The sequence below is a fragment of the Rhopilema esculentum genome, chromosome 10, assembly GCF_057945365.1.
Source record: "Rhopilema esculentum isolate cy_ngs chromosome 10, ASM5794536v1, whole genome shotgun sequence".
Taxonomy (NCBI): Eukaryota; Metazoa; Cnidaria; class Scyphozoa; order Rhizostomeae; family Rhizostomatidae; genus Rhopilema; species Rhopilema esculentum.
The window spans coordinates 12,673,548-12,777,820 of NC_142824.1; the positions used below are offsets into that span (position 1 = coordinate 12,673,548).

Consider the following 104,273-nt stretch of genomic DNA (forward strand, 5'->3'; position numbering starts at 1 on the left):
ACACTCAAAGCTACTACAAGGCCTGCAAACCTCGTTGGTAAAGGGAAGGGCGTCCATTTAAGGCGTTTCATCGATCAAAGTGTATCAGTCTTGCTTAGCGGGACAAATCGCAGTTAGAAAGTTTACACTTACAAGACATGAAAATAATATTCTAGACCAAAAATCAAGATGACTTTCTTGAAAAAGGTGAAATTACTCCTTTTATTTATAATGGTTGAAAAAATCGACATTGTGAGCTTTAGGGTTCTTGCCTTTAAAATTAGACCTAGTTGCTATGGTTCCGGGGGGCTGGGCCCCCATCACGGCTCCACCCTTGACAATGAGGGAGGCCCCCTAGACCACCTGCTGGGTAGTGTTAATGTGCGACCGTCAAATAAATTTTCTTCCCTTCCTTTGACTTTGGCTTCCCCAGCTTCCCTTCCACTTTCAAGGAAAGCTTCTGGCGTTTCTGAAAAAACATACTTTCTAAAAATATCCGCTTTTCACTTTGTCCAAAAGCTACGAAAATTCTTGTGATATTCAATCGCTGTGGTGTGGCCATCGTTCTAATAGAGCAGCTCTATTGTCCAATGCTCGTATGATTGATTATTGGACTTTGACCTCGACTGCACGATCTTTATATCCCTTTGAGTAAAGCCGCATCTTCCTGTTATAGTTGTAGGGCACCCTGCGTATCAGAGGTTTGGTAAAAGAGACACGCTGCCGTGAAAGAAAGACAAGGTAAATTTTTCTTCTGATATGTTTATGAATTTGATGGTAAAAATTTAGGCTAAAGTTGACCAATCATTTAAAGATGGATTTTCATATTGATAAACCATGACACACATGCATGTGGTTATCTAAACTTTTGTAAAAATAAGATTTTTTAAGATTTTCACAAATCTTTGTTTTCTCATTAAAAACTTGTTAGACTATTGTAGATTAGTATCCCATGCAATAATTTGTGAAAATATTTCTGTTTTATCGATTTTGGAGAGATTTACGAGAAGCGACTTGATGTTTTCATTAGCTGATGTTTTCTACACACAGTGTTGTAAACTTTTATGATATTTCATGATAACCCTTATATCCGGGCTCTGGACTCAAAACATAGGCAAACCAGACTTACTTTGAGGGAATCCTATCATGATTAAGCCATATTACTTTGGGCTACCTGTGACTTGAAATGAACAATTCTATTGGGACAGATAATTTCCGTTAAGGCTGGTTTTCGTATAAAATTCATCGGAAGAAATCAAAAAAATTTGTTTCTCTCGACAAAATACGTTGAATTACGATGAATTAAGATGAAATAAGTTTTTCGGTTTTCATATACCGTGAAAATCATGGACCCTGAATTGCGATGGAATGCGTCGAAATACGTTATATGAAAACCAGCCTTTAGTTGTTGATCAAATTCTCTCTGCTTGCAAACTCGTAGAATCGAAATTTTGCCTCGATTATTGCTACATTCGTTTTACGACCTGGGTAAAATAAGTCTCACGCGTCAAGCATATGTTGGAAGGCGAAAATTGAAGTCAAGGCAACGTAGGACGAGGGTTATCGTCGATGTTTTGGAATAAATGCCTGTCGTTCCAGCCTTCATGCAGGAAAATGAGTTTGCCAGCACGTGGAAACTTCGAGCATTTCGTATAAGCATTTAGGATTTGCTAAAAAGAGCATAGGTTCCAAATCTTTGATTGGCTAAGCCACCAAATTTCTTCATACCCCATTAGCCAATCAGAATTCCAGAATATGACAACAAACGTGTCTCGCAGCTTGATTTAGGCCACATCCCACAAAAAATAAACGTGTAAAATGTGCTGAAAGTTAACCTAATTTTTTTTAAAGATTGAAAAAACTGCCGTGATACTCAGTCAAAATTCTTCCGCGATCGTCAGTTACGAAGGCTTGAAACTGTCCCTTTCAAACCGTTATAATAATTAGGGGGGGGGAGGGATAGCATAAAAATTAAAGTTTTTAATCTTTAAAAGTTGTTTTATCCACCTAATTAACAAATATGAACTTACCTTTACAAGCCACTGTTAAAATATTTTCTTGTCGGCATTGGTGCTTGTGTTACTGACGGAAAAAATCGCTAAATTCCACTTTGAGGAAATGCAGCCCATCTTTCTCTCAAAATAACTATAATTATATAATTTCTTGTGAATTGTGACACCTTTTATGTGAATTGTGACATGATAGCACACAAAACAGTAGTCCAGTAGCCTACCATATTTACATTTTTTTATTTATAAGAGAAATTTTATAACAACACGAGCCTCGGAATTGAGAACAAATTAAGAACAAGCTAAGGCTTAGCTTCTGCAAAATGCAATTTTGAACAATGTACTTTCTCAAAATCAAGGATTTTTAGCGATGTGTGGGTGCTTTTTCGGTGAATGTTCAAATTTGTCAGCAAATTAAAGCTGTCTCACTCACTTTGTTGACAAATGAGGCCTGAACACCACCCTAGAGCCAAAAAGCTAGCACTCGCACTGCTTACACCCTACAGTATAATCCGGTTATAACGTACTTTAAGGGACCAGCGTATTAGGTACGTTATATCCGAAGTACGTTCTAACGAGGGTAAGTAAAAATTGACCAAAACCAAGCACATCTTTTGCCGGGACCAAGCACGCCAGGACGTTATATCCGAAAGTACGTAATAACCGAGTACGTTATAACGGGATTCTACTGTATTAGATAAAAAAAAATTAAGAACAATCCAGCCTCAGATTTTCGAAAAAATTAAGAACAGTCAGCCTTAACTTAAATTTACTGATTCTTGTAAAAAGTGAGTGTAATGATAAATTTTATTAACCTCCCTTAAGGCGCCGTAATGGGGAAACCCTTTGCCCCAAATTATGCCAACATATTCATGACAACAAAAGAACAACATATCTTGAGCAATGCCCCGATTGGGTGGAGTCGAGTATTTTGGAAAAGATTTATCGATGGCATAATCTTCATCTGGCAAACATAAGCTTGAAAACCTACAGGATTTTTTTCAATACACCCTACATCATCAACCACAGAAAATAGAGAAAATAGCCGTATATAGTCGATTCCCTTCTTAAAGTCGCGCTTCTGGTTACAGTTAAAGCAAATTTAGACCCAAATATGCAACGAGTGTAGTATCGTAAAATTTTCTTGCAAGTACTTTTTCCTACTCAGCAAAAAAATAAAAATCTTTTGTTCAAAATACACACTCTTTCTCGTATGAACCAGATAATATTTGCCGAGGCAAATTCTTCTTATTTTTTGGATAATTTGAAGCTCGGGTGTTTTAAATAAAGTTCTTTTTCTCAACATTTACTTTTCCAAAACAAAGAAAAACAATTTTCCATGGCATTTTAAGTAGCACAGTTGATTTGCTGATAAAATGTGTTCTGTTTGGTTAATATGAGGGAAATTTTCAAAATCACATAACTTCTTATTGGAGCCTGGGCGTCACATACAAAAAAGCTTTTGTGACGTGTATGGAAACACGGAAGTTTTTGGTCCGTGATCATAGTGTTGTCTGTGACGTACTCTAGCTCTTTGGTTGCTATTATTTTTTGGGCAAATCGAAATTTGGTGTTCTTATAGAAAAGGGTTTAATGGCGGTGTTTTCAGGAGGAAAAGCACAAATATTTTCCAGGATTAGACTATTATTATGGTCGCTTCAAGGGATTGTTTGTTGTCTAATGTTTAAAATTCTAGGGCGAATAGATATTGAATGACAAAGCGGAAAGGTTTTCAAGTTCTGGGAGAACTTAGATTCGTATTCAGTTCCAGGAACGCATTTTTTTAAGAAACAAAGGCCCACGTTGCCATCGCTCCAGTTGCTCAAAATATTTTGCTAAGAAATTTCTGTATCTTATTTTTTCCTGATTTTCAAACTCGGTCTTATCACTGACCGAAAATTGACCAGGTGGAAGGCATCAATCTTTTTTGGTGCCCACTTGAGAACTAAGCCCTTTTTACGACCCAATCAGGGCTGACCACAAACTTCAAGATTGTTTAAAGTTTTTACAAAGGCTGCCACATTTTCAACTTCGCATTGGACTGAAAAAAAGATCCTGGACAAACTTTATAAGCTTTCAATATCATTATACCAAAAAGATAGTTCAGGGGTTTAAAGAAGGACGCCCTAACATGATTGGAGGGAAAAAATGATGTCTGATGAAATTAAAATCTGATGTTTTAAGATGACTGAAAACACATCTAAACATTTACAAAAAAATTTAGACTTACAAAAAATTCAGAATTCAGGCAACATTTAAAGACAACCGAGCCTCGGATTATGGAAAAAATGAGCACATCGAGTCACACCAAAAATGATGTTAAAAAAGCACTTGATGAAAGTATAAGATGATTTGTTATAAATAGTTATAAAAACATAAAATTAACAGCTGTTAATATGCGCACTGTTGAGTCAGTGGTGGCGCCAGGGAGGGCTTGGGGGGCTACAGCCCCTCCATCGGAAACATCTAGCCGCCCCCTCCCATCGGAGGAAATTTTAGGTTATTGTCGGAGCAAATTTGACAAAATAACGTACAAAAACTGCTTATTTTAGTCATTTTAGCCCCCCCCTGTCGGAATCTCCAGCCCCTCTGTCGGAAGATTTCTGGCGCCACCTCTGTGTTGAGTACAGGGTAGAGTTTGGGTGGGGTGGGAATTATTGAAGAAAATGATCAATAAAATCACCAGATAAATCTCTGGAGAGAACGGTCCCACCCATCAGCCGCCCCCTATAACTAATTTTTAGGAATATTTTAAACATATTTGTGTACGATGTTAAAACAGAGAATGGCATATCACTTTTTTCAAAAAGCTTGCTTTTTACTCAATAGTGGACGATGTTCTCCTAGAACCTTTTAAAAAAGCAAGAATTCTTCAAGAATATATTCAGGCCACAGACGAGAATCTCTTAAGAATGAGTTTATCGATTCAAATAATTTTGATACAATATAGAAATATTGATAAATTGACGGGTCTAAGTTACTTAGTTTACAGTTTTGTCTTGAAATTAAAAAAATATTTGATTGGAAATTAAAGATGTGCATTTTGATTCGTATTCCAAATATGGCAAGCACTTTAGGAGAAAATGTTCCTTTTAAGGTATTATTGTCTAAACTGTCCTGGAGCGTAGCACAGAAAGTATTCTGTCTTTTATATCTTATTTTTTATTGTTTAAGACTTTCGATTTTTTGTAGTGTATCATTTCAGGAGCACCTTAAGCGGATGTCAGTTTTACTCCATAAAAATATCAAAAGGATTGAGGAAATTCTAGAACGTTTTAAATAGTAAAGCATGAAAAAACTTCCCAATAGAATATCAGTTGACGAAAAAATGACAAAAAATAATCGAAGGGGAAAAAGGACTCAAAAGTAGCTCTTGAGCCAATTACCCAATACCAGAAGTACTACGTGACAAAAGTATTAGGACGATGAATAACAAAATGGCGTCTCCAAAACTAGCATTCTAACATTCATTGAACTAATCTTGCTGCTTTGGCGGGATTCTAGAAATGGCGTCATCAAAAATGCAAATCCTAGCAAAGTCAATTTATTTCCTACTTTTCTTGATAGAAAGGTAACAAAATGTCAAGGAGGAATGGAAAATATCAATGTTTAGTTTCAATGCCAAAAACACAAAAACGACCAGAAAGAGAATGAGAAAAAATGAAATATTTGGGTCTAGCATTTTATTTGTTTGACAAAACTGCAAGAAATTTTGGTTGCAGCAAGTCTACAACGCATGTTATTTACAAAAGCAATAAGTTATCAAGGTCGACTAAAATTCTGGGATTCGACTAGAATGGTAGGCCTGGGCAGACAGACTATTGGTTGGGCCTAATGGCGGCGACAAGCTAGTGTTGTGGGCGAAGTCAATCCAAGCTGAATATTTTGTCCAATTATTTGTGGAAAGCCCCCAGGCAAGTACAGAAACAACTAATGATTCTTTGCAAAGACCATTTTTTTTCAAGCAAGATTTAACCTAATTATGTTGCAATTGTGACATAAATTTCTAAAAACAGTCAAAGCTTCAAAGTCAAAGCTTTGATGTAATTGAAACAACTGGTTTTCATGAAAAAAAGACAGAAACGGAATCAAAAATAAGACCAAATCAAGATAAAAAATAATCTAAAACCAAAAATAAGCCCTTTTAAAATTTTGTTGAGATTTCCTCCTGTATCCGAAGATAATTCGTTGGAAAATCACTTCAGTGAGTTCCATTGCAAATGGCGGCTGCCTAAATTCTTTGAGATCATCTGACAAAATATAAAATAAAGCAAATGTTGCTTGTCTAAAAAGTTTACTTTTTCACAATTTATTAAATAATATTTATTTTCACAATTGAGTAAAATTACAATCGAAAATCTCAATCAGCAATCTCGTTATGTTCCATCAATTTTCTACGTTGTTCTTTGAGCAAAGGATTAACCACATTTGCTTCGAGGCGATCGTCCTTATACTTTTGTCACGTAAGTGTACGTTAAGAGCAAATGTTACGTTGTATACTTGAATCTTTGCATTCTTGCTTTGTTTTCATTCAAAAAGCATCAAATGCAATGTTATCCAATAATTTTTAGCGACATGTAAACGACACCTATACAGACATTAACAATGATCTACAGAGGAACGGAAACATTTACAATCAAGTTAGAAATAAATCCAATTTTGAACACATAAGTACCAACCGATGTTTTTCGATACAGAACCAAGTGCATTGAATACACTGCGATGTACGAGGTGTGGCCTCAATCACTTTATAGTTTGTTCTTTATCTTTAATAAACTGTAATAACTTTTTAATGCAATAACGATTGTTCCTTTCACATTTCCAATTTTGGCTACAGGAGATAGAACACCAGGCATTTTTATTGCTCCTAAGACGCCAGTTTGTATCTTATATTTTTTTGTTTAAAAGCCTTTGGTTCATCTTTTTTTCACGAGCAGTATTTTTATTTGGCCTGGTTAAGGATGCAATTTTGTTCTACGTTTATACTTGGAGTTTATGAGATTGAAATTGCTCAGAAAAATGTTGTTGGAAGTTTTTCTGCAAATTTATGTTACTAAAGATATATACTTTTAAAGTGTCAGGTAGATCGTTTTAAAAAAGAACCAGTTAATGTGCAAAAATAAGAATTAACATTCAATTATGACAGCATCTGATATGCTCTTGGCAGGAAAATAGGACTAAGTAATACTTAGTCATGTGATTTATTATTTCACACTTTTGACTATTAAAACTTAGTAAATTTTCACACTTTCAAATAACGTAAGTTCTCGAATAAGCCTCCCACTTTCGAATAAGCCTCTTGAATAAGCCCTTTAATATAATTTTTGTAAAAAAGCCTCCACTCTCGAATAAGCTCCCACTATAAAGTAATTTTTGTCAAACAGCAAGCACCTGCCCTCGAATAACGCACATGGGTTAAGGTATTGCCTACCCTGGGTACCAGACTCGCTATATAAAATAATAATAACTGCATTGTGCTAACTTGTTTTTTGCTGCCAAATGGCGTTTTAAACCTGATTTGATTGTTATCTTGAGGCAGAAAAGTCTATTACCACTGTATTAATAATGTCAACTTTACAGAACTATATCAAATACATTTGCTTTAAGATTTCCCAAAACTCCCCTGACTACTGAGTATCTTTGTTATTTATCCGACAGTCTTGTTTCACAGGCCTAGTCTGTTAAATTGACTACAGTTTTTTCAAGTAAGTTTACCAGAACGAGAATGGGGCACACTAGACCAGACTCTCTATTTTCTTTTATATATAGTGAGTCTGGTACCCAGGTTAGGTATTGCCTCGACAGCAATATGTTTATACCAATAAAACTTTTTTTTCAGTATGCTGGCCAGCCAAAAACAATAGAAGTAAATTTATTCTGGTAATATTTTTGGTACCCTGGGTGAGTCTGGTACCCAGGGTATATTGTTTGCGGCTGCTAAATAATCCCCCCCCCCCCTCCCACTCTCTGGAACAAGCTCCAAGCCCAAATCCTTTTGCGAAACAAGCCGCCGGCGGCTTTTAGGAGGCTTGCGGTAGCCGATTCAGGACATCCATAAAAAACACATAAATCTCAGACTTTTGTGTCATGCAAACGTTTACAAGGATATAGCTCTACCAGACAATCAATTGTCTGAGAATCCAATAAAGTTTGAATTGAATCCAACAAATCACTCTTTTGAATTGAAAACAATCAAACAGCATATCCTAGGCAATGATTATTAATTGGGAAAAATATGCAATGAATATTCAATGATTCTCAAATTTGGCATCATTCTCGTGTCAAGCCCAAAAACAAGCAAAGCTACACAATGTCAAGTATAACATCTTACCACAGACAGGGCTCTGTGACCATACAATTCTTTTCTTTTATCTTTGGCTCCTTACATAATGAGAACAAAAAGTAACAGTTTCCATGGCACTCGAGGATCTTTCTAAAAATGTAATTTGCAGCCTGCTATAAACTTGCCGATACTTCTTGTACGGCTGAAACAACATTTCATTCATTTGTTACTTGAGAAGTAGAGGCGAAAAAGAGGTAAGTTATTTCAAGGGTTCCTCGCTCAAAAAATTTTCACTGGCTTTTGCATCGATGAGGATCTTGAGCAGATGAGAGCGCAAGAGACAATTCTAAGGATTGTGTCATTATCAATAAGCCATGAGCTTAAGACACCGGCCTCAAACGATTGCTGATAGCTTGGAAAATATGTTTAATTTTTTATTCATTGTGTTTTATATCATACGCGCTGCAGCAGGTGTTTTAAAATAATTTTATTGACGCTGCTTAATCTTTTAGGGATCCACTTTTATAACGATCCACTTTATATTGCACCTACAACGTTCGCTACTGAAAACAAATTTCCTAAGGAACTTGTAACTTTGCTACTTGGTATTAAAAAACCAGTCCCATTATGTTTACTCAATGACAGTATACTTTTAAACATATCGAACTTAATACTTGCTTTCTTTGTGATTTTGGTTTTGTTTTCTAGCCATAATCTAAAGCAAAATATCGAATTTCTGCGATTTCTTGTAACTGTGCTTTTTTCCAGGACACTAAATTTGCATTTGAAATTAAGTACTACAATAAGGTCTAAAATTTTTTTATAAGTACAATTTTAAAAGAACACTATTTTTCAAAACTTAACAAAAAATTATGAACAAGATGAGACTGAGCGACTGTAAAACGTAATTTGGAGCAATATTTCAACTAGCAGATTTTTGCAGTTTTTTGCAATCTACAGCTCCATTTCGGTGAATTTTCAAACTTGTCGCCAAATAAAAGACGTTTCACTCATTTTGCTGGCCAAAGAAGCCTGAGCACCCCCCTAGAGAGCATTAGCTAGCAACTGCATTTCTTATACTCAAATAATTTAAGAGCAAATTACAAACAACGCAGCCTCGGATTTTCTATACCTCGAACTGGTTCTTATAAAAGTAAAAGTGTAGGTTTATGTATGCACCTATGTTATAGGTCTTTCTGGCAGGGCCTTTTTCGATTACCAATTGACACGCTTTATATAAAAGGAACCTAGAAAAACATTTAAAATTGAAAAGTTCTTTAGGGATTTTGTCTTTAGTAGTAGCGGTTCTTTAATCTTTTCTACTTTCTACATGTAGGTTCATTTTAAAGTGGCTCCTTATAAAAAACGTGTATAAAGGTACAGTTGCCTCCTCCAGTGAAAGCAATGCTTTTGAATTTTAGGCCCATGATTCCGAATTTGAACCAGAAGATTTCCGTTTTACGTTCTTTTTTAATTTGTTGTCCAGAATTGTCCGAGCAAAATCTTGTCCTTGACCTACCAAAAAGCACTCTTGCTTTTGATCTTGTTTATAAAGTAGGGTGAACAGAAATCTAATTACAGCTAATACCTTTTTTCTTATTCCAAGAATTTAAGACTGTATTTCTTAGGTCAAAATATCAAATTTCTGAATCAATTATAGCATCGAACGGCCGTAACGTGTGAGGCATGATAGCAACGAAAGTCATTAATGGTTTTGCCATTGTATCTACTTACAGAACCTGTCCATTTTCTCCACATCTGCTTTTTTTCAGTGATGGAAAAGCTGTTTTTCTTCTTTTTTTAGTATTTTTTAGAAAAAGATAGCTGTAACATGTTTAGGATGATTTTACAAGGTTGCAGCACAGTGAAAAAAAACACGAGTTCCTTTGCGAAAAAATCGCACCTAACAATGGCAAAAAAGTGGAAAGAGACACACTTTTGAAACAATAAGGCTCAACTCCCTCCGTTCCCCTTCCCCAACACTTCACCTATCGGATACCTTTGGATACCACATTCTGGAAAATGTCCCACCTACCTGTTTATCTGCTACTCCCGAGTAATGTTGAATCTCAACTTTGTTAATTTTTCAATGGTGTGATTTGGCGTGCGTGCGTGCGTGCGTGCGTGCGTGCGTGCGTGCGTGCGTGCGTGCGTGCGTGCGTGCGTGCGTGCGTGCGTTAACTTTATATAAATGCTGGGAACGGTAACATTATGACACCCAGTGCCACTGGTATTGGATCAGAAGCACTTTAAATTTTGTAGATTGCCAGTGATAATGTCATAGAGTTAAGAATTGCACAAAACTCCATTTTAGAGCTATTGGGGTTTTTTCGCATCCACGTTTAGTAAAGGTTAACTTTGGAGGGTCGTCTCATATAGTTATGTGATTCCTCACACGAGCTTCTTTTATTTCGTGGCATGGTTTTGTATCTCAGCGTGGCATGATTTGAACTGTAGGTATGTGGTTTTACAATGTAGAAAACGATTGCGGCTTGGTTTATCAATCATTATCACTTAGCAAATCACCTACGACCTGCTGATTGTGATTGTCTGTGCTTCACGTCTTCGCTTCTCGTGTCGTGTTCAGTGATGTAAAACGGAATTATGTCCACCACCTCAACCTCAGTGTCATTTGTCGTTTCCAAATAGCAAGTGAAACGAATCGACCATATACCATTCTTGTTGGGGAGACGAGCAAGAGAAAGTTTTTTAAAAAGTGAGGCAACCCTCCGTCATGGAGTCAAAGAGCATGCGCACAGAACGAAGTTATTATTACGCATGCTCTCTGAATCCAGGACGGAGGGCTGCCTCACTCATTTGAAAATTTTCGCTCGCTCGTCTCCCAAACAAATTCATCTCCATCATGCATTATTGAACAAGGACTTCGAGCTCAATATCGTTAAGCAAACCTGTTTGGGTAATTAAGCATAATATAAGCATATAGACTATATCGCTGAAATATAAGAATGAATGAAGAATAACACATAAGAATGAATAAATAAAAGGCTTAACTTATACGAGGCTTACCATATATCTGTCGTGAAGTTTTTTTAAAAAAAGGAAAGCAGATAACATTATCGAGATGAAATGCCCCATAAAAGTAAACAATTGTGTATCATTTTGAACATAAAAAAATTCAATTCTGTATCATAAATAGTCCATTTGCTGATAAATGAATGTTAATCCCCTCTAGGTTACCTGATCATAACTATAGCAACCTTAAGTATTTTTGCTTGTTCATTAATTAAGGTGGGAATCAGGCATTGGCCGTTTGTGTATTGGCTCATGCCTGCCTGACTGAATTAATAAAAAATTTTACGGTTGGTGATCGGCAAAAGTAAATTTCCAATACACCTGTTCCGCCAATACACCTGTTCCGCAGACGAAGGGATTTCTGCAGAAAACAGCAGTAGGGAGAAAAGATTTGGGGGGAAAATACAGCATGCTGTGATAAAATGTGACTCGTCGAATTGGCCGTTGCATGCAAAGAGGGTGGCTAGCTAGAGCTCGTGATTAAAATACGATTGCTGCACCTAGGATTGCTGCTTCACAGCGACCAGGTGTATCACATGCAAATTGGTTGCCAGGTTGCCTACTCGGAAATTAACTCCGATTAAACCGGGTTCTAACTGACATGTATTTTGTCATTACTTAGTCCGTCTAATGAAATAGAGGTTTATAGGGAATTAAGAAATTCTATAGGTGATTCAGACTTCAAAAACAACAAAGGAAGCTACCCTTCTGTCTATTTCCTATTCTGTGTCTGGGCCTTTATTAAATTCAGCATCTTTGGCAAGACGGTCAATCGAAGGCTCAACTCGTTTAGCTAGGGCTTAATGGTGGCATATTTAATTTGTTATAGAGATGGCAATAATAAATGCAAGTGTTTATTATCAATATCTTAGGGCTCAGGTCAAATCCAAGACAGGTACTTGCAACCCTTGACAACGCCCACAATTTCCTACTTCAGCTATACCAAAGCAAATGTTTCTGACTTCAGAATCTAAGTCGTTAATAAAAATCATTGGAATTGGAATATTCAATGGAAAATCAGATCTATTGCTCACATCTCATCTCTTCTTACCTCTTCTCCACCACAACACAGAGCTTTGTTGGTCAAGTTGGATTTCGGCTGCAACAAACAATGTCGTTGAGGGAGACAAGGGGGTAGGTTCGAAGAACTTAATGTCAGCAATGCACTAAATTTTTTTCACGATTAAAAGTCTCATGTAGCTTTAGCCAAAACAATGCATGCAACGATTAGCTGGTCAATTTTTGATTAAAGTGGAAGAAACCGCTTTCAATTCCAAATAATAATGATTTAATTTTGGGTTTTTGAGCAAGAGTTGTCAAAGACACTTACCTATACCTCGACGAGCCGCCCAGGGACCGCGCATTAGGCTAGATTGTTGTGACATGACGCTCTTCGAATCATGCGCCCTTTTAAACTCGTTATTCTGGTTTGCCCAGTTTCAAGTAACTCGTTAAAATAACTTGTTTATATCCTGTTTGTTGACTTGTTTAGGCCTGTTCTGTTGATATTGCTATTACCTAGTACTATCGATATTTGGTTATCGTAAGACTTGTGTACGCTGGTACCACCCCTTTCGCGCTGTTAACTTTACCTTTTTGGTAGTAATTTTTATGTTAGTATTCTTGTCACGCCGTTATATACGGTATTGTAGACTGATGCAGTGACGAAGAATGAGTGAAAATTAAAACTTTTTTCCTGAGACTAATTTATGGCGACTCTTGCCCACAAGGTACTCCGTCCCTGGTCGAGCGCTGTGCCGACTCGGAGTTTCCTAACGGGGGAGCTCAATAGCTGCACAACCATGATACAGGTAACCAAAAGGGGCAGTGGCGGAAATTATGGGGGTTTCGCTCCAATTCCGTAAGGATCAGCCAAAATTTCTATCGGATTCTTCTGAACAAAAGTTATTTTCAAACGTATTTCTCACTGACGAAAACAAGATAAAATGCATAAAATGAATGTACGACGTGTCAAAAGTGTTATCGGTCTACCTCTTGTATCATCAATCGTCTTAGATGAGATATCAATCTTGATATCAAAAATCATAAATGGATTGTTCTTCTTGCTACTTAATTATGGCGTGGTCAGCAAAGATTTCTGAAGAGTCCCGTCAAAAAATCAACTATTTTTATCAAAATGTGCAGTTTCTTTGAAATTATACATGGTCCGTGATGTTATCTTGTCGGAAAATCGTAGGCCTGCCCCCCCCCCCCAAATGAAAGCCTGAATTTCCGTCACTGAAAAGGGGTTCATGCAGACGCCAAACTACGAAAAAGGCTTCCTACCGAATCTAAAACAGCTTTTTCCCAAAATAGTTTTGAAAATTTATCTTTATTAGGATTGCACGATTTATTTCCTTTATAAATAAAGTATAATTGTAAATAAGTTTTCATTCATGGTTTTTATACATACATTCCGGTATAAAAAGTATGTACTCATTCTTCGTACATAACCAGTTATATATTGCAATTTTGCTTCTATTCAAGGGTGTTTTGAAAAACAGCTTCTGTTGAAGGGCAACCTTTCTTCGGAAGAGCAAAATAATAGAATATTAATAAACATCTGAAAGTAAAGAAGCGGCGCAGAAAGGAACCGTGTTTGCCCAATCATCATGTTTACAGTGTAAATTGCTCATATCGTGTTTCGGGCGTGTCTCGGGCAATTTTATCCCAATGAAGCAACAATATTCGGACGAAGCCTTTCTTGAACGTTTAGCTTCTGCTACGCCAATGTTTGTTTTAATTATCCAACCTTTATGGTTTAAATTTGCTGTTTTTATCTGGTTTTTCTTTGTCACCCAAATAAGTCGCACCGGGTCGACCTACCCTGGGTACCAGACTCACTATATAAAATAATAGAGACTCTCTATTTTATTTCATGTATAGTGAGTCTGGTACCCAGGGTACGGGTCGACCCAGATGAGACATGCTAGGACAGTGTGTGAGAAGGAAGAACCGCAGGATAGGCTGTCCGCCGGATTCTGTGAATCTTGCAATGAGTGTTGTTATGAAAGATATACAGGAACAAAGCAATACGACGACGAGAATCCAATGTAACGAGATAAAATTTTTTTTCGAAATAAATTAAATTTAAAGAATATACTAATATTTCGCCCCGGCATACAGGGCTTCATCAGATGCTAGGACAGGCGTGGGTAGTCTTTTTGCAGAATGGGATCCTTAAAAGCTTTTCCGTCCCCTCGAAAAATAAGAAAAATTAACGACTAAACGGCTCACTTAGGCAAAACTGGTATGCTTCAAACTTATCGAAAGAACAACGGCTATCTGAACATCTCAAATCACGTCTACACTCTAACGACTGAATTAAACGACAACTTCAACTCGACTGGACTTGCACTGAAAGAATTAACGGCAAATGGACTAATAACAACTAAAATAGAGATGGCAGGACGGCAAACAAAATGACTGACGCAAACATCGAAAGACATTCTCATTAACAATAACGAACCACAAACACGAAGCACGACAGACAAAACTAGTTGTATAACAGGTTGATGAAAACATCCGAATCTGGAATGGAAGTTTCTTGGAATTTTGTAGACGTTTAAATCATTTTTTGCTTTTGTTTTTGTGTCTCAGGCTTCAATTGTCGCGAACCAGTAGATCCCTATAGTCTCTTTAAATTATTACTTCAAAAGTTACAGAGGCTCACTTTTATTTGCCCGATTTTACAACAGTAAATAATTTTTTTTGGAGGACAGTGTCCTCGGAACAAAATTCGTATTGGGAGGGGGGCTGCCCGTTGTATTGCCATGAGCTTGTTCTTAATTTGCCCTTAAACATGTAAGTTTTTTACTTACATGTTGTAAGCGAGACGGGTTTTACTCCATCTAATTGAGCACCCCTTGGCCCCATACGAGTATCCCTATCGCCAAAAACTCCAACTTTCTATCATTCTGGCGGAAATGATACAATATATATTCCTGTTTATTGTCTACAGAGAGTAATGCTGCTGCCTGTCGCCCAAGGCGTTAAATAAAAAATCTGGCTATTCAATTGCCTCACGTGGGCAACAATGAACAGTGCAGGTTGACCAGTTTCCTCTCAAATTTCTTTTAGATAACAACTTGAAATTTTGCGGCAGATGTCACTTCAGTTCATCCGATTTCAAACCATATGCCATTCTCCAAGTCTCAGCTACATTTTCACAGGCCTATAGAAGGTTTTAGCATCCGAATTGCGAATAAGTATTCCTGGAACTTCGAAGTTGAGCAGTTAGGCGGTCGGGCAAGCCAAGTTAGATATGTCTAAAGAAAATGATGTCAAAGCGACGACATTTTATTCAAGAGAAGAGGTAAAGAAACACAACAAGGATGGTGACATTTGGCTGATAATAGATTGTGTTGTTTACGATGTTTCAAAATGGATTCACAAGCACCCAGGTAACTGTATTTCGTCAACTTTAGGCACCCCGATATTCTCCATGCATTTGATTTAAAAACTTTTGTCTCGAATAATTTTTTTATTGTTCGAATATACGGTGAAAAGATTTCTCATTTGGAAAAAAATTAGGCCTTTAATTTCAATGCTAATATCGTGGGTTTGTTGGTTTCAGGTGGAGAAAAAGTCATCAAAAGTTTGGCTGGGAAAGACTGCAGTGAAGTTTTTAGGACATTTCATAACCCGAAACTGAACCGTCTCTTGTTACCGGCATTTCGGATTGGGAAGACATTTGAATTGAAAGATACTGATGAAATCGAAAAAAGTGCAATAACTAAAGATTTTGAGAGCCTCAGAAAGACTTTAGAAGAGGAGGGTGCTTTTAAACCAGATTGTAAGTCCGAAATTTCACAATTGATCAATTTTTTTTATTTCGAGCACTTCCTGTCGGTTTTCTAAAGACCCGCCTAACTTTTTATACCTACAGTGAAAACTTTAACCCGAAATTGATTCAAAATATCAAGTCAAGTGAAGTCGTTGCTTTCACTCAAAGGATCTTCTCTTTTATTTTATACAGTTTGAATTTTTGAAGGTTATTTTAATTGTTGTAGCACCATCACAATAGACCTCAGGCCAGGCCGCAATTAAAGTATTTTGAGATTTTTTTCGAAATCCCCCGAAAAGGGCGATTCTTGCAAAAATAGGCCTAGGAAAAGGCAACTTCAAAAAAATATGATTTTGAATTTCTACAATTATTTACGTTTACATCTGCAGCCAACTTTATTGTCCTCATTACATAATTTTATCTGCATTCTTCTTCTCATAACCACTTATGTAAGATGCAAATAATGAACGAGGGTTGGGGGGGGAGGGGGAGTCGGTCTGCGGTAGAGAGGATGAGGAACGCCTATTTTCTTATATCAATTAGACAAAAACTTTGTGTTCAAAGAAGCAATATAACTGGTTAGAGATACCACTAGGGTCACAGGCACTGTCTCCTCTGCTTTGGGGGGGGGGGGCATCAATCTGACAATTCCCCCTTCAAGCTCCATACCTCTTTCAATTTTTGTAAAGTCTCCTTTTAAAAATTGAAATGTTATTCAGATTTATTGGAAAGGTAGAAGAAGCTTAGCAAATTTTTAGGTTAGTTGGTCTGGGGGGACTTTAGAGGGACTAGTCTGCAGCTTCTGCAAAGACATGAATTGTAACATAACAGCCATGACTCATCTGCCAGTGTATCTATAAAAAGTCTAAATTGCCCTCCTGTAGCAGATGTGATTATAATCCAAACAGCAGTGACACGGCTTGATCTTTCAGACTAGGGGGTAGAGGGTCATGAGTTGTAAAATCTACTGACAAAGACATATATGTAGAACAATTTATGTGCTATTTCACCTACTGATAGGAAATATTACAAAAAAACCAGGGATTTATTGCACAAACTGATAATTTACCAATAAACTCATGAAGAATTAGGAGTGACACCCCCCTACAACCCTCATTTGCTATGCCCTGCCAAACAGCATAAATATTTAACAAATCTCTATTTTCCTTGCTTCAGGTTACTTTTCAGAAATTTTTACAAAAAATTTATGCACAGTATAAAATTTTTCTAGAAATAGTGCAAATGAGCTAAAACTTCTATTACTTTCTGAGATTTTTATGAATGGCTTGAAAAGCAATCTCTGTGGGCTTTCAGGGTTATCTGACTAAGAAATTAAAATGAAATGAAATACAGCACACAAGTGCTGCAAACAATGCCAGTTTCTATCACTAGTGTTATTTATTTGCTTATGTATAAATACATAATTTGATAGAAGTAAACATTTGTACGTTTTATATATCATCATCTTCCAGTCCTAATTTAAGTAACTTTAGTCTTTCTACTGTTTCTAATCTTGCACTTTATCTTACAGATTGGTTTTACTTCAAAACTGGAACCTTCATTGCATCCATTCTTCTCATGTCAGTTGGACTGGCTGTGTACTCAAATGGTTTTCTAGCAACAAGTGCAGCTGCACTATTGATGGGGTTCTTCTGGCAGCAAATGGCTTTTGTTGGCCATGACATTGGTCATCACTCAGTTACACAAGGTACAAAGACCGATGATATCCTTGGCTGTGTCATGGGAAATCTTCTCACTGGTATAAGTGTAGCTTGGTGGAGAGATAACCACAATTATCATCATGTTGTCACCAATTCCTTCAACTATGATCCTGATGTACAGCACTTGCCAGTGTTTGCGGTTTCAAAAAAGTTTTTCCAGTCTTTCTATTCAGAGTATTATAAAAAAGAATTCAAGATGGATAGTGTAGCAAGGACACTGGTTCCCTATCAGCATTTTCTGTTCTACCCAGTCATGGCGATTGCAAGGTTCAACTTATATGCTCAAAGCTTTATATTTATATTAAGCTCAAAAAATGTCAAGAGACGATTTGAAGAAATTTTACTCCTGTCATGCTTTTGGATGTGGTTTATCACACTGTGCTTGCAACTACCTACATGGCAAGATTGTCTTTTATTCTTCTTTTTATCCCATGGAATTGCAGGTATGTACCACATTGCTAATACTTTCTTAAAAAACCCCAGGGTCTGGCCAAAAGGGGGAGGCAAGGAGGCCATAGCCTCTCTACTTTTTTGCTGAAAAAGACTCAAATCAGTTTAAAGTATTCATATAGATAAGATTTCAACAAATACAATGGATCAAAGTCCATAAGTATGCAAAATGATTGCCACAGTTCGGACTAGAGGGGGAGAGGAAACTTTTGTTACATTACTAGCTCCTCCAGTTTAAGATCAGTGGTGTGGAGCCCTGAAACGTGAAGGGTGATTTGTATAGTCAAAGAGTCAAAGATGATCTGTATAGAAACTACAAATCTTCTAGAGAGAGACATTTTCTTGAAAAGAATGCAATTGCCACAAGTTTGAAAAGCAAGATTGCCCTTTTTCCATGCAAATTTTTCCTATTTCAAATGGACTGATCCCCCTTCCCTCTTAAACAATATTGGAAAGGAAGATTAAAATTTCACTAAACATCTGATTCATTGCTCCCATTCCCACCGTCATTGGTCATAATTTTCTAGTTGGAATTCAAAATTGTAAAGGGTGTAGGGGAATCCAAAAAGTGTTGGAGCAACCTCAGTAGAAAAGATGATAAGGTTGCAAAGGGGGATGATACCACACAAATAATACTGACATTCTTGATGATGATGATAGATTATTTGATCTTTCAATATTTCTAAAATTTCTGTTTTAAAGTACTTACCTTTTGAAAACAATGCACAGACTGTTTCAAAGAAATTGCAATGAATAGAAATCTCTTGGATGATCCATTTTGGAAGAGATTGTGAAGACTCCATAATCCCCAGATAATCTTCCAGCATGAAGCTTTTCAGACTTTGGATCCTGTGGTTGAGAACCAATAAAATCTTTTTGCAGTTTTGCAACCTTGCTTTATTGTGTACTGAAAATTCAGAGGGTGGTTAGCCCTGTGTAGTCATTGATTCTGAGCTTTTTGCGTTTAAGATTAGGCACATAAATGTTTACTTTTTTATTTGTGGTTCTGACCCCTGTGTCACTCTAGACTTTATGCTCATGCTGTAAGAAATGGATTCCATTGTCGAAAAAACTAACTCAGACAGTGTTCTATTATGTACACATGCCACAGGGCTGGGGAGGTGGGGTCAAACTTTCTTTGCTTTGCCAGCACCTCCAGTCTCGGATCAATGGTGAAGGCTCTGTAATGTCAATCTAGACCAGTATCTAGGACTATGAAGAACATTCTACTTTGTATGGCAAACAGTTTTTGTTGCTTCACTGATTGGTTGAAAAGTATTTATTTTATCTTACATGAGACAGGTTCCTTTCAATAAAATGCAATTGATCCAGCATGTATTATATTTTGGTTACACAAAAAGATCTTCAAACAAATCATTATTTTGGCAGCTGGGTCTGTTGCATTGATGAACTAAGGTAAATTGGGCAGGTGTTTTTTGTAGAAATAGGATGATGGATTGCTGTAAGTTGAAAGAAGTGAATAATTAACCCAATCATCACTTTCAGACATAATAATCTTCTAAAAGAATTGTCAACACTCATTGCAATTTGTTTAGATGTTTGAAGTGTGATGTTAGAAAGCAGAGAAAAATGAGGTATCCTTGAATCAGAAAGATATTTTTGCATCCATCCCATAACCAGCATTGCACATTTTTTATCTCTGCACTTGCTGCCTGTTGGTTGCTTAGATGGTTGTTCAACAGTCAAAGACTTGCAGTTGTTTTCCTCTTGTTTGAGAGGAAAGTTGGAGTTAGCATAGACATCTGTTTATGCTATATCCAATTTAATCCAAAAAAGTGAGCTTAGAGTTGATCCTTGAGGGATGGGTTACTTTAGACTATGATTTGGCTTCAACCCGACAGTGGCGGATTTAAGGGGGGCGGCTAGGGGCAGTTGCCCCTCCCTCAACGAGTTGAAGCAAGTCTGGCACCCCTTCTTTGGAAATTGTGCGCCCCTTTTGAAGAATGGGAATCAGGGAAAACGTTTTTGAGACCGATATGTTAATTTGTTTTAAGGATAACCTCAAAGTTATGTTGTTTATTCTTAAAAATGAAATAGTGTATAAAGCATACTCTCGTCATCAATTTTTGAAAATTTGTTAGCGCCCCTACTACCAACTGCCCCTCCTTCAAATTTGCTCTGGATCCGCCCCTGAACCTAGACTCGTATTCTTTGTTTTGCTGTAATAAATTTAAGTACAAATTTCTGTGGCGAATACAAATTGGTTTGCCCTGAATGATAACAGTTGCTATCCACGTTCCTTTGTTTTCACTTTTGATAAGAGGATATTCCATGGAAATCTCCCAATGTTTCAGCTTTCTGGAAATTCTGCTTTACTAAGGAATTTTTCCTTTGAATTACCTTTTTTTCTTCGAGGAGATTTGAATCGGTCGAGAATCCGATAAACTTCAGTAATTTGACTATGTGATAATTTTAATCTTATCACTGCTTTAAAGGCTCTGACGCAAGTTGGAAAATAAGAGCGGGGCCAAAATCAAATTGATGACTCAAAACTAAAGATTTGGAAAAAGCTCTTTTGTTTTTTAAAAAGGGTGGTGAGGCATGGCCCCTTGCCCCTCGTGATAAGTAGTCCTGTGCTTAAGCCAACTTTTATTGCTTTGGTAATTCGAAAGAATTTCGGCTTCGGTTTAGATGCCAAGCTATCGAGTTTTGAGTGCATTTCTAGATTAGATGTAGCAAGCAACCCAAGTAGGGTGGTAGAACAAAAGATGGCTATTGAGAGGGCTTGAGTTTATGGTCAAAATAAGATTTTGTCGCTGTTCAGTGCTCACTCAACTGCTCACATCATATTTGTAAATCATCTGTTAAGCTAACATCTAGGCTGTCATATTTGGCTATTTCAGTAACTCAGATTTTTCTGATTGTTGAAATCTACGTTTTATAGCGATGCAAAACCCTTGCTAAGAATGGCTTCTACCAGAAGTCTATACTGGAAGTTGGGAAAATAGATTGGAATAAAAGGCGTCATCGGATGACTTTCATATGTTTAAAATATGCTGTAAACCACATTTAGTTTAATCAATACCATAGAGTTAGGAATATTCCTAACTCTATGATCAATACCCAGAAAAGATGCAAGTCGTAACTCCAAAGCCTCAGGCCATGGTTTCATGTAAGCCGCGTCGCCCTGGCCATTTACCACCCCCCCCCCCCTCCTGTTCTGAAATTTTTTCCTCCAACATCAAGCGGGAATTTTCTTTAAAATTTAGCATAGTACCGAAATTTTTATTTTTCTTGCACACTTCACCAAAACCGTCGGAAATGGGCATCCTCGAACCAAAACGACGCCATCTTGTTATTGCATTTATGGCAGGTGCTGTCCTACTAAAGAATAAACTCTTTGCTGGCCCAATATTATCTTCCAAATACACGCTTTTTTATTAGAACAACCCTTATAAAAAACATCAGGCTGAGATTTGCCCAAAAAATAAGAACAATATAAGATAGGGTTGAAATTCAACACAACTCAAGAAACAAAATACCAGCAAAAATTGGAAATAAAGAAATGGCAACAGAAAAACAGAAAGCGGAAAGCAAAATAGTATTGAAGCGATAGTTACAATAACATCCTACCAAAATTTAGGCCGTTGTATCAAATCTTTTTCCTTTGCTGAAGATAAAACTGCAGATACAAGTGCAACATCCTGGACAGAGGCTTCAATTACTTTATCATGCACATGTTCCAACCGGGCACTACTATGCTAAGGAAACTCGATTACAAAATCAAGAAAAAAAACTAGAAACACGTGTAGCTGAAATAACAAATCGAAGCGATAATTTTCAAGCATTTTAGATCCCGTTTTAACGAGGCCAGAGTCAATCAGGCTCAGATACAAGGGTGAGGCCACCAATAGGATTTTCTCACAAGGAATCCACAGAGGACAATATTTCAATACAGAAATTACCAGATGCTAAAATTGTAGAAATTGTATTTTGATAACTTTAGCAAAGATACAGCCTCTCATTAAAGATATATCCTTAATAACGATGCTCCTATATTCTTTTTTTTCATAGTACCTCCATTTCAGCTATTTTTAATTTTTTCGTAACTTTCAGGCTCGTTTTCTTATGTGTTTATTCTTATAAAAAAGATTGAGTTTGCAAACTTTGGTGTGGACCTTGCTAACCCCATTTAGTGTACCTGGGGCGTGGTTTAGCTCGTCTTTTTTTCAGCAAAAGTAAGTGCCATGAAGCAATGGTGGTACTGGTCAATTCAGGTTTGTTACGTTGAATAAGCAAAAGAAAACCAAATTAGGTATATAATGTGTATCACATGTAGAAAACTGATGACTCCTGACAAAATCAAAATTAAACCCAAATTTTGTGATAGGCAATAGACCAAGGGTGTTCCACCTCATCACCCCCTCCTTAACTGCGGCCCTGATAGCAATCTCTTATTTTGAAGTATTTTTGGGATGACAAGGGTAAAGAAAAACGATATTTGCGGATACAATTCAATATTTCTCTTATAATTGTGCAGTTCATTTTCTTTTCATTCAAGGAATAATTCACGTGCAGATTTGCCTCAGCCACTTTTCCATGCCTGTGTTTGATGGACTGCCACAAGAAAGTCATGATAAAGATGGTTACGTCATTTCACAGTTCGAAGCCACTACAAACATTAAATGTTCACCGATGTTCGATTTCCTCCATGGCGGCTTACAGTTTCAAACCGAACACCATCTGTTCCCCCGCGTCACAAGGAGCCATCTTCGAAGACTTCAAGAGAGGGTAAAGCCATTGTGCAAAAAGCATGACATTCCTTACCATGAAATGACTTTCATCGAAGCAAATATCTCAGTTATGAAGACACTTAAAGCAACGGCGAAAGAAGCGACTTGTTTTTCTTCATTCTTCAAAGAAGGAGTCAACGCGATGGGGTAACAAGCAAGCTTCATTATAGACTCTTTTTTGCTTTGTTTTTATTTTTTGCATCAAGCTGTTAGAAACTTCACAGAGCGTTGTGTCACAGTTATTGAACAGTTATTTAGTGTTTATGCACTCAAAATTTTGGAATTACTTTTTGAGAATTATCGTAACTTTCTGTTTGCCTGTGGGCAAAATACGTTGAAGGCAAAAGCTTTTCATATGCTCGAGCTCCTAGTCATACCATTTCGTGAGTTAAATGTGGTACCCTGTTTGTCAAATTGATTTATTGATTCGTATATTTTGATTGATTGATTGATTTGGATTTATGATTGGATAATTTGATGTTGCCATTGAATGATTCGTATCTAATTATTGACATCATAATTAAATTTGTTTGCTTTAACAGCATTTGCCCATTAACGTTACAGCTAGTAGTAGGGGTGTGTTGGTTGTGTGGGAAGGATCCCCTATTTTCAAAACATGTCCATTTTCATCGTTTAAATGGGCCCCATCTTGAATAAAATAACAAACTCCCACCCACACCTGTTTAGAAGAGCTCGTAATTGCCTATATTTCTAGGAAAACGAACAAGAAATATCTTCTAATGATTTGATCCCTCCCCCCTCTTGCAGCAAAAACACATAAGCATTGAACGCAATACTAATTACTAACCCTGTTTGACTTCACCGAGGATGATTTGCGCATTATAATTCTTTCGCTTGTTTATCTCTATTTGATTTGTTTTAGATATTTGAATGTCTTATTTGCATCTAATGCCCAATCAAAAACTTTTTAATTAAAATTTTAGCGATTTATTCAAATTGGAATGCATTGCTAATATATTATATGCGTATAAACTGATTTTGTCAATAATTCATTAGGAAGCGGCTAAACATGGCCTTGAAGCAATTTTAGGTGTGATGGAGACCGGAATTCTGAATGATATACAATACGTACGATATACAATACACAGGCGGAGATCAAAATTATGTGTTTATATAAAAAGGGAGCAGAGATCAAATTTCTGTTGTTGAAATGAACATTTTTTGGCAAAATGAAACATAAAAGGACATTTAGACAAGAATATAGGTAATTTCAATATTAAGCCATTGGTAGCAATTTCGAGAGTTGTTTGCAAGGAATGTGCCTGCTTCTTTTTCGACTCTTTTTGAGATAACTGGCCTACTTGCAAAACGAGTCGTGGTTTCTATTGGTTTCATATTGGATTCGAGGTCCCTTCTGCATTTTTAGCACGCTTTATAACAGTATCAGCCATTATCACCTGTCAAAATTATGTTGCTAGTTCTCGTTTTGTTTTCTTGAAGTTTGAGTATTTTAGTGTCTTAAAGGCTGTCATATTTATTCTTATCGTATTCATAGTACAAGTGATGTTTATGGTATGACACAAATTATCCAGTTACACTTAAGATATCTTATTATAAACTAAAATCTTGCCAAAAAATGCTGAGACACTTGCCAAAAAAGAAGCTACTTACAAATCACCCCACCCCCTTTCCCCCCGAATCAATGTTGTGATTGGATTGGTAACTAATGCTGTAATCCCCACTTATTCTGTAACCATCCTAAACAACATTGACCACGGGGGGAAGGGGGTTTAGGTCACCAGCGCACATTATATGAAGAGATAGCAGGCGAATTCCCTTTTCGTTCGTATGTATCAGCTATTTTTTTCCAAGATTGTAGTTCTGAATTCTTAATTTGCAAAGAATATATCCTAAAGGAATATATTGTAATTCTGTTTGACGTAGAGATACTGCACAAGAACTTGACACCCCACCTCTCCCTCCTTCAATTTGTAACAAAAAGGTGTTTGGAGCTCTGGCTATTTTCGCACATGGAATATATCTATATAAGGCACGAGGGTCAATTAAATGTCCCTTTTGGTAATAACGAATAGAATGACCGTCCCTTTTCTAGTCAGTATCAAAGAATCGCCAAGCGACAACGTCCAAAGTTGGGAATCTCAACCTTGTTAGATATCCACCATCGTTTTCCAGAGGGCCTTGATTCTGAAAAAGATTTTTTTACAAATCTCGAATTTTGCTGTACCCAAGAAACGCAATTTACTTTCAATCTTCCATCTCTAGCCACTTTCTCAGCTTACCACCCTTGTTCTTGTGCATGTCTCGTTAAAATTGCTGAATGAATTTACCAGAAAGTTTATATAGTTAAAATATTGACAAGACGCCAATTTAGAGTCTTTTTCTTTGTTTCAACTACTTTAATAATGTTTAAACAACTGAACACTTCTCTAATTAAGAAACATGGAACAAGAAACACGAGGTTCAAATACCCTATACACTAAAAAGCATCTAAGAAACAATGCCAGGAGGAAAAAGCGATAAAGGGCCCCGTTAGTCACTAGTTGAATTTTTTACTCCAGTTCGTAAAAATTCTTTTTAGTAAAAGACTGCTGGTTTTAACATTGTTTCATAGTTTCATATACAAAAACCAAAATTGTTATGAGAAAAAAGGACTATCATTCAAGAGAGAAAACATAGGGAATACGCACAAATTACGTAATAAAAAATTTGAAAATTTTTAAAAAACTCTTCCCGTAAATTATCAGTTAATAAACAGTAGCAATAGGCCATGTTTATGACCCCCTCCCTAACCCCAGTTTTCCCAGAAGTCTAATTTCTTGAAATCCGTTGAAAAACCTTGGGGGGGGGGGATATGCTTGTCCAAAAAATTCAAAATAGATAAGAAATATTGAAAAAGGGATTTTCCAAGAGTCTGATGGGCGTGGCTGAAGCAAATTGATGGTTGGCTTTCTCCTGCTCTTAGTTGATTTTTGGAAAAAACAAAAGCTCATGGTAAAAATGATTCTCTCTAATCTCAAGCGCACGCAGTCAAAAAAGTCTGAATATGTAAACAATTTTTTGGCGGTAAAGAGCTTGAAAATGGCTTTGAAAAAAGCAAACATTTTAAAATATATTGGCTAAAAGCTTTCTCGTCTGATACTTTTTAGAGCATAAAACGTTAGAATAAGTGTCTTGAAATAGGTCGTCAGAATAGAATAAAGAATTGGGTCTTCAAATATCACGAAAAAATTAACATGGGGGGGGGGGGCTGTTTAATTCCAACCTAAGTGAAAGATTGAATTGCTTGCAAAATTTTCCGCATTTATTGCAGCTCGAAAGGCTCATTCATAATCAAGTGCCACGACTTATAGAAACTTTTTTGTTACCGATTTTTTCCAAATGAACAAATATCCCTTGCGTAACGACATCTGCAATATTCCTCGGAATGTTCTAACTAAAGGTTCCTAAACGTCATAAAAAGTGCCTAAAGCTATTCTGTGCTGTTATAGATTAAGATCTCTGTAGCCATTGGAAACAATTTAATGAGCGAGAAGCCACAAAGAAGAACATGAATGATTTTTGACGTAATATTCTGCTGTTAGATTAAAACAGGCTCTTATCTTGATTACATATGTAGTTTGTTCCGATCATGTCGCAAGGAGGCCAATTTGAAACATAACATTCTTAAATAGATCATAGCAATACAAAAACTAATCATTTTTACTTATAAAAAAGAGCACCGGAGAGGGATTTAAGTTTTCATTCAGGATCAACACAGCTTTTAATAGGATCAAACCAAAAGCCTTAATCTTAATCTTAAAACACTGGAAAGTAAAATTGGCTAGCGTCACCAGCAAGAATCTTGTTTTTTACTTTCTTTGATTGATACCATTTTCGGGTAAACACACCTATAAAACAGCCGCTCAAACTGCCTCGAGGGGTATTGCTTTTATAAATCTCTCAATAATTGACTGTCAGGTGAAGAGCCAACAATCTCACCCTAGCAAATCCTGTGAGAGCTGTCAGTTGATGGATGAGGGGTCTCTTTGATTAGGTAATTAGGTCTTTGGCTATGTAAATATAGCCCCCCCCCCCCGATTCCTTAAGCAACTTCTAGATCCGCTTCTTCTTCAGAAGCACTCAGAAAATCATTCACCCAAACGAGGTTGGCTATCAATCACATGACCAGAGGCAATGGTACACTGAGATGACACAAAAAAGCATTGCCAGTTTTCCTTCACAAATGCCTTATGTAACTATACTTCACTTACATCCTCGTTATAATAAACTGTATTTAAGCCTATGTTAAAGATTGGGAGCAAAAAACAGGTACAAAGGTGCCCTATAGAAGAGCAGATGTCTTCACATTTGGTTAATTGACTGTTTCCAGTGTCCAGTTAACTCTTACCATTAAGCTCTTCAAGTGAACTATACATTTATCGCTTGGGACAGGGTTACCCTCCAACTCCCGTTTATTTTCAGCCTCTGTCAGTCTACGCTCAATAGGCCTTTTGTTAAATAACGCTATGAAAAGTTCCATGCACAGGTTTCTCTGTCTGTGTTTCAAGTAAGGGGGACCCATAGCAGAAATATGTAGACCCAAAGGATAATGGCCATTTCAAGAGGCTCTCTTCTGTGTACTGCTACCATTTTCCACGTTTACTCCAGTCCTTCGGTTGCCAGTGAAGACATTTAGGGTCGATACGGATTCTCCGCTTTTTCATGGCAGTAACCTGCGCGTCAAGCACCTCTTTAGAAATGCAGATTATGTATTGTCCTTTATAGTACTGAAGCAAGTTTAAATGCTGCAGGGTTGAAATCACATCGTCTTTTCTGATGCTCGTCATTTCACAGATTTCTCTGTAAAACAAAGATAGAAGCTGCATAACAATGTGTTGAGAATGGTATAAAGTACATTGAAAAATTGAAATGAATGCTAAATTGAAAACCACTGGCTGGTACCGCAAATCCTCGACTTAGCCCCCTAGTGGCTTATTTATTTTGATATTTTTGGATGCGGGGTTATTCGAGGGGGGCTTATATGAGGGGGGGGGGGTTAAAATCATAGAAGGCATTAAGAAAACATAATTAAAAGACCTTGTATATCTTAGTAGGAATTTCTTTGGTTAATTATTACCAAAAGTATGAACTTGTGCGGTAATTCAATAAAACTCCAAAGGCAACCTCAGATGGCAACAATCAACAAATCAAGGGGGCAAATTCGAGGATATACGGTAGGAGTGGGGGCTTACTCGAGGGGGCTTACTAACGATTTATATATCCAGAGTGGGGGCATATTTGAGGGGGGCTTTTTCGAAGGGGGGCCAATTCGAGGATTTACGGCATGTTATTATAAATCACCATGGCCAAAAAACTTTGCGAAGATACCGCATTTCATAAAGTCATTTGTAAGCTTGAATGAAAGGTATTTATTGATCAAAATATTAGTTCATTAACGGTTTCATAATTTTCATAGACGAATCTTTGATTACTCTAACATATATTCCTAAATGCTCTGCCCAATTATCAATTCTAAAATGAACGAATGTCTTGCGATGGACGATAGCTTAAGAGAAAACTTAAAACTCAAGTCTTCATATTCACAAATCACAAATCAGAACAGATCAGGAAGTCAATGATGTTTCTATGAACAACGCAAAACAGTTATTTAATGGTTTTAACAGCGATTGATAGTATGAACTTGTGGAAAAATGAATTTGAAATTAGAATGATATTTAGAACACCGGAGCCTCAAATTATCCAGAAGGAACATTTATCAAGTTCCTATAAAAATTGGTGTAATGCGGTAAGGAAAGACAATTCAGTAGAGTCAAAATGTCTTACGTGATGGTAATGTTTGGCGTGTTTCCGTCTTCAGACTTAAGCTGCAGTAAAATTTCAATGATCGTTTGAGACCAGTAGCTTCGGTACGATAACAACCCCAGATCAGAAAGGGGTTTCTCTGGATGTCCAGTCTTTCCTTCAAACTTAGACAGCTCATAGCCTGAAGAGAAATTGTATATAACCACTTAATAACCACTGCTAAGTTTAAAATTGATATCAAATATGCAAAATTCTAGAGAAACAGTAAATAAAGAATTTGAGGGTACTCAATTCATGGACCTCTATCTCACCATCGTCACCCTGTGCAAAATACAACTTTAAAAATATGTAAAAAGTGTACGGATGTGCAAAGCAAAAAATATCAATTTACCAACCGGGGGATAACGTTTGAAAAAGAATCACAAAACAGGTAAAATCCAATAACCTGAAGCACAAAAAAGCATCCCGAAGCTTATTTTATGCAAGCTAACTAACCAACACCCCTTAAAACTCTTGGTCCCAGGATACTCGGAGATTGGCAAACCGCCCACTTTCAACTGGCATAAAATGACTAATGGAAAGATAGACGATTAGCCCTCTCAGACTACACTTCATCGTATTCTAAACTTCTAGTCAAGGCTAAATCTACTACAATTCATATTCACTCTATTCGGCTGCTAGCACTAGAAGTTTACAAAACTCTGCACAACTTGAATCCAGTCTTTATGAAAGATTACTTTCTCTCAAAACCCAATAGCTACAATCTTCGTAAAATGGATACTCTATCTATTCCAAAGGTTAAAACTACAAGTTATGGTATAAGATCTATTAGCTTTTTGGGTCCAAAGATTTGGAATTCGCTTCCAAATGAAATAACATCTTCCAGAAATGCAAGTCAATTCAAAGTACTTATAAAAGATTGGTATTTCGAAAATTAATGCGCCTGTAACGCTTGCAGTCAATGACTTCCATAATGCAATCTCTTAAATTGCTTCATGTTAGTGTTTATTAGCGTTCACACAATTGTCAAACTAACAGTTAAAAAGGTATTATTACTATTATTATTATTATTATTGTTTTTATTAAAAACTTTCATCAATTCAGCTCATTACTTATTTTCTGATCACCAAATAGAATATTCTCTGTCCAACCCACATTCTATTCCTACACCCGTTCAAAAGTTTCTGAAGAATTTTCAACCCCCATTTCATATTAGCCTTCACCATTTTCATGGAGTTCTTCAAGAGATTTTATGGTCAAGCTGAACAACTCCCCCTCCCTACAATTGACTCAGAAAATATATTTTGGAGATCAGACATTTTGCAAAGGGGAAGTCACCTCGAACAAGAAACGCGGAAAGATGACTGTCTTTCTCCGCCCCTTCTAAATTAAATTGTCGCCCCTGATATTCTGTGGTCTAAAATAAATCGGTACTTGAGGTTTTTAAGACTCTCTGCTGCCTATTCGAACCCCTTGTTCCATTGATATGAAAATTCAAAATTTTCTAACAGTCACATTAGACAACCACCTCCTTCCCGTTTATTCCCGACCTCAGAATCATACCAATATTTTGTTAGTATACATAGGTAAAGACAATTAAATAAATTTATTTGCTTGAAAACTATTTGTTTAGATAGATCTCTCTGCTTTTTCAGATACTAGCCAAATATTTGTATTTATGTTTTATTTAAGCATTCAAATACGAAGACTGAAAAATTTAATGAAATTTAATATCCAACCAAACACTGCATTAAGCTGCTTAACAAACATTCGATTTCAATCGAAGATTTTGGTTGGAAGACAAAAAGCTCTTTGATTACTTCAAGCCGAAATCGAAAACATGTCGAATCAGTGATGAAAACAGGTGCAGATCAATTTTTCAGTATTGCGAAGTTATTGTTAAAGATAAGTAAACAAAAGATTTCTGCTTTGATTTAGTGAGTGGATGCAAAAACAAAATACTGATTTGAATATGCCTTGGGTTGTCATTTTTAAAACGTAGTTTCTGATGGAAACCTATTCGTAAAAATATTACAGAGTATTTAAATACAAAACAATATAACATCTTTCTTTCCACTGTCTTGATACTCAATTTCTGCTAGCTCCCCCTGTTGTTCTTCCCTAATGCCCACCCTCCAATTATTACCATCCTTAGCTGTGTATAAGGTTCTCATTTCAAACCACTAAGGTTGGAGAAAATCATCAGGCATTCACCATTGGTTCTTAGGGCGTCGTGAGAGGAGGGGCTGGCGGGGGGTAGCCGGAGTAAATATCATTTTGAAAGCAGTTCCATAAAAGCATTTTAAAGTCGGTAGCTGAGAAGGCAAGCAGCAGAAAGTGTGAGGAGAAGGTATTTTTATTACGTGGTTCTTTCCAGAATTTCGAGGCTATGGCACCCAGAGAAACCCTGAGCTACAATCCCTGACAAATCTGTTGAAATTAATGCAATTTTCTACTTCACGTTGTCCCTTCATTCGTCAATGTTGAATCAGTAAGTCTATCAGGCGTACGAATCGAGGGAGCAGAAAAAGCCATTTTTCGACGAGGCTGAACATTTTCGCAGTGTTGAAATTAAAAGCCTTTTGAACAATCAAATCAGAGAATTACGCATTAAGGTAAAATATAAGTAAATGTCTTATTTCTTCCTTTCGTATTTCACCGATACATCGTATTTTTCAAATGCTTAGAAAAATTAAAAAGGTTCCAGCATACATGGAAAAGGAAAAGTGTATTGAGAATTTCTGAATGCAAAGGATCTCCAGAAAGTTGAAAGATTTTGTTGTCTGCCCCAAATTTGGAAAGTTTTTGTACTACCTCAGATGATCGGTGTAACCACCCTCCCTCCCCCCGTCTCACAGAACATAAAAAATAACCATGGCCTTATTTATACTTACTGAACTCAATAAGCAGCTTCCCATAACCTTTCCGTTGGTAAGGGGGTAACGTCAATATACATGCGACATTATAATCTTCGGTAGATTCTTTTTCCTAAAAAGGATTTTTTGGTTTTAGATACTCAACAGAACATTTTTAAAAAAAACAAAAAATACCTTTCTTACCGTGTCAACGAGCCTAAAAAATCCTTTCAACTCTATATTAAGTAGATTCTTATAGGTATTACAACATAAAAATTCAACCAAACCCTACACACGGGGGAAAAGTAACGAATTTCTTCGTTTCCTATTGTTTTCGCAACGTTTCGCCTCATGGATTAGACTTTTCATTATGGATAAGGAAACTTGGTTGAAAGGGCTGCTGTGATTAATTGTATCTGCTGTTATTTCAATCATCTTCACAGAAGTAAATTTCTGAATCTTAAAGACTCATTGCTAACAATTGGCCTTTGCGAGCGTGGCGACGATCCAAACAATGCCAGTACCGTAAATCCTAAAATAAGCCCCCACGCTCGAATAAGCCCCCCCCCTCTCGAATAAGCCCCCACCTAAAAAATCATTTTTGCAAATAAGCCCCCCTCGAATAAGCCCCCACCCAAAAATTCATTTTTGCAAATAAGGGGGCTTACTCGAGGATTTACGGTAAACTTCTACGGATTAATCAAAATTGATTTCAGACAGTCTAAAAATGCATTATGGGATGCTTGCGTAGCGCAATTTCAATCTTCATTTTATTGTAGACAGGGGAGGAGCTTATTGGGGGAATGTTTATTGGAGGCACTTATGGGGAAGGCGATTCTCTGCGGCAAAGAATTTATTAGGGTATGCAGAAAAGAATTTATCATTTAAACTCTAGAAGATGCATTTTAAGAAATTCATGTTTTTGGTAAGCTGTGATTTGTATTTCACAGTTGAGCTACAGTAGAAGTTTACGTGGTTCCGTTCCAAAAGATGTGCATTTTTGAATTTATCATAAATTCGAGAAGATGCACGTTAAAAAAATCATGTTTTTGGTAAGCTATGATTCGTATTTTCCAGTTGAGCTACAGTAGAAGTTTTACTGTGCCTTTAAGACACGTGACTCTGTTCCAAAAAATGTGCATTTTTGAGAGAAGCATTCTTACCTTGGAGAAAAAACCGACAATATGGAATCCATGTCTATCGAAAACAGTCATTACGTAAAATAGAAATGGGTCTGTGTCGTAATACAAGGTTTTGTGATCAAGGAATAATTTTGCCAACAAACAAAGATTTTGCGAGTAAACCTGGAAAGAAAAAAGAAAATCTAGTTGGGAATGATGCAATAAAAAGTCATTTTGAAAATCGAAAAAAGAACAGACAGGGTTCAAAACTATGTTAATTATTTTCTCCAGAAATATTCTTTAAAGTGCTTTTGAAATGAAATTTGAAAAGTTTAGATAAAGGCACACTTCAATGATATATTGTTGAGGTGAAAGAGCGCGCTATTCGTGACGTCATAAGATTTGCAAACACTGAAGCAGTTGGCGTTTAGTACACTAGGAGTATGGAGGTCGCTATTGGAACTACAGTTATAATTGCCGAAGGGGGAAATTTCAAGTCAGAGTCCATATCCAATCTTTATGAGGGCCTCAAACTGTCCCTTTTTGCAAAGTTTCATACCGTTGTACCAAAGTACGACTGAAATACGATAATACCGTCTATTAGGGTCTGGGGCAGTGAGTGTACCCCAGTCTGAAAATAGAACAAGGGAAATCAGATTTTCTGCGTATCAGTTTGCCACCTATTGCAAAGTTTCCTGCTATTGTACCTACTTTCAGCAAATATATCAAAATAACATCATTATTAGATTCATGCGGTAAAGTACCCTAGTATAAAAATAGCCAAAGGGGGGAATTTTCAGCCAGGGTCTTTATCATAACTTTTTCAGCATATCAAACTGTCCTATTTTACAAAGTTCCATGCTGTAGTACTTAAGTACGACTTAGATACGATAACCCCGTCCTTAAAGGAATCGAGCAAAGTACCCCAGTCCAAAAATAGAAAACGGGGACAATTTTAGCTAGGTTCCATATCCTTTCTTTTGAACCGTATCAAACCACCATCTGTTGTAAAGTTTCGTGCTATTGTACTTACTTTCAGAAGAGATATTGTGATAACGCCATTAGGGGCTTGGGGCAAAGAACGCCGGTCTCAAAACAGTCAAAGGGGGCAATTTTTAGTTGGGTTCCATATCCTGTCTTTTTCAGCGTATCAAACTACCGCTTTTTGCAAAATTTCATGCTGGCATTACAATTTGCACAATTGTTTGACTAACAGCCCTGACTAAGTGTGTTTTTGTGAAGACGGAACCAACTGCAAACCTTGTGACGTCACTGATTCTTATGCTTTGTCACTCGCACTCATTGTTTTTGAAACCCCCAAAACATACTTTCCCATGAAAATTTTTGAGCTAATTTTCTAAAAAACTGTGTGTAAAATTTTATTTCTTAGGCACTTTAAGCTTGGAGAATCTTCCTCCGAGAATAAAAAGAAGGCCAGTTATGGGGCATGGCACTCTCATATTTTGCTTTCATTTGCCTTTCTCGAGGTCTTCGATCATATGAATGCCTTTTTACCCATGCAAACAGAAGAAAAATAAATTCAATCCTAATTCATTTCGTTTGAATTGTCTTCACGCCAATATACTTTTTCTAACCCTCTATCTATCAAAGATCTTAACAGTTTTGAGTTGTCCCTTTTACAACCCCGAAGTCGTTCCAGGTAACAAGGGAATCCCAAGAACATTTACCCAGAATACCAGATAAGCCCCCAAAGCCAAAAATTCTACTGCTCTAATTTCATATTCATGGCAATCCAACCCCTGACCCCCTTAATTAGCTTTACGACGCCCCTACAAATTTTAAAATATATCATTTTTCTATCCCTAATAGTACATGAAAAAGTCTACCCACCTTATTTTTTCTTCCATCAATTTCAAAAAAGGAAATGTTATCTTTCCTATAAATTTCATTTCCAGGTGGATGATAGAGGTTGCATTTTTCCTGAGAAAAGAAAGAGCTTGATATTAGCGAGGTAAATTCTCAAAACGGGTGGATGACTTCCTGTCTTATTAAAAATACATGAATTGTTAGAATATTCGCTAAAATGTTCAAACCGCTCGTTAATTACACAAGCTAAGGGCCTTGCAGAAAGGTGTAATTTGAATAAGCCAGAAAATGCTGAAAATGCCATCAACAACCATTCAGCAGTTTTTCAAAGACCAACTTTAGCAACTGGAAAAAGTTTGATATTAGACTGTAAACGTTAATATCTCGACCTGCCTCCTTCGCCTGTGACGCAAAGGCTTTTCCAAGATGGCGGTCAAGCGACCGTAACTCGTACTTGGCCAGAATTACAGTTTACTAGTAACACAGCTTTATGAATACTTTAATCACGAGGAAAGTGCTAGTTCGAAGATATACCATATTGATGCTTTTTTCCCTTGAGAAACATGCGTCCGGCAAAAAATGCCGTCCTGGGTGAGCAGAAAGTGGGCAGTTAGGTTGGTATTGCCGTAGACAAGATATCATCCATTAGAGCTTTACTTAGGAACATCTTATATTTACAAATATCAACAGCAGATTCAACGCCGCATACCCGCTGCCCCATTGCCAAAATCCATTTGGCTCTAAATAAAATCCAAGATTAGCTTAATGAAAGTGAAGAAAAACTACAAAATCTAGGAACGAGAAACTGGCAGACAAGATATTACGGTTTAGAAAAATTGCATTGATTACAGTTTTAACAAATTGTAATGAAACAAGGGAAGGTTGACATAAAGTTTTTCTTTAGGCTTCGTTTGGACATTGAGCTTGATCGGTATGAAGCACCTGTTACTCCTGGCGGCTCTTAGCGGCTGCTGTTTGCGTTCAACATCATCCCCAGTCATTATTTACTTAACCTTTCCCATCTACCGCTTGTTTAAGGCCTGCCTGGTAGTTACCACTAGCCCCCCCCCCCCGACCTCCAAGAAGCCTCTAACCTAAAATATTTCTGTGAAGTAAGCCCCCACCCTAAAATAGGCCACACGGGCTGAGCTACTGCCTCAATAGCAATGGGTTTATCTCAATACATCTGTATTTTTAAGCACATTCACCAGCCTCAAAAAGATCAATCAACTTTACCCTGGCATTGTTGTTGGCTGCTGCAAAATAAGGCCCTATTTTCGAACTAGCCCCAAACAATAAATAAGCCCCCGGGGGAGTTACGGTAAAAGCAATTTAATGGCTCACCCTGTGCCGACTCAGGCAGCAAAAGCTCTTGACATACTTCAGGCAAAATTCGCAAATGAAAACACACGGCAACTGTGTCAATTCAATGGGATATGGAGAGAAATACCATGGCTTGATTCTATGGATTCCGATTTCAATTAGCTGGATATTTTTCACCCTTGTTACTATATCATCTTGAGATTTTTCCACCATGCTCCCGCCAGATCGTAAGCTGCTTGATTTGCATACCTCCCCCGATGTCGAAGAGGGGCTGTCCACAGATTCGGGCTACAAAGCAAATGCAGGAATGATACAAAACTTCAGGTTTGATGAGCAAACTGTACAGCCTAAGTAAAAGTTTTGTACAACCTGTGTATGCTGAGTCTTTCATTAGAAGCCACCGTATCAGTATATTAATCCATCTTAATACCCAATAAAGAAAATAATTTTTAAAATTGGTATTAATTGGTATTTGCAAGAAACAAAGACAACTTTGAAAGCTAGTCTCGCTGAACATATGAAATACAATTTCAGTTTAGGCAATGGCGCCTTAAAATACATTCTTGTGTCTTCTAAACTCGAGCTTGCGAATTCAAGGTTTATAAATGGACTGACAAAAGTATGATTTAGAGTTCATATGTGGAAATTTTCAAAGTACATCTGAAAACAAAGACTGGAATACTTAGTCCCGCATGTACCAGCAAACAGTTAAAAAACTGTCTAACATTAGGGAACTTGCTTTTGTAATATGTACCTGCCTTTTTGCCATAAAACAATAACATCATAGTTTAAAAGTTGAAAATTTTAACAATATCAACAGTTGTAATCTCTACTTTCACATTTCCAGTGTACACAGAAGGGAAAAAGCTTTTATGGACATCAAATGTTTTTGCTTTTATGCTTTTGCTGAGAAATCATATGATTTAAGCGAATAGAAAACCTCGTCAAGAAGCGCGTTTGCCTTGCGCTTTCTTCCTGCGACAGCTCCTTTCTTTGGCTGTATGCCATTCACAGTAACTGGTTCTCTCTCCGGGGACTTGGCTTTCCCAGGACTCGGCTGTTTAGGCAAAGGCTGCGCAGGAGAAGGGGCTGATGTGGAAACTTGGGACTTTCTTTTTTCGTCTGCTTTTGGTGGTTGTACACGGGAAAGATCGAGTCGGTTCACAGTTACCCATTCATCCAGTCGTTTATTGTCTATAAAATCAACAATAATTTCATTTGTTTGACGTTAAATCGCCATTTTATGGAAAAAAAATAAAAATTCGTTACGCCATAGGTTCTTATACAGGAAGTAATTACAATAGAATAAATGTTTATATCAGAATCCAAGACACTAGAATATTAGTGCGTAATAGCTGGATTCCACTGTGTATTTCCAAACAAAAAGAGAGAATTTCGAGATTGAAAGCATACAAGCATGTTTAGATGGGAAAGAAAAGAAAAAGCTTTGTGTCGTTAGTTGAGTCTTCAATCTTATTTTAGAGTTAATCTGAGGAGGGTGCTTTTATTTTTGATAACTCATTTGGATTATCAAATATTTACAGATAGGATGTCAGGTTTTCTCAAAAAAGGTTTAAGAAAACAAATATTGTCACATACTTTGAGCAATGCTAGAACAAATGTGCTACAGTACAATGCAATACGTTTCAATTTTCCATTTCATTTTAAAAACTGTAAACATTGAATTTTAGATTGCAAAATTTCATATAAATATGGCAGTCATTGTGATATGAGGCATGCAATTGCATGCTACACACGCTCAAATTGTCCAATGCGTGCAAATAGCTAATGAGAATTATCTCAAGCAATAATTAGACTTCAATTAAAAACTGATTTGAGTTTTGTTATTGACTTAAAGGCATTGAGTCATGATATAATGGATTGGGTATACCCTAAGTGCCAAAATCCACTGAGTCATGATTTTCATGACTGCAATGCTATTGGTTGACCTGGCACTGGTCACATGAACTCACCTTGTACTGATTGACAAAACAATTTCCATCATTAGCAAGTTGTCAACACTAGATGCCAATATCACATGCAACAGCAGTGATCACGCCGAAACCAAATGAACCACTATAGAGAAAGCCTATTTACCATGACTCAATGCCTACTACCAGCAGTCATTGTGATAGCTTGTCTAATTTATAGTGGTAAATTGATGCATTGATACATTGACATCATTGGTACTTACAGTCAATGTAATGCACATAGAACTCTGCTCTACCAGCTCTTTCTCTTTTGCTAACAATTTCTGCCAGGGCTGCAAAATAAACCAACACATCAAATGTCTAGTAACAATTTTCTACTAATAGCAACAAGCTGAGGCATGCAAAAAGTAAAGCAAATAAAAATGATGATTCAGTTTCTCTTCTTTTCAGTATTACCCTACTTAACTTTACAACCTCATCCACCAACTATCGAATCTATACACAAATGATAAAGGTATTATAAATGATATTTAAAAATTGCTAATAGTACTGATAAGAAAAAACATAAATTTCATACTAACGCCAGTCATCAGAACTTGACATATTGACTGGAAGCCTGCATCCTTCCACAACTTGACTTATCTAAAATATGAATGAAATTCAGGCAAGCAGACACACAAGACTAAAATTCTACAAATTACTTAACAACATACCATAAATCATTGCATTTTCTCATGAACCATAGTTATTTGATTATAGGGGTGAAATATAATCCAGTAAATACAGCATGCAGCATTTTGCAAGGAACCAAATAAAACTTCGTCAACTAAGTACTGGCAAAAGATTTAAACTAGGATTTTGAAAACAGTCTAATTGCTCTACTGTATTCTGTCTTATTGCTGTCTCTGTGGCATAGGCACATTTCACAAGTTCAGGTATTATGCACAACCCCCATTTCTTCAAGTTTTGGCTCATAAAACTTTTAGGAAATTTGTGGTAAAATGTTCTTACAATGTTATATACAGTCCTGGTACAATTAGACACAATCGCACGTGCATGCCTCTACACACACCTAAAACTGCCAAGGCATGCTTTTCATTGCACGGGCAGTTCACATGCATTCTGCTTTCCAGGAGTGCAAAATATCACACATATAGTTTTATTTTGAGAGCAAAATTCATAACTATTGTTTTTATGGGTTTATCCTTCCTTGGTACTGGTACTTCATGCCACTTCAAAAAGACTTAGCACCTTGTCAGTATTACAAATCAAAAAACAAAATTTTAATAATCATAAAAATATTTTAACGGTATGACAAAAAAATGTTTGCCCCCCTGGATTCTGCCTTACTCTGTACAAATTCTCCCGGTATAACAAATCCCGTATATAACAAACTATATAACTATATATATAATATAACAAACTATATAACGACTTTACGCAGCAAAATGGCCATTACAACCAGATGAAGACCAAGCCCCTTGATGACTCTGCTAAGGATTCATTATTGAAGCTGATGAAAACAGTTTGTGACATGGCAAACATTTGTCTGTACTTGTAGTGTCGTTTTTTGCTGATATATTAAGTAAGATTTATACTTGTGTAGAAACTAGCTCAAGTCTTTAAAAAACCATGTTTTTTATTAAAATTCAAGTAATTTGTCAGAAATGTCATGTTGGCAATTTCCACATAGATCTATCATAATAACCGTAAATTTTGGCAAAAAAAATGTCACATGCCACTACATGCCTGGATGTTTTCAGGTGTGCACTGGTAAGCACGCCTTCTATAAATTTCCCATGAAAGCCTGGTTTTTGAGTGCCCTTATGGAACTACAAATCGAATAGTATCAGTTCTCACACAAATACAGAGTAGTGGCAACAGGGGCTAAAACTTACTTGGCATTCAAATACATACTTGGCATTCAAAAGCCTATCAGGTCTTCATAAAAATCGTAAGATCTTCACTTTATGGATCGCACACCATCATACGCCTAAACTTTTCAAGTTGTGCTATTACCAGCATGCCGACAAAATTTGTATTACCAGGACTGTATATAAGGACAATCTTTAATCTCTACTAGTCTTTAATCTCAGACAATCTCTATTTCCATTCTAACAGAGGAAGAAAAAATTGCTTGCTTTCTTTGTTCTTTTCAAGAAAATATGTTGCTATAAGTATCTGTCATCTATTGTTAGAGCTGGCATGCCAAAAAGGTATGTTAAGCAACTTTGCTATAGAATTGGTAGCAAAAGACACATAAAAATAAACCATCAGCACTTCTGCTGGGAAAAAGCTTATTGAACAAAGTTCTAAGCTACGAACAGACATCAATTTAAAAACGACAGGTGAAAAAATCATAGGTCAGCCAGTTCCTTCTTCTTCTTATTTTACTTCCACACATTACAAGGTAATTTTCTATTGAACTTTCTGTTTTAGCTTGACATATGATTGATTCAAAAGCAATATCAGAAATATCAGAAAGCAGAAGTTCAGCTAGGAAACTCAGGATAAACAGTTAATAAACCAAACCAGTGCTTTCATTTTAACAATTGAAACTAATTCAAAATTCAATGATTACATATAAATCAAGTTCAAAGATTTTCATTTCGTTATGGTTGCACGATTCATGAAATTTTAGGTAATTATCTTGATTTTTAAATGAATAATTCCACTGAACCCTGACGCTTAGGCCAAAACATGTTCAGTATTAGTTGCACAGCGAACTATTATCGAAAACACCTACCGATTGCATCTTTTCATTCATCTCTTCAATTCCAATGAAGGATCTGACTTCTAATTTTCTTCTTGTGAGCAATACTTGTTTATAACTATCCACCGACTCGTAAATTGTGAAAAAATCTAAAGGTTGATAGTCAGTGTTTTGACTACATGGGGGCCGCCATGTTTTTAATAACAGCCTCTTTTCGGCATTGCATTGAATACGAGAAACGAGGTTTTTGGCCTTCTCATGATCCACGAACTCTGCAGAAATGACGATGATGAAACCGATGGGAGTAGTTGCTGGCGTGTGCGGCCTTGGCTTCATTGGTTACTGCTTTTATTTTGATCATAAAAGAAGAAGTGATCCAGATTTCAAGAAGAAATTGAAACAAAGTAACTTCATTCTTTTTTATCGACTTAACAGCATTCTTGTCAACAACAACGACAACGTGGGCACGAGCCTCAAAATTGTCTAATTGTTCTAAAAAGGTTTAGAACAAATTAAGAACCAGCTATAATTCAATAAAATTGTGAAACCTTGTTAAAAAATCATTCAAAAAACAAGGAGTTGTTTGCCATTTAGGGAATTTTCAATCTTTTTGGCAAAAAGAGAATGACACTCTAATTTTGTTGACAACTGGGACAGAAAACTCTGTTTGAGCATAATTGCTAGTGATCTCACTGCTTACACCATGAAAAAAACGTGCCTCAAAGTTTTGGAAAAATTAAGAACAAGAAGCCAATAGTTTAAATTTACTGGTTCTGATAAAAGGCATGTATTGTACAAACAATATTTTTCCGAATGCAATTAATGCACAATTCATTATGGAAACTTGATGCCACTAGCATTTGCTTTTCTGAATACAAGTCTTTTTTTACTTAAGATTTTCATGAAAACCTCTGACAAGGGAAGAAATTTGTCAAAGGGCACATTATGTTATTCGTTAACTTACATTCAAGAAAGAATAGAGGGAACATTTTCAAAAATTGCAAAAGTATCTTGCGTGCTTTCAGTTCAAGTGCCTGCCTGCAATTTAAGAATTTTTGGAAAATTTCTTTATGCATTCTGGAATCTTTGCTGACCACAGATTCTCACTAAAACTACAAATGGGGGGGGGGGGTTACAAAGGTCCCTGCTTGCTGCAGATCTGGTGCAAAAAGGGTCTCAAATACAGTCTTTGATGCACAGGAGCCAGTTTGAAATCTAATACACTACCTTTCATTTAAATGCTAATTTCTTAATCTTTTCTTGTTTCTATTGCTTATGTCAACTTTGTCCACCATGTTTATATTTTGAATGCCCCTTTGCTTCCAGTCAGGCTGATAGGGAGAAATAGAAACCATTGAAACAAATGTCCTCAACGACATTTCTTTATTGCAGAGAGAGAAGAAAGAAAACGAAAAGAAACAGAAGCCTCCACACTAGAGGTAAATCAGCAGTGAAGCAATATAGAGAGGTTTTAGGCCAGTGACTTGGATAAGATAATGCATAAGAGGGGCAAGAAAGTTAGCTTTCCACAAAAATATTTAAAAGGCATTTTTACAATTTTGTATATTTGAATATAACAAAACTACATTAAAACTGAAGTAAAATTTATTTACTCTTAAAATATATCTTAAAATTTAGAGTCAACTCCTAAAATAAAATCTTTAGAGTCATTCTTTTTGAAGATTTTTCTGGACTTCTTGTCAAAGGCATTTTTATGCACCTTACCTTAAAATAAAGAGAAGAGATCGCTAAACTGATAGACAACCATGTTATATAACTGACAATATCAATCAGATTATTTCGACAAAATAGCAGTTTAGCTTTACAGGGGGATTCATCCCCTCTGACCCCTTCTATCTATGCCACTGTTCTGGGCCAGGCTAAAGTATTTCAATACTTTGAGAAAGTTAGTTTTTTAAATATTCCTTTTTTTTAAATATTGAATAATGGAAAATGGTCTCTTGAAAAGTTAGTGTTTATATGTAGTTGGTAGCACATGCTGTCCCTAACCATGTTATTTCTATGCAATTTCCTCAACAATCAGAAGTTGAAAGAAATAGGCTGCTCCAAATGGTCTATGTAAAGGTAAACATTGAAACTTCAAATTGTGGAAAAACTATGTTCGAATGTCATAAAAGAGGATTTCCATACAAAAAATGTTGCTGCAATGACTAGACAAATATTTTATTTTTAGAAACAGGGCTTAAAAAATGTTTACGGATGAGGTATGATGCCATACGCTTTCCTACAAGCATCACACATAATTCAGAATCTCAAAATTACTACCTTATAACTTGGAGTAAACAAAGCACTTTTAAAGGGGCAATAATTAATGTGACTGTCTTTGTCAAAAAAACTTGTCTCAAAATGTATTGAGTCTTTTCTATCCTCAGTTGTGTTGCCTTATTTCGTTTTAGTGGTTTTTGCATACAAAGTTATACTTGTAACTATATTTTCACAAATAGCTTTAATATCTTTAGGTACAGTCATACACCCGTGTACCTTCAATTTCAGCAGTGTATTTGCCCATATCAGCTGTGTATTCTTTACATACTACAAAAAGGTTTTCACATCTTTAGACATCCAAAATGTTTGTTTGGAAGATGTCTTTTCATGTTTGATTCTATTCATCCTGTTATTGTCATTGTCCTCTTATTACATTTTTTCCTTTTCAAGCCCAGCATTCTCATCTTTTTGCTCATCTTCTGCTCCAGGCTTCAATGAAACCCCCAATGCCTCTATGATTGAGTGATTAACCTTCTGGACATTACCCTTAAAGATTTTTACTGCATAGAAACGTAACCCCTTTCAAATTGTGCATGCTTAGATATTTGAGGAATATCTGCTTTCCTGCCCTGACATGTTGAACAATTGCTAACTTAGCAAGAAACCTTTCTTGTCTTGTCTTTAATGTAAACAACCAATTTTCAATTGTATGTGACTTTCTTTATAGGGCAACTTACCAGATTTGAAAGACCAAGAGGCTGTTCAAAAGTTTTTCATGGAACAAGTTGCTCTTGGAGAACAACTGCTTGAGCAAGGTAAAAAGGGTAACAGATATTATAAATAGCCAATAGAAATGCTTGTTCACAAATTTTTGTTGGTTTCTCACATACTTTTGAGTCTTGAGGAATTATAGGTAGCAGATCAAGGGAATAGGTAGAAAATTACATGATCAACAGTGGTAGGGATAATTGGCTCTTTTATTCTCAAAAGGAATAGACAGAATAAGGTCTTCTTTTTGACTGTTGTATTCATTAGATTTTTTAAATGTTGAAGTATAACTGCAAAAATCCAATATGTTAGGAATTGTATGTTGTAATGGGTGGATGGAAAACTTTTCAAATGTAGATAAATAGGAATAAAATTGTTTTGGTAGATTTTTTTCCAAAATTCAGGCATCTAGGGTAGTTTTATTGTCACTTTTGATTCAAGATAGAAGGTTACAAGCTGTGTTGTAAATACCATCATCAAATGCATCTAATAAGCCATGTTGGCTGTTTGCTATATACTTTGATGTTTTTGAGACAGAGTATCAAACTTTTGGAAGAAGCAGCACCCTACTGGATCAATGGAAAGCCTTACCACCTTTATCTTGCTGATATATATTATGTGCTATTTTCTCAAAAAATGGATATAAATTTTTTGACAAAAGCTCTTATTATTTTAATGCTTTGTTAAAATCATGATAAATTTTTATGCAGCTTTACATTAGGTGAAAGCCATATCCCTTTGTCTCCAGTGAGAGGGGGGAGGGGGCTCAGTGACTTAGGCAATGATGAAGGCCTGCAACGTAACCTCAGATAAGAATGCTAAAAACGTAGCTATGGATTTTCCTTAGATGTGTGCATATATGGTGTGCATAATTCAAAGAAAGAAATTCCTAATTTATTTGCCAGTATGCTCAACAGAGTAAAGTGAAGACCTGCATTACTGAATGTTAACTTTAATTTTGAAATCCCAGTGATTAAAATGTTCTGAACTAACTTGAAATGTATGTTGAAGAGCTCACACCCTAACAATACAAATCCCTCACCAACTCATGTTGCCAAAACATGTTAGCCCCAGTGTTCCTTTAGGGATAAAAGTTTTTTTCTGTTTTAGGTGACCACGAAAACTGTGTAAAACATCTCACTAATGCCATGGCTGTTTGTGGGCAACCACAACAATTACTTCAAGTATTCCAGAACATGCTTCCTCCTCCAGTTTTCCAAAAATTGCTACAGAATCTTGCAAAACTTGGATCGACACAGCAGGTTTGTCTGCTTTGTATGTTTTAAAGCTTACTTCTTCAACTTGTTTGCTGTCTGCGTTTCATACCAAATTGCACTTTCAACTTCTTTTTATTGTTTTTGCCATAATAGAGCTTTTCAGCTTTATTGTAAATAATAAGATTAAAAATTTCTCGTGAACAAGAACAAGAACAGAAGCAAGTGTCTAACCATGTCCTCAAATATTTTATGTTTTATCTCTGTTTCTTCATCGATGATATATGCAAGTTAGAGAATAGCGATTTTTACAATTTCTTCTTTGCAGAAACCATCTGCTGCAGCTAGCTCGGCATCTGCAGAAGCAGATGGATTGGACTAACATACTATCACAGCATGTTGCCACAATCTGTGGGAATGCATGTCATGTATAAAGAGCCCTGTATGTCCTTGTAGTATATGCTGTTTTGGAAAACCTGTCTGTCATCAGTTATTTTTGTATTAAGTGGTTACATCCAAAGAACACGTATCTATGAATGTGCAATTATGACGTTTTCTCTATCCTAATTTCTGTATGGTTGCGTGAATTCATCAACGTCCTAAGCAATATTTTATATCTTTTCTGAATCGCTTTTGCTACATCTGCCCAGCGATGTTTGAGTACTGCCTCGAAAATGAGATTAAGCTTCTACCTTGAGATAATCTGAACAATGCGAGTTTCGAATAGAGAAAAAAAAGGATTCTCCATGATTTTCTCCTTGTCGTTTTTTCGTTCATTTCCTTGGCTGAATTAACAGGATGCGCAGATACTATTCATTGCAGAATAGAGAAGGTTTTAGCTGTTATTATCCTCCAATAACATTTGCCAAGTTTAGTGAAAATGGGGAAGATATTTTGTAGCGTACTGAAGAAGTCTTTGCCTGACACTCCTTAGAGTATAAATCGTCCGATGACAAATGAAGGTAGCAAAAATTTCCGAACGAGAAGAAAAATGGTGCATTTAATTTGTCCATTGTTTTAGCCATTCGGCAACTGCTGAACCGTTATATGGTTGAAGAGCCTAATAAGCAAATGAATTTCTGTCTGTGCATAATTTTCGATTCTGTACGCTTGGTGCATTCTGGGTTTTGGAGGATTACCGGGTCACATTTGTTGAGGTGTTGCAAGTATGAACTGGCTTGTCTCTTTTTTCTCATGATTTCACCAGACGATACAAAGCTCAAAAGTTAGAAAGGTTCTCAGTAGTTTTGGATACTTGCATTTTCGATATTGCGATTCTGTGAACCCAGTTTAGTTTCGAAATAATTTACTAATTACGAGTTTTCCAGAATGATATTACCAGATTTGACAAAAAATAGTTCTTAGCCTGTCAAGGAGTCGAACCTATTTTCATTGAAGGTTACATCACGGCTCGTTAGTCTGTGACCAGATACTGCAAAATTTATGTGCATTGAAACTAAAAAGGAATAATTTCATCTTTTATTTATTAGATTGTTTCATTTTGCTTTTATTTTATGTATTCTATTCAAATTTCAAAACGTATACATGGTGGCTGTATCCCCGCATCTCTGATATGTTGGTTGTGTCATAGCTGACATCAGCATTATAAGACTTTCTACTTCACTCGATCAATAATTGAAAGTTCTAAATTGAAGGAAAACTGGACATGTAACTGGTTGAGCGTTGAAAATCTCATTCGATTCGATCGATCGGTCATGACGTATAAGATTATGAAGAAATTAAGCCCAGAAAACCTTTGGGATAGGTTTAGGGTAGCTGAAGGGTTGAGTCGTGTAAAAAGAAATATTATAATTTTCATTCAATTTTCCTCTACCACTGCGCAAGCTAATCGTTATTTTGCTCTTACATCGTTCTTTTATTCGACCATCTCGGAGTTTGCGACGCCATGATGGAATTCTATTTACCATAGCTAGTTCAAAGCGCTCAGGCCAGAAGAACAACCGAAAAATACATGGTTGGCAGGCTGCTCTTCCGTTATTTCGCTCATAAAAGTTCTTAAGAGTAGAGAAACTTGGCGAAATCCTAGATGGCTTATTCTGTATGCTGGGTCCTTATTTCGGTTTACAGTTAGGGTAAAAATACTTTTTTGGGGTGAGCTATAGATATGCTTTTGTTTAGATACTTTTTGGGCCCATGAAGTGCTGGAATATTCTTCGGGTCTTAATGATGTCGAAAAAAATTGATTTACCGACTCGAAGTCGAAAACATCAAAAGCTGTGAAATCAATAGGGATAGTTAGGTATGTAAGGTACAAGAAATACCTATATTAGTTTATTTTTTATGAGTGAAGGTAAGAAAACCACAATAACCTGCATGTCAGACAGTCGGCAGTAAATGGTATGATGTGGTATCGCCCTGCATGTATCGTGGTTTGTCGGTACTGCTAGAATGAGGGCATAGAGCTGCCACCGCCAGTGTTTATTCATATCCCAAAAATGCCCGCTTGGGGTTCATAACCCAACCTGAACACCGCTGTCCGAATTACATCAGATAACTCCCCCCACCCCCTCCCTTCTGGGGAAAGATCAATGAGTAAAAAGAAGAGGCTTGATATTTCCCCAGATATTGCCCCAAAGTTAAAACTAAACACTTGTCATTAGTTATTTCAATCCTCGTCACCAATTGTGTATAAATTTCACTTCAAACCCCCTAATTCAGTCGATTGCTGCTCAAAACTCGAAAAATTGGCACCATTTCATGAATGACTCTAAGTAACGACTATTTTCTTCAAGGACAAGTGATGGAAGGGTCTTGAGAGTAGAAGGTGAAAGCATGATGGTGAGAGTATGAAGGTGAGAGCAAGAGGGAGAGGGTGAGCATTAAAAAGAGAATGACCTTAAGGAAAGGCAGAAGAAATGACGTGAAAAGAGGATATAAGTAAGAGAAATATAGGCAGGAGTTGAAGAGGATAAGAGTGAGTTAAGAGTGTTGTCAGATGGGATACTCGATCTTGCTAGGAATTTGATTGAAAATGTTCTCAAATCGTTAACTCTAAGTAGGTGATAGCATGTCCTAAAACATTCTGATTAAGGGAATCTTTGAAATACTTCTTGAGCAGGGTACTGTCCCTTTAACCCCACATACCTTTCCTTTTTCAATGTAACAACAGTTTGTCCACTTAATAAAAAAGAAATGGCCCGCAGCCAAATCATCTGCCGCTTTGTAAATTTTACAATTTTGAAATAACCTTTGCAGGCCTCTGCGCTAAAACAGTTTCGAGGTATTTTCTTTTTCTGTGATTGTAGGATTTTAGTATTTTGTTAAGCAAAATTTCATGTTGGGAAATTTTTCATATGAGATACAACCTTGGTAAAAAAGGCCCGAGGCCCTTGCAAAAAGAAAGCTAATTGCAGATCCCCCGCCCCCTTCCCCTCAAATCATTGTTGTGATTGGATTGGTAACCAATGTTGGGGGGTGGGTTAGGTCACCAACGCGTATAATGTGAATTTAAAGCACGAAAATACCTTTTTCGTTCAAATGTCTCAGTTTTTGCCAAGATTGTAGCTATACGAAAATCAAGAGACCTTGAAGTGGGGTTAAAAAATCCAAAGCTCCTTTCTTTCTAAATCATCAACTTTCATATCCCGCCATGTCAGAACGTATTCATAAATTCGAAAAAGTTCAAAAATAAAGAAAGGATAGAATAGAAATTTTGAGCTAGGCTAATCAGGTACAGATAGTCTTTGTATTTTCAGCCTTTATTTTAAAAACAATGAAATTTGAGAAAAAGTTAGCAAATTGATCTGTGTTGAGAATACAATCTTTAGTTTCGTAATGAACAAAAACAATGGCACATCATAGTTCTCTTTACACAAAGTGCGAACACGCATTGTTTATATTACACAATAGATTTATTAACAAAAACTTGTTTTCGCACATTCGCATGTTTTTGCTGTTGGTAGTTGTTGAGTTAAAAAAAACGGTGAATTTTTTTGATATTACGATATGGAACTCATTACTAAACGTCTTCTATTAGAATGATCTCAGGGCAACAATTCTTAACAATCTGAAGCTTAATGTAAATTTATTTCTCTCTGATAGTTTCATAAATTGGGCTCACTTCTTTCTAAAACCTCCACAGAGTACAATTAAAAGTGACATGCAGCGATGTGCTTTGATTCGTTCAGATTCAATATGAAGTACACATTTTCCCTATTTGATAAATACCGGTAAATATTCATCATAAATCTTTCATTCTGTTTTCCTTGTTCCTTAGTTTCTCTTGCTGAGCTATAAGAATATGTTTCCCACCTGCTTCCATTCACCATTGATGTAAATTTTTATTAATTTTCTATCTATTCGTGCTAATTTCATTGGAAATAAAGACTGATTCCGGGGGGATACTGCCGTTAAATCAATCTTTCCTTCAGCCAGGTTATATAATCTTGTTTGCAAGAGTGGCCCTATGCTACTCCATGATGGGAAAAAAGCTGTGTTCAGCATTTGTTTATGAACTGCTTCTGCTGGTCACTGCACAAATGAACTTTCTCAATTTCTCACATCCATTGTCTACATATCAAATGATTTGTGAATTTACTAAATTAGTTATTGCTTTCATGTCTACACTAGTGTGATAAACCCATTGTGCCAAAAGCAATTTTTCCATAACCAAACAAGAGCATCCTACAGACTCACAAAATAGGACGAATCGTGCTTACATGAATAAGAAGTGCGGCTTTTCTAACTTGCTCTTTTTCACATTAATAAAATGGAAGCAGAAGTTATGTGCTGTTCAATTTCTAGTCTGCATGCTGTATTCTACTAATATTTTACTGAGGTATCCAAAACAAATCCCTAATTGATACAAGTTTTGATTGAACCTTTTTATGCCTAGTCATCACAACACTGTCAAATTCGCTATACTGTACAATGCTCAAAATTTATGTATTTCGGTCACAAAATCATTATTTTTAAGTAAGTTCAAATGTATTTTGAAAGTTTAAGTTCTTTAATAATATATGTATTATAGGTATTACATATAAAAGAATGTGAACAGTTTTTTGGCGGTACAGAACCTGAAAATGGCTTTGAAAAAAGCAAACATTTTATATCATATTGGCTAAATACTTTTTCGTCTGGCAATCCTCAGAGCATAAAACGTTATAATAAGGGTTTTAAGGAGCACGATGAAAATAATAATATTTTTTCGTTTCATTTTCATCGTGCTCTTTCGAACCCTTATTCTGACGTTTTATGCTCTGAGGAGTGTCAAACATTTCGTTTAACACAAAACGTTTTATATAAAAAACAAAATCCATCTTTAAGGAATTCAAGGTCGACCAGTGCATGGTTTTAAACACATATTGAGAATCATTTGGAGCCAAACTCAAACTCTACACCGTCCCCAATATTATAGGATCGAATATCCTGTCCTACGTAAAGATTACCCAGCCTAGGATCTGTTTCGTTCAGAACACAGGCTACATAAATATCGTCTCCCTGATTGTTTACAGACGCAAGTCACCTAATAACCATTCGTGGATAGCATTCAAAACCCATCCCTACCTCTTATTAGGACTAATGGTGGAAACAATAGCGGCGCAATGGGGGGACTGGGGGGACACGTCCCCCCTCCCCAAGTTCTCGGCAGAATCGATTTTGTATTTCGTCTAAATTCGATGAGAAAATGTTGGGGGAGGGGTAATATTTTGACAGCCTACTTTTTGTGATGTAATCCTGTGGTTTTCCAACTGCCAATTTTCAAACAAAAGCTAGTCATAGATGTTCCCGTTGGATAAAATTGGAGTTCCCTGTTGGTAAAAGGGCGTTTTCTGGTGGTTAAAAGGGCTTGTCTTAAATTTTTTGGCTGGCGCCGCCATTGGGTGGAAAAGTAATCAATGTATCGCTAAGAGGAAAGGTAAATTGGCCGATGCTTTCAAAGTTGGAAGGTTGATATCCCCTCAACTTGCCTTCCTTTTTTTGTCTACATCATGTGCAGTTGGCTGAGTAAGAGGCCCTTAAATCTGTCTAAAGATGAACTCTCTATTAAATTCTTTCGATCGCATGGTATATTAGGTAAAGCAGAATTTGAACATGGCTGACAAAGATAGTCACAGAAATCAAGATTTCCCATCGTCACAGGCTGCAAGTAATCTAAGCATCAGAATTTATACATCTTAAAACCCTCGTTTTTGTTTCGCGTGATGCAAAACTTCCATACTTTTCAATTCAAAGACGATTTGAAGCCCCAATCCCTGTTGTTGTACAAGCTATTTTTGTTATGATCAGTAAGCAAGAAATTACGAGTCATCTTAATGCGGGATGAAGAGGGCTTTATTGATTTGCCTCATTCTGTTAATGCCTTTAATTCAGATAAGCTATAATTGATGCCGAGTTTTCGTTCCTTTTGACATATTTGTAAATGGACAATAAATGCTCTCTGCGTGTTTCCCTTCATTGTAACTGTTAAGGCCGATTTCCATTTGACATTTTCTGTGCGCGCGGGCGTAGCGCCCAAATCTGAGCATGTCAAGTGGTCTCGATTTTGCATCCGCTGTGAGCGCCAGAAAGTTGATAGGGTCTCATGTTAACTAAGTTGATTTCAACTAACCACTTGATTTTAACTAAGCATGCTCAGATTTTGGCACTACACCCGCGTGCACAAAAAATGTAAAATGGAAATCGGCCTTTACACTCTTAGAATGCTAAGCGGTCGCTAAACCAGCTTTCTTCGGTATAAACATCGAAGATGACGCAATGTTTTCTAAAGACGTTGGCACTTCGCGTAGGACTTCAGGTGCAATTATGCATTTGAATCATGACAAGCCCCTTTTTCTTAAAGCTAACGTTCTTAACAGGCTAAAGGAAAAATATCTTGTTCCAAAAATATGATTTTGCATTTCGAGAAGACGCTGGCAGACGTAAAAACGTTGAGGACAATTATTGCCCAAAACATTCAATCAACTGCCTCTTCTGTTCCATTGGCTTGTTTTAATCTACAATAAATTTTAACTGTCTGCCCAGTGGCGGATTTAAGGGGGTGGGCAACTAGGAGCAGTTGCCCTCCCTCACCAAGTTAAAGCAAGTCTGGCGCCCCTATTTTGAAAATTATGCGCCTCTTTTGAAGAATGAGAATCAGGTGAAAAAGTTTCTGAGACATATTGGTTAATTTATTTCAAGGAGTACCTCAAAGTATACAACAAATGCCCCCCCCCCCTTCAAATTTGCGCTGGATCCGCCCCTGTCTCTGCCAACCAACATCACCTTCGAGGCAACTATGCGACATTCTGTAGGCTTCAAAATGCCATGAATATATTTCAGCTCACAAAATTCATGAAATTTACTAAAGTTATATTGTTGGAAAAGTTTGAATGCCTGCATATATTTCGCAATACTCCCATGGTTTCTTGTGCGAAGAAATATTTCTTTACCCAATTATTCCATTTCATTATTTCATTTCTATGATTTCATTGTATTATAAATATATATATATATATATATATATATATATATATATATATATATATATATATATATATATATATATATATATATATATAAATATATATTCAATAGCTCCTAACTCTAAATTTTTTTAAAAATATAAATAGATACTCAATAAAAAACAGCTTGGTTGACGTTTCGCAACCAAGCTTCTTAAGCTTCTTCAGAACCCATATATATATAAATGTAAATACTGTCAAAAGCTCATCCACCGAGTGTAATAAAAATAATATAGTTATTCAGAAAAACACTATCGCTTAAACGTTTCGACCGAAATCTTCATCAGTATATATATATAGCATAGAGCTGGAGAAAATAAAATTACATGTTTTACTTTCTCCTAACCGGAAAAAGGAATTTAGAGTTCTTAGCGCAAGTAAGGAATCCAGAAAAAAATGTTAATGAAATGTCCCTGAAAAACAATCGCCTTTTTCAGAGCTTTTTTTCATTTTCTTAGAAGTATTTCATAGTTCCTTGTAAGTCATCCAGTGATTATTGTTTACCTGTTTTTCCTCAAGCATTCCACTAAACAACAAACGATATCATTAGGGAGTGCTTTAGCAAAAAAGAGGAACAATTGGCATCTTTTCTCTTACTGAGCAAATCGTGGTTCCCTATTCGATGGCTTGTGCAACCCCAAAACGCCGTAAACCCTCTCATGAACCCCCTATACCCTATATCTCAGCCCCCTATACCAATCCGCGTGTTAAAGATCAAAACTAGTATTGTTTTGAACTTGGTTTTTATAATTATGTAACTGGCTGATGCAAAACATGAATAAAGAATTGAAAATTCGACCGACAATCGCAATCAAAAAATTGAATTGAAGGCCAGTTTCATTTTACTAATTAGGATTGGAGAAGGAATTGCCCAGGGGAGGGAGGGGGGGTAGAGCTAACCTTGATAATGCCGAAAAATGGCAAACCTCTGTTTTCTGCAACATTTTGCACAAGAGCCCCACCCGTTATTTTGATAGCACTAAACACCCTGCTTGACACGCCAGCTAAGGTGCCACCATAAAAGCCATGCGTTTTGAAAATCTACTTTATGTGAAATTTCGAACATGTGTTTAACTCGTCAGTTTGGGTTAGTTTGAGCTATGCAGTCTCTAATCTGGACTTATCTGCTTGTAAACTTTGACTTGTTTTGCTCTTGCCCAAACAAGCGTTAATTTTGTCACTGAAACGCACTAAAGCACTTACATTATCTGCTAATCTTCCAAGCATCATCAACAGGAGACTTTTTAATCGACCTCAACTGGTCGACTTCAATCAAACACATTATTAGCAGCCGGCACCTGAATTCTTCTTCTTATGGTGTTCTTTGATTATTTGCCGAAGAAACTTTATCGACGTTCTCTGCTGTTTACTTCCAAAGTTATCATCAAAATACTTTAATTTTCTTCAATAATTATGTCAAGGAGATAAAGCATATATTTTGATTAGCAGGATGCAATGTGAGGATGTTTAAAAGCTTTTTCCGCTGAAAACAAGCGACAACGTCTTGAAGATAAGAATTTGTTTCGACTTAATTGAAAACAGAATTAAGATAAAACATTAGACTCATTTGCAAAGACTCTTATCAGGCAAACTATGACATTTCTTGCCACCCTGCAGTTTCAATTTTTAAGCAACCCCCCTGGTTAAGTATTTTGACGCTTACGTCTACACTAAGACCGCAATAGAGAACCTGAATCAGGTTGATGAATACAGGGCGTCAGTTTGCCACAGGTTTTTCTTTAGGTTGTCACACGATTTCTTTTTCATATTCATCCGTACAGTAAATTGATTTGATTCGATATTCTAGAGACATTTGCAGCTTGCCGACGTCGAGTTGTGCTGTTTGTCAGCCGTAATGGAATCCATGGCGCTGTTTACTAAAACAACACGGATTTGCTTGCATGTTTTATAGTTGCTGCCCAATCGTTGTTTTTTGAAGCAGCAAAGAACGAACTATCATGGATAATGTAAGAATGTTTATTTATTTTCTCTATCAAGGTTTCACTCCACTCTTCTACTATGTTCTTCTTAATTGACACATGCTGCTAGTAATTACAGTGTATGTCTAAACATTTTTACCTTAAGTTAATCAGCATTCTGTACTTTAGTTTTAAATATAAACATTTTCTGGTTATTGAAGAACGCCTTACAACGTTTTTCACTCATATTTCTCGCTATGAATTAGCTTTGTCTCTAGGCCCCAGAGATCGTCTTTTCAATCTCAAAACGCCAGCAAAAAACTTAACATATGTTAAAATTCCATGCTGTTCAAGTATGATTTTCATAATAATCGTACCTTGAAAGATTATTTCTTCATGCTAGTCGCAGGTAAGTGATGTGAAATGTGTTAATGGTATTCCACTTGAAAGTATGTGTGCAAATTGCCTACCTTGAAGAGTCCCGATACATTTTTGATGATAGGGGTAGCCCCATCAAGTGATGCATTCGATAGAGAAAGGGGCCGTTGCCCCCAAACACATCAACATATATTTTCGCATCGGTAATCCCTACGATGAAGGCCTACTGCAAAAGGCACTTGCAAAAGTAGCAATCACAGCTTTGCAAAAATGTAATACATTGAGAAACAAAGATCAGCAATCCGTTCAATATAAAGATCGACTAGAAATTTTTTAAGAGATTTCAGAGCAAAAGGGGCAGCAAGTTTTTCTCAGAGGCTTCACCCATGACTCTCTACTTGACGACTGGATGGTCTCCTCCAATTCCAAAATTGAGCAGTTGTATTTTTTAGTCTATACATCTTCCTGTCGTTTTTCTTCATGCTCTTGAAACTGAAGTCTCTGTCCATTGAAAGAGGGACAATAATGAACGTATGTTAGAAGCATCCATGTGTAACAACATTATGGCAAATTGTTTCATCCCAAGAAATATTTTCTCCCGTGATGAAAATAGCTAACGAGGCTTAGGTGTTTAAGATGAAGGGTCCGAAATATCTCTATAAAAACATAGTCTATTGTTAAAAACCTTAGATTATTCTTTTTGCACCCAGATTACGTGCTACTTCAAAATATAACGCTGTTAAGAGTCTCACTAGAATACTTGCCGTTTAAAATAGCAAATAAGACATTCCTAGGATCTAATTATCTATGTGTCTCTGAAAACGTTTCCTTGTCATTAATAATATCATCAAAGATTCTACTCCAGAATCTGGTGCTAAATCTTTCCCCATGTCGGCAACATTTTTTTTTGTAAACATTTTCTTAAAAAATGTTGAGTATTTATAAGAACATGTTATTAAAACGTGTATACGTGAATTCCTAATGTTTTCAAACAGACGCGCCTTTCCCAAAGAGCCATCTTGTTTGCGCCTCTTTTGGTACCTAAAAATAAGTGAGGGTCGATGGAAATATCTAAATTTTATAAAGCTGCCTAAGGCAAAGAAGAATGCCTGCGGCTTATTCATGATCAATGTTGATATTATGTTTAGTTCGTCATTGGGTTTAGCTTTGCTTAACTGTTCTGCCTGGATAACATTTCTCTCTAAAGCAAAACTAAAAATTGTTGCTCGATTTATAACGTTAGCCCTGTCTTTCAGATTTCAGTATGTTTTATGCCAAGATTTTGGAGGAGATAAGTTGTTATGAAAAACCTTGGGTCTAGTTTCCCATGAAGAAAAGACGGGTTATCAGAATAAAGATAAAGAACTTTCGATCTATTTAAGAAAATTTAGCATTTTGTTTCAAGTTTGGTTTCAAGTTGACGTAAAATATTTTGATGCAAATACCTAAATAGTTGACAGATTTATGATCAAATTTTTAGTCCAGGCTAAAAAAGAGAAGACAGAATCTTTCTCATTCACTTCGGTCCTCTTAGCCATTTTCCAGAGTTTTACGCCGACTCTTTGTACCCTGAGGTTTTAGGCCCTCAATCTTTCATCAAGAATGGCTAATAAAATGAAGCATCTAATAAATAATAAAGACCATGGGTGTGTGTTTGACTTAATTTTTGGTTGACATAGGATTAATGAAAATAATAAAAGAAAGAGATGACCCTCTTAACTGTATTCTTTTCAAGTACATTATTTTTAGGTACATTTTAAACCTTCTCTTGGATTGTGTAATTGAACACCTGCCCAAGTCAAATATTGACTAATTTTGATAGGCCTCTTCCATCAACGTATTTTCCGTGAGCATGAAAAAATTGCAAAATATTGCCTAACGATGCTTATCAAACTTAAGAATACAAAATATTAAAGACTAAACAATGAATCTAAACATGCAAACTACATAATGAACAATTCCTTTAAAACCTCCCATTTATTCAGTTTATTGATAAAAAATTTTGGTAGGCGTATTCAGACGTTTTTAGGCGACTTTCCCAATCAGCTAAAGCAAGTTGTTGAAAAATGCGAAGCAGTACAATTGACAATAAGACAAATATTTATTTTCATTCTTCCAAATCATTAAAGATTCTCTTTCCTTGTTTTCTATTTCCTTAATTCGCGTTTACCTTTGCCTATTTTCTTTTACTTCTCTTCTATTTCTTTTATATTCTTCTTCTTCTTCAACAACTTATTTCCACTTATTTGCTCTCTTCTTCTCTTTTTTTACTCTTTATCTTTTCTTTCATTCAATTTTCTTTCCTCTTATCTTCTTATCCTTTTTTTTCCTTCGTCTTTTAAAGGACTGCTTTCTATTCTTCTTTCGCCTGCTCTTACCCTCTCTGACAATAGCTGAAGACTATCTAGCAGACCAGAAACTCCTTGTAAGGGACTTCGCGGCCTATTTTTGCTAGAAATAAATGACTTTACACTTCATATTGTACTTTTATCATTAACAAGATACCTAGCTAGACCACCATATTCCACGAATAGCAACAAAGACCGAGATACAACTTTTTGTTGGGGGAGGGGGGCAGTCCTGATAAATAAGTGAAAAACAGCCCCCCTCCCCCTGCCTTCCGGTCTCAATACAGTTAAACATATATGTTTCGCATCATTCTTACAATAACAGCAGCAAACAAATAAAGCGACGCATATGGAACTATTTAACTTTGTTGCTTCATCATACTCAATATGATGATATAGAAATATTCATAAATTCTTACAATGTGAAATCCAACTGGCTGCGTTATCAATAAAGATAAATCTTAATATTGAATGATATCATCATGTATAATCCATTTCTTGAAAATACCCCCTAATATTCTCGATGTGAATTTGAGCAACTGCTGCCACGGTTCATTTTAGTTCGCCATATGGCAACCGCAACACCTTCCAAAAACGATAACAGCTCAACATAAGCTATAATATTCGACAACCTGTTCCGCATATCCTGTTTAAATTATCATATTAAGGGCGACAGTATCACACCTAAGCCATGCTCGCAAAATTTGATTCCAGTATTTCGACGATGTTTCCTTCTAAGTCAAAAATTAGCAGCTATAATCAACTATGCTATAATCTATGCCAAATTTTTTGAGTTTTGAGATGCGATCACCAAATGTCAACAGTTTTCTGTCTCTTCAATAAAATGTTGCTGAATGTTAATATCCTATGTCTGCTAATAAGACTTCCGTGCTCCTCAGACAGCCCCTCCTTATTATACCCAAAACACTTAAAAACACACATACCATCTTGCTTCTGGTCCTGAAGTTACTATCTCCGCAACCTAGTGTTGTTTTGAATATTTAGATGTTTCCCATCTTTTTATTTGTCTACATATTATAGAAGATTTTCCAATTCTGCACCAGATTTGATAATTCTAATTAGGCTTACTTATTAAATTTTATTGTAGCAAAATTTGATTTCGAAATGATATGATAGGAAATTAACTTTTTGTGAAAATGGGTCCTTATTACAGAAAAAGGAGTATCTTTAACGAAATGACAGGTTCTATCAATTCAAGAAAAAGAGAGGCTTCCATCTTGTTTCCCCGAGGGCATTTATTGTATCTAAAATATGTATCTAATTTTCACATGTGTACAATAATGAAACAGAATTGTTAGGAAATGTCGGGAAAATAAGCTGGAATTTGTTCTTACATCTAATCAGCATTTTATTTAATAATGCGACTTTTGAAGCATCGTCCTTCTGCATCACTCAAAATACTTATCCTTTCGGCATCATATGCCGTAAATTAATCACTTATACCTTCAATACCGCTAATTCCCTTAAGACCTCTTTAATCGATGAATTATAAACTCGAGATGTGTGATGCGGATGTTTTTATTCGCTGATTTTACTGGTGAATACGATTGTGGGTATATGAGTCCTGCCTCTTTCCTCTTCATGACGAACCGCTTCTTTATTGACACCATTTCTATGTCACAAAACACAAAGCATTTTCTACACATTAATCTTGAGTATGAGTCCTGCCTCTTTCCTCTTCATGACGAACCGCTTCTTTATTGACACCATTTTCATGTCACAAAACACAAGGCATTTTCTACACATCAATCTTGAGATGTGTGATGCGGATGTTTTTATTCGCTGATTTTACTGGTGAATACGATTGTGGGTATATGAGTCCTGCCTCTTACCTCTTCATGACGAACCGCTTCTTTATTGACACCATTTCTATGTCACAAAACACAAGGCATTTTCTACACATCAAGCTTAATATGTGTGATGCGGATGTTTTCATTCGCTGATTTTACTGGTGAATACGATTGTGGGTATATGAGTCCTGCCTCTTACCTCTTCATGACAAACCGCTTCTTTCTTGACACCATTTCTATGTTACAAAACACAAGGCATTTTCTACACATCAAGCTTAATATGTGTGATGCGGATGTTTTCATTCGCTGATTTTACTGGTGAATACGATTGTGGGTATATGAGTCCTGCCTCTTACCTCTTCATGACAAACCGCTTCTTTCTTGACACCATTTCTATGTCACAAAACACAAGGCATTTTCTACACATCAAGCTTAATATGTGTGATGCGGTTGTTTTCATTCGCTGATTTTACTGGTGAATACGATTGTGGGTATATGAGTCCTGCCTCTTACCTCTTCATGACGAACCGCTTCTTTCTTGACACCATTTCTATGTCACAAAACACAAGGCATTTTCTACACATCAAGCTTAATATGTGTGATGCGGATGTTTTCATTCGCTAATTTTACTGGTGAATACGATTGTGGGTATATGAGTCCTGCCTCTTACCTCTTCATGACAAACCGCTTCTTTACTGACACCATTTCTATGTCACAAAACACAAGGCATTTTCTACACATCAATCTTGAGATGTGTGATGCGGATGTTTTTATTCGCTGATTTTACTGACTGAATACGATTGTGGGTATAGGAGTCCTGCCTCTCTCCTCTTCATGACGAACCGCTTCTTTATTGACACCATTTTTATGTCACAAAGCACAAAGCATTTTCTACACATCAAGCTTGAGATGTGTGATATTGGTGTTCTTGTGGTATTGATGAATAAAATAAAAATGCAAGGCCCCTATCACTAATTCTAAACTGGAGGGGCCAGGAAGAGAGTTTCCTCTTAACCACCCACCCCCAGCCCCGTTCTGGGAAACAATTTTTTTGAAGCTGTTTTACTTTGAACTTTGGCTAAATGTTTTTTGTAATTTATAGATTTATCTATATGAATAGTTTCAGCTGATTTGAATTGTTTGTTTAGTTTAAAAATGGGGAGGCTACGGCCTCTTGCCCCCCCCCCCCGGGGGGCGTTGGCCCTGAAATGCATCGATGGACTGCCGAATTTCTAAAAAGCTTTAGGTGTATAGGTTATGCAATATAATAATGCTTAACCTATTGAAAAGTAGCTGAAATTAACTGAGATGCATGGCAAATTGCTTGTGGCTGTGGCTTTTCATTTGTGCGATTCGTTCAATGCAAGTACCATAAACAGGGAATACTGATGCAGAAGGAGGCCGAGACGGCTTATCCACTTTGCCTAGATTAAATTTCGAAAGCATCCCAGCCATTTTATATTTGCATTCAGCATTTTCAGCCACTTTATCTACTTATGCTTTGTGAATATTACTATCTTGATATAATTCAGTGTGCCTTGATAACAATACTGGCACCTGAAAACAAAGGTCTTTGCAAGTTACTTTTGGCTGATATAACATTTAAATCTTGAAATCCAGCATTTATAATCTTGTCAATTGTGTTATATCATGTTATGCCAGCGTCATTAGAAGGTTTGCTATACGGTGTCACTCGAAGCCCTTTAGCCGTAATGTTAATAAGATATGTCTCATTGAAAATTTAAGACGACACTTTGTGAGAAAATGGATTATTGACATTGTAGCAATACTGTACAATCAGCGTGCTATTTATTAATACCTGACACATGGAACCCGTTTAACATGTCTTCTATCGAAGTTATCGGGAATATAGCAAACAGCCACATGCTGGTCTTAACTTTAATTCTTATCCATCTTGTAAACATCTACCTGCTTGAACACTCAAAACCAGAACCCACTGGGAGTGTTTTTAGTTTAAACCAGAGAAGGTAACATAAAACGGAGATTTGGTTGTTTCAAAGCGGAATCATGAAGTGGCATGAAATGTCTATACCGGACAGGGTTTGTAGCTTAAATCTTTGCATTACCAACACGAAATTTGATTTGCTGAAACTTTCTATCTTTTTCTACGTGAAGAGCGTAGAAAAAGTAATGGAACCTGTTATATAATGAAATTAGGACTCTCTTGACAACAGCTGAATGTAAAAAAAACTGACACGCTGAGCCAAGAGGCAATTCACTATTGCAAATATAATGAGATATTTCCACCCATACGAAAGGATTTCCAGATATTTTCAGCCTAAAAAACAGGATTTCCACCCAAGGTGTACGAGATTTTCAGGGAGTGATTTGCCCCTCGGACATAGCAATGCTATTATCATGTTACTGCTACGAATCAAAAGTGCTGCTTTGAAAGAGACTAGAACATAACTGGGGGTGTAAAGATAATAACTGCATAAAAAAAGCATCATGTACCTATGTTCTTCTATCTTGCAAGAAGAGGGGCAACTTTTAATCCTCTTCTCTTCGAGTTTAGAGAATATGATACATTTAGGTCATAAAACTTGTCGAAAAGTTATTGAATAACGACTTTCCTTATCGTGTAATAGATATTCGCAAACGAAAGAACGCGATGTCCTGCCTCACTGTCGGTGTCTTGGGTTCAAATTCCGCCATATATTTACAATACAACTGACGGCAGACCTGGTGGTATCTTTCAAAAGATACTTGGCAGCATGGTGAAAAAGTGTTGTGAAGATAAAACCAATCTAATCTACTCCAATAGCACATCAGACCTCACTCAGTTTCAAGTTGTTCTGCAAAATGGCACAGATGATATATATCTGCCAGTTTATGGCGACGGGAAACAGAAATTTAAATTTGGCAGCCCATTTATATCTATAGGTAAGTACCAGGTCCTATCCTTTTGAAACAGTTGGCTTGGATGCCAAGGAGAAATACTCCCTATCAGTGGCGTACCCAGGGCTGCAGCAGTGGGGGGGTCTGGGGCGGAGTCTCGAGCATTTTTTTGACCACGCCCTTCAGACACTTTTGCAAATGCGGGGAAACGCCCTTTTTGCAAAATTTTCCCCCATTATTAAATTAGTGTTAGCTACGGTAAATAGCAAACTGTTTTACAATTGTTATTGATACAAGCATACAGTATACTGCACCAGCCCCCTCCCCCCCAATGAGTTTTACATCACTTTTTGACAAATTCCGAGGATCATATTTTAGAAAAGTGGGGGGTCCGGACCCCCTATTCCCCCCCTTGGGTTTGCCACTGCTCCCTATTCTGACATATCTCCCATATCTCTATAAGAATCGATGAACCCTCTTTGGTAGATGTCATATTTACTACAGAATAAAACCTGCTGAAAAATGTATTGGCAAAAATATTTCCACCGGCAAATTTCTAGCTTACCAAGCTTTTAAGCAATTATGTTTAATCAAGGAAACCTTTGGCCTTTTACAAAAAGAGTTGCAATGCATTGCAAAAACCTCTATACATAAAAAAGAAATAGCTTTGAAAAAAGCAAACGTTTATAACATATTGGCTAAAAGCTTTTTCGTCTGACAGTCCTCAGAGCATAAAACAGCAGAATAAGGGTCCGAAAGAGCATGATGGTATCTATATATACCCAGTTGTGGATCGAAATAAGCCAATCAGAAAAACGCAAGCACAAGACCAGTATAGATGTCCAATCAGCGCCGCATAAAGAAAAACTACCAGTGGAGTCTAAGAGAGAAAACGAACTACTTCTGTCTACAAAATGGCGGTCTTTTCGTTTGTATTTAGATCGATTTCAAAGCTGTTAGATGGAAAGACGACCGGGCTCTGCCAATTATCTGAAACATGTCGTCATTATAGAGTTTTGCACAATCTGGGGAGTGTCAGACGAAAAAGCTTTTAGCCAATATGTTATAAAATGTTTGCCCTTTTTAAAGCCGTTTTCAAGTTCTGTACCACCACAAAACTGTTCATATTTTTAGATTGTAGCTTAAGTTTTTTTCGTCCTATAAAATATATTGTTGTCTTCAGAGTTAATCTTCTAATGCCTTATTGCAGTTGATTCTCCTGGTATCGCATACTTCTATGGAAATCTAGGCTCAGCACAAGAAGAGACATTGAAAGCATTTGCAACTTCATGGCCTGTTCTTGTGGTTGTGTTACTATTGGCATTTACGATTGGTACCGCTTTCTATATTGCGGTGGGTTTTGCTTGAATTCCATAGAAAAATATTTAACCTCTTTCTCCCTCTTTCTCTTTCTCCTTTTCTCTTTCTCCTTTTCTTCTCTGAGTTCAAGTTGAAATATAGTTTCATGGAAGCTGAATATTGTTACTCTTTGACAACTTGTGATATGATATTGGACAATTCATATGTTTCATTTCTTCCAAACATCCTTTTAAGGATATCTTACGAAAATTGCAAATTCTAAAATATAGGAAATTGCCCACCTTTAAACCATAAATACGAGAAAAAAAATTCAATACTACGTAGGCCTCATCTTATTGGACAGCTCAAAATATTTGCCCATAATAAACTGTGTTCCAATCCAAACCGTTCTCCTGCGCTCAGGGCTAGTGAGAGATTTCGGAGGCCCTGTGGCAAAACCAAAAGACGAGGCCCACTGCGAGCAGAGAGAGCTGAAAATTTCTGCGACCACGCCCTTTAGATTGGCATAGCTGAGGCTCCGGCGCATAGCTGAGGCTATATTTCCCCCCAAACTTTATCGCTTACCAGAAGTAGCCTCCAAAAACCAGACACTACTTTAGGGAGGAGACCAAGTATTTCCCTATCAATGACTATTAAATCGAAGTTTCGTCGTAAAGTAGCCTAAGATTTATGAAAGAAAATTGACTTTAAAGTTTACAATTTCTGAACAAATCATAGCCAGAGTAATCTTATGAGTGCGAATCTAATGTATATAGCGAATCTGTTTATCGAGAGTCGACTATTTATAGACTTACGACTTCAAAATATTTTTTACGAATTCTACAAACTGTTTTTGGTTATGATTCACCGTATTCGATACACATGGAAGGAGATTGTTTCCCCCCGGGTGATGCTTTTCTTTGGCGTCTTAATTCTAGTACATTTTAGTTTAATATATAATGACTAACCATTTTATCTATTCTTAGGAAGTTGCTCGCTTCTCTTCTGAAAATGGCAAGGAAAATTATTGCGAGAAAAGCACAGGAAGCCGATTGAAAAATGCTTTATCTCAATCAGTAAGGGGACCTCTTCATGGCTTTTACTGGGCAATGGTCACACTGACTACAGTTGGGTAAGAGCCCTTGACTTTTGAAACTGGATTTTAGGCAAAGAATATTTCTTGTTTGCTTTGGTCGTATTAAATCGTTTGGCTTACATCTTCATTCCAATATTTGTTTCTTTCCATTTTTCTTGATTGGTTACTCTTCAAACCTCGCCGAAAATTTTTATTGTCTTAAGTGGAATGACTGGCGTGGCATCATGAATATCTTAAGTGTCAATACCTTGGAATGGATTTGATCTGGTTCTGTCACATAAGTTCTATTACATATGTTTTAACCTTGAAAATTAGCAGTGCTTCCCACTCCTAAAGCATATGAAATGAAATGGGTCAAGATAGCTTTTTGAAATGCACTTCCCTTGTTTAGTTTTAAATCAAAGCTTGTAGAGCACCCTCCCCCCCCCTTTTTTTTTGCCCAGAGATTACTGACAACTGACAAAATTCTTATTGAAACACAAACGACCAGGGGGTTAGATCTCTTAAGCAATTTAGTTGATAGAGGCAACACAAATGGAATTCCGAGATAAACTTTAATAGTTCCCATTCCCTACTCACAAAAATTGTTTGCTGCTTCATTTCATTGGAAAATTATTGATCTTATTTTGTTGAGTAACTGATTTCCGCCTTTTGCTTCTTTGATATCTCAGAATTTGAAGATTGATTAATTTCGTTTTTTTTTTTCGATCCAAAGATACGGAGACTTGACCCCAAAGACAGTGTTGGGTCGCATTATCGCTATAATCTGGATTTTGTTTGGAACGGTCATCTTATCAATGTTCACAGCCTCGATCACATCTGGCCTCATTACAGCTGTAATGTCTAATGATATAGCACTTGCAGGGGCAAAGGTTAGCATTACAGTTTGATGATATACAGTCCACAGTCTTGTGCAAAAGTTTAAGGCAAGGAAAACAACGAGAAGAATTGCAATTATTTTAAAAACACCCTTTTGTTTATATATTCATACTACTTTTTATCCGATCAATATACTATATACTCTAAACAGGCACGGCGCCACAAGGAGGGGGGCTGAGGGGCTGGACCCTTTCAGAAATAGAAATTTTTCGTCGTTTCTTTTTATTATTTCTGAATTAGAGTGTGAAATAAAAATGGAACAAACTATTTATAAACTGCCTGATTTTATTTGATCTATTTATTAACATATCTACCTAGGATTATTTCTGTTATTTGTCTTTTATTTGCATAAATTCAGTAGATAGCTTTGTGTATCACAGCAATGTCTGCATTTTCGATGCGTAAACTTGGCCTATTGAACTTACCTGATATAAAGAAGACGCACATTTCTGTTCAGGACGTAAAATCCTCTCAATAAATATAACAGCTTTTTGTTAATCGCACCGATGTGCACTCTGAGCCGAAAGTCATCCTTTCTTTCTTTCTTTTCCCAACGTCGGTCAATAGAGTTTCAGCATGTCTCCTCCACTCCCGAGTGTTTCCTGAAAATCAATAATCAATGTTTTTCTGAGAAAAACGTCGAATTTTATGTTTTGAGCGGTATAATATTTTCTTAAATTTTAGTCTTGGAGATGCATTTTTACAAATTCTTGAAATCTTGATTTCATTAGTATTTTGCGCATCGGACCCAACTATGGTGGGTCCTCTTCTGCCACTAAACTTGATCCTTGATTCCCCCAGGTTCAATTTCGTGGCGTCATGTCCCGTAAAGTGAATTAGAATGGTTTTTGTAAACCAAGAAATCTCATTTTGATGTTAACCTAAAAAAGGGGAAAACATGCCATAGAGTATCGATGTGATGAAAACACAAAAATCTAGTTTTAGAATGTTTGAATTTTGATCCCATAACCTGAAAGAGCATCATGAAATACCTCTATATGTGCAAAATCAGTTGAAAGAGTAGCCAATCTGCTGAGATATGGCCACTTGAGCACAGGCTCTTGCCTCTTCAAGCTTCTGTAATTTGCTCTTGGTTCATGACTTATGAACCAGGCCAGAATAAAAGTAATCCGTTAGCAAACTTTAAATCTTCCATTGGCCACATCTCGCTCAATTTGAACATATCTAACTGATTTTGCATATTGAGGGGGATTTTATGCTATTCTTTCAGAATATGTGGTCAAATTTAAGAAACTCTAAAAGATTTTTGAATGACGTCACACTTCAGTACTCTATTATTAGATCATTAGCATTACGAGGGGGGAGACCCCGGTAAAAATATAATGCAAGATTTACAATCAGTTTCCTTTTTGCTAGCAACAACTCTCATTCATGGAGAATTCAGCAACTTTCGGCAGAGTTTTTACACTGATCTTTGAAGAAAGGTCTGGTCTATACAGTGACTTTTGAGACAAATTGAAAATGTTAAACAATTGAAGATAACAAAAAATTGTCATTGTGAATCGTGACTTATAACATGAGTTTATAGTGTAGTGACGATGACTTCAAAGTCAAACTACATTTGTGATTCATTGCTGTTTGGTAGAAACGCATTCAAGGTATCTGAGCCATTTCTTAGGATCAAAACTGAATTATTAAAAAATGACTCAGTCTTCTTTTCGCTTTTAGACATGATAAGGAAATTGAAGCTTTGGTCAAAACACTATGTCCGTAGGATATATTTTACTCAACCGAGACTTTGCTTGTATAAATATTTCGATTACCTTGTTCTTAAAATGTTCTAAGACGTATCATTATCATTAAATTAATCGTATTCAAACATTTTATTCGTATCCAATTGATGTGAAATGCATAAGAGGTAAAGTTATCATTATCAATATCATTATTGGCAACTAAAATAATTAATGCTATTCGATATTTTTTGCGTCTCATAGGTGGCAGTAATATCGGAAAGCAAAGAAGCCAGCATCGCAATAAAGAAGAATGCCATTCCAGTCGGTGAGTGTCTAATGAAAACCTACTGATCCTTTAGGGAACCTTCGTTCAGCACCTAAAAAGGCTGTTTTCTTTATGTCTGTAAAACATAGATCAGGATTATGAAAGGTTTTTGGACCCTATTCTCTTTATAAGAAAGTTTTAGATTACTTCAAATTAAGGAAATATTGGTTTGTCAATTAGCTAGAATACAGTTTGTAGAAATGATTTGATCTACTTTAAGGATGTCTTCAAAGAGACTGAATTGAAGCTCCTTCTAAGAATAGAGAACATATCATTCTAGCCTTCTCAATAATTGTCCTATTCTTACCTAACATTCAAGAGAATGAAATAGTGCCAGTTGTTACCGATATAATACCATTTCGCACCATCTCATAAAATCAATGGCAGCACTAAATGTCATTTGAAAAGGGACTCCTCATTGGACATTTCATACAACTTTTAGTTATTTAAGATATATTTTCGTCTCTAATCAAACATTTAGTGATAACTGCAATTATAAGCTGAACTGCTTTTATTCAGTTAAGATATTTGTTTATAAAATTCGTTTATAGAGATTGATTTTTGAGTTTCATTGCCGATGATGCGCTAAAATGCTCCAATGGAAGCTTCTCCTAACTACCCTTGATAACCTTGAAGTAGAAGAAAGCTAGCTCCCTTCACAAATATTGGGATACCAAGGAAATATGCCCTTTATTAAGATCTTTGCCTCCTTAACTGCGACACAATGTGCCCATTCTTACCCTCCCCCAGCTTGAAAGATTCCCAACGCCCCTACCTCTTACAGTAGGCTTAAAGTCTACATTCCCGCTTTGAAATGCCACTTATCCTTCAATTTAAATTTTATTAAAGATTATTCAGAAATCATTGAATTGCCGCAAGTACTACAAAGAGGTGAAACAGAGGGACTGTTACTGGATACATACGTGGCTGGCTACTATCAAAAATCGTTCGAGAAATTCCTCTTAGCTGATGTTATTGAGTATGTTTTCACATATGGACTGTTGCTGCGCAACAAGGGTATATGGATGGACAGTTGTTTCAGACTGTATACGGAGTTCTATAAGGATCAGCTGTTTCGCGATATATCCACCTCAATTGTACCGTTTAAGGTTAGTAATTTTCAAAATTCACCTCCTTTTTAAGAGTAATACAATACATGTTAATCCCAATACATATGAGACTTTCTATCATGGTAGTGAATTGACCTCCGTACGAAGTTGCTGTTTATAGAATCGTCTTAACAAAATGTGAGCTTGCGGTAGGAGGCTGAGCCCTAAAGACTTCTTTAAGTAGGCACTGCGCACCATTCTAAAAGTAGATGGGCTGAAAAGGGCAGACTGATAATTTTTTGAGAGACGAAAAAGGCCCCTTTTACAAAATACTTGCTTCTTTCCACTTATTTTTTCATAAATAGTCCAATTCAGAGAAGATATCAATTACTATAAAAATAGATTTAACAAGATAAGACACCAAGAAAATGAACAAAAAAGGGTTGCTACAATCCTGGACAAAAGTTAGGAGACATTCTCTGTAATTATCATTTATTGAAAAAACATCTAACCCCTTGCCCCCAATATCAATGTTGATGTTGATTTCTTAGGTTTCTGGCTCCCATAATCAACTGCCATTACCCAACACCAACATTGACATTGGGGGGAGGGGGGGTAGGGGCATACCACTGGTTTTGAGGGCAATTACGCAGAAAATCACTTATAAAAGAATTGTCTCATAACCTTTTGTCCAGGATTGCAGTCAAGAAGAACAGCTACTAATTGGGATCCGTGAGGGCAAACTTCTCAAAGTTGCGTTAGAGTAAACTTTCCAAACATTGTTTAACCTATTATCACAATAAATCGGTAGGGGGGGTATAGCCCCTGTTAGCCCAATGGCTGCGCGGTGCCTGTTTGCACAGGTATACCACGGTTGAGCTGAGCCCATCGACCTGCAACACAGCGCCCCTGATGATTTCTTTTCTCTGTTCTTACAGCCATTGAATTATGGTAATCAAGCTTCAAAGAAATCTTCTACTCTCATCGACTGGACTTCTAGGCCTCTTCAAATGTTTCTTGCTGGTGTTGGATTTCTTTTGTTTACAATGATTATATGCGGGATTTCTTTGACTAAATATCGCAAATGGAAAAAATCCGTTGAAAATAAAGGTTTGTTGTTAAGCATTATTTGTATTGGCACGATGTTATCTCCACGAATGGGACTTTTTTCCCAATTATGATGCTATCATGTCTGAATTTAAATTTTTAGATAACTTAAAAAACTTTAAAGTTTCTTAACTGATAATATCCATATACTCTATAATTGTTGGTAGAGCTCTGTGTTTTCTAGAAACTCTCAAAACTTGCATATTTCATGGATAGGAATTGTGTATTCATGCCCTTTCCATGCGTTTCTTCCATGACATACTACGGTGTACTGTAAATTAGGGTACCACAAGTCCAGGCATCTTTCAGTGGGAGACTGTAAAAAGCGCCTACCGTAAGTCCTCGATCAAGCCCCCGGGGGCTTATTTCACAAAATTTATTTTGACGTGGGGCTTATCCGAGGGAGTGGCTTATTCGACGGTGGGGGTTCATTCAGATGCAGCCAAAAATGCTACAAGGGAACAATTGTTCTTCCTCTACTTGAGGCTGGTCAATATGCTTGAAAATGCAAATATATTGAGATAAACAGATAACTGTCGAGGGAATATCTTGGTCTATTGGAATTACTATTCTTAAGCTGTTATTCAGGGCCGTCAAGAAAGGGGAGAGGTCACAGTGGGCCAAGCTTTTAGCTCAGCTTCAGTTCGTTAGTATTGCGAAGAGTACTACAGGTCTTTTATATTTCGATGCGGTTAATGAATGGCCAATTCTCGTTGTGAATCGCTTTGAAAGTAGGGATAGCCTGAGCCCCAGTGTCCATATAGAAATACTTTTAGTTTAGTTTGGGGTCTGGAACTCAGGCTAAAAAAGGGGGCAGCATTGGGAGAAAAGGGTAAGCAATAAAAAAAGAAGAGAAAATCCCATGGAATCTTTTCTATAATAATACTATAAATTTTGCCCAGCCTCGATATTTTTAAGAAATTGTCGTTTTGAGCCTGAATAAATTCTAAAATAATTCTTTCTTTTTTCAAATCTGATACAGAGGAACACAAATAGAAACAGCGCTTTTTGAAAAAACGAGATATGTTGGGTAATAAACATCGCAAAACTGGCAGCTTCTGAAAAACGAACATTTTAAAAGAGTATTCTTATAAAAAGAGCGTAGATTTCCGTCGTGTGGAAATCCTTTAGTGCAAGCAAACTATTTACCTAGACCCCCATGTGTCTCCAGTTGTCTTTTTTTATCTATGAGGTTCCTTTTTGAGATTCAAATGAAAGCAAAAACCATTCTGGGGGCATGTTTGTCAAAAAAGTACTTCAGCTATGATATTCTTACGGTACGCTTCAAAAAGGGCTACTAAAACTGTTTTCTCTTCAGGAAAAAACAACGCCAACCAGCACTGGAATAGCTCAAAGCAGTTGCAGCTTCAAAGACTGGAACATATAAATGCAAAATGCTCGGCATACTATCATATGAAAGAGGAGCTCACCAGTTTGGGGAAGTCGATTGAAGAGCTCATGATGCATGCAGTGGAGGTACAGAACATCGAGTTAGAGAGGCCTGGACAACTGGGCAGCAATATGTACAGTCAGTCAGGAGTTTAGCTGCTATTGTCATGTCTGTAGACAGGGTATTGAGTTAATTCCTTTTGAATGGGTCATATGTTACTTTATAAAATGTAAGCTGGCAAGTACCCTCTTCGCTGAGGAGTCGACCGCTTAATAATGTTGTTATGTTATCTGGTACACTGGATACTAGAACCAAGAAGGGAGCAGAGAAGTTGGAGCAATACTGGTGTGGAAATGGGGATAAGCAGGGAGCAGAGAAGTTGGAGCGGAGAAGCAGTGAGCTGAGAAGCGGAGATTGGAGAAGCGGAGATCGGAGAAGCTGGAGCGGAGAAGCAGTGCGTTGAGAAGCGGAGATTGGAGAAGCGGAGATGAAGAAGCGGAGAGCAGATAAGTAGGAAGAGGGGAAGCAGAGGCATGAAACGTAGTGACTTACGTATCAGTAAAAATTTGAAACACTATTCACATAACGAATGACCAAATAGTGCTAAGTGCCACCATACCACCTGCGATAAACCGTTTAAGGGTTATGAAAATCTTTACTTGAGTTTCATGATTTGGGGGGAGGGGGTTAAAATCTAGGGACATGAACAATTTAGATAAAGAGCCTGTGCATAACAAAGAGTTTTTCATTTGACGTCCCTATGTCACCTATTAACATATTTACAGCTTCTTATTGCAAATTGAAATATTTTTAAATACAATTCAAAGGCTATCATAACGATACAATCAAAATTTATTTGCATGCATTTCATTTTCAGTTTGGTTTATTCAATATGCAATCATGCGTTTCAAAATACAAAAAGGATATTCCAAATCGGATCATAAACATATGATACCTTGAAAAAAAGACAAAAACATCGCTCAAACAGTTAAGAATTGTGGAAAATGCCTTGACCTTGCCCCGCCACTCAAATCCATTAATTTCTGCTACTGTCCTTGTTCATTGGACTCTGTTATTTGAGTTGGGGGCATCTGTCTTCTCTTATAAACAGTTTTCATAATGGGTACTTACAGGCCCGTCGCTTGCTATTGTGCTCAAGGGGGGTTTCCAAATCCCATTTGTCGACAAAGTGGGTGATGTTCCCTTATCTGCCGACATGTTAAAACAATTTTCAGTCACATTTTCAAATATAAGTGACATATCAAATTCCCTGATAGCCACACTGGCACTGTCACTGATATTATACATAACATGTTCGCTTTATTCAACTATATGTTAATATGAGTGACATAGCAGTTATATAGCTTCGTAGGTCTTAAACAAGTATTAGCAGATGCTTCAATGCTGTAGTAGCTTCAAATTAGACTGTTAAAGCATTTAAAAATTGTAAAAGAATATATATAATGATTTGAAATTTATGGATTAAAAATTTTTTCCAACAGGTAGTTATAATACAAATTTTGGTTTCAAAATATTGTTAAATTATTCCTAATTTTTATTTATTTTCTACTATATATATGATGAAACATTTGGTGCAAAGATTTCATATATAGATATACTGTAAGCGTCATTTGTGGGAATATTTCTTGCTGTAAAATGTATATTTTTGCTTCCATTCACTGATCAAAAAAGTTATGTTCTCAAGATAATTATTTTTTGATTCATTGTATATTGAAAAAGAACTGGAATGCAGATATTTAAAGGAATAAACCAATTCTGATGGCTATCTTGATAAAGGAAAATTAACCTGCTAAACTGAAACCAAACTATAACAAGCCAGAATAGTTTGCATTGTATGGGGTTTTTCAGAATAAATTTGCAGAGCTAAAATAGAACATTAGAAAAATTTGAATTACTTTATCATCAATCCAGTTTCTAACATTGCAAATCATAAGGACAGATGGGGTGTTCAAAGTATAAAGGACCTCTTGCATTTTTCAGAATATAAAGGACTAAAAGTAAGCAGGGAATTTATTTCAAGGTTTGGATCAAAACAGTTTTGGAAATAACTTGTAAGGTCCTAGTCTATATAAAACGAATTTCTTTGCAATTTCAACCAAGGACAATATACCACAGTTGGACTAGGATGGACAAAACATTTTCTATGGATCAATTTCAACATTCAATGCACAAAAAAGATGTGCTCTGATTCTCTAGAAGGTACAGTTTCTATGGGGGTCTGTTCCCAGACTCTTTTTGCCATCATGCAACTGTCTTGTCCATACCTATTTTGGTGCTTGCACTGGTCCTGGTTTCAACCTTGCTATCAGCAAATTTTTTTTTATAGCAAATTTTCATCCAAGTGCCCTTGAAAAGGAAGTTGAGGCTTCTACATGCTTCTAATTGCTGTGTTCATCAGATGTTGGTATAAGTCTGGTTGTCATCTGAGAAGGCACACGTTTCTTGTGAAAGCTAACTACTTGCTGGAATGCAGTTCTTAGACTAGGGTTTCTATAAAAATAAACAATGGGGTTCATAACTCCGCTGAAGACAGTAAGCCATACACTTACTGGTCCTGCAGCTTCAGTAATGCATGAAGTTGATTCTGTTGCATAAAAGCATTCAATGACCAAGACTGGTAGCCATACCAGAAACAACAGCATAATTACAATTGCGAGTGTTTTTGCCAGCCTAACCTCGCGACTCTGAATTTTTGTAGCAGCAGATTGCTCAAGTTCATCTACTCGCATTCTTTTAGTTAGCCTGAAAATTTTGTAGTAGGCAGTGACGACAATGCTAAGAGGGATAACAATATGCAATGCAAGGAATGGGTAGTAAAAACTTGGATTAACATTCCAGTTGTAGACATGCCTCTGTGCATCAGTGAAGTTTCCAGCCATGAAAGCAACTGCTACTACACTATAAAGCCACAAAATTGTAATTACAATCAACAGCTTTTTGGTGGAAATTTGCTCCCTTGTAGCGAGGGTAAATGTTTTGATTGTTCGATACCTCTCGATTGTAATAGCTGACACGATTACAAACGGAGATACTAAGGAAAATAGCCATATTGAATTTAGGATATCAGTACCAGATCTTCCCAGTTGCCATCGTGGAAAATGCGACACATAGACCACTTCAAGTGGAGCCAAAGTAAGGCCAATTAGGCCATCGCTTAATGCCAGATTGCATATCAAGATATTCCCAGTTGTACGAAATTTCCTTTGTTTGAATATTGTTAAACAAACAAATGCATTCAAAAGTGGGGAAAGAACAGCAGTCACACCGAGCAACGAGCAAACAATCACCTTGTAAGCAGTTGAAAAAATGCATGCCTCCATCTTCCCTTCCTAGGTTTTGCCCTCGTTCTCAAGAGCACCTCACGAACGAAGAGAGGCTCTTCGGGATGCAAACTTTTGAGGATAGTAGGACAGCAAATTTGCGAAGATCGTGTTAGAGTTTGAATAACGAATTGAAGAAATAATATTTAACAGTGGTAAATTTAAAAATGAAGCATTAGCATTAATTAGGATCTGGAAATAGGCTGATTTTGAAATCAGGACAAGAAGCACAGTTCGTCATTCTGCAAAACGGTAGGCCTTTCCTTTTGAGGAGAGAAAATGGGTGATTCCTCTTTGGAAAAGCCAATCGAATCAGAAAATAGTTTGGGATATGTTTGCAAAGATTCTACGAACCCTAAAAATGATACTTTGGTCCTGAAGAATGGTGTGATCGACAGGCAGTGTCAAGAGTCGTCATTGAAGAAAGCCAACAGCAACGTTAATCATGCAGTCAACCATAGTGTAAATTGCAGCACGAATGATAACTGCGTGAAAATTCAAGATAGCGACAACACAGTGGAAAGTTCTGATGATCAACAAGGCATAGTAGCGAATGGATCACAACTGTGTGATGATAGTAGTGGAAATGAAGAACCTCTGTGTTCGAAGGAATTAAATTTTGATAAAACTGTTAGAGAAGTACCTATAGATACTAATAAAGAAGGTCTAAATGGCTGTAGTGAAAGCAGAGATGCTTCAGAAGCGTTCTCATTGATGGTCATAAAAGATCAGGAGATAGATAAGGAAATTCAGTTCATACAATATGAGTCTGAAAAACAGCTCCCAGATTTGGTTGCACTGATAACAATTGATCTTTCAGAACCATATTCAATTTACACATACCGATACTTCTTACATAATTGGCCACATTTATCTCACTTGGTAAGTTCTAATAATGAATAGATTTGAACTAGTCACAGTCTGATTATAATGTGTAGATAACCAGTGGTTGGGTTTTCGAGTCCCTGCGAGACTTTTCTTAGCATGAGGAGAGTGACCAGCTCTCTGTATTCCAAATAATCATCAATTTCAGTGAGTTTGTGTAGATTTTGCCATATTTATAATAAAAGATTCAGGAAGGAAACCTCTTTGATCAAAATTTAGGAATACATAAATATGTTGATTCTGAATTGGATAACAAGTTATTTTCTTTCTCTTACTTTCTGAATTTCAGGCCTATGAAAATAATGTTTGTGTTGGTGCTATTGTGTGTAAGCTGGAAATACACAGAAAAAGTGTCATGAGAGGCTATATTGCCATGCTCGTTGTCCATAGAGATTACAGGAGGTGCAAAATAGGTATGTAAATCTTCATTTGCAGCCCTGGTTTAAAATTTATATGTATGAAATTTGCTGGCATGCTGGTAATCACATGCCTGGAAAAGTTAAGGCATGTAATGACTTGCGATCCATAAAATGTAGAATGCTTGAGTGGTGGATCACTGTTTGAAAAGGTGAATGAGATTTTTATAAACCAAAGAATTTTTGAGGAATTTTAGAAGTTTCTTGAAAACAAGCTATTTTAACATAAAGACTGCAAGTCAATACCTTCCCCAAATATTTGGTGCTGACTATCATCTGCCCTTGCACAAACATGTCTTGCCAGCAAAAGAAAGGAAGAACATGTACAGAAAAGCTAGTTGTTGAATGAAAGGTAAATTTGCAAATGAAAACAAAGCTGTATTGCATCATTATTCTTCATTCTACATTAAATAGTTTGTTTAAAAATTGGTGTTTATTTTGCATTTAGGAAATCAAAGTTTGGGCAGTTGATACTCTTCTACTCCTACCCCACTGTGCTCTGGAGGACTTCTCTTTTAACAAATATTGTTGGGTGGGCAATGGCCCCCATTAGTTCATTCAGGCAGACAGTTCTTCATCCTTGTAAAAATTTCTTCATTGAAAGGCCTGTATAAAGGCAGCCTGCCTAAGGTATTTTCAAACTAGTGGTTCAAACACAAATAGAGCTGAATCTACACTTACGTTCAAAAAGTATTGGGACACACTTCGAAACTTTGAAGACATTTTATGCAACAAATTTGGAAAAACTTGTTTAAAATCTTTCTCATTAAAAAAGTACGGCAATCATTTCCATGAAGTTTTCACAAGACATTGTTTATATTTTGAAGCCCTTTATGTATGCCAAAAAATAAAAAAAATATCGACCATAAAATTTCTATAGGTCTCGAGACGAAAACATGGAAGCTCTGAAAACTCAAGAACTGAGTTAAGAGAAGCGCTTAGAAATTGCTTTCTACTAAAATAAAGCAAATGGATTTCACGATATTGCATCAATTGTCGGCTGCTCATTGAGTGCAGCTTTTCTGGTGTGTAAAAAGTTTTTCCATACAAGAATAGTAAAAAATTTACCAAGGGTTGGCAGACCGAAGAAGTTTATGACGCCAAAGGACGAAAGGTCATTTCTGAGGGAACTGCGAAATAATAGGTTTGAATCCTTACCAGACATCATGTTGTCACGTAAAAAGGAGCTAAATAATGGAACATAAGCAAAAAATGGCTATAAAAGTCATGAAAAACACAAATTTTCCAGTGTTATGAGAAGAAAATGCTCTCTCAAAGCAAAAATAAATCATCGACGATGAGTACAATGGCTTCTCCTTGAATGTTATGCAATTTTAAAAGTAGAAGGTCATGTGACTTTGCCATTGTTAGGCCATACAACCCTTCTGCATATTTTGCTGCTATAATCATGAAAATCGAAAGAATCCTGTGTTTTCTTGGTTATGCTTCATAATTTGAAGCATTTTCTTAACTTTTTATTCCATTTTGGGGAAACGTAGGCCTAGATTAAATCTGAAAAGACTGCCCAAATCTGAAAAAGTTTCCGTTACAAAACCGAATCCAACTCCATAATTCGTTTATCAAATTTGTCCCAATACTTTTTGAACAAAAGTGTAGAAACATATTTTGCCATGCATCCATATAAACTTTAAATTCTTACTTTTCACTGTAAACATGCCCATCTTAAAGTAAAACCCAGTTTAATTTGCTTTGTTGCTAACATTTCTCCTTTGATTTGATGAAGTCCAAATGCAGCTTGGATAACTAACCAACCACTAGGGAGCTTTTTGCTACACAATAAACAGGGCACAACCTTATGCAGGTCAGTCCTGGATATATTAGGTTACAGGCCTAAAACTCCATATATGTACTTTTACCACACAAATTGCATCCAATTTTGACTGACTAGTCTTTCTTCTCTTTGCTTCTTTCAATTTCTGATTTATTTTTTCTAATTTTCTATTTCATAATTTATAAATTGATTGTTTGATAAGCATTTCCGAAGACATAATCATTTAAAAAACTTGTATTTGATGATGTGATGTGGAGAGTGTTATCCCCACCCAGTTTTACATGAATTGGTTAGCAAATTCTACAATTGCCCATTAACTGGTCTGAAAAAACACCAGATGGTAGTTAAATAAAAACCAAATTGTCTTCATCTTTGTTGGTCGGTAACTTTGCCTTTTATGACACCGTGACCCCTACACTTAAAAAATAAGGGTGCAAGGCGTTTTTTCCCTGTGACTGTGTGACCAATGGTCACAGGAAATCAGTTAGAACATTTTTCTCACAGGAAATTTCTCAACCATGGAAATTTTTCTCACAGGAAATTTTGCTGCAAAAATTAACAAATTATGTCATTACTGATATGTCATTACGACCCAATACCGTTATTAGTGTTTGAGATATTTTTCAAAAGCAGGCTATAGAGAAAGAACCAATATCCCATATCACAGGTGTATTTTTGCTTGTAACTCAATCACAACACTACAGGTAAATCTCCTTGGTACAAAGTTATAGTTTTTGGTATGAGTCTTTTATAAAACTGCTTCATTTATCAAGACGCAGGAATTGCCATTTTAGTGCTCGCTCATTGGTGCAAGAATGGCAATGTTCCACATTTCTTTGCCAACCCTTTGAACGAGTTTTGACAATAGCATACACTATAAGTGGGGCTGCTGAAAGGGGGCATGAGGGCAAAATGCCCTAGGGGGCCTCAGGGTTGATTGCACGATGTTAGGAATGGAATTCATCAATTGTAGCAAAAGTATGCTTAAGAACGTAAGATGTTAAACAATTTGCAAGAAATGACTGCAAGAAATATTCTGAAATGCATTTTAAGCTAATCTTGAGGGTTTGGTGACAAATATTTTCTTTTCCCTCCGCTCACTGGGGGCCTTGACCTTCGGCTTTCTCCTAAGAACTCCGAAACCTCTTTGCAGTTCTGATTATAAATATGGCAAAACATTTCTGATAAAATAGGTACTTTTATTTTATACTCATGTGTCTCCTTTTGTCTTCAACAACATAATTTTATCGCATTATTGAGGTTTTTGAATCACAAAATCCAAACTGATTTTACATGAAATTTTTTCAAAAAGTTTACGGCCACAAAAAGTCTTGAAGAAAATAACACTCTGTCAGGGTAAAACACTGGATACATTGGTACATTAGATTGTGCTTATATTTCCGGTTATCTCTTCATGCAATGTAACTGTATCCTTGCAGGTTCGTCACTTGTGAAGAAAGCAGTGCGAAAGATGAAGGAGCATGGATGTGAAGAGGTAATGTGATGGATGTAATGGTGTTTATTTCTTTTCTTCCGAGCTAGAACAAATTTAGCAAATTGATAGTTCAGAAGCTAATTTCGCCTAAGAACACCCAAGACTCGATATTTTATTCTATCTAATTATATGTATATGTTTTCAGTACAAGCCACCAACATCCAAGTTTTTTATATCAGATTTCACAAACTCCTATTTCGTTCCTCTAAATTTGTGAGTTGTGACCCAATCATCTTCTCTTCAGCTTCATTAGCCCTATCACCTATCCTTTGTCGAAGTATCTGTTAACCAAACAGATATTTTCCTCTGCAAAGATCTTCTTTGTTTATATTTTAGGTTGTAGAACATAGAATAACAAGCGTTCCATCCCGTACCGTATTCACTATGTTCGTTTCGTTTGCTAGAACATTTGTTTGTATGACTCAGTGTAGCACAGTGTATATGGCGGCAATAGGAAAAAGTGCGATCGTGACAATGTTTTACAATATTTTTTTTACCAAGATTTCAATCTGCTAGGCTGTACGCACATATATTGTAACAATGTCGTCCATTTACCCCCACCCTATCGAATATTTCTATATACGCGCGAAAATTTCTTAATTAGGCTGTGTAGTTGTCTGGATTCGAGGTAGGCCTCTCTGAGGCCCCCATTTCAATGTATAGAGCTCGAAATCTTCAAGTGAAGAGCATAATGGCTCGTCAGTCCCTAACAAAGGAATCAAACCTAGCCTCTGTCGAATTTTTTTATTATTTCCTATTCTATGCTTGTTGATATTATCATTTTTAGGTTGTTCTAGAGACCGAAGTTACCAATAAAGCAGCCTTGCAACTCTACGAGAACCTTGGCTTTGTTCGAGATAAGCGACTTTTCCGTTATTACTTGAACGGGGTCGATGCGTGGAGGCTTAAACTTTGGTTGAAATAGCCCTATACTTTTGCTTGCATTGTTTGTATTTTATTTAGCATGGCCTAATTCTGTTTACATTTTATGTCAAATATTCACCGTTTTACATTTGAGATCATAGTTTTCATGAAAATAGTTGTTTTTGTGACGCATAACCAGTTTTGGTTTTGCGAAATCTTTAAAATCTTTTCAATGATGACATTTTGGGCAACTTGCATTGTCGAAGGCACAAGTTTCAAAGCAGAATTTTCAAAATTAAATTTTTGTTTGCTATGTACAGCGAAAAATATACTGTATTACACTCTTTTTCTATAAGAACCAGTAAATTTAGGTTCAGGCTGACTGTTCTTAATTTTTTCGAAAATCTGAGGCTGAATTGTTCTTAATTTGTTCTTGAATTAAGAGGGTGTAAGCAGTGCTATTGCTAGCTTTTTCGCTCTAAGGAGGTGTTCAGGCCTCATTTGCCAACAAAGTGAGTGAGACAGCCTTAATTTGCTGACAAATTTGAATATTCACCGAAAAAGCACACATCGCTAAAAATACTCGATTTTGAGAGAAGAAGTTGTTTAAAATTGCATTTTGCAGAAGCTCAGCCTCAGCTTGTTCTTAATTTGTTTCATAACTTTTGACCAGTTCGTGTTCTTATAAAAAAATTTATAAAAAAAGAGTGTAATGTCTTAAATTTGATAGCAAATCATAAAATGTGATTGGATTAGGTTGTCGGATTAAACAAAGAAAGGCGACATTTCCGCGATACCGGGGCCATTTCCATTCGTTAAAAAATGGATGCACTCGGTTCCGTACTGAAATGCATCACTTATGAAACAGACTCGGTTTGCTTCTGTACTCATTGAAACGGGTGGACCGATTCCAAGAGAATTCGGATGGGAATCGAGGCAGCAAAATGTACTGCTGTTCATTGCTGACCATATCTAGGCCATTCTTTTTATTTGCAAGACAACGAATGCGATGTAATGATAGATGACGTCATTTTGTACAGTCGTCATTTCTTTACATGTTTTCAGCTTTGTCCATTTCGTCATTTAATATACGTAATTTAAAGAAAATAACACAGTGAACCAATTTTATGACTCACGACCAACCAATAATTACTATGATAGCTATCTGTGTGAAGCTGTTTACAAACTCCTTTATTCATATACATATATTTATATCGATATCTCTATATTAAACATTTGATTGTTTTAATATTCCACAACGCCACATACTATCTTTGTATGTTAACTGGCGTGAGAAATGTGCAGGTTCCACAAACCGTCTTTGCAGACCTCGAACATCAAAAAGTTTCCTTCCATTCTGACATATCTGTCATTTGTTTCGAAATTTATTTCGGTGGTGTACCATTTGTGGTTATAGTTGATGCAATGGTGATGCCATATATTGCTTTTGTTTTCAAGAAAGTGTATAGTTCTTTCCCTCAATATACTCATTTTGTTTTGTTGTAAGAAACCGAGCACTAAGATGACCGAAAAATTAAAAAAGCTATTACACTGATCACCCTCAACCTTACGAAAAATGCTCAAGAATCCTCTTTTAAAGATGGGGTGGAAATCTTTCTTTTCGACGATTAGGTACCTATTTTCTGTTAAGTTGACAGAGGTGGATAGAAAAAAGTGCTCCCTGTCAGTGGCGTCACCAGCCCGAAAAGTTTGGGATGGACAAATAAAATTCTCGACCCTCGGAGGACGTGGGAAACGCTTTTTTAGTATTTTTCTTATATTTTGAAATTTCTGGAAAAGCAACTTTTTCAAGCAGCATTTTTCGTAATGGGGGCATTTGCAAGAACGAAGGTCAAAATCGATCGGGTCAACTCCCCCGTCAAAGGTTTTTCAACGGATTTTGAGACACCCCAGTCCAACTCGTGGTGACGCCACCGCTCTTTGTGGCTTATTAGGCATTCTGTTGCATGTGACCTCATGTTAATCATCTGACATCATCTGGTGTATAAAAAAACTTTGAAAAGCTTTCTCCAGTGAAATCAACAAAAAATTAAGAAACTGAGGGCTAATTGTGAGCTTAGTTTCTTATAAAAATGAATGTATGTCTTACGTTGGTATCTTGGAGGGATTTGAACGACGATATACAATCAGTAGCGTCTGTTGCAATGTTGTTGTTATAGACTTTCCTAAAGTCTATTTTTTGTTAAATCCGTAAGGCATTCGAACTTCGCGAGGGCATATCTTAACTGCGGAGGAGACGATAGAAGGCGAAGGAGAAAGAGATGATTTTCCTTCACCTACTGTCATCTCCTCCGCAGTTTTGATATGCCCTCGCAGTAGTACGAATGTCCTACGGATTTAACAAAAAATAGACTTTGGGAAAGTCTCTTGTTGTTAGCATGTGTTGCAAACACTAGGCTTGATTAAACGAAAATCCTACTTGTGAGATAAATATTTTAATACATATTTGTGTGTGTATGCTACGACACAATTGAAATGAAAACGGAGTCAAACTAATCCGTTTTTGCCTTGCGTTCACATTACTCTGCTATGAAAACGGAGTCATTTGAAAACGCTAATGAAAACTTTCGAATGGATACTTTCGAATACGGTGCTTTCTAGTCCATCAAATCTCAAAAATTTTGAAATTGAGAACTCACAAAAAACTGGTAGCTATTACAACAAAAATTTTCACGATTTGCTTTTATTTAATTTCATTCATAATGACGCCAATTTGTTGAGGATTCGTGAACGCCTCTTTTAAAAAATGGGGCCACCAAAAGAGTTTTTGTGAGCAGTGTGAACACTTACCGTATTCGAATCGTATTCATTTGAAAACGGATAAGTGTGAACGGACAGCGTTTTCATCAACGAAAACGAAGCGAAACGAATACGGAATAGTGTGAGCGTAGCCTAACGAGGTCTTGTCCCGAAGTGATTTATCCAGATGCCTGTCAACGCATTGGTTGACGGGAGAAAAGGAAAGGGCACCGCCCTTTTTCCATGACTTGATCGTTTCAGCAATAGGAACTCCTATTTTTTGAGCAAATCTTATTTATCCGCAAATATGATACAGATTCAGCCAAATTCAAATAGCTGGAAAATGATTGAAAATGAATCAAAATTTGGTTCTAAAAATTATAAATGCAAAAATACTCTTGATATTATCATAATTTTCAACTTGGAATATTCCTTATCTGAATAAATAATACTCTTCATAGTTGAAATAAAAATCGGAATAATGACGCAAAAAATATAGTTTACCTTTTTGGCATGTTATAATGTTTTAAGTTTTATTTCATGGGTTCTTTGCATAGACTAATGCTCCACAAAAATTATTCAAATTTTGATGGCCATGTTGTTCACAACGCTGTGTTTATTACTCTTGCATCGATCGAACCGTTCAGCGTAGGGATTATTTCAGAAGTTGATGGGTTTTCCTTGCCCCCGGGGGTACTCCCATTATGGTCTAACAGGGGGTCTAGTCAGGGTCAAAGTGGGCCAATGCTAACATTATAAAAAACACCCTCAAATGGTAGTATTTTTTGACAGTAACCCTCAAATGGTAGCATAAAAATAGAAATTATGTTCTTGGTAGCATTCATTCATTTGTGCTCCCTAGGTCCTTTTTTGACAAATTTCTTCTCAACTGACTGTCGTTATTTCCGGAAAAGTGAAATCTTGTTCATTATCTATAATTAATGGCAAGCTAAACTGAGCAGTTGAATTACTATCAAAAGTTGGCCATTTTGTAGCGATTTGGCAAGAACTGGACCCCTCAAACCAACTGGACCCCCTGTCAGGCCTTAATGGGAGTACCCCTTCCCGAGAATTCGCCTCATTGGGTGTGCATTGGTTTATAGATGGTTGAATTGAATTGTGTGATGCTGTTGTCATGATCACAGAATTGTACCGAATAAATAGTTAGTTACTTTAATCCCAAAGCCACACATCAAATATTTATGATTTGGCATGTATCAGAAAAATCCGTCTATCTAACTTGGATAAAATCAAAATTAACTTAATTTACACCAAAAGTCAAACATAAATCAAGGATTGGCGGGAAATGGAAACGTTAGATGCAAACGAAAATGGCGAAACAGTTGACAAGACCACGTCAGATTTTGTGCTTGGATTGAAAGAAAGAGAGTCATTGAAGAAAGAACTTGAAGAAAAAACTCGTGAATTAAATAGGGTCAAAGGCCAGAATTATGATTTAGTGAAAAAGGTCGAAGACTTAGAGAAACAGGTAAGTTGAAAGTTACACAAATCTAAAAAGTTTTAGGCCCAGAACCGGAAGCTAACATGAAAGAGTGATTCTAGGTATTGTGAATTTTATTCTGGAGATGGACATTTCTTCATTCAATCTCTCTGTATTGAAATATCAAATTGTATTTCCTCTTTATTATCCCACGAGACTCATCACATGTTGCATAGTAACTGAAGTACGGCTATCCCCGGCTATCCAATATCAAGTCAATTTCGGCCTTTTCACAACCAACCTCAACCTGTATATTTAACATAACGTTCAAGCAGATTCATGTGAATTCTAAATTTTTCGAATGCTTTTCATTACACTATAGCTTTCCCTGTAACATAAACTCTAAATTTTGTAAAGAGTAAGATCTTAAAATTGTCCATGTATGTTTTCAGATATTGCCTACCTTAATTTGTTATCTCAGTTCCTCTGTATTTGCAATCCCAAAACAATCTGAAACTCCCTTATTATTTCGCACAAGTATTGATCTGATAGACATGCATTCTGCTTTTAGGTCGCTGATCTCAAGTCAGATGTTAAAAGCCAGGTATTAACAACATATTATTTTTAGAATTATTTTTTAAAAATTTGATGACAATCAACATTGTCAACTTCTATGGTTACTAAAAAAGGCAAGATGGTAAGCGATAGGGAAGCCTAAGGAAAAGGTTTTTAAGTTCATAATATTTGAATAGAACTATCTCTAGTTGAACAATGTGGCTCTCATATTTCAAAATTAAAAATTAAATGAGAGAGTAGAAACCTGGCAAAATATTTGAATAATGGTCAAAAAGTTAACAGAAAATTAAAACAAAGTGCTGATAAAAAACATTCATGGCAAGCATATCGGAACAATGTGTTTGTTATTTGAAAGTTATATCTTTTAATTATATGACAAACCTCTCAATGTATTTGGTAACTGCAAAAGGTCAATCTCTGTTTGTCACAGTTATATTCAGTTCTGCAGATATCCGTTGTGTTTTGCCCTTCAAGAGAGACATTTAGTTCTATAGAAACACTAGATGGACCTCTCAAATGGCTCTAAAAGGCCTCATATCTTTTATCTTGCATTGAGACAAAGTTTCAGATATGCTTCTGGTGAAAATTATCTTTTAAAACCAACATAGGAGATATTGGTAATTCTGTTTTAGATTAAAAGGCCAAAAAGTGGATTTATGTCAAAGAAAAAGGTTGCAAAACGAAAAGTTCCCAGAAAAAGCAAGCAGAAAGATGGACTTTTGTCCCTTCCTTCAACTGGAGGAAGTGAAGATATTTTTGAGGATACAGACAAACTATATGCGGTTTGTCATTTTTTTTGTCATTATTCCCTAGCAAATTCATTGATAGTCTCATCATTTTCAGTTTCCTATTTATGATAAACTCTTTGGCACTTAAAATTTTTTAAATATTATCTCTTTGAAAAATTTGACTCCCTCAAATTCATCAAATTTGCATGCTAGTGATGTCAAACATGCTTTTTGGATATACTGGAAAAAAATTTCTAGGGACCTCACCACATACCCATCACTCTATATCCTACTACTCAATTTTCCCTGGGTACACTTCTATTTCTAATAAAAATTGTGTTACTGATCCATCATAATTATCTCACCTCTCAATTCTGACCAGCCTGACTGTTCACTGCCATATTTGAGTGCCATGATGAATAAAGGCAGACATTCATCAATATCCTAACAATAATGCTGCCAGTGAAGGCGTTTTTTCATGCCCCATTGGTTGTCCATTTCCAATGATTTGTTCACATGTAGATGATTTATCTCCCAGCTCTTACCTGGTATGTTTACCAATTATTTATTGATCAAGTAGCAGATAAAGTTTGGCAAAATTTTTAACTACTTTACTAAAAAACTAAATTTTTGAACATTGATGAAAATTTTATCATAGATGCCAAAAGTTCTGCCAGAATCTTATGAAAATTAACATAGGAGTAGATGAAATTATTCTTATATATTGTGTAGAAAATTCTTAGGACCATTTACTGGCCTTACAATTTGCAGTCGCTACCACCCAAGTGCCCTCTCCCCCATCAAAGAGCCAAAGCCCATTTTGAGTGCCCTCGGGCTCTCTCCTTATAATGTACCCAATTGTGTCATAAGCCCTCATTTGGCGATTCCTCTTTTGGAAATGATTACATCACCACTGGTTTTCAATCAAGCGTTCTCTGACCTGGAAACCGTATGCAGAATAATCCATGTTGGCTTTAAGCATCGTGCGAAAGATTTACCTAACAGTAGAGTATTCTAGTGAGATCTGCGCAATCATTCTTCTTATATGAGATGGGATTATCCTCATGATGAACGTGAAAGGGAGAAAGGTAATAGGCTGGCGTTGCCTAGCGAAAAAGAAACCTCAGTTGCATAAAAATTCCTGTTGCCCTATGACGTCACAATCTCTGTTATTTCGCATACCTGATTGAAATCCTTTTGAGATCATCTTACCTGGAAAATACAGCCCTCGGAAACAAGATAACCTCTATGCATTAAATTTACTTAGAATTGTCGATAAAATACTAAAAAGCATGTGGTAGTTCTAGCGGGCTAGGCCGTATTGAGCCCCCATTGTTTTTAGATCTTTTTGCGAGAGCCTCCCCTTCTTTGTCATAGAACTACACACCTTGTGTGTTAATGACTTAAATAGAACTTTAACTTTCTCTCTGGTCTATAGTTAACACTATAATTGATACCCTTTGATTGAAGTTTTCATAAACAATGGTCAAATTTTCATTATCATTTTCTTCTCATTCACAGATTTTGATAAGAATTTTGTTTTCGAATTTTCTGTTGAAACTGTCATGATCAATTTTCGATCGATATTTTCTTGTTGAAATTTTAGGGGTTTTCGTGGTCGATTTCATTTGATTTTCTTTATCCTCATTCTGTTAGGCAATTGCTGAGAAATTTCCAGAGCTAACCCTGTCAACGGTTCTCATTGCCGAGAAGAAATTCATAGAGGCAGACACGGACAAAAGTGGGGTGCGTAATAATGTCTTAAATATGTTCACTGTGTGTCCTTAATAAACGCAAGCTCTCAAATACAACTTCCCTTTAATGCACGTCGCATGCAATATAAACCGAGGTCGAAGGTGATCAACAATTAAAAACCGTAGTACTGATCACCCTCAAGTTTAAGAAATTTTTCGAAATTCCTTCTTTTAAAGATGGAGTGGGAATTATTCTTTTCGTCGATTAGGCACCTTTTTCTTGTTTAGTTGGCGTAGGTGGATAGAAAGAAGAGCTTCTTTTAGGAATCTGAGAACAAATCCTTAGTTTAAGACGAGTGTATTAGAAAATGGAAAGAAATTCTAAGGAGAGGCAAATAAAGGATAGAATTCGTTTTCACGCTAAAGATCGGCATCAAAATGTGGTATTTTAAAATTCCTCTTTCTGTGATTGATAGTTCAAGCCTTATTGTCGCGGTTTTATTTTTTGCATCTCTTCGTTATTGGTCGTTGATTTTGGCGTGAAAACAGTAAATAATGCAGGACCGACAGGCCCAAATTCTCAACTGTATCTCTGGCTATCATTGGCTATCCCTGATTAAAAGGCAACCAACTAAAACGTTTTGCTAGATTTTTCTCTGGATTTAAAGACAGGCGCACACGAAAGCCACTGGAACTTTTCTCAATGTATCATTCGCGAGTCGAGGTCATCATGATTTCGGTTTAACTAATGTTCAGTGGCGAATCTAGCCTTAAAAATCTGAGGAGCTAGCCGGGGGCCAAACTTTCATTTATAGGGGCCAACGCTGGCCATGACTTTGCGAACTAGTAAAATGTAAAACAGTGGCGTGATGGCTCAAAATTAGCTACAAGGGGTCGATTTCTAGCGCCCCCCGGATAAATATGACTTTGGCACAGCTCTATCAAGGCTGTTATCATTATGCCAAATAGTTTTATTCGAGGCGTAACGAGCAGCCGCACCCCCTAGGAAAAATAACAAAGAAACATTGTTGCTGGGGGTCCCCAAAGGCTCGGTACCCTTTGTTATTAACTAAAAGTAACTTTGGTCTGTCACAGAAGAATTATACTTCTAAAAATAAAAGGCTTATAGCTTTGTAAAGTTGATTGGTAAAAATTTTCCATAGTAGTTATGCCTTATATCCAACCACCATGAGATTAAGCAAATCATACTGTTACACAGAATTTCAAGTCAGAGAATTTCAAGTCAGAGAACTGCGCACCCCACCCCAAGAAGGTGTACCTTCGTGATAATATATAACAAATATAAAATTTAAATGATCGTCAAGAACGAATTTTTCTAGGTAGCTATAGAAAGGAGCCAAAATTTCATTAATTTTCACCTCAGTTACAAATCGCTTACACAGGGCCCCTAGCTTGTTAAATAGATGTAGTAAAGATCGCATTGAGAAAAATAATGAGAGCAACCCTAACAAAGTCAAAAAACCATTAAACAGCTTTCGAAGAAAACATTGATTTTTTAGTAGAAACTTTTTGAAAAAACTGGGGGGCCAAACAAGGGACAAAATTTCTGGGAGGCCATGGCCCCCCTGGCTCTCTCGTAGAAACGCCACTGCTAATGTTACCCTTTAATTGTAGAAAAACATGTTGGTAACCAAAATATCATGTGGTTGCACAATTAAATTCCTGAAATTTTGCCTCATTCGCCTAAAGCACATATTGCTAAAGCAATTGGGGCTATTAACTCTTTGAAGGTGTATGATATTTCCATCAAAGCAAAAGGATTTATACGGAATTTCTATTAAAACAAAAGAGTTTCCATCAAGTGTATGAGATTTCCATTGATTGATTCGTTCCTCGACTGATGCCACTAAAATTATGCAAATAAATTAGCTAACTGCAAAAATTTGATACTTTTTAGACGATAGATGCCAAAGAATTGGAGACGATCTTGGATACAAGTCAGATGCTCTTTACAAAAGATCAAGTAAACGAGATTCTGGAAAGCATTGATTCAGATAATACAAAGTCTATTGATTTTTTTGAGTGTCTCGAGGTGAGTGCATCATACGCCAGTTTATAGCACAGCTATTGTATTTATATCCCGCTTTTTTGCAGGGATCGATTTATACAGGTATCTGTGTACCATGCGTAGTTGGTGTAGCGTTTTACACTCTCTTTATAAGAAACAGTAAATTGAAATATTAGGCTAGTTGTTCTTGATTTTCCCCAAACTTTGAAGCTGGGTTGTTCCTTAGTTATAAGGGTGTAAGCATTGAAATCGCTAGCTTGTGGACTTTCCAGGCCGCATTTGCCAACAAAGTGAGTGAGCCATCCTTATTTACCGAAATTTTTGAAAATTCACCCACAAAGCACCCCTAAACAGCAGGAGCCTTCTCATTTTTGAGATGGAAGGTTTTAATGGGGTTTCACAACTTTGTTCAAAATTAGATTTTACAGATCCTCAGCCTCAGCTTTTTATTAATTTGTTACAAACTTTTGACCAATTTTGAGGCTCTTTTTTTATAAAATAATTCTTTTAAAAATGGAGTGCAAAAAGAATGATAAATTGAAATTAAAATATGAGAAAATTCCAACTAAGATATATATATCAATCATCATCAGCATCATTCTAAAAAAATCCACGTGTCAACCATTTCGGCAAGATGTTTTTATATATTTTCGCACTGTATACGCGTAACAATATTTTTATATCTTCTCGCAGGCACTTGATTTGGTGTACAAAAATAGAAAGACCGGGTTACCACAGTCCCTACAGAAAAACAAGAGCGCAGTATGTGTAATTCAATAGAATTGCGGTGCTCAGTTTCAATTCATACATTTGTAGACTAAATATATTATTGTTCCAGAATATGAATGGAAGGGTTCCATTTGATCTTTTGTTGGTATTTTGAGGACAGTTGTAAATATATTTTTTCAATATAGATATGAATAATTAAAGATTTTACAGATAGGCTTATAATAACTGTTGATGCCTACGGGTAAATAAGAAATGTACGACTCGAGGTTACGAATAAAGGCTGGTAGCTAGGTACTGGGACCTTTTTTAGTTTAGGGAGCAGACGTTTTTAAGGGGCAAGATCATTATAAGTGTGCTAGTCCATGCTTTGTAAATCATATATCTAATTTCTGATATATTTCTGTCAGCATTTATTTCCCGTGATAGAATGAATGACTTCTAAACTAGATTCACTTAATACACTACCAACTTGATTTGATTGTTGCACTTTTCAAAACACAGTACCGACCTCTTTTATGTTGCCTATTATTTAAGGTCAAATGTCCAGCCTCTTGAATGTTCCCGATTAGTTATGCTTTATAATTATCTAAGTATTTATTTAATCGTATGTTTAGCTGGGATGCAAATATAAATACAATTTATGTTTATATATTCTTAAGTTGACTTCGTTTCTGTTTACTAGTAAGATCTTCATGTTAATGGACCTTGATTTGTAAAAACGTTGTTGAATTAAATCTGTTTTAATCACGGAATATCTTGATTGTTAGTGTTGATAAATTCGAGTTAAAGTTAAGCCCCAATTTCCTAATAGCTCTTTTTTGGTTGCAGCTTAGCCCCAATCTCCCATTTTTTTCGCAATAATTGGGACATACTTAATTAGGGCGATGTGACCCTACCTTTGTTTTCAGTAGCATTTTTATGCATTTCGAAGTTAAAACTATTCATTTTTTAAATTACCCCCAAGACCAATCTTTCTTGCTGCCAGACTTCATGCCCTCAAAATATGAGGTCATTAAGATGACTTTTCGAAACATTTCCGATTACAACAAATTGGTCTACAATCCTGGCCAAAAGTTATTGGACTGGCTGACAAATTGTAGGCTTTTTGAAAAAATTCGCTCCCCACCCCGCACAGTCAATGTTGATATGCTTGTTTCTACTCATTTCGAAAGCTGTTACTTTGGTATTTTCCAAAAAACCAACATTGCTTCAGGGGTGGGGGTTTTGATAATATTATTGGGGTAAAGTTGCCATTTTAATGGATTTTTTCTCCAGTCCATTAACTTTTTTGGCCAGGATTGTAGTCGCCCAAAATACTACCTTAATACACCAGATTATTTTTGATGCGTATTTGGGTAGTTGAAGAATACTATATTTTTGTAAAATTTATAAAATTATGTCGTTTTAAAAGGAGAATGTTTACGTATATTCTATGACAATATCGGTTATATTTTTAGAAATCCACATTTAGAAATTTGAACTTTACGTGTTTAATCTTCAATGTCTTTTACTGTTGTACTTGATGTAGAACCACACTGCAAAATCCATGTTTTGAATGGTTAGATGAATTTTTATCTACGAAGCTGATTGGCGGATATATGTGGAATTCGGCAATCATCCTATTCGGTTCTTCGATAAACGGTGAAAAGTGTTCGTTCTAATGAAGGCGTTCACATCGACAAGAACAACCCTTATAAGAAACATCTGACTGATATTTCCCAAAAAATAAGAAACATAATTAGAAACTCGTGAGGCTGAAGTTTTGAGCAAAAATTAACGCCAGGTTGAAACTGAACGCACAAAAACGAAGGTTGTTTAAAAGAACCAGATATCTTTTATCAAGGCCCGGCGTTCTTTTTTTGGAAAGTTCTAGGCTCGGGTGTTTTTAATATTGTTCTTATTTCAACTTTGATCTTCCTATAACTACATAGATATCAGTTCTGCAAGACATTTTAAGTAGCACGGTGCATTTCCTGATAGAATCCACTCTGTTTTGTTGACAGGGAGCTATGGCATCAGGCTTAGCCCCCCCCCCCCCCCCCTCGAGCCATCAGGCTCTACACCCACGAGAGTTTCAGTTCAATAGAAAGTCGAGAATCGTTTCAAATGCGATACACAATCCTCGCTGTGTCCTAAACTGTTGTTAGTTTCAGTTGAGAAAGTATACTTGATTAAATGACCAACTGTTCGATTGATTACAAAAGTTTTGGACGGTAAAATTTTTGGACCGTGGAATTTTTACCGTCCAAAAACTTTACCTTCAAAATAATTTACTGCCAATAAACAACATAGAGCTTTTGAGAAGCATATTTCCCTAAGATTGTTAATAACTTACATGTTAATAACTTCAAAAAGGGATGCGAGACTGCAAAACCAACTTGTCTACATATGAAGTATGAATGCCGAGACTTACAATAACAAGAAAGTATAAGCCATCAAGACGATTTTAAACCACTGTTGGTTATCGGAGACCAGTGACATTTTACTACTACAGCTTCACTGTTGACTGCTTCCTAAAAACACCAAAAACACGCGAAATCTCTTCAGGTGTATGACCCACAATATCTGGTACAAGTTTATCTATCCTTTTGAACATCCATACGATTAAATGGAGATATAAAACCAAGGACTCTGGGTTATTCTTTCACTGCAAAAAGCCTTTCCTCTTGTTTGGGGTTAGCTCAGACACTTCTACAGCTACTGTAACCATTAACTTTCTGAAAACTTTCTTACATTTTCAGATCTCAAGATAATACCCTTATTTGCTCAGATAAAACTAATAACTGTTATTGCTGTAGGCAAGAAAATCTGAATTATATCTACCAAGATGGTTTATTGGTTTGCGAACCATTTGCGAAAAAGCCAGATCAACAATTGAACCTTGATCCTTGATCATGATACAAGTTAAAACTGTATTCAGATGCTTAATTATTAGTGTTTTGTCCGAGATCACATTATTGTGCTGTGTAATGATACTAAAAGATAATGTCTGAAATTTCTTTGCGTCTTTCACATTTCGTACGAAATTTTTGTCCGAAATTGTCCGATTCGGAATTTTTTGATCCGAAATTTTCTGTCAGAAAAATAAACGCCCGAAATTAAACCGTCCGAAATTTTCTGGAATTTATTTGGGTAGCGCGAGAGTGACTCCTGAGAACCACGTGCCTAGATTCCTTCGATGGAAAACAACAGCAACAACATTTGTTTTCTCCTTTGACAGTGTTTGGCACTTGTTGGAGAAAATGGCGAGGCTTGTGACAGTTGAGCCGGTTCTCTTCGGATTTATGTTCTGCATTTTTCTTATCTTTCCTATCGAAGAACAGCTTATCTACAAGAAGCTCTGTGACAGCCAATACAACCAGTCTGTTTGCAACAACATCAAAACAAATAAGGCCTATGCTCACGAAGAAGCAATAGTACAAAAGGGGACATCAACATGGATGTTGTACCTCAGCATGGCTACAACATTTCCGTCCATGTTCACAGCCATGATCCTAGGCCCTTGCTCCGACAAGATTGGAAGAAAGTTTGCATTGGTTCTTCCATTAATTGGTGGGATCATTGACGCAGTTGCTTTGATTTTAAATACTCATTATTCTGATTGGCCTGTATCTGCTCTTCTTGTTGGTGTCATAATATCTGGGTTCTTCGGCAACTATGCAACGATCCTCATGGCTGTCTTTTCCTATATATCGGATGTTTCAAGCGAAAAGAGCAGGACTTTACGTGTAGCTCTTTTGGAGTCGATGGTTCTTGTTGGTGGATGCTTAGGAGAACTGGTTGGCGGGGTATTGGTCGACAAAGCCGGCTATTTTATCACTTTCTCGATAACTGCCGGTGTTCAATTATGCAATTTATTGTATGTTGCATGTATCCTACAAGAATCATACTACCCTGACGTGAAATTGACGTTAAAAGAAGCTCTTGTCAGTTGTGAGAATTCAATTAAGTCTTTGAAGATATTTCTCAAGCCTAGACCTGGCAATGGACGTATGAAGTTATTGCTAGTGATTATTGCCCTTTTCTTCTCACTAATGGGTGAGTAAAAATCTTTGGTAAATCTTCTTATGTTAGAAGACCCTAGTATGGATTCCATGGCAGCTGCACTCTTGAAAAAGTTTTGGAAAATTGCAAGTGCACTCTTGCACATGTGACAAGTATGGTTTAGGTGTTTTTTTTAAGATTACAAAAATGAATTTCTAAATTTTTTTATACAACTGAGTCTTGTGATCAGGCTTGCCAAAAAGTTCAGGGCTGCTTAGCTGAAAGATGTGGCCCTGTGAGCAAAGGGAACAGAAAAATTTTATGATCAAGTTCATTGAGTTTAGCTTAAAATACATTTCAGAATATTTTTTACAGTCATTTTTTTGCAATCCTTTGAAATGATTTACCATATTTTAGGCCCTCTTTGCAACCCCCTAGACCAAATTCCTTTGACAATGTGCCCTCTGTCCCCCTCTTAGTGACCCAGCTTGAGATCATCAATTAGGTTTGTCATGTTTCTAGCCTTTTTAAAAGTTATTTTTAAAATTATTCCTTTAATTGCTAGAACAATAGGAATTTGAACAACAGCCACTTACGGTAGTTATAGGAAAGCCTAGTTTCAACTTTCAATCATTTAACTTGCCTGTGGAGGTAGAGTGATATTAGCAGGATGGGTAATTCCATGTCCAATCATCCAGGATTGCTTTGATTTTCACACCATAGTTAAATATGATCAAGTTACACTACTTTCCCAAATTTCAGAAGAATAACTTAAATACATTTCAAGTTATTATAGTTTAAAGATTTTGCTAATCTCAGCAATTTTCAAAATTTAAAAAAGCATGGCCATTCAAGCCGTCACTCTCTAAATGCGTATATCCCTGTTTTATAAACGACATGTAGCTAAAAATGAGTATCCAACCATTTCTGAGGCTGTCGATTCCATAAATCAAGTCAATTTTATCAGTGGGGGTAGGGGAAAGATGTTACAAAGATGTTTACTAATTTGCACGGTAAAGCTCACACCCTGTTTTTGATTGCAAGTTTTGGGGTGTAGCCAGGTGACTATGACAGTTAAATTTAAATTTTTGGAAAGTGTAAAGGTTATCTTTTATTTTAATGTATAGATGATCAATGGTTTTCATTCTGAGACAAAGTTATGTCCCATTGAAGTTAGAATGTACATACTACCAGAATATGTAGTTGGTGCTTATAAACTACCGAGCAGACGAAAGGGAACCAGCAGACACCATCTCTTGCTGGCTAGTGCATCTTTGTTGCAAAGAATGTCATTTTAAAAACATCAATTCATGTCTCAACACTAGAAAAAATGAATTCAATGTCCCACATTTAATGCCACTGACCATCATGCACATGGTTGTTGTTTATATTTGCTGAACATTTCTATTATTGGATTCGTTTAGTAAATATGCGTATTTATCTTAATTAAATGAGTCACAGGCATTGAGTTGAAACATGCATTCTTGACAGTTTCCAGGAGCTATAGAATTTAACTTAGAATTTAACAGCAAATTTAACTTGGTAACTAGGCATGGTAAACTATGTAAAAGAAACTATTACACGTATCAATTTATTATTCTGTTTAAAAACAGTCAAAGTGTTTGAGTGTAACTAGGGGACAGTTGAACATTTTGTGGCATGGGAATGCAATTCAACAATGCTGACCAAATATATGTGTTACTGGACACTTCCTGAAACTTAATAGCACTTCCTTGATAATTCCTTCCTTATCACAAATATTTGGGTGTTGCCAGGCTAGTTGTAGAGAAGTTGTGTTGCAAAATGGAAGCTAAATGTACTTTTGGATTATTACTGGAGGATGAGTGCCATAAACATTCATACAGCAGACAAACAGGTTTGAAGAGTTTATCTGAACTTTCTGATGACAGTCGCGAGGTCTACCTGTGGAGAGCTGGTTTGCTGGACAAAATTGATTGTAAATTTGAAGGTACTATATTCTTTCATCAAGAATATGTGTTCAGGACAAAGTATGAAAAAAAGGACAGAAATGCTGCAACTTGTTTAAAAAGCACAAAAAGAAAGCTGTTGGCAGCCTCACTGTAAAACTGGAGCTGGCTAAGCAGTTGAAAGACAAAGGTGTTTCTGTTGTACCAGGTTCAAAGCTTTTAGAAACTGCTATGAAATGGTGATATCTGAAGAAAAAACAGAGTCCAGAGAGGGAAAACCTCTAGAACCAGAAGATCCAGACCCTACTTCAAAAGAGGAAGAGGATTTTCAACTATCATCTAGAGAAAGGTTAGAAACAAGTTTTGAACTTGCAGGGGTATCCCCAATTAAATTACACAGCTTACCTAAGCGTCAAAAGGTATCAGTAGCAAAAGAAAAACTGCAAAAGCAGCGAAAGTTATTGGAGTTGATGTCCTACAAATGCTACCACTACAGAATCCTGAGATTTCCCTTGCAAAAGAAGAATCCGATAGAGCTAACACCTTTGATGAGCTTTTATACAACTTGAAAGAAAAAATTATTTGCCCTGGATACAGAGAGAAAATCCAAATCTAGACTTTAGCCCCTGACTCATGGCCAAGAGCAAAGGTTGCAGAGTTTTTTGGAGTTTCTGAGTACCTTGTTAGAACTGCAAGATCTGTAAAGAAGGAGAAAGGAATACTTGACATTCCCGAGTCAAAGAAGGGGAAAAAATTGCCTGACCAAACAGAGATGCTTGTAAAGTCATTCTTTGAGGATGATGAATTCTCATGATTGCTTCCAGGAAAGAAGGATTATGTAAGCATTGCCAAAAATGAGCACAAGCAAAAAAGACTCTTGCTATCCAATCTGAATTAATTGTATGTTGCTTTCAAAGAAAAAAACCCAGTAATCAAAATTGGGTTTTCTAAATTTCTCAGTTTGAGACCTAAGTGGTGTGTCACAGTTGGATCATCAGGTGCACACTCTGTTTGTGTTTGCACTTATCATCAGAATGCTATGCTTTTAGTTGCCGCTATTGGATGGGAATTAACTTACAAGGATCTGATGAAAATTGTGGTTTGTAATGTTGACATCAAAGAATGCATGGCTCATCGTTGCAAGGACTGCCCTGGAGTTGTAGCACTACAAACCTTTGTTGAAGAAAAGTTGGCAAAACTTGAAGTTTATGAAGTTACATTTAGTCAGTGGCAAAGCACTGATAGACCAATCATAATTAAACAGTCAGCAGATTCTGCTTCTTACACAGAGATGCTAGTCAACTCTATTGATATCCTCACGTGTCATTCATTTATTGAGCCAAGGGCAAACACTTAAACAGAAAAAAATGGAGCTGGCTGACAATGAGTGTGTAGTATTGATTGACTTTGCAGAGAACTATCAATTTATTGTGCAAGATGAGGTGCAAACTAAAGGAATCCTCTCTCTGCCTACTTTCAGATGACATGAATCACGATACATGTTTTGTTCATGAGGTGCAGTGATTGACTACAGAGTTTATAAAGGAGACCCATCCATTGGTTACTTATGTCCAGTATTATTCGGATGGATGTGCAAAGCAGTACAAGAACTATAACAACTTTTTGATCTTGTGCTTTCACCATGATGACTTTCTGTTATCAGCTGACTGGACTTTTTTGCTACTAGTCACGTCTCCATGCGATGGTATTGGAGGGACAGTTAAGCGCGTTACTGCAAGAGCCAGTCTGCAAAGGCCTTTTACTGACCAAATCTTAGGCCTAGATTCAATGTCCAGCTTCTGCTCTTCCAACATCAAGTCCATTTTCTTTCTTAAAATGACAAAAGAGCAAATGGTACCCATCAGGGAGTAGCTTGAGAAGAGATGTAAGGAGGGCTCCACCGTACCTGGCACTCGTAGCTACCATTTTTATGAGCCAATGCCAAATAGAGATATGGCTGTCAGGTATAAGCCTGTCAGTGAAGATAATGAGTACTGAGGGGAGTATACATTCAAAGGCATGCCAGTTCTAGAGGTTTTCCAGCTTATGCAATTTGTTGCTCGCACATATGATGGGTTCTGGTGGATTGGCCTAATAGAGGACATTGACGAAGAACTGAAAGATGCTAGAATAAGGTTCATGCATCCACATGGACCTACAACAACAGTGCATGGGCCAACTAAATATGATGTCTGTTGGGTTCCTTTTTAAGATATTTTATGTAGTTTACAAGCACCAACTACATATTCTGGTTGTATGTATATTCTAAATGTAACAGATACTGAAAGAATAAATAACTTACTAGGACAACAGCCAAATAGAAATATTGATTGGAATTTTTAAATTTACGCATATACTTTGTATTCATCAATGCGGTCAGTCTATCTTGTAAACAAGCTTAATACTTAAAAAGGCTTTGAACTTCAATGGGACATAACTTTGTCTCAGAATGAATACAATTGATCATCTATACATCAAAATAAAAGATAACCTTTACACTTTGCAAAAATTTAAATTTAACCTTCATAGTCACCTGGCTACACCCCAAAACTTGCAATCAAAAACAGGATATGAGCTTTACCGTGCAAATTAGTAAACACCTTTGTAACATCTTTCCTCTACCCCCACTGATAGAATTGACTTGATTTATGGAATCGACAGCCTCAGAAATGGTTGGATACACATTTTTAGCTACATGTTGTCTTTAAAACAGGAGATATACGCATTTAAAGAGTGACAGCTTGAACGGCCACGCCCATTTTAATTCGAAAATTGCTGAGATAGGCAAAATCTTTAAACTATGATTACTTGAAAAGTATTAAAGTTATGCTTTTGAAATTTGGGGAAGTAGTGTAACTTGATCATATTCAACTATGGTGTGAAAATAAAAGCAATCCAAGATATCATGGTTTCAAATTGTAAAATCGCTGGATGATTTGACATGGAATTACCCGGATAAATGCCAGATAAAAGCATGCACCTACTGCTGAAGAATCAATCAGATTTGGTGCACGCTTATCACAAGTGCACTCTTGCACTCTGAGGTAATAACTTTTGCACTCCCAATATCTTGTTAAAAACTGCCATGAAATGCAGACCCAAAAAGACCCAATTCATGGTTCAAAGTTTTGTAAAAGATTGAAATTCTTGCCAAAGAATGTCAAAGATTGTAAAAAAGTTACAATAGATATATATTTGAAAAATAGGAAATCCTCCAAATATGCTATTTAATAGTTTTTTGACAAAAATTTATCATCTGCATATTTTTAAAAGTATAAAAGTTATCAAAATGCAACAACAAGATAACATTTACTGATGCAGTTAATAGCGGTTTATATTTCTGGAGCTAATAGTGGAATCCTAATTTTTAGCAAACCACCATTTATTGAATTTTCTTGTTCTAATCAACTAAACATGTAAACAAATAAGCAGATCTTTGTCATCATTTTTCAAGTCTTTGTACCTAATATGCTGTTTTAGGAGTTTCTTCTCGTTGACTGTTGTATGTCAATGATCTTGTCCCTTCATTGCAGTTTTTATTGGTTCAAACACAGTGAGGGTCCTGTTTGTTATGCACTCTCCACTGTCATTTTCTCCATCAATGGTTGGCTATTTCTTGGCTGCAGTTATGTTTTATTCGGCCATTGGTGTGATGGGTGGAATGCCTTTCTTTATTCACAAGCTGAAGCTACATGATTTAACGATGGTAATCATTGGTTCTGTTTCAACACTGGTGTCATCTGTGCTGCTAGCATTTACAACCAAGCCTTGGATGGTATTTGCAGGTATGTTAATTGTGTTAATTATCAATGTGAGAAGTTCTCTGACAAGTTGTGATAGCAAAGAACTTTTGTGTTAGTTGTAACACTATTGTTTATATCTTTATCTGAAGTTCTATGCTAGCAAATTTACACCCCTTGTTTATAAGTTTGTGTTTTTTACAGATTTCCTATTTAGAGTTGAGTAAAACCATATTCATATAAGGTAAACGTTTTTCTCCAAACTTCTCTACAACACAAGTCGAAGCAGATTCACCAGTTAGCACATTTGAGGGAAGAGATAGTTTTGATGGCTCCAACGATTTTTGAAACAAAATATTTTTGTGCTTTACCTTTCTGTGCTAAACTCTCTAAGTTTTCCTTAAGTTTTTGTTGAAAATGTGATACACCCCTATCCAATAGGTTTTTCTGAAGAAAAATAGAGGGTTGATTGAAAGCATGGATGTATCATTACCTTTCTCAAGTTACATTTTCTCATTCTCAACCATCTGTAAGTCAAGCTGGCCATATTTCATAAAACAATAAATAATGTTATGTGTATGCCGTATTTTCTCTAATGAACGTCGTCCTCTAGTAAACGCCGCCCTCTATTTAACACCACACCTTCAGCCAACCATTTGTAAAAATCACTGCCCATTCATAAACACTGTCCTCTTTTTGAATGCCGCATCTTGAAAAGCGACGTTCATTAGAAAAAACAACAACAAGAAGTAACAAATAGTTTATACACTTTCTATTCGAAATCCATGACAGTTGTTATGACATATAGATGATAACTCTAACAGAGACAGGGATGTTGACATGCTGTGACATTTCCACACTCTAAACACATATTTTGTGAACTTTAAAACATTTTCCACGCAATCTTCATTATGTCTTTTCAGGAAAAAGAAAACATTGCTCAAAGTCTTTTTTATCGTTTATCATTGCACTTTTCTTGTCATTTTTCATTTGACAAACTTCTCATTTTTTATTAAACACCGCCCTCTGATAAACGCCACCCTCTATTAAACGCTGCATCCAAAAGTTGGATTTTGTAATAAATGCTATGGCGTTCTTTAGAGGAAATATGATATCTCAAGACAACACAAGGTATCTGAAGGCCAGCATTCCTTCATTCAACAAACTCGAAAAACTTGTTAATTGTGGTTTCTAATATGTATTAATAAAAATATTATTAAATATATGATATTAATAATAATTATTAATAATTATTAAATTATTGTGTCTGATAAAGAAGAATTTTTATTGATTTTCTGGAATAAACCATCAAGCTCTCCAAGTACCCAAAGGCTATAAATTAAAATTATGTGGTCAGAGCTTTAGGCTTTCAATTTTCTGTAGACCCCAAATTCCCCAATTAGGCTCACAACTGACTATAACATTGATCTTTGAACGTTATTGATAAAAATATTGATTTTTCTTTAGAAAAAATGTGTTACTAATGCATCTAGTCAATAGGGTTTTTGTTATTAAATTTGGAGGAAATTTCTAAAAACAATCGAGAAAATGCAGAACTAAGCTTCAGTTTGAATGCCATTTTAAGCGTCAAGTTTTACATATTAATTTTTTTTCTTCTTTCAGTGCCTGTTTTTGCGATTTTTGGGGGAATCTCAGTTCCATGCATCCGATCAGCCTGCTCAAAAATAGTAGAAAAGGATGAGAGAGGTAATCTAATAGAGTGATAGTGTTTTATACAATGCTATCAATAAAGCAAACATTTCAGTAAACTAAGCTTTAGTTTACTCAAATTTTTGCTTTTTTCAAAGCCATTTTCAAGTTTTATACCACCAAAAGATTGTTTACAATGCTATCACTTGTTTTAAAAGGTTTCTGTTTTGTTGGGTTGTTCTAATATATTGTCAAATTGAATTTTGAAATAAATTAATCGTTCCCTTCCTGTTTGGAATGACTACGTTTTATCACAACCCTCATTGCAAGATTCACAGAATCCAATTCGCGAATCAAGTTACCAGTTATCTTCTACAAGAGAAAAGTTATTTTGACAGTTAAAGTAACTGGCATATGTTGGGTGTTGACCAACCGTTTGAAGTAACGAGCATATGATGGGGGGGGGGGATATTCTCGGAGGCTCGGTGTTGATTAAAGTGTAGATTTCTGAGCAAAATCTAATTTCAAAATATTTACGAAATTTATGAATATTAACTCTTACATACTTGACAATAATTTATTGCTATGGTGATATTCAAGATAGGAAGGTAATATTTAAAATGTTTTTTGGCTTCATGTTATGTTTACTTTCGAGTCTGGCATAGATTGGAGGTCTGGAATAAACAGGCTGGTTGGAAAATTTTCCCTAACCCAAATAAACAGTGTGTTCGAAAATCAGGATTGGTGGAAATTCCCAAACAATAATAACACTCTCTTTATTCTAGCGTTTGTTATCGTTTAGCAAAATAATTGCTAAAAGATTTTGAATTGTTTCCTTTCACATGTTCTTCTAGCTGTCTTTTTCTCCATGTTTCCCTGGCACTCCTCCATGTTTCCCTGGCACCTTCTAGATGTAAAAATTGAATGTAATTCTGATTGTGTCATGATTTTTTGTTAACTGTTGTTTGTATACTGTACTTTTTTATCAATATTGACGTTTCGATTTAGCTATAAGCATATGTAACAGTGAATTGTAATTTTAATCAGTCTTGAGTTCGAAGGAGTGTAAGCACATGATTATAACAGCGTTGTTGGTTTGTAGAGCTCTCTGACCTAGGTTCTACAGAAATAAATTTCCCCTCATTTACAGTATCCATGCCTCATAAAATATATTAATATATTGGTGTTATCTTCCTTTCAAGGTGCGATGTTCTCTGCAATTGCATCAATAGAAGTGTTATGCTCGGTTGTGGCCTCTGCCCTTTTTAACAGTGTGTATTCGGCAACTGTTGAGTGGTTTCCAGGCTTCTGTTTCTTTATAATGGCTGCAGTGTCGATAGTTCCAATTCTGCTAGCATGGTAAGTTTACAGATTAGGGGAATTAATTTGCTATCTTTTTTAGGTATTATTACATCACTATACTACTTTATTTCTTTCTAAAAAGCCTTGCCCTGGGGCCCTTGATTAAAAAAGGCACGTTGTTTATAATTTGGATTGAGTTTCTTTCCCAAAATATTCCAACATTCGAATGTTTTCCCATGTGCTCAAAGCCTTTGAATTCTCTTTGGGTACTTCTTTGCTCTCCGTTTTGATGTTTCTTCCCAAAATATTCTTCATTCGGGCGTTTTTTTCTGGGACTCTTGGCCTTTGAGTTATCCTACGGCCTACATTTGCCCTCCGTTTCGAGGCCCTTCCCACAAAATTCCTACCTTCGAACGTCTTTTTCTAGAGACATTTCGCCTTTGAATTATCGTTTGTGTCTTTCTTGCCCTACGTTTTGAGATCCCTTCCTACAAAATTTCCACCTTTGAAGGTCTTTTTCTAGGCCTTTTGAATTATTCTTAGTTCTCTTTTTGATGCAATTTTAGACCTTTTCCTATACAATATTCCCAATTTGCAAACCCCTTTTGATAAAGCTCTTTATCAGAGATCAGAAAACGTCTCTTTTTGGTGTAGTTTTAGACCTTTTCCTACAACATTTACATTCTGTAAACCCCTCTTCCGGTTGAATTTTTGCTCCATTTGCATTCTTTGTACCTTTTGAATAAGTGTTTCTTAAAAATATAACTTTAGTTAAAACATTAATGGCTTGTCAGGAAGCAAAAAAAGTTCCATCACAATGTCAGATTCCTTTCACTTTCTATATTCTGGTCAAGTTATGTATTGGCCTTCCTCAAATCTGCTGTATCGTGGGATAACCATTCTCCGGCTCACACCCGTGGAACCATAATGTTTTCTTGACTCTGCTCTTTGCCTGCCCAACTTTCTACCTCGCCTGCACTACGCTTTTTTAAAGTGTACTTTTTAAGAGCATTGCTAACTCTATCTCCAAAATCTTCAAACACTCTTTTAACTTCCAACTATCTTTTCCTTTAAAAATATCCTTAGTTCTTCAAAATAAATAAAGTTTCGAATAATGAAAAGCAAATTACTTACACTTGGTTGTCGATTTGTTCCACCTCTTTTTCATACAGCCATGTGGAGTTCATAGCTCTATTTTTGAATATTCTTATTTTCATATTTTCAAATCTGTTAACGTTTCTCTGTAAGCCTTGATACTTCCCTTGGATAAATAGAAAAGAACCTCTCCAGTATAAGGGATTTTAATTTTTTTTCAGGTACTTAAAAGTAAGCGACAGTGGTGTTGCTTATTCGTCGTTCGGATCAAATCAATCTGGTCACGACGACCCTAACTCTGAAAGATCAAAATCTGTAAACAAGACAGAAGGCCCGGTAGCAACGTGAGAGTTTTAGAGTGTCTTAAAACTTTCGCTTCTTTTATGCGGGTTCATTTAAAAATGAAAATCACCGTAAAGGAATTTACTCAAAAAAAAGAAATTATCGAAAAATTGTCATGAAAAATCTATAGGGTTGCTGTCCTATTTAATTATAAATTATTTGTAAGCGAATGATTGAGACTTTCCCTTAAATTTATTATGGGCACCCGTCACTTTTTGGCGATGGAGGTTTTCCTGTTGTTAAATGTCTTCGAATTTTTTGTTTTTTTTATTACGTTCCGTATATGTTATAATTTTCCATATTTTGGCTCTTTTGAAAAGTGCCCTGTATAGATGTTATAATTAACAGTAGCCAAAGAACAATGGTATTAAGAAATATATTTCAATGGAAGCTGCAATGTCCCTTGTGCAAAGTCTCCTCCAAGGAGCGGATTGTATGTAATATTAATAAACTAAATTTGCATCCTCCGTTTATGTATCATACTATCTAACTATTAAATGCTGAAAACCTATGAGATCAAGTTCGACCACTTTTTTCTTCCTTTTTATCGTGGTTTTTGGCAACTTGTTTTTTGTCTACCGGAAAGTAATGATCAATAAGACGGATTTGGCTGTTCTGTTCAAAACTTAGACGGATTTGGCTGTTCTGCTCTTTGAAACGCAATATAAAAAATTCAGAAACCAGAATTTTAGCCAACAAAATGTTCATGCATCTCATTCTTCGATAAATGTTTAACAGAAACTTTTAGGCACAAATTTTTCTCGTGTTTCATATTTATTCTGAAGTTCACCAGCATTTTGCGGCAATTCAAGTAAAGCCGTCAAATGCCTTTCTTTCCTTCACTTGTTATCTTCATTGCACGCAGATGAATATGCAATTATACATTTTTACGGCGCGTAGAAAACCACAATGTAAAAGAACTGGCCTTTAAGTACTGCAAGATAGTGATGCACGAAGATTAGTGTCAAACTCATTGGATTTAGATGACTGCCCTGCATAAAGTAATTTTTCAAAATGTATAGTTGTATATTTCATCAGCCTTTTTTCAAAGTTTTTTCCTTTAGTAAGAAACTGTACAGTCTGATTCG

The 104,273-nt window shown here is 36.3% G+C and overlaps 8 protein-coding genes and 1 pseudogene across 9 annotated transcripts; 7 read left to right on the plus strand and 2 right to left on the minus strand.

Moving 5' to 3' along the window:
• Window positions 1-583: 583 nt before the first annotated feature.
• Window positions 584-25,363, plus strand: LOC135693404 (uncharacterized). The gene is made up of 5 exons (XM_065211885.2): window positions 584-720; window positions 15,385-15,707; window positions 15,881-16,099; window positions 17,622-18,254; window positions 22,784-25,363. The coding sequence occupies exons 2-5, from the start codon at window positions 15,569-15,571 to the stop codon at window positions 23,164-23,166; spliced, it is 1,374 nt and encodes a 457-aa protein (XP_065067957.2). The 5' UTR covers window positions 584-720; window positions 15,385-15,568; the 3' UTR covers window positions 23,167-25,363.
• On the minus strand, window positions 23,223-40,770 carry LOC135693380 (histone acetyltransferase KAT5). The gene is made up of 10 exons (XM_065211845.2): window positions 40,603-40,770; window positions 38,438-38,498; window positions 38,120-38,188; window positions 36,866-37,119; window positions 35,947-36,213; window positions 34,627-34,716; window positions 32,818-32,958; window positions 31,694-31,787; window positions 28,821-28,980; window positions 23,223-27,836 (listed from the first exon to the last, which is right to left on the minus strand). Exons 1-10 carry the CDS (start codon window positions 40,621-40,623, stop codon window positions 27,620-27,622), a joined length of 1,374 nt encoding a protein of 457 aa, XP_065067917.2. The 5' UTR covers window positions 40,624-40,770; the 3' UTR covers window positions 23,223-27,619.
• Window positions 40,771-40,812: 42 nt separating this feature from the next.
• Window positions 40,813-45,386, plus strand: LOC148959302 (mitochondrial import receptor subunit TOM20 homolog). The gene is made up of 5 exons (XM_089110432.1): window positions 40,813-40,973; window positions 41,962-42,008; window positions 43,523-43,610; window positions 44,674-44,825; window positions 45,106-45,386. The coding sequence occupies exons 1-5, from the start codon at window positions 40,850-40,852 to the stop codon at window positions 45,157-45,159; spliced, it is 465 nt and encodes a 154-aa protein (XP_088966558.1). The 5' UTR covers window positions 40,813-40,849; the 3' UTR covers window positions 45,160-45,386.
• Window positions 45,387-53,548: 8,162 nt separating this feature from the next.
• LOC135693392 (uncharacterized) lies at window positions 53,549-70,740 on the plus strand. Of its 2 annotated transcripts, none has more exons than XM_065211872.2 (9): window positions 53,549-54,207; window positions 61,306-61,600; window positions 62,766-62,908; window positions 63,841-63,986; window positions 64,666-64,822; window positions 66,785-66,848; window positions 67,698-67,957; window positions 68,836-69,007; window positions 70,323-70,740. In XM_065211872.2, exons 1-9 carry the CDS (start codon window positions 54,199-54,201, stop codon window positions 70,547-70,549), a joined length of 1,473 nt encoding a protein of 490 aa, XP_065067944.2. In that variant the 5' UTR covers window positions 53,549-54,198; the 3' UTR covers window positions 70,550-70,740. The 2 variants fall into 2 exon arrangements, with proteins under 2 accessions (XP_065067944.2, XP_065067936.2); XM_065211864.2 differs by lacking the exon at window positions 53,549-54,207 and adding an exon at window positions 59,892-60,757.
• Window positions 70,741-72,793: 2,053 nt separating this feature from the next.
• LOC135693412 (histamine H2 receptor) lies at window positions 72,794-73,735 on the minus strand. The gene has a single exon (XM_065211894.2). It carries the CDS (start codon window positions 73,733-73,735, stop codon window positions 72,794-72,796), a length of 942 nt encoding a protein of 313 aa, XP_065067966.2.
• Window positions 73,736-74,014: 279 nt separating this feature from the next.
• LOC135693422 (N-alpha-acetyltransferase 30) lies at window positions 74,015-79,360 on the plus strand. Its single transcript, XM_065211906.2, has 4 exons — window positions 74,015-74,617; window positions 74,910-75,033; window positions 78,268-78,323; window positions 79,111-79,360. The coding sequence occupies exons 1-4, from the start codon at window positions 74,015-74,017 to the stop codon at window positions 79,246-79,248; spliced, it is 921 nt and encodes a 306-aa protein (XP_065067978.2). The 3' UTR covers window positions 79,249-79,360.
• A 3,707-nt stretch (window positions 79,361-83,067) lies between these two features.
• Window positions 83,068-90,624, plus strand: LOC135693430 (uncharacterized). Its single transcript, XM_065211918.2, has 6 exons — window positions 83,068-83,436; window positions 83,960-83,992; window positions 84,597-84,746; window positions 86,349-86,438; window positions 88,305-88,439; window positions 89,109-90,624. Exons 1-6 carry the CDS (start codon window positions 83,254-83,256, stop codon window positions 89,193-89,195), a joined length of 678 nt encoding a protein of 225 aa, XP_065067990.2. The 5' UTR covers window positions 83,068-83,253; the 3' UTR covers window positions 89,196-90,624.
• A 1,717-nt stretch (window positions 90,625-92,341) lies between these two features.
• Window positions 92,342-103,705, plus strand: LOC135693669 (lysosomal proton-coupled steroid conjugate and bile acid symporter SLC46A3). Its single transcript, XM_065212205.2, has 5 exons — window positions 92,342-93,182; window positions 98,590-98,841; window positions 100,420-100,503; window positions 101,649-101,805; window positions 103,065-103,705. Exons 1-5 carry the CDS (start codon window positions 92,387-92,389, stop codon window positions 103,189-103,191), a joined length of 1,416 nt encoding a protein of 471 aa, XP_065068277.1. The 5' UTR covers window positions 92,342-92,386; the 3' UTR covers window positions 103,192-103,705.
• On the plus strand, window positions 95,538-96,969 carry LOC148959303 (uncharacterized; annotated as a pseudogene).
• Window positions 103,706-104,273: the final 568 nt, after the last annotated feature.

What these genes read in the sequence shown, in the direction of transcription:
- LOC135693430 (XM_065211918.2), top strand. Translation starts at nt 83,254, where the DNA reads ATGGAAACGTTAGATGCAAACGAAAATGGCGAAACAGTTGACAAGACC. An exon ending in TCGAAGACTTAGAGAAACAG is followed by an intron (nt 83,437 to 83,959) that starts GTAAGTTGAAAG and finishes TTCTGCTTTTAG; the next exon opens with GTCGCTGATCTCAAGTCAGA. An exon ending in ATTTTTTTGAGTGTCTCGAG is followed by an intron (nt 88,440 to 89,108) that starts GTGAGTGCATCA and finishes ATCTTCTCGCAG; the next exon opens with GCACTTGATTTGGTGTACAA.
- LOC135693422 (XM_065211906.2), top strand. Translation starts at nt 74,015, where the DNA reads ATGGGTGATTCCTCTTTGGAAAAGCCAATCGAATCAGAAAATAGTTTG. An exon ending in GGCCACATTTATCTCACTTG is followed by an intron (nt 74,618 to 74,909) that starts GTAAGTTCTAAT and finishes TCTGAATTTCAG; the next exon opens with GCCTATGAAAATAATGTTTG. An exon ending in TTACAGGAGGTGCAAAATAG is followed by an intron (nt 75,034 to 78,267) that starts GTATGTAAATCT and finishes GTATCCTTGCAG; the next exon opens with GTTCGTCACTTGTGAAGAAA.
- LOC135693669 (XM_065212205.2), top strand. Translation starts at nt 92,387, where the DNA reads ATGGCGAGGCTTGTGACAGTTGAGCCGGTTCTCTTCGGATTTATGTTC. An exon ending in GCCTTGGATGGTATTTGCAG is followed by an intron (nt 98,842 to 100,419) that starts GTATGTTAATTG and finishes TTCTTCTTTCAG; the next exon opens with TGCCTGTTTTTGCGATTTTT. An exon ending in AGTAGAAAAGGATGAGAGAG is followed by an intron (nt 100,504 to 101,648) that starts GTAATCTAATAG and finishes CTTCCTTTCAAG; the next exon opens with GTGCGATGTTCTCTGCAATT.
- LOC135693412 (XM_065211894.2), bottom strand. Translation starts at nt 73,735, where the DNA reads ATGGAGGCATGCATTTTTTCAACTGCTTACAAGGTGATTGTTTGCTCG.
- LOC135693392 (XM_065211864.2), top strand. Translation starts at nt 60,725, where the DNA reads ATGAAGTGGCATGAAATGTCTATACCGGACAGG. An exon ending in TAGCACTTGCAGGGGCAAAG is followed by an intron (nt 64,823 to 66,784) that starts GTTAGCATTACA and finishes TGCGTCTCATAG; the next exon opens with GTGGCAGTAATATCGGAAAG. An exon ending in GAAGAATGCCATTCCAGTCG is followed by an intron (nt 66,849 to 67,697) that starts GTGAGTGTCTAA and finishes ATTTTATTAAAG; the next exon opens with ATTATTCAGAAATCATTGAA.
- LOC148959302 (XM_089110432.1), top strand. Translation starts at nt 40,850, where the DNA reads ATGACGATGATGAAACCGATGGGAGTAGTTGCTGGCGTGTGCGGCCTT. An exon ending in CAAGAAGAAATTGAAACAAA is followed by an intron (nt 40,974 to 41,961) that starts GTAACTTCATTC and finishes TCTTTATTGCAG; the next exon opens with AGAGAGAAGAAAGAAAACGA. An exon ending in AACTTGGATCGACACAGCAG is followed by an intron (nt 44,826 to 45,105) that starts GTTTGTCTGCTT and finishes TCTTCTTTGCAG; the next exon opens with AAACCATCTGCTGCAGCTAG.
- LOC135693404 (XM_065211885.2), top strand. Translation starts at nt 15,569, where the DNA reads ATGTCTAAAGAAAATGATGTCAAAGCGACGACATTTTATTCAAGAGAA. An exon ending in GGGTGCTTTTAAACCAGATT is followed by an intron (nt 16,100 to 17,621) that starts GTAAGTCCGAAA and finishes TTTATCTTACAG; the next exon opens with ATTGGTTTTACTTCAAAACT. An exon ending in TTTATCCCATGGAATTGCAG is followed by an intron (nt 18,255 to 22,783) that starts GTATGTACCACA and finishes TTTTCATTCAAG; the next exon opens with GAATAATTCACGTGCAGATT.
- LOC135693380 (XM_065211845.2), bottom strand. Translation starts at nt 40,623, where the DNA reads ATGAATGAAAAGATGCAATCG. An exon ending in GAAGCTGCTTATTGAGTTCA is followed by an intron (nt 28,981 to 31,693) that starts GTAAGTATAAAT and finishes ATTTCTCTTCAG; the next exon opens with GCTATGAGCTGTCTAAGTTT. An exon ending in ACGCCAAACATTACCATCAC is followed by an intron (nt 27,837 to 28,820) that starts GTAAGACATTTT and finishes TTTGTTTTACAG; the next exon opens with AGAAATCTGTGAAATGACGA.